General features: G+C 36.5%; 2 protein-coding genes across 4 annotated transcripts; both read left to right on the top strand.

Annotated features, from left to right (window-relative positions):
• Positions 1-30,199: 30,199 nt before the first annotated feature.
• On the top strand, positions 30,200-87,633 carry LOC121429634 (guanylate cyclase soluble subunit beta-2-like). Of its 2 annotated transcripts, XM_041626772.1 has the most exons (16): positions 30,200-30,853; positions 47,236-47,309; positions 58,581-58,675; positions 61,524-61,787; positions 65,195-65,400; positions 67,399-67,458; positions 70,239-70,250; positions 73,373-73,778; positions 74,885-75,081; positions 75,851-75,974; positions 77,234-77,382; positions 78,134-78,280; positions 78,821-78,975; positions 79,872-80,080; positions 82,408-82,536; positions 87,345-87,633. In XM_041626772.1, the coding sequence occupies exons 1-16, from the start codon at positions 30,851-30,853 to the stop codon at positions 87,551-87,553; spliced, it is 2,439 nt and encodes an 812-aa protein (XP_041482706.1). In that variant the 5' UTR covers positions 30,200-30,850; the 3' UTR covers positions 87,554-87,633. The 2 variants fall into 2 exon arrangements, with proteins under 2 accessions (XP_041482706.1, XP_041482707.1); XM_041626773.1 differs by lacking the exon at positions 67,399-67,458.
• Positions 87,634-121,106: 33,473 nt separating this feature from the next.
• Positions 121,107-135,184, top strand: LOC121429400. Of its 2 annotated transcripts, none has more exons than XM_041626380.1 (2): positions 121,107-121,207; positions 134,347-135,184. In XM_041626380.1, exon 2 carries the CDS (start codon positions 134,681-134,683, stop codon positions 135,146-135,148), a length of 468 nt encoding a protein of 155 aa, XP_041482314.1. In that variant the 5' UTR covers positions 121,107-121,207; positions 134,347-134,680; the 3' UTR covers positions 135,149-135,184. The 2 variants fall into 2 exon arrangements, with proteins under 2 accessions (XP_041482314.1, XP_041482315.1); XM_041626381.1 differs by lacking the exon at positions 121,107-121,207 and adding an exon at positions 127,761-128,070.
• Positions 135,185-144,179: the final 8,995 nt, after the last annotated feature.

Below are 144,179 nucleotides of genomic sequence, written 5' to 3'. Positions count from 1 at the left end.
ATTGTATTTTCTATGTTAATGTTTTTATGAAAAAGTGTTGCAGAAACCAATAAATGAAATGAAATAAATGAAATAACATCATAAATTCAACCTTTGCTTTGCGGTTAGCATAAAACATTTATCATTTGTCATTAACTTTTAGACATGTTCATTTTCAAACTCATCATAGTTTTTCTTAGTTCCGACGTACGTCGGAACTAACACGTGTTTGACTAAAACAAGTTTGATCGTACTTTTAGTGATTGTAGTTTGATGTTTAAAAGGTCCCAGCAATATACAAATTTAAAGATATATGAGAATTAGCCGATTTACTGTTTTCTTGCCAGATGAACATTGAACGTATACTAGAACATTTAAAATAGTGGACAACCTTAATAAATTTAGTTTTATAGTTGACAGAGAAATGATACCCTTCTTCCAGCATGACATCAAATTGAATTTGAGGTCAACTGTTCTTAAATGTCATTCTGCTGTATTTAGCCTATAAATTACGGAAAAATGATGGTTTTGGGATGTCTGTAAACTTGATACATAGTTCAAAATTGATTTAGGAAGGACTTATTTTCATTTTGATTCCACCAAAATCTATTCGTGAAATACTGAGCACATACATTTGAAATTATTTGTACATAGTTGTTTGTCGCGTATGCACCATTTAGCAATTTGCCCGTCTCTGTACATGTTGAACGTTTGCTCTATACGAAGTATCTTTTAGCAATCTTATCGATTCCAATATAAATTGATGCATTGAGATTCCCCCATTGTATTACAATGTGTTTTTTTTAGTCCAGTGAAGTAACAATTCTGCAAATCAACATGTTTTTTCCTGCATGGCATGGCATACTCCTCCGGGATTCGCTTTCTTATGAAAATAAAATCAGAAACCTTAAATTCTTCGGTTTGCAGGAAAAACAGATACAACATTTGGCTGTATATTGGGAGGATCTCTATGAACTCATATAACATATTGTGCATCGGTTTTAACGACGTCGTGGTAAATGCAAATAAGGATGGGTCTGAAATAAACAGCATTGTCATTACAATGCAACAAAAAAAATGGCTAAAAAGGTTACTGTCAACGGCCCTTTTACATGTATTCAAATTTAAACCCGTCATAAAAATAGAAGTAAAAGTGCCGACCGACCATAATTCTCATACAGTTTTTTTTACAATTAGTTGATAAAAAGAATTGGCAGATTGCGATAAACTTTCATCGATGTCGTGTTTAAAGAACATTGTCTTGACCCTAAACCATCCTCGATCTCCACATTAAAAAACCCCACAGAATTATATACATGACTGTAGGAACACAAGAATAACTGGGACCGACAGAGTACAGACCCTTTTTTTCCTTGAGTAATTTCAGGCCTGATCAAGGCCGTCTATCTTGTCAATTTTTCAGTGGAGAATGTCGTTAAAGAGAAAGTTCACTCTGACGAAAAACTTTTTTGTAAAAATAGCAGAAAAAATTAATAAAAACATATTGGTTAAGGTTTGAGGGAAATCCATTCAAGATTAAAAAAATTATCAAAATGTCAAGTTCTTGATTTGTGACGGCATAAACGAGCAGCTGCCCCACATATTATGTAAAATGCATATTTTTTTTCTTTTTAAGAGCGGGGTTTATATAGTTTGTGGGTTGATATACTAGGAACAATAAAAAACATTTCGATTTTTTCTGAGAAAATGACATTTCTTGATCATTTGCCATACGATGGAAAAGCTGCTCGCATATGACGTCACATGGTTGCACTTCGTAATTCCGAAGGTTCGTAATTCTGAAACACGTAAATTTCCTATACCTCGATGTTCGTTTATCCGAAAACGTAAAATGGTTCGTTAATCCGAACATTTGTGGCGTTATTCGGAAGGTTCGATATTCCGAAGGTTCGTTAGTCCGAAAACGAAATAAGGTTCGTTGTTCCGAAGGTTCGTTAGTCCGAAATAAGGTTCGTTAATCATTACGTTTTCGGACTAACGAACCTTTGGAATTACTAACCTCATTTCGTTTTCGGATTAACGAACCTTAGGAATTAAGAACCTCACTTTGTTTACGGACTAACGAACCTTCGGAATTACGAACCTTCGGAAATACGAACCTTCGGACTACGAACCGTCAGAATATCCGAACCTTCGGAATAACGAAGCTTCGGAATTACGAATGTATGCGATGTCACACATCAAATAATTAAAATCATGATGTTTTTTCATTCTTTGATGGATTCTCCTAAAACTTTCGTCAGTATTTTTTGGGACTATTTTTACATTAAACTTTATGTCAGGGTGAAATCTCTCTTTGATACCTGTAGATTTTTGGAAGCAGATTCTTTTACTTCCGAATCGATGTCATCAGCTATCAATGGAGGTGCCGTGGCCGAGCGGTCTAAGGCGCCTGGCTATACATGGAAAGTCCGGGGTTCGATCCCCGGCGCAAGGCATTTAATCTACAATGCTCTTTTATCTTGCTTACAAATAATTAGAAATGATATATGCATTATTGATAACTATGTACATGTATGTACTTGTTAAGAGAAAAAAATCAATTTATATGATTACTTAAAAGCATCTTTGCCTACAATCATCCCGATATGCCGATTCCCCAGTTACTGATTTATGAATATCGATAATCGTTGACAAGAAGATCGTGTTAATGAATTCCTTGATAACTATATAATGTGAATCGAATTTAAGTGAACTTGTGGTTACTGGGGTAGGAAAAGAAATCTCGCGATACCTCTGTCGGATTTAACTGTCGTACCTAGCGGCTATGGACCCTCGCACTGAAAATTTTGCAATTAAACTGAAACAATGAAGTCATTAACTCTGTTATTCCATCCGTTGGATATAAGGTAAAGCTAATGATTAAGAGATAATTATCTAGATTACAGATCAGAATCTCCATTGCCCGAGGGAATGCAGACTTAAAGCAGCCATGTTAAAGGAAACGTTTGATTGCAATATTTTTCTTATTTACCCCTAATTAATCTGCATGCAAAACCAAATACCATACAGGCAATGTCATCACTATCATGATCATGTGGTATATTTTATTTGAGTGAAGTATACACACTTATTTAAATCTCGAATATTTGTTTTGTTTTGGAGTAATCTTTATCATTCATTCACTTCAACTAAATTTCATATACATAATCTAGAAAATATCATAGAAAATGATACAACAAATTAATTGCATGCAGCTGTGAATACATATTAAGACAAATAACATTATAGACAATTGAAAAATAAACATGGGAGATAAATTATTGTATCTGAAAAGAGACATAATCAAAATCATAGAAAATAACATTTTCAATGACTATGCAGCTCAAGCAATTAAAAAATGTGATAACGATTGCTCGGAAGCAATCGTGAGTTAAATAATATGCAAAGCAATCAACCAATGGCGAACCGCACTGATTTTTTACATTGTATCCGCCGTTAAAACTGCCCTCATCAGTCGTAGCTAATTGGAATTGTCCTTTTAGCTGCGCTTGATCGTCGATTCGAGTAATAATTGTTGAGGTGCTAGGGCAATGAAACTATATGATGCAATTATTCATTGCTTAGTTCTGCAGGGTGATTTGTTTCCTTTGGGGTTATAAGCTTGTCAAAGGCTGGGATTCATCTTTTGTTCGTTTGGGAGCATTACAAAATTACAGCATAATTAATAGGCATATGTATACCACCTCACCCAAAGTTTGGTTGGGTTTGGTCGAAATGAGTGCTTCAATTTAAATTTAGAATGGAACTCAGTATATTAAAGAGCTTACAGTGTTACATAGTATTCACTGGCGTATAAAGGGGAGGGGGGGGGGGGGGTGGAGGGGTCGTATGAAACCCAAGCTCAAGGACAAAAAAGGAAAGACTTAAAAGGAAAATAAAAAGGAATGAGGGTGAAGTACACTGTCAGAAATTCTATCCTTGAAATAAAAGAAGTTCCTGAAACAGAGTCTCGAGAACACCTGTAATCTTACCAGATTGCGTAATCTTACATTATATCATGTAAAATTACAGGATACTGGTATTTGGTGTATGGAACTTTACATATTTCCTCAAATGAAACACCCTTTTCCCCTTCTAAAAAAAACGTTTTCTGTTAGATTGTAGAAAAAAAATCTGTTTTTTTGAATCTACAGAATGATTCTGTTATTGCTTTCTGCGAAATCATGTTTTGTATGTAAAGTCAGGGTTTTTTTAACAGTGTATTAAAATACTTATTTGTAGTATTACTGATTATCTCAAAATCTATCATAGAATGAAAAAGAAAATCGCTCGTTCACGACTTTTTTTTTCAATATTAATCTTTACCCCAAACGCAGTACTGTGCCCCCAATTTTGTGCTCATATTGACCCCGGTAATGTAATTGTATATAACTTTAAAATCTTGGATGTAATAAGTTAAATATGAATATTCACATAATAATTGTCATGTTTATCTAACAATCTTTTCAATGATTTTATGGGGTGAGATGTACATGTACCGTGTACGGATCGTTGTCCGGTGTCTTAAATCACTTCAAAATATGAAAAAAAAATGGTGACACTGAGCACGCATCATGACATTTCATCCAGTATCGAAGATAATATGACACGGAATCTGAATCTCAGGAAGTTCATTCGTTGGTCAAGACTCTACCTTGATGATCGATGATGAGGAAAAGGCCGAAAATTGATCATGTGCTTCTCTCTCTCAAAAAAATGAGAAATTGTCCTGCGGGCATTTTGAACACCAACAAAACATACCTGTATATGGAGTTTCGCTTTTCATAAAGGTAGGCTACTGTGTTATTTGGCCAAAAAATAAGCATTCGGTGGACATCCCAATGATGGATAATATATACGAGGCAGATGTTTTTCAACGCTGCTTTTTGGTTTAATGAGGACTATCAAATGACAAACATCGGATGGAGAGAGTGAGAGAGAGAGAGGGGGGGGGGGGAGGGGGGTAGAGCGAGCGGGATTGGTGGGGGTAAGAAAGGTGATTACAAATATACATTGGACGACGTGGAAATGTCATGGATTGCTGAAACCGACCCCCCCAAAAAAAAAAAAACAATAAATAAAAAGACATTGCCGAATAGTGGATTATGGGTCCTGTGTGGTTGGTTGGAGCAATGGGTTCGTGATCTTGAGGCTGTAAGTTCGAATCTCCGCTCTGCCATTTTCTCCACGTTAGAATATCCTCATTCATTCATTGACTTTCTATCGTCTATAAAGTCAGTACCTGTGCCACTATCTGGGTTCGAATCTTGTGGTCGAAGGTTCGAAACTTGTATATGAAAAAAAATTCTTACGAGATAGTCGATGTATAATTCTGATTAAAAAAAATCAACTCCAAAAATTGATAAGTATACAATTTTTACACCCAAGTTTGATACTTTTACAGGAGAACAATTTTTTTTACAGGGGGTGCTGATGTAAATTTGACAAGCAAAAAAAAATTTTCACTACCCAAAAATGGAGGTCATGTAGGTCCCGAGAAAAAAAGTTGTTTTCATACTAAATGCATGTCATTTTGGTTACTTTTCCTCATTTTTTGCACTTCTACCAGAATTCCAGGGGGTGCTGCAAGGAGAATAATTCACGCAGCACCCCAAGCTTCCCAGCGCCATGTACTTTTGATTTGTTTTTCTCTTTTATTCAAGTCAAGTTGTTGGGCTCGATGTGGCCTTTAAATGGGAAATTCGTCGGTGTATATTAACACGATTAAAATTATGTTCCATGTCCAATAAACATACGCTGAATTTTCACGAAATTTATATTTCCACTCGAGGCAGATTGTGTAAACATAGTCATATGTTAGCCATTGGATGTGATCATGATCATGAAACAATTACAAATTATCACAATTTTTCTGATTTGTTAAGTTTTTTTTTGCTGAGCGTCTGTGTATATTAACAAGATTAAACATGTATTTATGAGAGTAGGGAGAATTAATGAATTCATCAATTGAGAAAATAAGTTCATCCAATCAGCATGACCCAATTTAGCCCCATATATTGATACCATGGTATTCCTAAATCGAAAGCATTTATTCACGAGGCTCTTAAAGGGGAAGTTCACCCTGAAATAAAGTTTATTGTAAAAATAGCAGAAAAAATGATAAAAAAATATTGCCGAAGGTTTGAGAAAAAAGTCATCAAATAATTATAAAATTATTAGGAATTCAATTATTTGATTTGTGACGTGATATGCGAGCAGCATTCCTACATAGCGAATGGTAAAAAATCAATGAAATGTCACTTTCTCAGATAAAATTGAAAATGGTTTTCACTGTACCTTTTGTATATCAATAGACAAATCATTTCACACACAATCATGAATAGAAAACAAAATTAAGTCATCAGGAACCATACGAAATTTGAAATTCATGGATTTTATATTACATAACACATGGAGCAGCTGCTCGTTTATGACGTCGCAAATCCAAAACTTTGAACTCTAACAACTTTCTTACTCTTTAACGGATTTTCCTCAAACCTTCACCAATATTTTTTTACTATTTTTTGTGCTATTTTTACAACAAAAAAGATTTCTTCAGGGTGAACTTCCCCTTTAATCTTATTCATCGGATGGGGAGGTGTGACGCTGAATTCAAAATGGGTCTTTTTCATGTTTGTTAATTCTAAAAAAAAAGACATTCCATGAAACTCAACGAGAGAGCGTGGAAAAAATGCGGTAAACTGGCTTGGATGCCGCGAAGAGCATTTCGCTATTTTGCTAAATTTTACTTGTTTTTTTTACGATTTATCTACATTAAGGACAGCTGTTGCCCCCATGTTACCGGCATGTGTACTTTTTATGAAAACAAAAAAAATGGCAGTGCGATTCAAGTAGATTTTGTAGATTCTTCTAGGGAAACCTCTGTAAATTTCAGGTACTCTGTCTGTTTTAGCTGAGCGTAAATTTTCCTTTATGTAGTTTGATGTAATCGTTGATGTTAGAAGGGAGATGGGGGGGGGGGGGGGTGATGCGAGATAGGTAAATAGATCGATAGAGAGATGGGTATATACATGTATGCACATAGATATAAATGTACATGTATATAGGGAAAGACATAAAGAGAGAGAGAAAGAAAAATAGAGGGGCTAATAAAATTAAATGCTCGTAACATATCAGTCACACTCTAAACCACTGAATTAAATTTTACACAATATTGGGTAAAAAGTGAACATGCATGTTTGCTGGGTACTTTTTCTTTTACCCCATAATGGCTATTTCAACGCAACATTGCGTAAAATTTACAAAATATCTTTTTACCTACCCAACGTGCATGTTCCCATTTTCCCAATATTGGGTACACATTTTTTAGAGTGTAATAACCATGATATTTGTACACTGCAAAAACACCGGTGTTAATTTAACACTAGTCCGGTATCTATATCGGTCCACACCAGAGAAACATGAAACAACACCAGTTGATAAAATCAAACCGATATTGGTTTAACATTAATTGATGTTGCATTAATGCCAAAGTGGTGTTAGCCTAACGCCAAAACCGGTGTTGTTTCTACACACACATCTCCGGCGTGGACCAATGTAGATATCAGGCTGGTGTTAAAACACCGGCATTTTTTAGCGTATAGTATGAACAATAATTGCTTGTCGATTCGTTTCCCACTTCATATAGGGGAAGGCGGGGTAAGTTGTGACACTTTTTGCATTTTGCATGTTAGAATTGATATGACTAGTACTATTGTAGAAATAAGTACCTTGCCTTTAAATTTGATTCTTGGGAAATGTTTTTCACCTACATATAACTTTCTACCCCCACACTGAAAGTCATCGTGACCTTTGAAAAAAACCGATGTCAAATGGCTCAACTTGCCCCATATATGGGGTAAGTTGTGCCACCGTCTGGGGTAAGTTGAGCCACAAAAACTATGTACAAAATGTATGGGGGGAGAACCAGCATGTCAATTTTTTGTTTAAAGTCTTTTCACTTGCTTATTCTCTATAAATACTAACATCCTTTAAAAGGAAAAGAGCAGTCATGTAAATTTGCTCCTTTCAGCCTGCATTTCAATCGATTTTTATGGTTTGTTTGTTTTTTAAGATACATTACCATAAGAGTTACCATGGCTCAACTTGCCCCATGCTGTTTGGCTCAACTTACCCCAGTCCGAACTTAGTGCGATAATTTTGTATCCACACATTTATTATGCATCCATCATATAAAAGACTATGACAAGAATGAAGATCCATACCTGGACTAACAATGTTTTTATTATGTCTTTACAGTATTTAAAGACATGTTTGTGTATAAAGCACTTATCTATTTCACACTCTTTTTTACTTTTTTGGCTGAAATTCATACTTTTCCCTCTAAAAAACTACTTTTTGTTTCAAAGTGGAAAACAATGTGGTGGGGTTAGGGGTTATGCTATGGGTCATCAATACATGACACCACCACGATGTCTAATTCATTCATTATGGGCCTGGGGCTGGTGGCTCAACTTGCCCCTATGCTCAACTTACCCCGCCTTCCCCTACACATCCCTGTCTCGATCCTTCCTCTCGAGTTTTATGATTCCTCCGCTCTATAAAGGGTCATTTTAAACCAACTTCTTTTGCAGTCAAGCTCATCACAGCCAGTTACGTGCATTATGGTTTAATGTTTGTGGATTCCTCGTGGCATTGTTATTCAGCTGGTTCATTGAAGAGGAATATAAAGTGTGCGATCTGAAGTTGACTTCATTCTGATGCGTGTGATGGCCTTATTACGGTGTCCTCTGGCGGGTATGTTATACAAAGTTTTACAATGAGACAGTTACCAAGGTAACATAAGAGTCTTCTTTGAAACCTCTCTGCTAGTAAGTCTTTTATAACGTTTTCAATAAAAATGGCCAGAAAATGAGAGAGTGGACATTAAAGAAATATTACATTTAATGTTGTTCATAAACTCGATACGAGTATTTCTCTACCAGTTTTACTCGCCTATATCGTCATTCTGATTGATATTATTAAAATATTTGAATGAGGCGGTTTAAACTAACCTAGGGAATTTAGATTATTGGAATTTTCTTTGTCGTATTGCATGTTCTTTTACTGAAGAAAGCTTATCATTGCTTTGTCTTGAAATAAATAGTATCTAGTTTTGTCAAAAAGTTTTCCATGGTATTCGTCATCAAACAATTCCGAAATCAAAGATTCTGAGGATTATCATTGTATTGTCGGAAACACAAAAGGATAACAATGAGAGAAATTTAATCAAATCAAATTTTGATCAAATTATGGAAAAAGAAAAGCGTGTCTTCAATAAGCAATGAAAAATAATGAACCATAGATTTTGCAGTCATTTTTATGATGAATATGCATTGATAGAGAAAATTATTTACCCTTTCTCACAAATCGCAAAAGAAAAAATGGGGTTTGTAAAACATGTATAGAAGCAGGGACTTCCAACTCCCTGTTGAAGATAGATAACATTGGTGGTGGTGGCGGGGTGGATCGTTTACATTTTAGAAGGATTTTATCCAGTCTGTCTAGAGTTGTTGTAGATAATTGTCGATTCTCTATAGATAAAGAGAACAACGACCGTGGTATTTTAAGGGTTTTATGACTCATTTACCGCTCTCAAACTCTTGTCTAGCATCATGCAACCATTGAGTGAACGGTCTATTCTGATAGCGAAATCATTAGTTCGACATGTAGCTTAATAGAACATGATGGCCAATTTACAATCATTTAAAGGTGTTTGGATACCAGTTTGATATCCGTATAGGCATCAGGGGAATTACGTAGACAAGGTTACAGCAGATCTCGATCGGATAATAATATTATAATAATTACTCTACGAAAGGGGAAATTCATTCGTTCTTTCCCCATTGTTAAAAGTTCGAACATCACTCCCCCATTATCGCTTTTAGGCAGATAGTAATAATGATGATATAAGAACCACTGGCGTACAGATGGCGGGGGGGGGGGGTTGTTGGGGCTGGGAATTCGGCCCCTGAAATGTTTCACGACCAAGAAAAATAAAGGAGAAAAAGAAAGAAAAGTAAGATAGTGAGATACTTATTATTTTATTTTCTGATTAATACGTAAAACCAATTTAGGTTTTCATTTTAAAAAGGTCAAAATTGTTACTCGCTCGCTCGGAATCTGTAACAAATTTAGCTACAGACGTCATGTTCCCTATTTAAAAAAAAATCTAAAACCGCCACTAATATAAATTCATGATAAAAAACAGTTTTCCATTTTGCAGATAACGTATACACTGGGGGCCTTTTGTCACCATTAGCCCTGGCCTTTACCCGGTCGGTGTATCCCCATGATCCCGGCGCACAAGCATATCAAGGAATTCGATTCGATTATCAATAATGTTTTCTCTTTTCATTTATAGATCAGTCGAATAATGCACAAACGTATTTTAGTTCCTCATTTTACATGCGCTACATATACACCTGCATGTCATTGCGTACTTGTGTTCTTGTTCTGATGGCTCTTGATAAAAAGAAAATGAAAATAAATGTACAACATAAGCGACCAGCAATTCTATATATACACATGTTTCAATATCTCAAGCATTAGCGAAAAGCAAACCACTTGAGTAAGTTACATAAAGAGGAGAAACCGAGGGTCTTGATACAGAATACGATCTGCAGGTATTTTCGAGACAGCATGGCGAGCGTTCGAAAAAAAAACCAATTAGTATGAATAAATATGTTGAGGGTTGTACAGTACACCAGTATTTTCATATTGCTACGTCATTCAGATTTTGATATCATCTTCATGATCAATATTTTCAAAAAAGTATTTTACATACTGCAGTATTGAGTTGACCGATATATAACATTCAAAATAAACTAGTCATACATATTTAATACGCCTTCTTCCGTTGAACCGACCCCATCAATTACTTAAAAAATTGAAGTTCCGAGTTTGAAAAAGTGGCTTCGTATACACTCTTAAAATAGTTGGACAAAAATGTCAAAATTTTAACCAAGCCTGGGCAACATTCTGTCCACACAACAATTGGTTAAAATCTGTCCAAATAGGGTGATAAAAACTAACAATTGGGTAATAAATTTGCTTAATTGGATAATAATTGCCCAGAAAATATATATTATTTACCAACATTCATTACCTTACATAGTGGACAGTACGTTGCCCAAAATTCCAAGCGTGTTACAAAATAAGAAATAGTCACGATGGCTTTCTCTCACTACCCGTGTCGCATGTAGCATCGCTGTATATCATCCATGTGCCCAATTTTCTGTATCATTTTGCAAATATTTGCGGATGATCCAAAAATATCCTCTTGAATCAACTGTCTGAGAGGATCTGAGTGTATTTAATCTGCATAAAAGAAGTGTGTGTGTGTATTCTCCAAACTCGCATCCTTACCCCATATCTCAGTTGCGAAGCTAATTTCAGATGATCACAGCATGGATCCATGAGAAGTGTAACAAAATAAGTAATTATTATTTTTCTCATGTAATTTTATTATTAATTAACCAATTAATTAATTTATTTGTTTATTTATTTATTTATCTATTTTTTTATAATTAATTAATTTATTTATTTATGTGTGTATGTATGTCTGTATATTTTTATTGATTTATTTATTCATTTATTATCGTTATAATTACTATATATTTTTTTTTTGGGGGGGTGGGGATGGTGTGCATCGAATAAGCCAGTTCGTAGTTCCTTTCTGCGCATGATCAAAAGATTCTACGCATGATCAGAAGAAGGTCATTTGTACTAAAGTGACATGGTGGTTTAAAATCTAATGAGATAAGCACCAAATTTGATGTCTTGATTATTCATATATTCTTTTGAATTGTCGTTTCCATTTACAACCACAAAAAACATCAATGCTTCCACGAACGACTGGTATTTCACAGTTTGACAAGTACATTGTGCAACATGCTAAGATATGCATTCAAAGTAGGAATGCAACAAATACCTTCATTAAGTGTTCATTAGTGTGCTATTCTAGTCACCTGGTCTATTCAATTTCTTCATCCTGCTATGTAAGGCAAGCTTACGTAATATCGTGCTTTGAAATCTGCTATCGTGATGAAAGAAATGAAAGGTCATTTGACCAATATTGCCCATGAAGTAACTACGAACTAGTCTATTACACTCCCTCAGCCAAAAGCAAACTGGTTAAAATGAGTGAGCACTCAGATTGGTGCAACCTGTTATGTCTCCTCAATTCTTTTTTTTTTAATGTATTCTCGTAAAAAGAAGGTTTTAAGTAATTGTGAATATCAAATAGTCTTAATATGACCGAAATAACAATTGGTGAGAGCTAGAAATTTGTAATCATCTTTTTAAAGTAGTTTGTTTTAGACAAGCGAAAATATTTCTATGAAGCTGCATTTCCTGCTCGGTAGCAACAATTAGCTTCCCTCATCGATTTGGAAATTCTGAAAAGAGCATCCGTTTGTATTCCGGTCATTAATGTTGAATGTTCCTTCAATCATTCAATATCATTTTGTTGTCATAAAGATATTTTTTGCTGAAATCTGATAACACGAGAAATGAAATATAAACGTTCCTTGGTATTACGGGGTTCGTTTGCAGAAAGGGTGATCATATTGACACAACAAATACGCCTCCAAATGAATACATACAGACTTGAAGATGATGGAAGCTCTCGACAAAGTTTAGACGGAAATACTTCAGTCTCTTGGGGTTTTTGTAAATAAAAGGGATTGGTACTCAATATAGAGGCATTGGATGCTAATTGTATGAGTCAATAAGATGTTAATTTTTATCCAGTCCATTGGTTTATCAAGTGGCTGATGAGAAATGTCATGAAAGTTCAAAATGAAATAGGAATTTGTAATACACTCAACCATAATTAAAGGGGCACTGAACTCGGAACGAAGTGGAATTTCAATTTAATTCAAAATCTCAATTTCAAGTTCAATTCAATTCAATTTCTGCCAAAGGATTACGTAAATGGATCTGTTTATGCTCAATATACTGACTGTAGGAACTAGGCAGGATTGTTCTTTCATGTTAGTGATCAATCGCTAACCCTTTTTTGTCACGGGGTCCTGGTAGAGTCTTGACACCCATTATGGTCATTTGATCTCCATTGAAAAACTGAAATTCCTAGAAGCATATACAAACAACTCTTTTTGGTGCAAATATTGTGTCAACTTTGTTTATGATGTAAAGATTAGAAAGATATCCATCTTTACGAGTACATTTTTATTTCTAAAGAGTACATGTCCGATGTTGCATCTTGGGTAAAGATGTAGTTAAGGTGTTGAGATGGCGCTGTTCAGAATGGTTTTGGAGTAGTGGCTTCATTTAAGTTATTGAATTTGCTATAATTAGCGATAGTGTACCATTATAAAATATATAAGTGAATAAAGAAGTGGTTTGATAAATTTCAGTTAAAATGAAAATGAAATTATATATTTCCACTGTACGCTATACATGTAATTGTTCTAGAATCCTCACATTCACAGCGATATGGGATAAATCATATTAAGCGATAAATCAAAATCGACTTTTAATTCAGGCATACTAGCGACTAAGAACTGATGAGATATCTGGAGTCCGCTTCATCATGTTCATAGAACTTGTTATAGTAACACATTAATGATAGCAGTTGAAAGCTACCGAAATCCTTCAATGTGATTGGCTGATATTAAATTTGTTATAGAAATCGTACATTTGTTATTATAACAAGTCTTGTTGAAACGAGACCCTGTTCTGCGAAAACTTTAAACCCCCTTCTGACAAATAGTACCTCCCGTGCTATTCATCAAACTTGAAATACGGAGTATCATCGTCACTTTCTGACTATAATAAGGCCTACATCTGTCCGTAGTAACTATGATCAGGGATGTGTTAGGAAGGATAGGAAAGTCAAGCACGATACATTCGAAATCTATAGGAATACAAGAGCATCCCAATCACTGACAAAGCATTCCACGGGGGTTTGATATTCCATGTGGCGTGCCGATGTTAACCCTTCGGATCCGAATGGATTCTGCCAAAGCGAAATATCAGTATTTACGCCTTTTGTCTCTAAAAGCATTGTTTTTCAGCAATCTCTTTTGGAAATTTCAAATCAGTTATGGACAGTAAAAGAGAAGCTCTTGTGATGTTTTCATGCCAACATGATATAAAAGAATCGTGAAAAAAAGACATATTTAATTTTATAACTACTTCCAAAATTGACAAATTTCAGCATTTTCCGACAATTTGTGCTATTTAAGAGCTCAGTCATTTTGAAAAATATATGATTATGAACGTATTTTGTATAACAATTCATTCGTGGTCATGCGTGATTCTGAGATAATTAGCTCTTAATATTACTCGAATTATGGTGATTTCTGTTCGCTGATACCAATTATACATGTACGTACTAATGCATTATCAAAAACTGCACCAGCCAAATTAAAATCCGAATTTCTTTTGTTGCTAAGGGAATCTGTCGACAAATGAAAATGTCTTCATTGTTGAAATACCAGAAAAGACATGGTTAAAACCCATGTTTAAAGATAATATCCTGTCGTCGGCTCGTCAGATGGGGTTAAAGCAGGCTGGTACTATAGCGAAGAGATTCCTATCCTTCGTAACACATCCCTGCTATGATCAGGCTACGAGTGAAATGACTCAGTCACACGAAATAAATCGATTCAAGGCCGATCTAAACGATTGCATTATTTCCAATGCCAAAGTGTCGATCGCTTTGGGTTGGTTCGGGTGTGTCTGTGTTTCTGATGAGCGGACGATGCGCGGTCAATGTCCGGTCGGTGCATATTTTTTTTATTTCATAACTCTATGCTTGTCTAGCGAGCCAGGTGTTCAGAGAGGAAGTGTAACGAATGAAATGACATGTTCTTCCTGAAACCATTGACCTACTCTAGTCCATGCTGAAACGGACATCGTCCTCTTTTTCACTTGAGACTGTCGCATCTGTGTGTACATTTGATACTCGACAGCTGAAATCAGTCTGTTTAGAGGAGTTTTAAACATTTTTTGTGGCTTTTAAAAATATTTTTCCTCCTACACAGACGTCCTGCCATTATGCACGCAATATGAGGGACCTCATCATCATCATCATCATCATCATCACCATCATCATCACCATCATCACCACCACCATCATTATCATCATCATTATCATCATCATCATCATCACCACCATCATCATCACCATCATCATCACCATCATCACCACCACCATCAATATCATCATTATCATCATCATCATCATCATCATCATCATCATCATCATCATCGTCGTCGTCATCATCATTATCACAATCATCATCATTAGCATCATCATCATTATCATCATCATCATCATCACCATCATCATCATCATCACCTTCATCACCACCACCATCAATATCATCATCATTCTCATCATCATCATCATCGTCATCATCATTACAACAATCATCATCAACATCATGCATCACCATTGTTACCATTGATATTGTATAAATTTCGCTTTTCAAGTTTCTTGTTGGACTCATTATTCATATTGTCTGCCACACAGTTCAAATGTTCATTCCGATTGTCTAAAATTAAATCACTTGACAAATTGTCACGATGGGCAATATGATTTTTTTTTAATTAAATAAATGCTCCATTTTCCTTCAATAAAGAAATCCATCTCCGATGTGGAATACATATAAAGCAAATAATCACCGTTTAATCTCAGTCGATGAGATAAAAAAGAATAAAGAAAGCTATCACATCCTCTTTGATGAACGTTTAACACTGTTTAAGCTATCTGTCCTCAACTTCGCTTCGAAACATATAGCTACTGGACATTCAAAATGTCTTGGAAATGATTATATATATCTCACAACTTTTTTCAAAGCTTATTATTTGCTCATTATTGAAAAAACAAATGTCTTCTTGCTATAGTTCTAGCTTCAGACTTGGAAGCTCAGTTTAGTATAGATGTACCATATGAAATTCAGCCTCCTGAGCTTTTTTACTCTTCAATATATATTTTTTTCGTAATTTTGCGATTTCGGCGAGCCGCTGTTTCAATAAAAATATTTACACGACCAACAACGTTGCTATTTTTAAAGGAGTACCGACTTCTATAACACCATTTCAATTCGAAACCCAATCATCGTTCTTGTAGATATACCAAAGAAAATGTATGAATATTTTTAGAAAGACGTTGTTTTTCAGCTGGAATTTACGATAATCTTAGCACCTTATAGCAGCAGCAGTCCCAAGTGTGTTGTATGAATTGGTTTAGGTCGGAGGTGGCAAGCATACAAAGTCTAGTATATCCATCTTTTACACGCAACCACATATTGCAACTTGAAACTTCTTCAACCAAACTTGACCGAGATCGGCGATGGCACTGAAATTTGTGTTTTCTTGGCGGTAAAAGAAAAAAAATCAATACAATTGAATTTCATTCAATGCAGCTTTGACTTGGCTCTCGAATCTGTAAAGTGGCGTCTGACTGCGATTATGTTTTATGGGATTGTAATTAACCGTTTTATTGACTGCTTTGTGTACCTTTGTCTGTAATAAAAAAAGTAAATAGTAGATTCTGAGTATGATATTTCTATTACTGTAATTCCATACTTATTCCACGTTTTCATTTTTACATTCTTCAAGGCTACGTGACTTCATAACTTTCAAGTTAATGGAGAACGTAAATCAGAGAATTTAGTTTACCCGCATTTTTGTTAATTGAAGTGCTTTCTGATTTCAATAAAATGAAATCATGAAATGAGTGTATCGATATCAAATCGTTTTATGCATATTCCAGGAGAAACTTTCCATGATTTCGTCTCTAGAACTAACACAGACACAAACCTCTTATACGCATCAGTCCTCGGGGTCCCTTCTACATTATGCATCTCGATGGGGGGGGGGGGGCCCTGAGTGGGAGATGAAGAGGAGACAAGGCTTAGTCTTGGGTGTGTTGTGCGGGGAGCGGGGTTGTGTCATGTATATATTTTTTCTTACTCGGTGAAGAAGTCGTGACCTATCCTGCCTATAGGCCTTCTTCTTAAATGCATCAGTCCTCCGGGTACCTTCTACATTTAACATTTCGTGGGGGGGGGGGGGTGGTCCAAGGCTAGATCTTTGGTATGTTGTGTGGGTAGTGGGGTTGTGTTATATAAGTACTTATACATGTATATCCAGGCCTCCAACTTTTGTAACACAATACCAAAAAAAAAAATAAAGTCTCTATGTTTATTCTTAGAAAGTATACAATAATCTGAATAAAGATTTGATATATAAAATACACACAAAAACAAAACAAAACACAACATAAACAAAACAAACAAAACCTTTTCCACACCCCCAAATAAAATATTCTCTTTTTGTTTTGGATCTACTCAAACATATCTTTTGCTAACCCTGGAGATAGGAACCCCCCACACACACACACACACACACAAAACAGTAACCCCTTCCTCGATCGGTCTATGTCAAGGGCACAAACAATCGGATACTCTGCCCACTGAAAGCACCTGTCTTTGCACTGACAAGCGTGTTATGTTTGCGGGAGGGAGGCAAACCAATACAGGTGTCTTGATCTAGGGGTAATATGATCCCACCGCGGGAGCCCTTTTCAATGATTGCTTCTTATATAGTGAGGATCAACGGAACACAAACTCCCAAATCAAACCCATTCCCGGCCCAAGGACTGGCAGCTATCGTTTCTGTTATCAATTTAAATCCGTACACAGAAGTTCACATATTTTTGCACGGTATTTAGAGCTTACATCATCTGTATTTAAAGCAAACCGACGAGTATATATATATATGTAATAATGTCTACATTTATACCCATATATTAGAATTACATATGCTTCAACATTTGGAAAGACTATTATACTGCAGAATTATTAACCGAAAAAAATCTGTATTGTTTGATGACTAGGATACGATCCATGGGCAGTCTAACCTGCTTCAACGCAGTTAATTTGATGTTCATATACTTACTCAAGTTTATCCTTAATACGAAAAGCAAAATGAATGATAATTCATTCAATATTTTAACAGTTATGAACTTGAATGGAAACCGGGTTGTATGTAGGATGTAGGATTTGTATAGCGCACGTATCCACCTTGCTAGGTGCCCAAGGCGCTCCTACATTACCCCGGCTATCCTAGTCTACAGATTCTGGTGCGCAAGCTTTTTGAAGAATTATTTCCTGCCGGCACCCATTTACCTACCTGGGTCGAATGCAGCACAGTGTGGATAAATTTCTTGCAGACGGAAAACACGCCATGGCTAGAATTCTTTTTCTTCTACTTGATGATACTCCTCAACGTCCCTATCAGAGGAACCACCCGAGGAGGAATTGTAAGTGCGCACTTTGTTTCTTATTAGCCCTTGTTGCTTAAGTCTTTGTTGCGAAAGTATAAAGTTGTCTGTGTTCTAAAATTAATGGAGACTGAAATTGATTGGATGTCGGGGGGTAGAAAATTCCAGTCCTTGATGGTACGTGAAATACACGAGTTCTTAAAGCAATTGGTGCGAGTTGCGTACTTGAAAAATTTTCCAATGTGCGTCTGGTAGCTCGAGTCGCCGGACGTAGATAGTCCGACACCGGCAGGGCCAAGTGCACCCAAGGCCTTGTGCAGTATACCAACCCTCGAAACTTTCCTTTTGTCGAAAGGAAATCCCATCCTAACCCCTGCATTAGTTTTGTAGCACTGGTGGTTTGCCTATAGTCACTACATACCATTCTGGCTGCCCTTCTTTGCACCTTACCAATTTCATGAAATATGTTCCTTTGTATACGGGTCCTAAACGCTAAAACTATACTCTAAGATTCGGGTAGGACTAAAGTTGTGTAAGCTGTAGCTTTTGTGTGTTTGTGCATGATAACAAGTTACGTTGACTTTATTTGCAGAAGTTGTGATTTTGGAAATATGCTTGTCCTATTTAAGATCTTGAGAGATATTGACACCAAGGTATGAATGGTGGGTGGTTTCCTGTAGATCTACGCCACCCAAGTTTAATTTGGTTGTGAAAGGTGATCTAGAAGAAGTTATCCGAAGAACAAAACATTTCTCTGGGTTAAGTTTCAATTGCCACTTATTTTCCCATGCAGAAAGTTTGTCCAGGTCATTCTGTAGTCTAGTAGCGTCATTTTGGGATTTGATGTTAAAGTATATGATGTAGTCGTCCGCGTAAAGTCGTACAGTAGAGGTCAAGTCGTCTGGTAGGTCATTTACATAGATGATAAACAATAAGGGTCCGAGCACTGTGCCCTGCGGACGCCTGACTGTACTTTAGCCCACTGTGAATATGACCCCCCCTAATACCACTTTTTGGTATCTATTCTGTTTTGTTCTGTTTACGGATAACCTTGGTAGGAATGAATTTATCCATTATTTTCTTAAGACGCGCTTTGAAAACATTCCACATTTGTTCCACAGATTCGTCATCTGGACCAGGGGAACAGAGCTCTTCACTGAATTCATTCAGTTCGGCTTTAATGCCAGTTGAGCCTGCTTTTGCATACATATATACACTTCGTGGTTTGGATTTGGATATTTGGGTGTAGTATTTATTATAAGCATGGGATTGCCATCGTGAACACTAATTCCAGGTATGAGTATTGACCTTTCATTCGAACACACGACCCTCTGTTTTTTAAAGGCGAAAGTCAGAACCACTAGACCACGACGCGCCCACGCGTCAGGGCGGTTGTCAATTTGATTATACCGTAATGAAACAAAAATAATGATATTCGTCGAGCAAAACAACAACAAAACACACTTTCAAACAAATAAAAAGAATGAAATAAAAACGAATCTAATTTTAAACGCAATAGGAATATGAACTGACAAACGAAAGCTAAACTATTCCCATGTGAACTTCTGCCTAGAATTCTAATCAATTTGATTAAGTCCTCGACACAATTGCGATCTCGACGGTTAGATATTGCTTGAAGATAAAAGTAGAGTATCATTTGAGCACTTCTTGGATTTGCCCCCAAAAGTCGTCTCCACGGTGCTTCTGTCCAATGATCATCTGATTTTCGTGGAAAACCGCGCTTTTTATAAATAAATAAGATAACATTTTTATTCAACAAGGCACATGATAATTTTGTATTCAATTTCGTGATATGGTGCGCGCATGAAATGCACACCTTTACTTCGCCTTGGGAATTATAAAGACACAATACAGTTTTGAGCACGTCGAGATTTAATTGATCTCTTGCGAGGAAGAATTGTTCTGTATTTATGAAATAACGCAATTCTTTTGTTCCTTGGAACTTCGAAATGGAACTTTAATCAGCATTGTTTTCTCGACTGGAAGAAAAGGGCGAACGGCTCAGTTTCTTTTGTTTGACTTTTTCTTTAAGTGTTTGGCTTTTTGGTGGAAAAGTTATACACAAAAAGAAAATAAAATCTATCACAAAGGCGGCAGGAATAATTTTGTAATAACATCAATTTGTTCGTTTGTTTCGTTATTATATTCATATGAAAACGGTGAAAAGCATGAAGTTATTTACACATTCATCCAAATAGAATACATAATGTACAATGCCTTTCAATTGGAAAAGGGGATATGCAATGCGCAAAAAATTATCAAGTTGAAAAAAAATGACAAAGGAAACTCTACCAATAAGTAAGTTAAATCCATCCATAATGTAAATATGTAATCAGATTATACGGATACCAATTTTTAGCATTAAAAAAGCACGGCCGATGACAGCGTTCGAATCCCGCTGAGTCGCTAAATTTCATTTTGGAAAACAACGAATTACCAATAAGTGATCTGATCAGATATTGCTAAAATTCATACATAAATGTAGAAAATTAAAATGTTAGTTTTTTCTTTATTTATTATTGCTTTAAAATTGACAAGTCGTTCTTTTGAATTTATTGTTATTACTATTATTGTTAAACAAAATAATGAAATCGAGCAAAGATTAATCTTCCTGTTTCACATTCTCTAGATCTCTGCTGAGAAATAATTATTTTCCAATGGAATCGGGTGCACCTATAAGTATATTTTGAAGATGTGTTCTTTTTTGTCCATCAGTTTCCATCACTTCGCTCGCTCGCATCTTCCTAGAATTTCGCTCTATCCGCCATATCTAGCCCCCTCAAAATATTTGGCTCATACATGTATACGCTACTGGTTTTAACCTTTTCCTTCTCTTTTCCTGATTGCTGGTAAGCGCTCCTTGTCATTAGCATCTGACTGTCTGTGTACGGTTAATCACGTGACCTGTAATTTGTGACATCTCGGAAGAAGTCATGTGATCTCTTTGGTGAAATGAAGACGGTATTTGAAGAGCACTTGACGAATACTCTAAGTGAAAAGTGAGGACTGACCAGTAAATGCCCTCAGTTAACCTGATTTTAATCATTCTAACACGCCATGTATAGTAGGTTTATAATAAATTTGAAAAACCTCTGTAACCGCGGTAATGGCTGGGAAATTCGATTTGTCATCTTGGAAGGAAATAACTAAATACACTAAGATATCTAGTACTAGAATGAAATCGTTATTTTTAAGCCCACTAGATCGGGGAATATGCAATGTTTTTGAAAAAACACACCCCTTATTTGATACATAGGAACGACGTCTCTAATTAATTAACAATTATTCTATTAACCTGGTAATATTTGGTCATCGGATCCTGGCTTGTCATCACAATATACACACTTTCTCCACTCCCTGGGGAAGCATTCGAACATTCAATGATTAATTGCATCGAAGTTTAGGCACGATTACATGTTTGTCATTGAGAGGTGATTAATTTGTCGTCTTCTATATTTAGTCCCTTTCTTTATAGCATCCCTTATACACTGTCTATTTCCCGCATATTCTCGACTTATTTGAAACCAGATTAACTTTCTCTTCTTATATTTGAATATTATTCAACCATGATAAAGTTGCGTCTGATTCAATTTATAAGTATAAATAAAGATAGTATGTATATCTCTTTGGGATAAGGATCATTCTCTGGAATCCTAGGCCGGCGGGTAAGGGGTGGTCTCCGACCAGTTTCTACGTCAGGGGGAAATCCCCGATGATGTTATCTCGGGGATCCATGCGACTACCATAATCATGTCATAATCAATGGTGTCGTTTTGAGTTACCCCCACGGGTCGACATCATAACACCTCCTCGTCATTCTTTTTTGTATTATAGTCTACGTCTACAGACTCGAGTTCGACGCTTCTAACCCGGTCCCCAAATAGCCTGAGCGGAGCCATGAGGAGGAAAATGTGAAAGAGATGATTTGAAAACCAAAAGGAACTCCACCCTGAAGTCAAGTTTACACAAAACTATTAAATTTATCTACGGTCAAAAGTCTCGCATTCGACTATTTAAACAACGAAACGTATCAATGCAAAAATTGCCCAAGAAAAGAATCTGTGGCGCCACTTACCATCTCATGCAGTATTTTTGAATCCCAAATCCGAAGGTCGACGATTTTTAGAGCATTTTTTTTCTTCATAAAGATGTGTAAGAATAAGTAATTATGTACATGTATTATCGCCCTTTCACACGGTTAAAAAAATCGTAATTTGAATGATGATTCCAATGCACAATCCTGGGTGATTCCACTTTGCTGGTAAGCTATGGAGTCAACGCCACTAATAAACGTTATCAATCCCACGTGTCTTGTCCAGGTCGGCGCAGGCGAGGCGTGTGCCCAAAGAGAAGTGTAATACCTCGGGGTAGATTGAATTCTATCCAAAGGATCTTGTGAAGATAGTGGATACAATCTCGTCGAAAGCTACCATGCAAAAGTGGATAGGAAAGGTCTTGAATACAGTGGATTTTTTTTTTGGGGGGGGGGTGGACAGAAATAGATTGATGATCGATGAAAATATTCAAGTGAGCGAGCAATATGAACAAGCGCGTCGATGATGGTGTGTGTAAACAATAATAGCATAATCTAATGCATCCTTTGTTTGGATCCATTTGAAGTGTGAAAAAAAACTAGGATAAACTTAACAGGGGGAGGGGGCAACTGCACCCTTTCACCCTTCTCTGTATGGCCATTGGTGTATACAAGTGACTTGTAGATATATGTAGTTTCGTGGGTTTTTTTTTGGGGGGGGGGGGGTGTAAGCTACACTGCAACTTGGATATGGAAGGGAAAGAGCGATAAGCTTGAGAAGGAGGGATGAAATTTAGGACTGGAGATTCTCGAGACATCGATGGATTCTTCTTTCTTGTACCTTATTCGAAAAGTACATGAAGATGGACGTTAACGATGATCAAGAGCAACAAGTTGTCTCCTGGAAGAAGCTCTTTTTGACCTCATTTCCCCTTTCTTAGATAATTTACTCAATGTTTCACTTTATTGTCATTTTATGGTGAATCATAAACTCTTCAACAAAGAAAGTTTCGTTAATTTATATTTCTTTTTGTGTAGCACTGAGGAAAACTTGTGTAGTCCTGAAATAAACTTGGGATTGATAAATTGTGCATCACCTGCTTATATTGTTCAAGTATAATGGTAGAACTCGCATTAATTTGATTTTATTTTAATTCATTTCCGTTAAGAACAACTATCGATACAAATGAAAACAATATACATGTATGTGAAATAAAATAGATAATAAAACGGCGATGGCCTTCTCGATTAATCATGGTACGGCTGGTCTACCGAGGGTCTCTCATCTCTGGTAATGTACAATAATAGAAGAGAGTACCAACTTCTAAAACTTCACTTCACGACGGAAGACATATTCAAGATGAGGAACATGTTTATTATCATCATTTAAGACAAGCTGAAGATCTATCTCTTTTTAGAAACTGTAAATGTTTAGTTGAATGTCAATGATCCGAGGAACGCCGTGTTTACGTTATGTGCAGTCTTAACTGCCACATCTCAGTGAGATGGCCCAGTAAGATTGTGTTCATCTGTTTGTCGAAGAGAGGATAACAGTCTTTTGGTGCTGATTAAGGGGTTCATCGACTTGCCGAAGACACTGGTGAAATGTCATAAAAACTTTACTTTTGTTCACGTTCTTGAACATAATGATTAAATTTCCAGAAGATGTCTAACAGTTTCTTTATCTCAGCGTGATAAACCAACACTAATTTGTGTTAGAAGAATTTAGAACATGATTTCGATATTCATGTTTGTGACATTTATAGTCTTTGTTGTTTTATATACATTCCAAAATTTTTTTCTTGTACCATTCATACTTCTTTTTTTTTACTTTCATGTTTTTTTCTTTTCTGACTTGCGCTTTAACATGCCTTACACGTGTTATGAATTTTCTTTATTATCATTATCATAAAGAATAAAGACATTTGTGATCCAAGTTGTATTTGGTAAGTGAAATAAATGGAGGATATGTGTAGAAAGATAGAAGCAGAAAAAGAGAAATAAACAGAGCAAGAGAGACAGAGAGGGGTGGCACGGGGATGAAGAATGACTTTGATTCAAACTGATTATCAGAAAAAAAAGAACTTGAAACAAACTACAATAGACAGTTAGAGATGTAAATAAAATGTTCGAGGGGGTATTATGAATAGAATGGCGTTTTATCAAAGCAACATCGCTTCTCTACAAATAAATCGGAAAACAATTGGGTGATTGATGTTTCAAACATCGTATTTATTCGTTGTGTTTCTTCGCACTTTGATTTGCAGGAATAAGAGGGGATTTGAAAAGTAATGAATAACACCGCAAATACATTTATGAACCAAGATCCTTGGATTGAATTTCCTTCGAGGCTTGCGTGCAATAGCTCTGCATGGGCAGTTAGTCGTCTTTAAAAGTTGGATTGAAGATATCACCCCTAATGTGTGAAATATTATAAGAAAATTGATGGGACCTTGTTGTATCAGATGACACATTCAAGCACGGATTTCATGATATGATATTCGACATGACACGGCAACCCATGATATCAGTGTCTCAGCAGGTATACCCGGTTACACTATATCAAACCGACTTTAAACTAAACGCAATCATCGGTCATCATTTTGATTTGAGGTGTTTATTTATGACTTGACTGGTAAGTGTTTTTAATTGGTATCGTTTCAGTGCAACCTTGAGAGTTAGGATTTGTCTGAAATCGAATTTAAACTTATCAAATATCACTTTGAGCCGTTTCTTTGGAGAAAGAGCAATTTGGCGAAGACAATCAATTCATAACTGCAGTTTGGAGGGGCGGAGAACTGGGAAGGTGCAATGGGGAGGGTGTATAATTAAGGTTTGGGGTAGGGGGAAGGAAGGGCGTCAAATGATTTGGAAAATACAAATAATCAGTTACATCGGATGCGTTTCATATAGATCGTTATTTTTTCCTGTTTTAGATGACAGGTCTACCTTATTCGAAGTAATTTCAAGCATTGAGACAAACAATATTTTCGACCGGTTCCATGACATTTGGTCCGGTGAAGCGGCGGATCCGGTGCTCGGCAGATACGGTTCTAGGAACACTATCTCGCGGCGGAGCGTGTTCCAACTCCTCTCGAATCAGAACCAATTTCTCTTCAGCAGATATCGTTCGTGCTATCGTTTCTCGATCTGCATGCACACGGTACCCTTTCCCTTCAAAATTATATAGGAAATACCATTTTTATTCATTTAATCTAACAAGAAAATAAATAATAAGAAAATCAAACAGCGTCAACCCCGCAGACTATGGTTCCGAGTAAAGAACGATATCTGCCGTTACGAATGATCCGGATCCCGTATCCGCCGGTGGAACCAGATCTGCCGCTACACCGGCGACAATTGCTCCGATGGATATCTGTTCGTTAAAGATAAATTCCAGTATTGGTAACGATCTCAAAATGACTTTTTACAGAATCTAATATAATGACCACCCAAGTGTCTGTTTGTATGAATAAAAAATATGTGCCAAAGGATTCTGGGAGAAACTGTGTAATTGCTGAGAAATAAGCAAAATAAGCGCGGATTCGGTCACTTCCGTCGGGTCTTTATTCCAGCAATAATAATACTCTGTCCCACGTGCGCCTATCTGTGTTGGTGATCTTCAGTGTGAACGTTTTTCAGCGTAGATTTCAAGATTTTACAAAGTTCAGTTAATGTAACTGTACCAGGTCTAGATCCTCGATTATATTCTGACAATTAAGCCTGATTTTACAGACTTTCTCATGAAATCAGTGTTTACTGCAACTACTGGCATTTCTCTCAAACATAAAACCTAACCTTCAACACGAAATAAACCCTAGTCTTTATCTTGCATTATTCTGGACCAAAAACTACATTACAATCCTAACTCTTAACCTATGCCCTCTGAGATAATAAAGCCGGAGTAATTGTCGCCGAAGAAAATGTCGTGTCACCTTTGAGGTACTCAGAAACGTGACAAAGCGGCCGGTCTAATGCACAATTCATCATAAAATCATATATTATTTGCTAAACAAGCCAGGGCTTTCTGAAAGAAAAACCCAACTGAGAACTCCTGCTAACCTCCGGAAATGGTCAAATCAACGACTTTCCACTATCGTCTTGATTATAATAGGCCTGTCTATGTTTACTTCATAGTCACACTTTTTAAAAATACACCATAAATTCTAGGGAACAAGTTTAATGATTTTTTTGGTAGCTTTTTAAAAGAGATGTATAAATATAAGTAAATAGAGGTTGAATCAAAGAATGAATGTGTCATGGACATCCGATCCTCTTTTGAAATCTCACAGCTGCACCCTGTAAGTATAATAGGCCTAAATCATAATTTAGTTACACCATGCTATTTCCTCTTCGAAAATTTGAAGGACAAGTTCATCCCCCCAAAAATGGTTTGAATAAAACGAGAAAAATCCAACAAGCATAACAATGTCAATTTCCTTAAAATCGGATGTAAAATAATAAAGTTATGCTATAAGTTTCACTTGATTTTACAAAACAATTATATGCACATCCTGGTCGGTATGCAAATGAGGAGACTGATGACGTCATCCACTTGCTATTTCTTTTCCATTTTATTAGATGAATTATGAAATATTCTCATTTTCTAGTGAAATATGAATTAATTTCTCCCTGAACATGTGAAATAAGCATTGCTTAATATTATATGGTTCAGTCAAGTTGGTCCTTATTGTTAAATCTGTAAACAATGAAATATTGTATACTTCAGACATTAAAAAACAAACGAAATGGAGAGTGAGGGACCTCATCGACTGTCTCATTGGCGTGTCGCTGAGTTGTGCATAATATACTGTTTTGTGAAAAATAAGGGAAACTTATGTCATAACTTTCCTATTTTACATTCGATTTTGATGAAATTTTCAGCGTTATACAAGACTTTGATATTTCTCTATTCATACAAATCAACATTTTTCTGGAGTAGACTTGACCTTTAAATCAGGGAGTGTGTATTACTGATCACCGATGCATTTGTGGTTAATTGCTTGAATGCTTTAAAATGAGAAGTTTTAAATGTGGATGAAGGGGGAGGGAGCACAAGATGAATAGAAATTACAATCCCTTAAATATTGTCGTTGGGAGATAGATCGATTCCTATTTGCTCATTAATTGTTATGACTATTAAGAAAAAGATGGACATGAAAAGCCAAAGAGGGGAGGTGATGAAATATAAAGAAAAAGAATGAAAGCAGTTTTGAGAAAGATGGGCTGTTGGGAGAATGTTAGAGAGAGCGAGAGAGGGCATGATGATCGCTGACGTTATGTGTGCCTGCGCTCAAAAGAGGGAGAGAGAGGGGGGGGGGGGTAGTGATCGAGAGAATTTATACAATAGTCTTCAAGAGACAGTGAGAAAGAGAGAGAGAGAGGGGAAACAAGAGAGAAACTAGATAAATAGATAGAGAGAACGAGATAGAAAAGGAAGGGGTGAGATGAAAGGGGGAGCAAAAAGAAAATAAGAAAAAGGATGGTTTAATGAAGCGGTGAAATATTTGCTTGATATTAGAGAATGATGGCGATGAGTGACCGCGATATGATTTTTAATCGATACGATGAGGCGCCCATTGAACTGTGTTCCTATTTATCATCCAGGCAGACCAGGGGGCCCCGTTTCAGAAAGAGATGCGTTTAAACGCAACTACAAAATATCAAGCACAGGTATAACGAATGCACGCGTCTATTTGGTTGAAAATCAAGTTGTGAATGATATTGAGAATTTGTGCGTTTGATTGCACTTCTTTGGGCAACCGCCCCCACCAGACTTGCATCGTGACCGATATTCCCAGTCGACTATCAGTATATAATGTAGGTCCATCGATTAACACAGAAATGAACTTCCACAAACAACAACAAAAACATAAATAAACAAAGGCGAGCAAGTGGAATATGATAGCAATTCCGAAAATGACTATTGTTTTAATGTTCGTTTATTATGATCACAATTATTTTTTTTTTTTTCAATTCAATTTTATTTGTTTGTTATGATTATTATCATTTTTTTCCTTTTTATTGTTATGATTGTTGGTGTAAAGTCATTATTATTATAAAATGATGATATTGATACTATTTGTATACTTATTGTTACTATTATTATTATTATTATTATCATTATAATCATTATCATCATTATCATTATTACTATAATCATTATCATTATCATTATTATTATTATTATTATTATTATCATCATCATCATTATCATCATGACCATCATCATTATCATCATCGTCTTTCTTTTCATCCCTACTCTTACTATCGCTTTTGCCATTACTACTATCAATGTCATTGTTGCTACCTATACTATCCTTTTAATTATTATCACAAAACACTGATTAAAATATGGAAACATATAGTGGATAAATTGATGGATTAAAAATACATAAAGAAAAGCAACAAAGAAAAGGAACAATTTCCTAATTTCTACCCTCAAGCAGAAATGACAATCGAATTGTAACTAGCCTAATTCTGAAATGCGTCTTTTAGACATATATATGTTTTTTCTTTAAATTAAGTTTTTGGTAGGTTTATTTTCGTCCCATAGCTGTCATGGGAATCTCAACCGGGTGTTTATTTCCTTCGCAAATTTACTTTTAATAAAATATTCCAAGAAATGCATCCTTTCAGTCAACATATATGCAATGTATATTTCACTTTCAATCATGTCTAATAGTGGGTTTGAAACCGAAGAGTATATGCCATCTTCTTTGTGAGGAACAACTAAATTACTGCAATTGACTAATAGTGCATTGCTGTACATGTACACCAACAAATTCACTGATCAGTGCGTCCGTAGTTTCATATCCATTGCGAAAAACATGCGTCCATACCAGATTATGTCACTTTTTTTTGCATTTGATAGGTATGACTATCTCTTTTTTCCACAATAACGACAGTAAATTGAGGAGTCTTTATTGGTATTTCTTCATAGTTCTGTTGTTCTGTCAATAAGTTTGCAGTGGTATGAAATTTGATCAACATTGTTGTGATTATAAGCAAATTACATTGACTTAACATTCAAAATACCAATCCTTTGAGAGAATGGGGGAGGGGGTACATCCACCCCTCTCCTTAATACGCTAGTGGTAACCTCACTTTTCTTATTCCCCTTACTGGTAATTAACGTTAAGGTCTACTAGATCAAAAACGATTTAATTTTTGATTGAATTTATATTATGGGCTTCATATTAGTTGCAATTATCTCGAATTTAAAACAAACACACAAGTGCACACCTTGTTGCCAAGAATTCGCACAGCATTTCCATGTATTTGAATGCATGATAAAAGAGCATTGTCGACTAAATGCATTGCTCACGGGTATAGGTGCCGCGGTCGGGATCGAACCCCGGACTTTCTATGTAAAGTCAGGCGCCTTAGACTACTCGGCCGAGACACCTCCACCTGATGACGATGATATCGGATTATAATTGATCATAGCTATGAACTACTTGAAAATGATATTTTAAATGTCTAAAACTGCTAGCTCTAAACCGAAATATGGAAAATCGAATGTTTTGCATGAAAGGGGGGGGGGGGGGGGCAGAGTGGTATTAAATACAATGGCACAAATTGCATTCAAAATCAATAACGCCATTTGATTCTGTCAATTAAAATGTTGAAACAAAGTCAGTTTGAATATGGAAGAATAGGACGGAAGACCCATCGTCATTTTCTCAGATGTTACGAGTTCTTAATTAGTATAGGAACTAAAGTCTGATACATTATTCGTAAATTTTTCTTGAAAGAAATAGCGTTTAATTTTGTTAAACAGGCATCGTAGCTTAGTAACGAAAGACCAACACATATGGTTTTGGGAGTAAATGCCATTGTCACTCAAAAATAGAAATTGGTTAATTTGTCATTATGTATATAACCAGGTTGTCATGGGCTGTGTTTTTGTTGATCCGCAGGAAAACTTTGCTGTGACGTTGGACTCACGGAAAAGTTAATCACGCTCATCTCCATCAAATATTCGACCAACCACATCATCGTGCCTGCTTTTTAACTAGCACACCTTCCCAGGTCATCGGCATAGCAACATCGACAACCAACCAGCAACACTTTATCGAGAGCAGCCGGACTCTATGACTTCCACCAACTTATAAGCGACATCTCTATTCAGCCCGTGGGATTCATTGGACGGTGTCTTATGAGTATAGAATATGCGGAGCAGTTGAATAAGTTCTGATTTCAACCGCGTCAAGCGACGAATCACTTCGAAAACCCGCAAAAATAATAAAACCTGAAAAACCAATAAACCCGGGGAGAATGGACTTTTAAAGCCATCGTTGTTTGTTCGACAATTACTTTTCCCCAAGATAGGGCGACATTGGATGACAAACAACATCACCATAAAACGTAGATGAATCCAGAATTTAATTTTCCAGAGGAGATTTCTTTTGAATTTGTGTTGCTGCGGAAGACTACCCAACGGTACCTCATGCAATTTTTAACCGTCTCTCTCCCGCCGCATTGTCGCCGACTGAACTGAACATATTATACGGATTCATGAATTGATATACAGGAAGCAGAGCTAAGCCGACATGGTAAGTTAAACAGAAATTGATCCTGAATTTCTATTATCTTATTCATGTTATTATTGAAAAGATATTCCCGTTTGGAATAGACGAAACAGCCATTGTTTTGTCGCAAAGATTGGAAGACTTGCACTTAATAAAAAAAGATAAAGTGTTTCTTTCTACGCTTTATTATAAGCATATTCTGTCTCAAATTTTAAATGATTTAAAAAACCTGGGCTATAAATACATTTTCCTAAGGTTCAATATTAGACATGTTAGAAACAAACAACTCGAACTAAGTTTTGTAAAGCAACGTTCTCTTGCCTATTGATTTTCGATAACAAACAAATAAGTAAAGCATCAATAAAATACACATTTTTGTCAACGCCGTTCTTTGCTGTTGAGGAATTTATCATGTTTATTTTTAGTTCTTGTTTAAGCTACATACGGTCGCAAAGATAGGTACGAGCGATGCGTTCGAAATTTGGGGTTCGTAAAGATTCGTAGATGGGACGTATATTCTTGCGAGCAGCTTAAGACCTTCATGGGAGATCGAGTAATTTTTGGTTAGCAATCTGGCCTTAGTTAAAATGCGACTGTTTTTTTTTTCAGAAGAATGCCTTGAGTTATTCTTTCGTGAGACTTATGGCCATCTTACGATTTCTCTTGTCACGAGTTGGCCGTACGTCCAGCGCACGGCACTCTCAGTAATCCATACAAAGATTTTATTCGACAGTTGCACAAATTGTGTAACTACGTCTTACGAGTTCCTTGCGAACATCTTACAAACATCAAGAGTCGTTCGTAAGTGCGCCGTACGAATTTCCTTACGGTGATTATCTTTGGCTCTCGATCATACCAAATCTTGCATGGTACTTATGGACACCTCAGGAAAAGATGGTTTTGTTCGATGTAAACAATTTTTTTGGACAAGACCATCGACCAATTTGCAAACTTACGAACGGTCTACGATTGGTCTGCAAACATTGTTTTGGATTCTTGAGAAGATCCTACGATGTGCTCTACAAATCATTCGTACTGTGTTCGTAGTAGTTCCTAAAGATATTCGTGATCGTATTCTTGATGGTAAACCATTTTAAGAAGCTGAATATTTAATTCACCCCACTTTTTTTGCTTTAGTGAGCTCATTGCAATTCAAATAATACTAAGTTTTGTCTTCTCCAGGTTCACAGTAATTAGCAGAAAATCATGAAACATGATTTTTTAATATTTAAGTGATTTGGTGGAAGCCGGATTGGTTCTGACCCTCGCCTTATGATCATACGGAATGGTTGATCGAATCCAGCGGCTTGCGCCACTTTGCAAGACCTCAATCATGTCAATATACACTTTAACACCATAGCATGAAAATTACCATACATGTAATCTCGACGGAATCCTCTGACAAATTGGGTCCAATGACCGAAGCAGTGAATGTAATGTGTAAAACGCTCACAGAAATCATCCCGATGAAACAAGATTATCATACCAATTGCAATTACGATAGAATGATTATCTTTATCATGTTTATCACAGCTGCCATATGGGGATACAAGTATTCAAAAGAAACATTATGACAAACTAAGAAAGGTGCCTCATTTCCCTCTCAAAATTGTAATATTTTTTATATTATGCTGAATTCTTTGGTGTTAAAGGCCAAGTTCACCTCAGAAAAATGTTGATTTGAATCCATAGAGAAAAATCAGACAAGCACAATGCTGAAAATTTCATCAAAATCGGATGTAAAATAAGAAAGTTATGACATTTCAAAATTTCGCTTATTTTTAACAAAATAGTTATATGAACGAGCCAGTTACATCCAAATGAGAGAGTCGATGATGTCACTCGCTCACTATTTCTTTTGTTTTTTATTGTTTGAATTATACAATATTTCAATTTTTACGAATTTGATGATTAGGACCTCCTTGCCTGAAGCACAAAATGTAAAAATAATGGAATTCCACATGTTCAGGGAGGAATGAAACTTCATTTCACATAAAAATGACGAGAAAATCAAAATATTTCATATTTCATACAATAAAATACAATAGAAATAGTGAGTGAGTGATGTCATCAGTTCCCTCATTTGCATACCGAGATGTGCATATAACTGTTTTGTGAAATGAAGCGAAACTTTAAAATGTCATAACTTTCTAATTTTACATCCGATTTTGATGAAATTTTCAGTTTTATGCTTGTTGAATTTTTCTCTTTTTATTCAAATCAAGTTTTTGTTGGGGTGGATTTGTCCTTTAAAAGTGTTCTTGAAGAAGTCGTTTGAGATGTTTATTTTCCGAAAGCACTGGGCCTATCAGCCCCCACCTCTCATAACCAAAAATAATTTGTAAAGCAATAATATTATAAATGGAGTGGTATTTATTTTTCATCGGGCTTTATATCCTGTATAGGAAAGATGTTTTCATCGCTATTAAATTCAAACTGAAGCCAGTCGATGATGTAAATTGTTTGTTTCTCCGTTGTATGTTATCCTCGACTTCATTCAAAAATACAAAATCGAAATAAATCTATGTCTTGTCATATCTTGTAACCATGACAACACCATTAAATGTGGGTATGAAGGTCGAAAACCACGTGTGCGTGGTAATATATGCTGTTCTTACATGTTTTTATAAGATCAATAGTTTAGCTCATATACATTCGTAATTCCGAAGCTTCGTTATTCCGAAGGTTCGTAAGTCCGAAAACGAAATGAGGTTCGTAATTCCGACGGTTCGTTAGTCCGAAAACGAAGTGAGGTTCGTAATTCCGAAGGTCCGTTAGTCCGAAAACTAAATGATTAACTATCCTTATTTCGTTTTCGGACTAACGAACCGTCGGAACAACGAACCTTATTTCATTTTCGGATAAACGAACATTCGGAACAACGAACCTTATTTCGTTTTCGGATTAACGAACCTTCGGAACATCGAGCCTTATTTCGTTTTCAGATTATCGCACCTTCGGAATAACGAACCTTCGGAATAACGCCACAAATGTTCGGATTAACGAACCCTTTTACATTTTCGGATTAACGAACATCGAGGTATGGGCAATTTACATGTTTCGGAAATACGAACCTTCGGAATAAAGAACCTTCGGAATAACGAGCCTTCGAAATTACGAAGTGTAACTGTAACCGTTTAGCTTATGATCAGTCACCCTGCTGCTTCGTGTTGAGATGACCGTAAAATCTGGCTGTTTGATTGCATTAGTAAAATCATATTTGTGTGTTTTATACATAATACGACGTTGTCTATGCTTTATGCCTAAAATATGATAATATTAGCGCATTTTAGCATCCACTTTCCCCAGACGCTTTCTGAAACGTTAAGAATCTATTGAAAATGCCGTCAAATGACAATGGACGTTTTAGAGGACATTGTCGAAAGTTGGTGGACCGGGACAGCACATCGTTTTAGACTAAAAAGGGCAAATATGTCGTTTGTCCAGCGTCTAAAAGGACACTGCCGATTTCAGTGACCGATTTTCGACAAAAGTTGCTTTAATTTGTTTAACAAATTTTCGGCATTACTCCTATTTGTTTAAGATCAGTATGCTCGATCTGTAATGAAAATCATAAGATCAGTATGCTCGATCTGTATGAAAATCATAAATCATAAGTCAGAAAAAATTGGAACCAGTGGGATTCGAACCTGCCATCTACTGCTTTCCGGGCAGCGACTCAACCACCAGGCTATTCTGGTTCACGGTTAAGCCACGATGAACTGGAATTCAAATACCCTCGATCCTCCAATTTTTTCTGACTTATGATTTATGATTTTCATACAGATCGAGCATACTGATCTTATGATTTTCATTACAGATCGAGCATACTGATCTTAAACAAATAGGAGTAATGCCGAAAATTTGTTAAACAAATTATAATCTCCTCCTATAAAAGCCTCTTAATTTACTAAAAGTTGCTTTGTTATAGGAATTTGATGAGCTTTCGACAAAAGATTCCCTGCGTTATAGAAAGCGTCTGCGGATTAATAGCTAAAATACCCTAATATTTTACATTCAGACTGCACCACATCTATGCTGGCTACCATAGTCATTAGGCGAAGAGACATTGGAATTAGGATCGATGTGAATTCGAATTGGTAGCCGGATTCGAACCCCGAATTAGGCTTTGGGTAATCTGAAAAATAAACCTCAATAAACCATCATGACCATGGTAGCATTTTTAAAGATTGTCATATTGTTCATTAAGACATCATGAATAAATCGAACGCCAATTGTATTTTAAACATGATTTTATGATTGCACAATCAAAATTTGAATATGGAATGGTAAAGAATATCATTCTGTTTAAAAGTATCTTTCAAAGTTATTAAATGACGAAATAAGAAGTGGCTATAAATGCAGTTTTGATAACCTCGTGGAGTTTGCATAATCAAATAATAACTATTTAATAAATTCATGCATGATTTTGAAAGAAAATGGACCCTTTAATGACATACGTAGTTTATGCAATACATGACGCCATAAAAGGGAGAGAAACGATCAAAAAATGTAGTAGAATCAATTCACTTTCACCACATAGCCTCCCGTGGTTCCGGCTTTTTTCCAACCACTCCAACCCCATTTACTAAAATATTATCATAATGGGCATCGGACATGTTGAAACGTCACATTGAGTAAAGTTTCAAATCCGTCCTGTACCGCATTCAGATTATTTTGTGGGTTTTTATTTCGAATGAATCATAAAGAATGACGAATGATTCCCTGAAGGGGCAAGGACCTGAAGAGGAGATGAAAAGGTAAAACGATGGTATACATTGGTGATATCTGTATATAGCGAGTCAGCGGAAGTTCTCAAATTCATGTTTTTTAGAATGTCTATAGTCCAGTCAATCTAGCCAGAATAGGGGGATAACCCACCACTAATTGCAACACGAGATATTCCACTGAAATGCTTTCCAGGAAGGCCCCTAATCAACATACTAAAAGTACCAAGAAATCCAAGCAGTTAAAATTTATGAAATTTGCATATTATGCAAATTAGCCATGAAAAATTAGATAAAGAATGGAAATAATCCAAAGTTTACAAATTAAGTGTCCAAAACAATTTAATTTTAATGGAAATTCATGATAAATAACTATATTTAATGTTTTTAATCAAAAGTGCAAAAATTTCTACCTCATTTTTGCATATTATGCAAATAAGCATCCTTACGTGTCAAGATATTGTGTTTCTTGAATATTCATAACATGTTAGATACTTTTATTTGCATAATACATGTATGCAAATTACACTACAGACACTAAGCTAAATACAAATTTATTCAACGTCCGTAGTAATTGCAGCATGTAGATTTCAACATTAATGAAATTTTCAAGCAGTTAATGAGAGAAAAATCACAATACCTTGACATTTTTGCATATAAGGATGCTTATTTGCATATTATGCAAATGAGGTAGATTTTTTGCACTTTTGACAAAAACATTGAATATAGTTATTTATCATGAATTTTCGCTCAAATTAAACTGTTTTGGACACTAAATTTAAACTCTTTGGACCATTTTCCTTATTTTTCTAACTTTTTATGGCTAATTTGAATAATATGCAAATTTCAGAAATTTCCACTGCTTGGATTTCTTTGGACTTTTAGTATGTTGTTTGGTGGACCTAACTTGAAAGCATTGCAGTGGAATATCTTGTGTTGCAATTAGTGGTGGGTCAAACTATGGACCTATTACGAGATGGTCAAACCCTATATTGACTAGACTATTTACATAGTCGGAATCTAAAAAAAAAGGAAAATCTTGAAGGAGAGTGTGTGTGTGTCTGGGAGAGAAAATAGAGGGGGGGGGGGGGAGATAAGGGGCGGAGAGAGAGAGAGGGGATTTAAAAAAAAAGAACATTCAGAGATAGTGAGACAGGGTGTGTGCGCACGGGTGTGTGTGTGGGGGGTGATAGTAGAGAGGGTGAGCAAGAGAGATAGAGAAAGAGAGAAGAGAAAATATAAATGAGAGGGAGAGAGAGAGAGAGAGATAGAAAGATAAAAGGGTGGGTAAAGTGGAAATGAAAAAAAAGAGCAAGGGGGAGGGGAAAATGTATAAAACTGAGAAAGAGAAAGTATGTGTAGTTTGAATGTGTTTGGATATGATTCGGGGGAGAGAGAGAGGGGGGGGGATAGGAAGTAGATTATAAGGAAACTTGTTATCTTAGTGTGAATAATCAAATAATAATGCCTGCATTTGCTTATTTTGCGTGAAGCCATGTATTTTATGCTTGCCATGGGTTAGCCCTGTCATCTCTCTGTTGGTCGTTCCTTTAAAAGAGCCATCATGCTCCTGTGTATTCATCGGCACGGTTATTTCCGATGTATTCCTGATGAAATCAAGATAGATCTCGGCCTTCTAGAAGAGATTTCTAATCCTGAATATCTGGGACAATACAAATACATAAGGAATAGAAAGAAATATAAAAACATAAGGAATAGAAAGAAATATAAAAAAATGGGTGGGGCGACAGAAGGGGGCAAACTGAGCCAAATTGATTTTTTTTTTTTTAGAAATTATATGGTTAGATCATAGTATCCCCCCTTCTTAGCACACGGGCTACATAGAATATATTCTATACCAACATTGATCCTTTTGAATCGATGAAATTCCTCGATAGTATGACAAAATATAATTTGAGTAAGAAAAAAACACGTTCCACAGCCAAGTGATCGATTGTGACTGGATTGCCAAGTCTAAACTATCCATCTTTTCTGTCATGGGGGTTGTCACATAATCGATCATGTACATATGAGTCGAATTTTCTTCATTCATTTAATGACTAGTCTGAAACGCTTCACGAATCCTATACATATTCTTTCGACTGCTCCATTTGATAATAAATTGACTTTCCGGTTACTCTAAGACCGCTCAGTGATGATAATATCGTTCTATTATTTTTATCGATGATCCGTCATATCACTCCGTCAAGTATGTCAGTTTCGAGAGGTTTGTGATGTTAAAGGCGCACTTTCCAATATAGGAATTAGTCAGTTGTGACCTCACAATGGAACGGTTTTAGTCGGTCACGTGATGTTGTTATGGTGGATAAAAAACAATTAGTGAAACTTATTTCACACGGCACTATTGACTCATAAACAAAAATAACCCAGGTGCATGAATAACAAAATCAGGTACTATAACTGAAAAAAAAAAAAAAAAAAAAAATTACCCCCAAATTGATCATGTACCATTGATCATACCCAAAGGGTATTCCTTTTACCCGGAAAGCATTTATTTTTTTTTATTTTTTTTTTTAAAACAAGTGCACACCTAGTTACCAATAATGCATATAGCATTTCCATTTATTTGAAAGCAGGATAAAAGAGCATTGTATATTAAACGCCTTGCTCACGGGCATAGGTGCCGCGGCCGGGGATCGAACTCCGGACTTTCCATGTATAGCCTCCTGATAAGTCCTTATGAAAGGACTTATCAGGTGCGTTACGCGATAGTTACCATGGTAACGCTGCTTCTTAGCCAATCATAATAAAAGCGAGACAACGCGTCAGAAGAAAAATGTTGAGGACACCTCCTCCCCTCCCCCACCTCTGGTAAAGAGTGTACACTTGTACATGTTGTATATTAACAGTTTAATGTGTTCCGCTTCTTACAGAGCGTGGTGATTATGGGGATCTTACATCCCTCACCTGTAAAAGTATTGTTACGTCATTCGATCGGTTGAAAACATTTTCTCATAGTAGTGTGGCGGTTAAGATTGCTATGATTTTTATGATAATGGGCCTTGGTCAACAGGGTCGCTTGCATTGACCATGTGATGAATTGTGCTATAAAAATAATGGTGAAATGTTAAGAAGTCTACGGTAATATATCGTTTACGAGTTTTGATTATTTTAGGAATACTATTTTGAGGATTCAGATAGAAAATTCGGAAGTGATACTAATAAATCGATTTAATGGTTTGGTGGAGATTGGTATTGGTATTTATTTTCGATATCACAATGTTAAACAACAATGCAAAGTAAATGTATGTACATAATAAAATGAAAAGTATAGTGAGATGGCTAGATTAACCCACTCAGCTTTGTTAGTGTGCTGGTGGCTCGTCGATGTTGTGCGATCGAATATGGGTGCTTACCAGCGTAACCGTCTAATTACATGTAGCTCCATAAATGGATCATTACTCTTACTTGATTACACCTATTGAACCCGTCCTTTACATGTCTTACTCAATATTATTATTTTTAACCGCGTTTCAACAGTGATAGCCCTATATATGTCATTGTATGCAGATCAAACAAGTGGCTGATGAACATTTTATACACTGACCGGAAACAATTTAATAGTGGCGGTGTGCACACACATCGAGCAAACGGGGAATGAGCATTAATAGTTTCAGACAAATCCTGACTTAAATAAATGTGCCCTTTGGAAGTTGCCAGGATCAGAGGTACCAGAGACACAAAATAGAACTGGATATCTAGATCCTGGGCCAACATTTACAAGGCGTAATGACATGAAAATAAAAATGGGATCATAATTTGTGCATCAATAGCGACTTTTTAATCAATATTCTAGTGTGGCACGCAGGTGATGCACTTCAGTAAAAAGTTTTTTTTTAAGTATCAAAGAGAAAGAGTAAGGGAGTACATGTATATTATAATCAGTCATTGTTTGTAAACGAAATCACGCACTCGTGTCTTAAAAGAAAACTGGTAAAATTAAACGTATAATTTAATACGTTTTTCTTTTGTTTAGTATAATGTGACGATGTTCAAGATAATGATAAAAAAAGTTTATGTGTGATGAGTCAATGATTTGGAGGTGTTGGATATACAGTGCATTGTGTTTAAAATTCGTGTGGTAACAAAGTGAGTACTAAAACCCCGCTAAAATACAATAATAATACAATAATAAATATAATAACGTAAAGATGGCTTGAATACATTGTAGATATAGTGCATTTTGTATTTCGTGTTGCAATAATAGATGATGATTATGAAGTTCACGAAAAAGCGATGGAGATTATGAGGTTGAAAGTTATTCGAATGATTCATTCCCCCCCTTATGATGCCTATTGTGTTTAAAAACAATATTTGGAACTCCCTCCCAGACATTATCTGTTCTTATAAACCATTGGTACCAATCATACATATTCCGTTCTGCTGAAAAACAGAAGATATAAAATTGGTATGATGAACAATATTTTTCATATTGATGAAAAACGCTTCCCTGTGAATGATTTAATATCTTCAGCAGATAGCACCATGGATAAGATAACGAAAAACAAACATTGTAGCTAGCTGCCTCGACCGTGGTCTCTATAGGATCAAGAGTAATAACGATAAGAGATATAGTGCATTGGTAAGGCTAATACAAATACATGTAAGCAAACATACTGGTCAAGACGGATTACTCAGCGAAATCTCGTATTATATTTATTTTAATAAACGGCGAGAATTTCGGATAGCAATAAGCCCGGTCAGCTTACTCGTATAACTGGGCAATATGATCAGAAGGATTTGTTGACCCTTTGTGCCGGCTTCAAAGACCATGCTGGCAAGAAAGTCTTTAAAAGCAAGTGATGACTTCTAAGAATAAAGTGAATTGATTAGAAATAGGTTAAGTGTGAAGGTCAGGTTTTAGAAACTTTTTGGTCAACGAATCAATTCAGCTAAACGACTTTACGAACAGTAGCATTTTATAGATACATTATTGTGTACGACCACTTTTAAGGAAAGGAACTGTTTACATTTCAAATTGACCTATTGCCTTTAAAATCTGAACCATTTAATTTGTCCGACACCAACCCCTTTTATAGGGCAGATATGATAATGAGTATCAGGTTCATCGGCGATTGCGTGCATTAGATTTACAACATTCAACTTTGTCGAATTACTATTACCAAATATTCATAACAACTTGAAACTTAATTGTTATATCTTGGCAGTCTATCTCGTTTATATTCTTCTCTTTCTTTCCTCTCTTCCTTATTCCAACATTTTTATTTTGTTTTCTTGGATGCGAAACCAGTTTAAAGGTGCTTCAACCAATCAAGCCTTTAGCTTATGTTGCAACACCTTTGTGTGTTCATTATTTACTTGTGTTTTATATATATTTGAATATTAAATTGTGTATTCTTTTTCATTGTATATTGTGAACATGCATGAATAAATAAATAGATAAATAAAAACTATGATTAATTATTTATCATCGTGTGTGCTATCAGTCCTGCTAGTCCTGCCAACAACTCAATTTCTTTTTCAAGTTTTCATCTGTTACGATCCGCACCGCGATCGGTTTTTTTTTCTTCAAGTTTTTATCTGTTACGATCCGCACCACCATCAACAGAAATGGCAAAAAAAAAAATCATTTTTCTGTTATTCATCATTTTATTGTAAAACAAAGCATCTTTAGTAAAATCGAAAATAAATATTTTGGAATTTATCCTTTATTTATTCCATTCTCATCAAAAGGGAGAACGTTCGGAAAAAACCTGATATTCCTTTGCACAATAAAAGTTCTCACAAGAATATGTATAATTTACATTAATATTTTAAATATATAGACCATACATCAGAAAGTTAAAGAAAAAAAAGACAACGAACAAAAAAAAGAATAATAATGAAAAAAGAACAACAGAATAAACATTCCCCGAATAAAAAAAATAGATCGAAATGGAATGGCAACTGCCCCAAATCGGCTAATGACACTTGTGTGATGAGTGATTTTGGTTTGAATATATTTCATGATTGTATTAAATCCTCTCTCAGAATATGAAGTTTAGATTAAAGAATGTCTACTACTAGGTGTTAATATCAATTATAATCAGTGGTTTCGAATTACGTTACGAAAGCGCTGTTGACCCGACTTTTCAGGTCAACATTGTTGACCTGAAACGTGGTGTCATAGACCTATATATGTATTGATCTTTTTTCTCTTCCTTCTTCGGGGAATGTTTTTTTCTGTATTTAATAATTATAGAAAGAATTTACATATAAACCACCTCCATACCCACGCACAATCACACATTTCCCAATTTGCCCCTTCATTATAGACCAGTTCGTAGTTACTTCATGGGCAATTTTGGTCAAATGACCTTTCATTTCTTTTATCATGATAGGCAGATTTCAAAGCAAGATATTACGTAAGCTTGCCTTGCATAGCAGGATGAAGAAATTGAATAGACCAGGTGACTAGAATAGCACACCAATGAACACTTAATGAAGGTATTTGTTGCATTCCTACTTTGAATGCAAATCTTAGCATGTTGCACAATGTACTTGACAAACTGTGAAATACCAGTCGTTCGTGGAAGCATTGTTGTTTTTTGTGGATGTAAATGAAAACGACAATTCAAAAGAATATATGAATAATCAAGACATCAAAGTTGGTGCTTATCTCATTAGATTTTAAAGCACCATGTCACTTTAGTACAAATGACCTTCTTCTGATCATGCGTAGAATCTTTTGATCATGCACAGAAAGGAACTACGAACTGGCTTATTAAGACATTGCTATTCAATGACAAAAAACACTGTACACTTACCGCTCCCATGTTCATATTTTATTTGTCAGAACCTCGACATTTCAACCTTGTGGTGTATAAGTGTCAACTCGCGATAATCTCTGTCGCATTATACTTCACTTTAAATTACGTAGATTGACATTATTGCGTGGATCGATTATCTTCACGAATGGAACTATGGAAACCAATTATGGCGGGGATTAAAATTTAATTGTGCGACTGAAAGGTTTCATTCAAAGGGTAATCATTATTTTGGTTTCCTTTACAGATTTGAGCGCAAATCTTACCACGTGACCTTTGCCAAATTAATATCCATATATTTAATAAATGTCCTCCAGATATTATTTGTATTTCCCGCTCTAAAGCTATTTGGATTGTTATATCTGTATATAACATGGTTGAGGACAGCTTACTGGCAACGGAATAATTGATATTTAGTAAACTAAGCATATACCCTAGCGCAAGAAGATTTACATTTATGTCATTCACACCACCAATTAAACAAGTTATAATACCAATGAATAAAAGTATGTCGCCGTTAATAAATTAGTGATTGTTCAACCACATAAATGTTAAGTTCAACATCCGATAGTAAAACGGACAGTGAGTTCTGATGTAAAAATTACGTTGCCAAGCAGCGTTCGAAAGCGAAGAGCTTGTACAAAGTGTTTGATACACCTCTCTCTCACGAACCCGAACCAGATTAGAAAACCAGATTGTATACATCTCATACTACTCTGAAAAGTTTTTTTTTTTTCAAATTAAATCGTGATAGATGAAAAAAACGAACACAGATTAATCGATTTTGGATATCACGGAGATATACATGTAAACGGCGCGGAATAATAGTTGTGGAACACCGGAATTGTCCTATTCGAGAGGAAAAACAATAAGAACCCATGTTAACTGTAACCATTATTATTGTTATAACCAATGACGAATATGCTTTTGCAATTGTCCCTCTGTTCGCAAAGGGCTACCTTGGACCCTGGTAATAAACCCTGATATTAAAGTGAGTTCCAATTCCATTGTGTTACATCCCAGAATTCAGCTTGATCTAAATGACGTTACCGTTACTAAAAACATACACACGCACCTACACACGCGTGCACGCACGCACGCACCTTTATTGATTGACACACACTTTCCACACACGCATATTATTTTTTCTTCTTCTCATGGGAGGTAATCAAATCAATGATACCGCGTACTAATTCTTTTTATGAATTGATTAAATCAAAGCCTTCGTCACTAGGATCTCTTGGGAATAGTTAACGTGTGGAGATAATCGAAATTTAATGATATGTTTGGTCAGATCCCAATCGGGTTGGGAACACATTCTAGATTTCGAATTAATTTCATTACATGTTTATGATAGCTGGAGCAAGTTATAATAAAAAGAAAGAATTGGAAACAAATTAAATTATGAAAGATGGAACAAATGGTGATGAAAAAAAAAATTGGAAACAAATAAAATTAAACCATCCTCCACAAAATGAAATATATACTGTACATCTCATTACCCCTGCTTACTACCTAATAACATGAAACGATCTTTACTAGACAGACATTGAGCTATATAATTATCGGCTGAGGTAACGTGTTTTTTTGTGAAGCGCTGTGGCCCAGGGGATTAGTATCTGGACTAACAGTGGGCTGTGGATTCGATTCCCGGTCATGACCTTACTTTCAGTCAGCATTAAATTGATCCACATTATACTTCACTAAACCAAGGTGAGGTTAATGGGAATCTGTCAGGACACCTGCATTTATTGCAGAGCGCATAAAAAATAATAAATACAAAACTATTATACGCTCTAAAAGCAGGTGTAATTATCAGACATAAATATTCATTCATTGCTCTCAGACACATACCAGAACAATTTTATATTGCAATAAATTTCATTAAGTATATTTATTTATTCTTTTTTTGAAGCAGCCACGTCGTACCGATTAATCATGACTGCATAATGTATTTATGTACATGCTCATTCTCCGTTATATTGCTTGAATGTAGAAGATTGCGTTATTTCCCCCATCATTCATGTATCCCTATGTATCATAAAGATATTCAATTCATTCGACCTATATAGGTACTTAACCATTGATGACAATCCCTAAGTACTTCATTTCCCGGGCATGATCAAAAATCACATCGATCACTCTAAACAAAGTCCATTATACATGTTATAGCCTTTTTAAAAAATGAAAATTTATTTGAATGTTAATAAAGAAACAGAGTATAGGATAGTAGCCAAAAAGCAGGGTAAAATACTCTTCATTTTCGCAAATGAAGATTTGAGTTTAAATTTGCTGTGAACGTTCACGGTTATTTTGATAATCTCTATGTATTGAAATTCATGTCGCTGTTTTATTACCTTTTCTATTCTTTTTTTTATTATTAAATCTTTGTTTATATTGCAATGCTGTGTGTGATACACTGTTGGAAAAAATAAAAGAAGTTCCTGCAGCAGAGTCTCGAGAACACCTGTAATCTTACCGAATTGCGTAATAATCATTCTGTAAATTCATAAAACAAGAATTTTTCTGCAATTTAACAGAACAGGTCTGTTTAAAAAGGGGAAAAGGGTGTTTTATTCAAGGAAATTTGTAAGATTCCATACATCAAATACCAATTTCCTGTAAGATTACGCAATTCGGTAAGATTACAGGTGTTCTCGAGACTCTGCTGCAGGAACTTCTTTTATTTTTTCTAACAGTGTATTCTATGTAATTTTTTGTTGTATAATTAGTTTATAAATATAACTGAATAAAAGAGAGAATGAAAATTGACAAATCACGTGTCTGTTCATAAATGTACATTGATATTTGTTCTTACATTCTAAATTATTTAGTGAAAATGGTACATGTGAGACGTTTGGAATCGTGTAGTGTGAACTTTTGCAAAATACTTTAAAACGATATCCTAAAAATGCTCGTTTAACCACCACAAAAGAAAGAGCGTACAACATAAAGGACACATCATTAGTACATGTAGTATGAATGAATAAACTTTATTGATCCTCCTTGAAAAAGTAACATATAACATGTATAACAAGATATTATGTACAATTATATGCTAACGCATATGTCGAAAACGTTTAAAAATAACAAATATCGATAATTAAAGGAATGTAATATAAAAACAAGGAAGACGAGAAGACCGTTGGAAGCCAGGCTTGTAATACGGTTCCTCAGTATTGAAACAATACGTTATTTGTTTGTTTAAAGCAAAACTTGATTCTAGCTAAACTGGTTGATAATACTAAAAAAAAATAGGTTGTACGTTACCGAATAAACCATTTATCCCATCAATTTCCCGGTAGCACTTCGTGATCAATGTGCGTGCACTGTATTCTCATATTTGATATTGTGTATATTGCCCTAATTGATTGTCAATTGGTTTTCGATTGGAAATGAGTGCCAGATTTATAAAGTCTAAAGCTTATCAAGGTTTGAAAGGTCACATCCATGATGTATTTATGGCGTTGTCACGGTATATCCTTTAGCCAAAAAATATCAGCGTTTAAGTCTTTATTTAACGAAGAGGACGTGTTATATGGAATGTAATTGAAAGTGATCACTTTGGGTAGGCAAATATACCTTTTTGAAATTTTTGCTGTGGACCATGTTGATCAACCTTCTCTAATTCTACTCCTTTTGCACGTCAACAGTGCCGTCGAGAGGAAAATATTACCCATCATTTAAAAGATTTGCTGGCACACTAAATTAAAAAGACATATACATGTATATATCTCATTTGAAACTTATTCTTTTGAAATTACAAGCAAGTCTAGAAGTTTATATCAAAACACGAGGTATAAACCCTGTTATTATTTCTTTTTCTTTAAAAGATATAACAATTTTGAAGCTGAGCGGCGTTCATTCCGATAGAAAATAATGAAAAGAAGATTGCCTGCTATAGCGACTGCAGTCGACAAAATTTTGCATGCAAGGGCATCAGCCAACGGTGTTTCACAAAATGCACATTAAAAAGAAATCATTTAATCAAGTATTCGATGAATCCAAAAAGAAATAGAAATTCACATTTCTATATATCATCAATTTCATGGTTATGAGTGGCGTTCGTGATTTGTAAGCGGCGTTATTAATATAACACTATTATGATGATTACAACTATTTGCATTGGCTCCCCTTAAGTGTTAGGTTACTTGCATTGCACTTACCTTGAAAAGATTGCATGAGTTCAGGACGAGCGCAATAAAAGTTCATCTCAATGTAACGTAACCGATATACGAAGAAAGAACATTCAATTAAGAAATTAACAAAAAAGGGGTCATCTCTTTAGGCTTGCAACTAGCTCGCGACGAGTTTTCGTCTCAAATTTGGCTAGTTGCAAGGACGTCTCTGCGACCTCTTCGCTGCGTCTCAGATATACTGTATCTCCTGAAAAAAAATAGTTTTCGAGCAGTGGCGTGATGAGCCAATAATCTTGAGGGGGCTAGATATGGCGGTGGGCAAGCGCCCCCAAGCTCCCCATCTGTACGTCAGTGTCTCCGAGGAGTCGTAAGAAAATAAAGTTGTATAACTATTTTGACTTTTATATTAACAACGCCGTGATTTTTAACTACACTGTTAAAAAAACCCTGATTTTACAGAAAAATAAAAGAAGATTTTGCAGAAAGCAATACCAGAATCATTCTTTAAATTCATGAAACAGGAATTTTTCTGCAATTTAACAGAACAGGTCTGTTAGAAAAAGGGGGAAAGAGTGTTTTATTTAAGGAAATTTGTAAGATTACACACACCAAATACAAATTTCCTGTAAGATTACGCAATCTGGTAAGATTACAGGTGTTCTCGAGACTCTGCTGCAGGAACTTCTTTTAGTTTAAGGATAAATTTTCTAACAGTGTACGACTTTCTGTTTTTCCTCATTCTCTTTCGGCAGTACGGGTTCATTAACATTTGTGTCAAGGCATTGGTTACAGAGAAATTCGGAGAGGAAGCATGGATCAAAATCAAGTAAGTTGTTCCCTTCTTCTTTCAAGGGATGTATGGCTGGCCACTCATGTCGTAATCACCCACGACTACACATCAAATATGAATGTATTTTTGTCATGAAACTAAATAAAAACTACAGTGTTTTCACTGACAATGCAAAAAGCATATAAACGCACAATTTAATTAAACTTATTATGGTGATGCTAGTCATGGAATTAAGGTACGATGTGCCCTTAATGTTTTGGACTTAGTTATATTCAAATAACCCTTATAACGGGCTTGTTATACAAGGTCTTCATTTGTTCAGGAGGTACAATTTACAGAGAGAGAGGTAGGGCGAGCATTAAATGGGGAAAAGGTATAAAAAGCAAAACTTGTGTCATATTTTTCTTTCCCCGAAATTTTGTTAGGTGACATAGCGACGTCGGTATAGGTCCCCGTTAACTTTTTGGCCTTCTCTCGGCGCTAATTCATTAACCCACCGACTGTATGGTCGAATATTTTGAAAGAGTTTGTTTACTTATCATACACTATGGAAAAAAAACACCATTATCATAAAGCAATGCTCTAAAAACTGATTGGAAATTTCTGCGACAATCCTTTAAATATAAAAGATGGTCGAACCACGAGGTGCTAGTGGCGTTCTAGAAGCTCCTTTTGTAAGGCACTTTCGACTCCATCATGTAACAGAGAGATAAGTCAACAGAATATGAGACGCTTGGGCTTTGGGGGGTATGAAGTCAATGGCGGGTTGCCGCAAATTATTAGCACATGCGGGACTAGGGCGAATTAAAATTTGGCGAGTGACGTAGGATCGTTCTATTCTCATTTTCCTCTCGCTTTTTTTCTTCTTCCTAGCGACGTCTAAATTTCTTTCCATCTTTACATGTGCCCATATCTTTTTATTATTTTCTTCTCTTAGTATTCACTTTTGCATTATGTTACTCATCCTCCACACTTCAAAAATCTTCTGACATATCTACTCATCAACATCATTACCCCCCGCCCCCTTCTCAGCTCCCATTATCTATCACCCTCTCGATCAGTCCCTCTCGTTTTCGTTCGGATTGATTCCAATACTCATTCCATCTCCATCTGAAATCGATTGTAACCCTATTTCAATGTCTTGGCCATCAGAAGAACCTTGTACATAGAAACCTAATACATAATTTGGGCAAGCTTTTATTTACTTTTCCTATTTTTATTCAATTTTTGGTTCATACCATTGCCAATTATTTCCATTCTATACCTGAATGTGTGTGTGAGGTTTTGTGTGTAGGTCTGTGTTACTATATGCTTACCGTTACTTTTCGTTCTTTCCTATCCGTTTGTATTTTGTTTATTCTCTCTCTATCTCTTTGATGAAATGATTTCTCTCTCTCTCTCTCTCACACACACACCCACACACACACCCCACACGACTGCACATATTATTTCACACACGCACACACGTCTTCTCTTTATTTTTACCCCTCTCTATGCTGCTCTTTCTCTTTCTTCTCCATCACCGCTTTACTTTTTTAAGTATTTTTGTTTTCTTTGTACCTATCCATCGTTTTAAGCCCCATACTCACACGAAGCTGGTCTCCCCCTCCCCACATACAATTTGTTCCCTTTCTTTTACTCTACTTCTTCTCCTTCTTTTCCTCCTCCTCTTCCTCCTCCCTTTTCTTCGTTTTCTATTTTCGCTTTCCTTCTTTATATTTCTTTTCATTGTCCATCTTATCTCTCCCCTTCTCACCTTTTCATCTTTCTCCCTCTTTTTCTCGCTCTTTCTTTTCTTCTCCTTTTCTCTCTTTAAACTCTGGCTATATATGCCTACTGTTATTTATTTCGAAAGACTTCTACTTTTACGTGAGAAGCGGAAATTACTCGCCACCTTTACACTGGAACAACTGCGATCTGGCCTGGATCAAATAACATGCTATTAGCAATTGAGCCTCTAAGGGTTCCATTTAAAAAAATATGTAAAACAGCAAAAAGAATAGACTCAGATTTCTTGGAAACAACTACGAATCCTACGGACAAGATACCTCTATTGTTAACGAAGATAAATGCTTTCCTCTTCATGGCTTTTCCCAAGTCTCTCGATTTTCTCATTTCCGTGCATCAATCTTTGATTTCATAACCTTTATCTTGTTAAGGGTGGATATAAGAAACGTGAGACGTAGTTCAAGGCTATTTTTATACTTGTTCTCAGCCTAGCCAACTCGTCCTCCCTTCTTCCAAAATATGTATTTACAGCAAGAACGGGAAAGTTGCAAAGGGTGAACTCGAATGGCGCCTCGAAAGACGCTTTTGAAATGACCTTTATAAACGAAATTATGTCATCCAATATGATAATACTTTAAATGTTTTTGGCAATTTAAGAAGCAATTCCTCTTGCATTTTAAACATTTCACTTTCAGGATTTTTTTTTCAATCGTAAATGATCATAACTCCCACACAATAGTGTTTCCACATGAAGTGGCTGAGACTTTTAAATTACGATAACTTCACACTTTTGATTCCTAAAATACAATTTCTTTTTTTTTCGTTGAAAAGTGGGAATATTTTTTGATGAATTGAAGGGATGGGGGAAGCACTGCCGACCTCAATTACTCTTTGTGCGGAAACGAATTATATAGAAGTAAGCAAGTGCACACGGGTATGATTATACCAGTAGATCATTGAGCTCGCGCGCTTGAATCAATTGAGCTGGTTATCCTTGGGGAACATCGTTGGACATAGGAGCAGAGATTCAATTAATGTTGACCAGTTAATTTTTCGACCAGTGACCAACGCTCCTTCAATATCCTGTCCCACTTTCTCGCCGTGCTTGGCAAGTTAGGTCATAGAAGGACATGCTGTTTGATGATATTGTTTTGTTTGACTATCTTTGTGATCATTGACAAGTATCCACACTTGGAAAACATGGCGCAGTTTGCATCTCACATATGCCACAATGGGAGTTCCTTTTGGGGTGCAAGTTCGAAGCCTAAAAAGCATTTTACACCGTTAATGATGCAGTTAGCACCATTTTACACCCATTCAGGATGCAGAGTTGCACCTTTAGGCTATAGGAAAAGTTAAAATCTACACCTATTGGATGTAAAAACTAATTAACCCCCAAATGGTGCACAGTTGCACCTTTCGGGGTGCAAACACACACAAAATGATTTTTGCACCCTTTTCACTTCGGGTGCATATTTGCACCCAACGTTGTTGCCACATTTAGAGGGTGCAAACTTGAACCATTATTTTGTGTATAACTAGGCCTACCGCTTTTCCAACATACATGTACCGATCTGGCATTTTTTTCCTCCAGGGCTCCGTTACCCCTATATCACCCCCATCTTACCCGCTTTACATGTACAGTAAAAATACTGTTTACGACGCTGTTTCTTAGTTAATTTTAAACTAGTTGTTTAACAGGTTTAACAAGTGTTTACAATTTTGAATAAACTTGCTCAATGTATTGGAGACTAAATGTTAAAATTAATCTTTATCATTTTCTTAAATCTTAAAACGCTAGTTAAACTAACCTGTACTGTAATATTCATTGAGTACACAACGATGTGTATTTTTAAACCATCGGGTTTTTTTTAAACTGTGTGGGTCTCAATTTACTTGTTTGTCTGTCAGTCCTTTCCTTTATGCATGGAAGATCAGACAGGAAACCAGCCCCTGTGTTTACTTCTTTCACCCGTCATGACGATGCTTAATAAATCACTACACGTGGCCCTTTTAACACCCAACGTTTCCCATGCGACACTTGAAGCTTCGGCCGGGTGGTGAACGCGAGTCATGGTTCGTCAATGTCCATTGTTTGGTATTCGACTAACTGTTGTCTCGCACCATTGAGATGGCCGTGTTAGTAATTGCATACATCACTTAAGATTTATAAAGAAAGAAAAACAAAACACATAGAATCGAGGAACGAGCCCAATGTTACCCTTTTTGTTAAATCAGTGTTTGAATTTACCAAAATACTAATGAGTCAATTAGGAAATGGTGAGTAGCCATATACATTATTTACCCCAAGTCTTCAGTATCCGAATTAAGTTGCGTAAGTGTTGTTTGAAAATTCGGTTTCAAATACTCGCCTTTCTTCCGTCTGCAGGAAACTGCCATGCGATCATTTGGTTACAAGTCATGACGCCGGGCGTCTTAAATAACTAATATTTCATTTAGCGTCGTCAGTAAATTTGCAATCCTCGATGAACCCATATTTGTGTCAATATACAGAGTATTCAATTTTCTTCTATAGTATTCCGAATGTGAATTCGAAGAGCAGGGGGTGTTTCACAAAGATTGGTTAACATTGGCTTGACTTTTAAAAAATCTGAGCTAGAAGGTCACACTTGTCACCTGTGTCATTGATATGTTACAAAAATGAAGCCCAGAAAAAATTGCGTTCGAAAATAATTATTTAGTGCTTCAAAAATTGAAATATAAAGTGACCGGAAACACGATCTTAATTTCATCCCATACACTTATGTGTACTATTTAGGTGTCTATAAGACGCCTATTTACAAAATCGGGGTTTGCCTTGTAGTCTTAGCTTTTCATTCTCAATAATGGTTGTTTTCAGGGTTTATTAGTTCTAATACATGCACTTGTACACATGTTTCATCTTGGTTTGAGAATTTTTTAAATCGGCTGCTCACAAAGTTAAACAATACCTTTAAATGCCTTGCTACGTGCGGTATAAAAAGGCATAACCACATTGGTCGAATCATGCCAAGAGGACGCGCACTACTGCATATGGATCGATAAGACTGCGTGTTGCATATCGCGTACGCGTCGGCATTTAAGTGTGACTCTAAGTCACGCTTAAATTTTTATGAAACACCCCCTGCTCTCTGGTATTGCTAGAAAAATCCGATGTTCATAAGACCAAGCATACACTCCTAGACAGCGTTATTACAATGAAGCCCCACCAACCTACTTCTTACTTCTGAATTATTTATATTGAATAATTTTATGGAGGGTAGCAGTGTTGGTTAGAACTGAAAGATCCGTAAAGGAGAGGCGAGCAGGATGGGGTGGGGTCCATATGATGTCTGTTATAGAGACTTGGAGAGAGCCGCCCCTCTGAACCGCCTTTGTTATACACATACTACTGTGTATAATTATAGATACGGATCATGTTTTTCTACTTGTTGGTCGAATTTTTCTTACCATAGCAAGATCCAGTTTCAACCAACGTTTGTAAAGAATTGCTAAGCACTTGGTTTGGATAATCATTTTACTCAACATTGGATGCTATGGTTACTGACATTTTTTACACTGCAGAAATTAAATTCAGAATACGTTATGGTACCAAGCATGTGTACCTAAGCTGGACTTCTTTATCATACCACGCAGACGTGTACTTGTACAACATTAATATGTCTCCTCAGCAGTGAAGAAGGTATTGACTGTCTAGTAGGCGAATAAAATTTATCATTACATAGAACATTATCAGTTTATTAAATCATCAAAAAAGCTAAGAACTGTTAACGGCACCGCCAGGAAAAAATAAATACCTACTTGAGTAAAGCTTTAACTGGCATGATAATGGTGTCTCGAAGGACTCCATAAGAAATATGATAACCTTAATGTAGCAATGTGTGGAAGTACTGATCTATTTCATCATAATTGCGAGATATGTTTCCTTTGTTGAAGTGCCTCATTCTTGTTACCACATACGTAATCGATATCTTTATTCCTGCGAGTGAAACGCGAGAAAACAAAAAGGAAACGGTTTCGTCTAATTTAGATATGAATGTATTATATAGTATGGGTGCATTCGAATCCCGGTCATTCAGGCACCAAAGTCTCTATGTAGTGTTACATTCAGGGCCCCTTTATAGCACGGGTTCTGGGGCCTGTTGCATAAAACTTTTTACCTGAGAAAACTCTGGTAAAAACTGGAAACTAAGGTTAGTCTGATTTCTGCCATTGACTTTAACATAGGGCAAAAACTCCGGTAAAAATAACCTGAGTTTTCTCAGGTAAAAGGTTTTATGCAACGGGCCCCTGGTTAAAATCACTATGAAATTAAGGTCATTTTGGTCACGAGAAATGTCACAAAAAACCCACTAAATCATTATGTTCATGTAGATCGGCTGTTCATCCAAGTCATATTGTCGAGGCTCTTTGACTTTGTTTGTATTTTCCACACCAGAAACCAATCAATAGCTCCATGATCTTTCTTTTTTTTCTCTTTTCCTACAACAGTGCAAGTTCGCCGATTCTTTTATCATTCTCAAGAGGGGTTTTTTGGGGCTCAGAATCCGTAGCAATCACAAATATCTCTGCCACAGTTTCGGAGAACTTTCATTTGGAAGTACAGAGTAAGGGGAAAGATCCACACCCAAGTTTAATTTAACCTGTCATGATAAAGGGAAAATGACTTATCTCTAATGGTTCTCCTCTAATTGAGAAATATTGACGGATTGATATCCTGCATGAATATGTTCCTTTGAGCAATTATAGACATCTTTAATATGACTCTGTATATTAACATGATGAATACAATATACAAGTCATGCACTGTTTAAAAAACCCCAGATTTTACAGAAAAACAAGATTTCGCAGATCATTCGGTAAATTCTTAATAAAGGAATCTGTCTACAATTTAACAAAAAAGGTCTGTTAAAAGAGGGAAAAGGGTGTAATTTGCAAGGTTCCACACACCAAATATCAATTCCTGTAATTTTACACTATATAATGTAAGATTACGCAATCTGGTAAGATTACAGGTGTTCTTGAGACTCTGCTGCAGGAACTTTTTAAGGATGAATTTTCTAACAGTGTGGTTGGGTTTAAAGGAATCCAAAGCCAGCCCTACTGGCAATACTTTGTCGAAATATAAACTACGCTCTCCCGAAGGATAATTTGCTACTTTATCTCGATCCCAGAGACAATATTCAAAACGGAGACAGATAATGCCTTTTGAGTTACTTTTTGTAATAAACTAAGTATCAAATACAAAACTAACAATATAATAGTATTTCAAGCTATCTGATCTGCTGTCGGGGACATGGTTTAGGGTGAATTTGTCTCTGTCTTTCTTTTCCCGAAGCCTATTGGGAACTATTTTCTTTTGGTTTTTAGTAATGAGTGCGATGACAACTCTGGCAATATCATGGCCATTATCATTATAAACCAAAACTAGCTAATTGGTTGGCCCTGTAAGACTTATAATACCCCAATTAGGGTTAACGCAAGTGTTCTTTACTGGCAAATGTGGCGTTAGAAAGTTTGGTATCATACTTTGAGGTGATCCAACGTGTATACGGACGTGACTTGCAGGCTGTCAAACAGCCGAGCATTTCCTTATTAACCCATACACAACCTAAATCGCACCTGCGCCAGGCGATATCACAGGGCCACACGCATCCACTAGGCGATGGGTTAAGGTAGAACAAGTAAGTTTTAATCATCGAGACGGTTTTACTTCTCATTTGAAGAAGTAACGTGTTCTTGAAAACCAACACCGTATTCCTGAGCGCTTCGGGTCATCAAGAGGCGCTCCTAATGAAAACAGATACTGCCTTAATACATGACCGAAATTCAGAGCAGATTGACAGAGCGAGCTATGGACATTATGGTGTGGAAATCAGGCTACTGAGATTACCTCTGTCATGGCTGTCACTGGCTGTAGTCTTTAATCCCCAGCCACTTTTAACAGTCATGAATGAAAATCAGTATATGTCGATAAATCAAAGAAAAACTTATGACTTATCATGCTTATACTGCGTATACCATATTTTCGAGAAGGTATCACCGTGTCTTCGAGATTAACGTGCTGATTCACGGATGAATCTAGTTTTGACACAAAATAATCAAATTATTCTCGGAAGCGTGTTTAATGATTTAAAAAGTCAGTTTACAGCTGTATGTAAGATTAAAATAAAAACCTGGCTGGATGATAGAACGGACGAAATAAGATGTTAGTTGTGCATGAATCAATAATCCCTCAAACATACAATTTCATCACTACAACATCATCAGGTCTCGTGAAATTTCGCACAATGTGCACCTTTTAAACCCTTTGATGTTTCTTCCATGTCATTTTACGCCATTTCGAAGCATGGTTTAAGGCGTGATTAATACGCTGACGGGACCTATTTACTCAGAATTATGACACTCTGAATATGACGTATGAGCAAACACGGTCTGGGGATCTTTTTTTTCCTTCCTCTGATTCCGCCTGGAACTAGATGCGAGACATTTTTGTTCATTTCCTCCCGAAAAGTCTGCTTAAAAGCAGCGCTTCCGTCACCGTAACGCAAAAGATTTTGGCAACGGACGTGCAGTCGGAAGGATGATAAGCTAGAACACCATAATTTCTCTCTAAATTATCGATTTGGGTAAATGGGGGAAATGAATTAGAGCCAAGTCTTTAGTGTCTAGAACTGCCGAATGAAGAAAATTTTAAGTATTCGGTTTTGGGAGTTGTATAACACGGTTTAAAGTGAGAATATCTATTTTCCGTTTAAATTGTTAATACTTATTGCGTATGAAATTTAAGTTTGATGATTTTGCTCACCAGTAAACACTATTTAGTGTTCGAAAATGTCTGATTTCCTATTTGATATTTTGTCAATTTAATGCGAAATGAAATAGTGACGTCGGATATATGTTCTATTTACATACACTGTAAAAACTGCGGTGATAAAAACTGACACCAATTGGTGTTAATAGAGGACCACACCCTGAGGTGATAAAATTACACCATAGAGATTAAACATAACACCAAAGAGTGTAAATGTAACAACAAAAGGTGTTGTAATAATACCTATAGGTGTAAAACTAGCACCACCAATTTAACACCGGTGTAAAATCTCTGGTGTGGTCCTCTATGTACACCGATTAACAACACAGTTCTTGCTGTGCATCGTACATGATCTCTTTCGAATAACCAAGGGGTTGCTGATATTTATTTCTAAGTTCGAAAGTTTTCATTGTACCTCGAATGAGATATTAGAATATAGACCTCGTGGCGAAAAAAATAACGGTTTTTGTTTTCGTAATGACCACTCATATTTCTGTCAAGTGGGTGCAGTTCTGTCAAATTTCTATTTTGTGACAAATGGAAAAAAAGATTTGATCAACTAATCTACTCAATACTTAATCTTTATTATCATTTTTTTAACGTCGGAATGTACAAAAAATCCTTGATTGCTCTTCGAGCTCCAATTGTTGAAAAATATAATGAGAGAAAAAAAAAATGCAATTCTAGCTTCAAGACGTCAGGGCAACAGGATCCTTCAGACTTCTTTCTTTTTGGCTGGGATTTACTTTGTAAAATTGTCTGGTCGGTTTCTTCTACATCACTTCCGCTATTTTTTCTTGTCCTTGTAATCCTATTTCGGGCTGGTTTATTTCAAGATGCAAATTTTATTTTTCCTTTTGTGAAGCTGTTATTTTAAAACTTGTGACCTTAACACAATGGAATTTATACAACTCCAGTGTGATCATGTATTAGAAGACACGGACGACAGAGTCATTTATGAATATGCCACTATGATAGATAGTATTGTGATACTATTTTCATATTTGTAGTGCTTTTAATATCAATGTTTCTAAGCGACCCACCAAGTTATTCATGCCAATGCGCCTTCTTAATTGATCTGACGTACAATTCGATTAGTATTCCATGTTCAATGTGACACCCAAGTATTCATAAAATTGATTCATGAGGCTTTTGCCACCAACGCCGGTGCGCACTGGTTCTTTTGCGCGGCATATATATCTTCGGTGCATATTTTATGAGTTTTTTTTTAAATTAAATTTGAAGCATAAAAAGAGAAGATGCTTCGAAGGTCCTTCTTACGAAATCTCTATCCGTTTATCAAGAAATAGCACCGTTCGGGTTTAGTTTGAACTCGGGTCCCGAGCAGCCTCTCAATTTCAGATATCATGGGAGTATTGCAAATCCCTCTGGACTTATTCTCTCAATTTTCACTCCTCCTTCCGCGGATATATGTTTCTGGGCTGTCTACAGCTATTTCTATCGGTGATTGAAAGAGAGCCGGATTGTTGTGTAACCCAAGAATGACATGCTCTTTTCTGTTATTGGGCGAAAGGGTTCCTCTCTTTTTCAGCTCGTATCTTTCGCGAATGTGCCCATATTATCAAGCCCCAAAAATGTCTTAATCTCAGGCAATGGCGGCATGCTCTTGACGCCAATGGCTGAATTAACGTGAAACAAAAGCAACATGACATTCTAAACGGTGTTACGTGTATGCTGGCTCTGCCATGACATTCCAACTCCTTGAATAATGTTTCCCATGTAATATTTGGAGTCAGCATCCAGGACTGTACTTTAGAATAAAAATATCAATCTCTTATGACATAATGGAATATGATTTGGTCGCAGTAAATACTCTTCCCCATTAGCCCTGATGGAGTCTTAAAGTTAATGTTAACGGGGCATCCAATTTCGTTGTTTTGTTTTGTGAGAGAGGAGAAAAATAAGTAAAAAGGAATGGCGAAAGTTTCAAAGAAATCTGATAAGCGATAAGAAAGTTATGGGTATTTCAAAATTGAGATCCTTAGGACTTTGTAAATTTCAAATTGGCAACTGGGGTAGTAAATTATGACAAGTGGTAGGAACAACGTTCCTATAGGCTATGTAATTAATTATCATGGATTTGTGTTCTCCCCGAAGTACCTATTCCTTTGGGGCAGTAATAAAAATATTACAAAGGTAAACATTGTTTTATGTCCTAGTGAAAGAGAAATATAATTTGAAGTACTTGTAAAACTTTTGACAAAAATATATTGGCCATTTCATGCAATGGAGTGGAAGTATAAAGCAGGTGGGATGATAAAACCTCGTATCTTAAAATGTAATTTTTTTATGACAGCTAATAATAAACTAGATGTTCGAATTAAAACATGGGTAACAACCTTCTTTTGCCTCGAAATAGTTCTTCACAGTTATCACGAGACTGTCTTCGAACAATAATACGAGACTGACACCATTGCTATTATTCAATAGAACCTAGTCTATTTTGAGCTGATCGCATTTTTTTTTATTTTGAGATTTTATCAGCCCACTAGCGATAATCCTTGTTTTACATCACCGATACGGCCAAATTGGAGCATTCATGGGTAGAGTGATTACCATTAAAAAAAATAACAACTATTCATAACTTTCATGTTGTTTATCCGAATATATTTACTCATATATACTTGTCTGAATTGTCTTTTTCCTGTAACAATGACATTTTAGTTAGGTTTGATTATTCTTTAAAATTGGAACTACGGTATTCAAGTCAGAAATTTCTTTAAAACAATTTGTTCTCATTACAGGACACTGGCTGGAGTAGATGACAGCTTCATTTCTCACACAACCTATACAGATGGGATTACGTTAAAACTAGTCAAAGCAGCTAGTGATGTTGCAGGTGAGATATAATACACACCGAGGAAGAGTGGATTGTCACTCTTTTTCCACTCCGAATAATTTATGCCTGGTTCCCGTCTTACAAAGAGTTACGATGGATCCAATCAACCACAACCATGGAAAGCCAGCAACGTCAACATCAAAAATGCATGAATGTTCAAAATATTTTCTAGATATGATGTATATTCATCGGTATTCATCGTTTTCTTGAATATTCAAAGTGCTTTTATGTTTAATAAATGACATTGTGCAAATTTCCTGTAGGAAAAAAATTATGACATTGTTGGATCTTTCATAATAGTTGTGGTTAATTGGATCAATCGTAATCTTTGTAAGATGGGGTTCATAGAACTCGCATCCGGTCGATTCTATCCCATTTAAGATAGCGCAGTCCGTCTGGGCCACGTAGCCCAACGCTTAGCAATCATCGTCCATGTAGGACATTGTTTTAATGATTAATTGCATTAACTATACAAGTACAATCAATTGTAAAAATCAATCGTACGATCAATCGCTTACCTTTGTGATACGGGATCATGGAGCTGGCTTCGTTAGTGTCACTGTGGAATTTAAGGGGAGTGAATTTGACTCTCCAATGTGAAAGGAAAAAAGGAACACAAATCATGTGAATGGCCACGTTGTTTCTTATTGTATAGTTTGTAAGCGGATCTTTAGTTTGACACTGAATTTCAAACTTTAAAGATATACCCTAAGTTATTGAATAATTATAGGAGTTTGTCTGATGCAAGTAGAAGTATTGTAGGCCCTACATTTTTATCATGTTAAAATCTAGTGGATTTCTGTGTAAGAAAGTGTCACCCACGTGTTCCATGTGTATTGTTGACCATGTGTTACATTTATGATGACAATTGGATGTCGTTATGTTATAACTCTTGTTTTCAGTTGTTTTCAGAATTGAGCTGAATAAAGTAAACAATCATTCTTTTTTTAATACTCATATGAAAACTTGCGTTCGAGATCTCTCACTCCAAAACAATAGCTAACTCCATGTTTAACAACCGGTTTTTCGCAACACGTCTTTATCAAATTGTTTACAATGAGTAAATTTAAAATAACTTATATTGCTTCTATCACATTGATCGAACAAAAACAAATCGAAAACGTAACCTTCATCTAAAAGCCTCGCCAAAAGCCCTGGAGAATTCATGTCAATCTAATTATGCTAATCGAATCTAAACAAAGGATAAAATCACCTGCATGGCTTTTGACCTCATCATTTTAACAATACCAAGACCACGCAATTAATACAATCATTTGTTTCCAGCTGTTTTGTGACATTGTTTTTCTTCTTTTGTCACAATGCAAGGGCGTTGTGCAATCTCTAAAATCAATAGTTAATCACATTAAACAGATTCGTGTCTATTCCAAAAACACCTGCCTTTTAACACTGCCATGCCTTTCGTTAATGAATATGAATCAATATATACAAATTACAATTTCATTTAAAAAATGATGTATTTTTAACCAGGAAAGGAACAATTATAATCATCGATTGATCTGATAGCCGTGAAATATTTAAATCCTCTAGTTTTTATACCATCTGCGCAATTGATTACTTTGTGCAATATCTACATTTTTCTTTATTTATTTTCTTATCAATTGAGCATAGAAACGTTTGAATTGTTTATTAAAACCTAATTTTGTCACCCATTATCGACCGAACCAATTTTCCTATCCCTATTTTCCCTTTTCAAGTTGTGAGATTCTTTTTGCCATGTTTATAGAATCACGTAACCCGGTTTTCCCTTGTCAGTGTAACCACTAATAATTTCTTTTAAAAGTTTTATTTCCACGTAACCATGTACCTATTTATAATGTATATTTAAAGTCACCTTTAACAGCGCAATTAGTTAGATAATATGAACTTTTCTTAATATCCGGTTACTACTACTACTACTACTACTACTACTACTACTACTACTACTACTACTACTACTACTACTACTATTACTACTACTACTACTACTACTACTACTGCTGCTGCTGCTGCTGCTACTATTTCTAATACTACTACTGCTGCCGCTGACCCTACATGTAATACTGCTGCTGCTACTACTACTACTACTACTACTACTACTACTACTACTACTACTATTGCTGCTGCTGCTACTACTACTACTACTACTACTACTACTACTACTACTACTACTACTACTACTACTACTACTATTGCTGCTGCTACTACTACTATTACTACTACTGCTACTACTACCACTATTACTACTACTACTACTACTACTACTGCTACTATTGCTGCTGCTACTACTACTACTACTACTACTACTACTACTGCTACTATTGCTGCTGCTACTACTACTATTACTACTACTACTACTACTACTACTACTACTACTACTACTACTACTACTACTACTACTACTATTAAGGTAGGCATTGTGTAATTCACAAAATCTCTTTTCGAGCATCTCGCTCAAAGTTACACGGTGATTTCATGAAATATTCATATTAAAATATCTATGAAACGGATGATATACTGTACTTAAAGATTCTTAATTTTTTTTGTTCTGGTTGCAGTGTGGTTTCTGAAGATGACATATTGTGTTTTTCTTCATCAGTATGAATTGTGTTTATTCAGCTATCTGCCAGTAAAGATGAATGTGCGAATATGTATATTACCTGTTAATTAAATGTTCTGAAAGTAGTAAATACATGAAGTTCACATCTTGACTTACATGTACATTCAACTTGAATATCCTCAGGGTGTCGACAGTGTGCCAAAACAAATAATTAGCATTTCTGAACATTCGAAATATACAGCGTATACTAATTAGGTGAATAAATATAATTTCTTTTTTAACTTTGACCAGGTCAACCAATCCCAGTGATCCTAGAGTTGTTCGGGGAGTTCTTTTTCACATTCTGCCAGCGATCCGGATACGATGAGATGTTGAGGGTTCTTGGATCAAACCTCAAGAGCTTCTTGGAGAACCTGGATGCCCTCCACTCGTACCTCAGCTTCTCCTACAAGAAGATGGAGGCCCCCTCCTTCCGGTGCGAGAGGAGGCAATCGGACGGCGCCCTCATCCTCCATTACTACTCACATCGGAAAGGATTGCACCCAATAGTTGTTGGTAAGGATGCCGAATATTAGTTTAGCGACGGTGGTAGTAGTGGAGATGATGATGATGGTGGTCGTGTTGATGATGGTGGTGGTAGTGGTTGATATTGGGGATGGTGATGATGATGATTATGGTGATGGTGGTGGTGATGTTGGTTGTTTTTATTTCATGTTGTTCATGCGTTCACAATAATACATTATCAAAATCATTTACATTGTTAACAATATACAAAATAATCCATCATGTATGCAACGTAATCATGACACATAATAAGAATAAAAAATGGTGTGAGCAAATACTTCACTATTTAATAACAATAAAAAGAAATATAAACTAATGAACGCAGGATACCGTCATCGAGAGCGGTTAAGCTTGAATTTGATGGCGGCCTCATACTGTTGATGACGAAGACGATGATGATGGTGGTAGTGGTGAATAAAGGGGATGGTGGTGATGAGGATGGTGATGATGGTGGTGGTGGTGGTAGTGGTCTTGTTGATGATGACGATGATGATGATGGTGGTAGTAGTGGATGGAGGGATGGTGGTGGTGATGATGATGACGATGATGGTGGAGGTTGTTGATGAAGGAGATGGTGCACAGCAAAGACTGTGGTGTTAGCCGGTGTACATAGAGGACCACACCAGTTACTTTACACCGATGTTCAATCGGTGGTGTTAGTTTTACACATATACATGTACATGATATAGATGTTATTACAACACCTTTTGTTGTTACATTTACACTCTTTGGTGTTATGTTTAGTCTCTAGGGTGTAATTTTAACACCTCAGGGTGTGGTCCTCTATTAACACAATTAGTGTCAGTTTTAACACCGCAGTTTTTACAGTGTAGTGATGATGATGATGGTGGTGGTGGTGGTGTTGGTAGTTGTAGTGGTAAATGCGCTGGTGGCGACGATGTAGATGTTGAGACAGCGGCGTTATGGAAATAGGAAGGAAAGAACGAGTAGGCAGTAATACGCATGACATAAATATCTGAATATAGCGAAGGGGATGGGTGCTTGTACAGCCACAAGTGTAGGTATGTGTGTTACAGTACTAGTTTCATATCTTATCCTGATAACAATAGTACATTGTTATACATCAACGAAGAGGGAGAGAGGGAGAGAGAGGTGGAGAAGAAGTGGGAAGAGAGAGAGAGGGACAGAGTATGAACAAAGAAAAAATGTATATGCGTGTGTGGCAGTGTGGGTGGATATGTGTGCGTGCCAGTAAATGTATGAGTAAGTGCGGAGAGAGGGGAAAAAACTGATTAATATGAAGGGGTGTCTGACTGGATGCATGAAAGTCCGGGGTTCGATCCCAAGCCATGGCACCTGTGCCCTTGAGCAGGGCATTTGATCAACAGTGCTCTTTCATCAAGATAAATGAAAATGCTACAAGAATCATTGTTACCAATGTATAAAAATAAAACAAAAATAAGCGGGAATATAAAAAGAAATCAGCGAAATGGTGAAAAAATGAGAGAGAAATCAAGAGAGATTGTGATATAAAGGGGAGTATATTTCGGACGTGTATCAGGAAACTAAGAGTAAACAAATATGTTACATCACAGTTCTTCGTTTTAGCATATACACTGCGATCAGATCAAATGGTGTTCAGGAAATTTGCCCTTCGTCCACTCCGTGTAATATTACACATTTCAATTGCTGCATCCTGCCAAGTCATTGGATCAACTGTTGCCCAACAAGGAATGATAAACCGTGGTCCATTCTTTAATAAAACATGTTACACAATACTTCTCGCTGAAGCAACCGGTCACTGACCATCAAACACGTTAAGAAAAAAGAAGATTGCTGGAGTTGGATCAAAATATTGGGTTGCAGTAGTTTCATATCTTGCTCTGATTATAAGTGTATTATACCATGGCATTGATGAAGGTCAGTCAAAACTTCAATATGGAATTTGGGGAGGAGTAGAGGGGGGGAGAGGAAAAAAATATAGAGAAAGAAAAAAAAAAGAGATAGATTTTGAAAAGGGATATGAGTGCTTGTGAAGAAGGAGTGTGTGTGTGTGTGCATGCGCGCGCGTCTGTGTATATGTAAAGATAGATGACAAATAGGATAGAATACTAGTAGGATAGAAAGGGATAGAGGTAGATAGAGACGGGTAGAGGGAGGGAGAGGAAGAGAAAATGAGAGTAAGAAAACGTGTTTGCTGTTTCGCAACGTTCGACGTGTTGCACAATATTACATACGGTTCGACTTGCTAAAAGCAGGTCATTACCCACTCCGTTGGAAACACGCGTCTCTACGTGCACGCATCGATACGCCTATTGTTTTTCGTAATTTAAATCCTTCGGGAAAGATTTCAAGAATGTAGTCTGAATTTCAAGGATAAAGGTTACGGAATGAAGTAGAACGAGACGGATTCTAAGAAATTAATAGTCATGTTTTTTGAGCGAAATAAGACGTCCGGGAAATCAGTCTCAATCATTATCCGGATTACCGTCTTGATAAAACTAGAACTAATGAGATTTCTTCGAATAACAACCCCCCCTGAAACTGCTCAATTTTGATTATTCCAGTATAATTTTCACGTGACAAGTTAATATTTATATGAACTAATTCTGAAATATTCATGTTTGTCTTTTTTTTTACAAATTAATATTCTATACAATTATTTGTATACCACCCCCAATTTTTTTTTTTTTTTTTTTTTTTTGGGGGGGTTGACATTGGAAATCATACAGTCACTTACTAAATACAATGCTTTATTTTGCTCAGATTATGTATTACACTGGTATTAGTGGATAGTGGGCACGTGTCTCTTCAATAACCAGAGGGCTTATTTTTCTTATGTTAATTACTGCTCTGCTGCCTCTTAGTCTTGTTAGTATTAAATGCGTTAGCTTCCATTTCATTTGTTCTTTGTTACTTAGGGGAAGAATATAAATATTCAGTTTACATATGAACTTTGTAAATGTTTGGGGTGCATAGCGCGAATAGCAACCCCAAAGCACCATATATGGTTCGTCGTGAAATGGACCATGAGGTCTGATATGATCATTTTAAATATGAAATGGTAATTTATATATGAAATGGTAATTTATAGCGAGAGAGTGTGCCTTTACTAGCATGTAGAGCAGGGTCCCGTAACACAAAGGCTAGCGATTAATCGTACGCTTGATTATTACGATTGATTGTACACTGTAGTCAATGGAATCAATCGTAGATACAATTTCTACGATCATTGCTAAGCTTTTTGTTACGGGCCCCAGGTCTTTTTTGTGTAATATGTCAGGTATACACTAATACACGTTTGCACGATTACACGTTTACACTCAGATACGTTTACGCGATGAAACGTTTGCGCCATGGCACGTTGACACAATGAAACGGTTATTCAAGAATACGTTCTTGTTTTTGAGTAATTGAACAATGTTTTATCTATCCAGGCATTGTTCGAGCGGTAGCAAGGGAATTCTTCCAGAGTGAAGTGAGAATGGATGTCCTAGATGAAACGCACGAGGAAGAGAGGAACGGGAAGAAAGAACACGTGACTTTTGCCATCTTTCAAAAGAAACTACGAATCAAGGATCCTACTTCGCCAAAATCGGTATCCGATAAAACGCAGCAGAGCGAGTCGGAACACAATAAAGAGGTAGAGTTTGTGTACTCTCTAACTGAAGGAGGGTTTTTCCGTACATATATAACAAAACTCTGCAGCAGATAAACAAAGGATTTTAAGTTAAATTTGCATATACTGGTCGTATAAATGCAAATTCACATAGTTTTTTTTTTCTTTAGAAAATACTAATAATTTTCAATTGAAGAGACTACAATTAGTTTATGGATATAGCTAGATTTTTTCAAAGGTATAAATCATATTTTGCTAATGCGTACTAAAATGGTTAACTACGCTGCTTTATTTTGTTAACAGTACTGAAATTGGTAAAATTTGAAATTTTAGATAAAATAGTCTTAATAGTTGTCGATTTTGACAAATTGCTTTAATACGGACAAAAGGGGGAGATTAATATTCAACTTTTGATCATATTGATTTTATAAATTTTTGTAAGTAATATACTAAAATGAAACTCTAAATTTCGTTTTTCTCGATATCATAAATAATTGCATCATGATGTCAAATGGTTCGTTTATCATAAATGACTCATTTACGATAAAATTGATATTTGTTTTTTAGTAATTCAGTTGAGTTGACTTAATAAAATGATAAAAATAATGATAAATACTAATATAATAATAATGATAATTTAAATTATAATAATAATAGTAATAATAACAGGGGCCGCGGAAGCGGGGGGGGGGGCTTCAGCCCCCACACTTTTTTCCAAAACCATGTACAAAAACGTAAGAATTACCATATGATTGTGATATTTTGCATGGTCAGCCCCCCTTTGAAAACCGTTCCGCGGCCCCTGAATAACAATAATAACACTTTCAAGAATAACAATAATTCTAATGATAAAATAATAATAGATTTCATAAACCTAATCATTATTATTCAAGGTTTTAGTACGCTGGAAAGTAAATGCCTGCTTTAAGTTTTGTAGTTTTATTTTTTACCACAATAGTATACGAATGATAATGCACGTGGTACTTTTCTTTACATAATGCCATTATTAATATTATGACCACTTTGTTCTTAAGAATCCATATTTTCTTTCTTGTATTCTTTCTTTTCATTTTCGCTCGGGGAATCAGTCCATCTTGTACATCCTATCATTTTTCTACCATCTTTTTTTTCGATCCTTCTCATCCAGCACTTGTCCTCGAGAGAGATTCCAAATTCGAAGTTAAAATGGCCAGGAGAAAACCAGAGAAACCTTAAACCAAAAGTCCCTTGAATTTCATTCATTCCACCAGCCTTGCCTCCAAACATACTAAATCCCTGCAATTAATTAAACATGAACAGTCTCTGTTAGTGTCATGATGAGCATGTCTTCTGTGAAAAAGAAAAGAAATGAAGAATCACAGAAACGTGCTCTTCACACATATTCACCCGTTATGACATTTATGAATATTTTACTCCAGCCTGTACTAAAAGCGCATTTTAATAGAGACTTATGTGTTCTCCTCGTGCCTTATTTTCATTCTAGTTTCGTATACGATTTCAACAAAGCTTGCAAAACGACTCATTTTGCGATGTTAGATACCTCCATTAGTATCTATCAAACTGAATGATCTTTAATATTTGGAAAATAACCGCCAAATAGCATCAATATCCCCGTCATCATTTGCTCTAGGGAATGGTATCCAATTCGATTAAAGAAAACTGCATTACAAAGAGTGATACACATGATGCAAGCACTTTCGTTGAACATGATTCAATTTATATGCTTTTGAATAATACTTTCGATCGTAAAATAATCCTAAAGCAAACTTTTCAGATATATATATATTCTTTTATTTGCATATTTACTCAAGACATGGTTTGGAAAATGTGACCATTACCAGGCAAACTTATTGTTTAGAACAGAGTGAATATTCCGCACTTAAACCGGCTAATCTGGTCATTTCCTCGAGAATTTGGAATCTCTGCTCTTTTCCATGCATGCTATTGCACGTCACGTGACTATAATCCATAGCTGTGATTGGTCAACGTGATCATGACTTCCATCTTTTACCCTCTCATTAGAACATCACTACTGATGATAATATATCGGTGACGTCATCAGAATGGGTGCCTTATAAATGGGTGAGTTACGTAATCCATTTTGATGGCTATGAAACGAAACTATCCAACATCACCCTATAGGCAATGAAACACACACATTAAATTCCCATTCAACATGTTATACCTCTTCGAAATAATCACATAACGTCGTATTTACCCTTAAAGTTGTTATACAAAAACATGTATCAGTGTCTCTCTCGATTATAAAGTTCGAGTCGACCTAAGAGAATTTATGACCAAGCACTAATAAACAGTACATAAAACATGATTATTACTGTTACCATGACAACATTGAGCTGCGATTGATTTTATATCGATATCTATTTGAGAAAAAATACAACATACATCACTAACATTATGACTTAACCATAATGCATAAACTTAAAGGATAGTGGAAGCCCTAGAATTATCGTAATCGGAACTAGAAAGCAAGGAAAATTCAACATAGCGTGAAATATATTTAAAAGATAAACGATAAACAAGCCAACGTACGTTCATGAATTATAGATAATAAATCTAAGAATAAACTCTCGTTGCAAGTATACTTGGTTTTGCGTTGAGCGAGGTCCGTCGGTAGCAGCTCTTTTGAGCGGTAAACACGGTAACTCGAAACTCTTGATGGACGCGTTAAAGGGGGTAACTATCGGTGATTAGTAACATTGGTTCTCATCAGTCATTCTACGGACCCTTAACATGTAATCCCGTCGTAATCATACACGAGATTCGAAGATTAGCTATCAAGCGTAGCACTCACCTAATGTTCAATGGTCCTTCAAGTTAATCGTCGAATGGAAGTGAAAATGAGAAAGAGAAGAAAATGCAACATCTGAAACTGAACTTTCAGTGCACCCGCGCCTCTATCATTAGCATCTAACATGTGTAACATGCGTAGAATTACGATTTTTGTGTTAAATATATCACGACGACAAACAGGACAAATCCTAGTGTTCGCAGAATCTGTAAGAAGTTGCAGGGCTGACCGTCTACAAAGATATTTGCTGATTTATTTAAATAAGTATCAAGCACAAGCGATATGCGCACAGATCTCATATGGTTTAATGCTTTAACATAGTAACCAAATAAGACTTGTATCTTCTTTTTAGCATTACTTTAATTACAACAATTACCTTTTCCTAAATCTTTGACACGATTATACTTACAGTGCGTCTTAATAATTAAATAGTTTCTACGCATCATAAAAGAAAGTCAATCGACCGCTTCTTAGGCAAATAGTGTGTCGTAAAGATCTCACAAAACACAAAGAATCTTAACATTCGAATCGGCTGTGTGCTGAGTCTCTTCAAGCATAAATAAAATGGTGTTGTACTAGTATTCAGGGTTGAAATTTCTGCTCATTCTTCTTAATCTGGACCAAATTGATGGAAGAGAGGCTGATCAAAGCTCTGGAATGATTCCGATTAGGCCTGTCGCCACTTTGATATAAAGCAATCACTTTCAGATCTCGGTATAAGGGGTGCAAACCGGCGCTAGCCGAGCTACCATCTTCTTGGCCTACATTGCATGAGCTCAGAATTGTGAAATTACGAGTACGATTTAGTAAGTGAAAACCATTGTTACAAAGATCTTGGGGAATGGCGAGTCGTTTTGACACTTCCTCTGGGAAATGCTGCGTATTCGTGAGTATATGTAGTCGCTTACGATCAAATTTTTTATGGTTTAACTTTGAATTTCCGTTTTACCCTATTTTATACACCCCCCCCCCCATTTGCTCGCGTCATGAATATTATGACTGTCAATTTAAAATGTTTGCCCCTTTTGGATGACTGGGACTCGTTTAAAATGGTGGCAACCACCTTGTTCCTTTACATCGAGATTCTCCCCATAAGGATAGGCATGGACTTAGTTTGCACGTTTCTTATAATTCAAACAAAGCGTGATTGATAATACTCTTGTTTAGAATGTTAATCATATATAATAGTGTTATGAACCTCTTTACTGATATGTAGGCATACTAGTCTATGAATAATTATGCATGAATAGATTAAAAGCATGAACGAAGGGTTATTTGCATCTTCCCTATTAAACACAGCATGATATGAATTTATCCGGGTTTTTTTTTATTGTACTTACTAGCAGGACATAACAATGCATTATTACATTAAGTACATTGCATGAATTACAGTGCATTTTATCTGTATCATTCCGTCATAACGGTCTCACAAATATATAATCATATCTTCATATCTTTACCCCTATATAATTTGACACCTTTTACTACCCTGTGATCATGACCATAATATAATCATTTTGCATATCAATACACATGGCGTTTCACTCGCTTACCTGAGATATTCCCTACATATCACCAATTTTCGCCTTCATTATTTCTACCAGTAATGAATCATGATAATACCTTTTTTGGAAATTTCTTACAGTTGTTTTGATAAAAGTATAAAATTCTTTATCATTTTTCTATTACTAATATAATAAGTACTGTGTAGTAATTATAGTCAAATGATATCATTAATGAATAATAAATAATTCTTCATTCATCTTAAATTTTCGATTGTAATTATATATATTTTTTAAAATTTGGTAATTGATATCGTCATTAACTATTTCTCATTTTAATTAATCGCTAAAATCTTAATTCTAAAAATAACAGTATATATCCTAATAACTCGCTACTTTTTTGTGTATCATATTCTCTAGTTTAGAACAAGAAATAAAGAACAGCGCTGTTTATTTTGCTTTTGATTCTAAGCCTCGCTTTATCTCTGATTAATGTCGGTAATTTTCTTTATTTGCTTCCTCAACTTTCGGCGCCAATATTTCTCCAGGACGAAGACCACGTAAGTAAACAATTGCAATTTGCTCATGTTCATGGTGATGTATTATGATATTTTGCCGCTTTCTTGGGATCTTTTAGAAAATTTAAAAGGGATACTCCAGGCCGAAATTAATACGAGTTGAATAAGTAGAGTGAATTTACACAAGTAACGCATTACAGATATCATTGAATTGGATACAAACGGCGGAGTTTGATTTCATAGGTTTCGAATGTTTTGATGAAACATATGTTTGCATTTTATCATGAATATGCAGAGATATAGTGTTAATGCCAATTCTCCATCAGCCGAGTCTTTTAATTTGCGATGTTGAATCATAATGAAATAAAAAAAAAACATTTTTTTTTCAATTCATTTAATTTAATTTCGATAAAAAGATATGTACAGAACAGAGAAATGCATGTGGGCAAAATAACAGATTGTCAAACAAAAAAAGACATTATGAAGATATACATGTAAACATGTTTATGTTACATAAAGTGATACAGAGATATCAAGAAAAGGATGGAATTGAGGAATGCTGCAAAAAAATAAGTTTTTGCAAACAAAAAAAAGACATAAAGATATACATGTAAACATGTTTATGTTACATAAAGTGATACAGAGATATCAAGAAAAGGATTGAATTGAGGAATGCTGCAAAAAATAAGTTTTTGTCGAGGCAGAAATCCTTTGAGAGAAAGTCATAGAATTGAAGAATTAAAAACATTTTTAGAAAGGAATATGGGAAGACAATTTATCAGATACATCGAAAGAAAATTGAATTTATTTGTATAAATCCCATGTACAGACATGATCTTCAAAATTGAAATGACTTTCAATATCCACTCTTTAATAATCACATCATGTGATACGCCAGAATAAAAGGGAGGGTGGATGACATCACCAGGCCACACATTGTACAATTTATTACCATTTCAACAAAGTGATGCAAAATTTCAGAAATTCATAATTTTTCATTTCATCCTATTTCAATGAACCTTCCAGTGTTTTGACTGTTATGTCAGATATGTATCCCTCAATTCAAGTCAAATTAGTTTCGGGCTTGAGTTCCCTTTATAAAATGTGCCTTTAAACCCGAGTTCTTGGTACTCCAGTCTTGATGTATATCTTAGAGGGTATAGGGTCAGAGTTAGGAATGTAATCGAGGTTTTGGTTCGGAATAATGTAAATTGAAGGATTAGGGTATATCATTTTATCATTACTTTGGAAGTTAGGTTTTATGTTTGACCTCACGTGCAGATTTTGCATCAGAGCAATTGTCGCCGGAGAAAATGTCATAGAACTGGCAGGGCCTTTGGAACGATTTTCCTTTTTTTTACTGAGCGTGCTGACGTAAATTTTACAGGCAAAAAAAAAAGGGTTTTACTACAATATGAAAGTCATTTTGGTTACATTCTTCAATTTTTACACATTTTCAGGAATATCTGGGGTGCTGCCTATGGAGAATAATACACGCAGGACCCCATGTAATTTTTTTGGGGGAAGCACCCCTGCTTCTTAGGGCCATGGGAACTGTCACACTAACCGGCCAATGCTACGTTATTTGTAAAGGTTTTTTTAGGGGGGTCTGAGTGGGTTTTGTCGGTTTTATTACACTCTAAAAACAAAAACATAGAGTATAAATTTACCCAATATTTGGTAGAAAGGGGAAATGCATGTTTGCTGGGTATCCCCCCCCCCCAATATTGGGCAAAATGCATGATTGAAAGGAGGTCTTTGTCGAGACTGGGTGAACCGGGAGAGCTTATCGTCGTAACATACTGAGCTGACGACAAATTGACCAACTGTCGTTTGTCGAGAGTTCATGGCGAAACTGTTGTTTTTATTCATCGATTCTCGACAAAGACCGCTTTGTTCCGAGGGCTTTTGACAATAGATTTTCCACGTTGTAGAATCCGTCTCCGTCGTGATTGCGAATTGATTACAATAAATACTCCAGGTTAGTGAAAATATCCCGAGGACATTATTAGAAGTAAGAGAATACAAAAAAATGATATTGGGGGGAAAGAAGAACAATAACAAAAGATAACGACCAGAAAGTAAGTAAAAAAAGAAAATAAGAGAAGATAGAGAAAATTATTATGAAAAAACAAGCACTTTTGAAATTGTATGTTTTATTTAGAAACCCGACACTCCTTACTGATCATTTCTATGCGCATAACTATTTGAGAAAATACCGCACTGTTCTTGAATAAAAAGGAATTCCTTTAAATTCAATTCTAGTTTCTCAAACGTGAGCGTCTTGTGGTTTTCAACATTAGTGGTTAGTGTCCCAGGGTTTATTACTCGGAAAGAGGTGCGTTTAGCCGCAATGGCTTTCCCTCACTTAAAAGATGAACTGAAGTGGTTAAGAGAATAATTTTATTGGCTTTTCATCTTGGCATATCTCCCCCCTAAAGTTAGTCTCTCTAATTTTAGAAGAAACATACCTTATTTCATACGATTCACTGACAAACATGTATTTTGACATTAACAGAATTGTTGTTAAACTTTGCCCTTCATGTCCGAGGACCAATTCAAACTGCTTTCCATACGGAAGATTTGGAGAACGTGAATCTCTAAGAACAATGTTATGTATTTTTTTGTGAGGCCGACTGAACCTTTCATGAATTTGATCAATAATTATTCTACTTGGTCAGCCGTGATCAGCCATGGAATATTGATCAGAGTCTGTGCTAGTTGTTGCATGTTGATCGATGAAAATAATTCCATGCGGTTTTATTCCATATCCATATGTGGAGCGTTGTGGCCCAGTGGATTAGTCTTCGGACTTTGAAACAGAGGGTCGTGGGTTCGAATCCCAGCCATGGCGTAATTTCCTTCAGCAAGAAACTGATCCACGATGTGCTGCACTCGACCCAGGTGAGGTAAATGGGTACCGGTAGGAAGTAATTCCTTAAGAAGCTGTGTGCGCTATGAACGCCTAGCTTAGCCGGGTAATATAGGAGCGCCTTGAGCACCTAACAAGGTGGAAATGTGCGCAATATAAATATCCTATATTATATTATCAAATGTTTTGTCACATTATGACATGCTAAAGTCTTGGCCCTTAAATGGTAAATTTTACTACTCATATATATATATATATTCATGCAATGACTTATTAAATCCATTTTCAACAGAATGTTCGACAAAGGCAGGATCTTAAACCGAACAACGAACGGCCGGCGACCCTCAATGTCCAATCTCTGGTCTCCCTCGCAAACGACTATGGAAGCTTCTCCCCTTCGTATCCCGAAAAGCTCTGGCTGGACCAGCGGATGTTCTGTGAATACTTCCCCTATCACCTAGTCTTTGACTCGAACCTCAGACTTCTGCAATCTGGCGTTCACATACAGAGGGCGCTGCCCAAGCTGCGGACCATGGAAGACACCACAGTGGACATTCTTTTCAACATGTTGCATCCGCAGATTGACTGGAGCGTGCCCAGTATACGCAAGTTTATCAATATGCAATTTGTCCTGGAGACGAAACGAGAGATGATAATACCTGGATGGGGGGAAGAACAGCCTATGCTCCAACTAAGAGGTAACAAATGCACCCCTCTTCCATCGCCCATATCAACTAAGATAACGATTTATCCAATAGCCAAATATAATGAATATGAGACAAGAGATTTATTGACATTAATGACATACATCAATACGGAAAACAGTTACTGAGTAGCACCATTTGCTTGGAAAATATATAATCGTAAATTGTACAGCTCATAAACAGATACTTGGAAAGATGCCCACTCTTTTGATTCCATGTGCTTAATCATAATTTGCTTCCTTTAAGAAAAATCCTTAAAAAATCACTCAACAACCACACTGGAAAATTGGGTGTGAATAAGTTTGGACGTCTTTGAAGGGTAAGTTAATAGCGTTGTTTTGTCTAATACCTGGCTAATTTAAAAGGTTGGAATTCCGCAGGCCTCTTTTTCTGGATTGGCATTAATGAGAGTAAATTATCCAGACTGAGGTGACGATGACAAAGGTTCCACGTCCATAACCAATCGGAATTGCCACTGCAGATATTCACGAATAAACGTAGATGGCGCCAATGTTCATTCCTGTAAATGTACACCGCAAAATCAACAATTTTCTATCACTCTCTGTCTTAATTTAACTCTCTAACATGTCTAAAAATCGAGTGAATTATTCACTCCTAGGGGGGGAATTAAGAGAGACGAAATTTGTTTGAAAAATAAATTCCCAAAGTTTACTCTTATTTCACACCAAATTATCTGATCCTTGACGTCACTACTAAGTGGAGTGAACAAGGTGAAAACGATTCACTCATTTTTTTTAAAGAGAGTCCATCTTTTGTAAAGTAAATTAGAACACCACAATGCTTACGAATGGCTTTTTATGTAATAAGCCATATTTTGTAGTTCATATCAACTTTATGCAAGAGTTTGGGTGGTCCTTTTCAGGAACAACACTCTGCCCAAGAAAGATACATGGTGTACCGAGAAACCTACTAAACTATTTCTTCGCCACGGAAACCTTCAGAAGTTACAACCTTATGCAGGTTATGGTGTTAGATCTTTCTTTCTTTGTAAAGTATGGAATCGAATGCCGTTGAAGAATATACCTATTGACTAATGTGTGCCGCTTCAAAATCAATTATCTTCTTTACCTGCTCTTCAGGTCAGATGATATGGATGGACTCCTTAGATGCCATGTTGTTTGCCTGTTCACCACGTGTTGCCAGTCTGAAGGAGCTAGAGGAAAGAAATCTTCATTTATCAGATATCCCTCTCCATGATATCACCAGGGATCTCATCCTCTTCAATCATCAACGACTCGCAGAGATTGAACTTGGGAAGCAGCTCGAACAGAAGAAGGTATGGGATATAATCTGGTTGTGCGTTGAAGTTCATGCCTCTCGGACGTATCTGCGGTCCGATTTTGGAACATTGGCCATTTTCTATATTTTCAAAATTTTTACGTAAATGAAGTATTCTCTTTAGAGTGTATAGAGTATACGGATAGTAACAATATTTTGGTCTCATGTTTTGGTGAGTTGCAAGCATCATAAGATCAGAGTAAATGCTACTTTTGCTTGAGCCTTAGGCAGGTAATTGTCATGGTATGATATCTTTACCTCATAATATTGGTACGGAGTATATTGTTATACATTTAGCTGTAGATTTAAATTCATGGCATTCATAAGACTATTTAGATCTTTAAAAAGTAGGATTTTAAATGTTTAGTGATCACATCGAACGGTCAATTAGATATTTTATCTAATAATAAATCTATAAATCAGTAAAGCGTTTAGAGACGTCGTTCCGATGTATTAAGCGTTATATAAAAGAGGATTCTTACAAAATCGGGTCGCAATGTCAACATTCATTGCACATTGAAGGGGGGCACGGGTGGGTAATAATTGCAAATAAGCCATCTAGCATTTCTTGTTGATGACCTGGACATGATTAACGACTCAGCCATTGGCAGCCAAGTCTAAAAATGAATGGACACCAACCAGAAACACAGATCAACACGAAAGCCGTAGAAACAGCGTGAACAAGAATCGTGATGCAAAAGTAGCCTTGAAGTTGTCTTAATCAGTATAACGACCTCCTATCTCCTTAAATCCCTGATTACGTATAGGAAGAGCTCCGGTCAGCGTTAGGAGAACTTGAAGCGGAAAAGAAAAAGACAGACATGCTGCTCCATTCTATGCTTCCAAGACAGGTTGCAGATCAGCTCCGAGATGGCAAGAAAGTTGAAGCTGGTAAATATAATTATGCTTACTCTTGTGCTAGGTTAAAGAACAGGAAGTTTTCGCATTTACTACGGAGATATTCTCTACAACGCATTGATTACTTTTTTAAAATGGAATTAAAATCACATTGGGTCGTGTGGTCCAGTGGTTAGAGCATTGGACTCATAATTGCAAGGTTGTGAGTTCGAATCCCAACTCTGCCATTGTCTCCACTTTGATAAAAAGGCCCAAGAGTGATATCTGTCGTCTATAACGTCACCCACTATGACTGATTAACCTAGACGTAAAATGTTTCATAGGTAATTGGTTATATACCAGCTTGGCGTTTACCAGCAAAAAAATGCTGTCCTGCCGAGTTCCTACGGGAGTTACCACAAACAGAAACAGAAACAGAAACATTAGAGAGCAAGAGAGGTTTTTGTCGAAAGTTGGTGGACTGGGACAGCGGATCATCCAAAGATTTGCACCGGACGAACGATTGCAAATGTGCCGTTGTCCAGAGTCAAGAGATTCCGATGCTGTTCCGGTCCACAAACTTTCCACCAAAGCCTCTCGGCTCTCCATTGTGATTTGACTTGCACTTTCAAAGGGATTGGTGCGTTGTAGAGGGTGTCTCCGTAGTAAAAATGCGAAAAGTCCGGAGTAATGTCAAGAGTCACACCAATGCAACCGACTCCTAACCAACCGATTATGCTTTTGGAAATAACGTAGCAGGATTTTTGGTCGGACTGGATTCAGTTTCGTTCTGATCAAGTTGGCCCTTGGGAGAGGGAAGTTACCGGGATTCCCTCACACACCAATCCACCTCGAGCCGCAGCCAGCTAAAACCTAGCTGGATGCTGAGGTGATTGACTTGACCCAGTGGGGAGAGGGTATGGAATCTTGTAAATTTTGTAAGTTCATCAATATTTGGTTTGGGGAAATTAATCATTTCTTCTCATTTTCACCAGGTCGATGGCTCCCTGCAAATTATCCAAAGTAAATGATGGACGATTAACGTCTTTTACCACACGCCATCCCACTGGATATGCAGTATGAGAAACCCAGCTAGTACAATCTTTTGGGCAAATTTTAACAGCTGTAGTTTGGAGTAGAGATACTGAAAGCTGTGTTTGTTTGACATTTCTTCTTCAAAATGTCACTTAGACAATGATATATATTTTTGCATCAAACAAACTATTTTCTTTTAACTGGTAAACTGCTATACTACAACGTTTTCATGGTGTAATTCTATTCAATCCCGAATTTTATAAATTTCTGTCCTACAGGCGAGTTCGAGCTGGTAACAATTCTTTTCAGTGATATCGTGTCTTTCACCAATATTTGTTCTAAATGCCGTCCCATTGATATTGTCAACATGCTCAATGCTCTCTACACAAGATTCGACAAGCTTACATCGGTCCATGATGTCTATAAGGTAATGTTCTTATACTCTTTATATTTTTGGCGTGTTATTTGAGCTGGGGGAAGGTTATGTACCTTACGAAAACAGCCGCTTAAGCATTACATTCTATTTCTACATGTATGTATCTTCATATATGTGATTCTTTTTCAAATACATCTAGTTCTTCGAATACGATTGCCAAATTAATACAAAATCATTTTGAGCAGCTTACATTACGACTCATATTCGTCGGACAGACTTGCCTATTCATTGGAACCAAAGGCTTTGGATATGTCCTTTCAAGATACATTAAAAAATAGTTGGTTAATAAAAAAATGAAGAAAAACTTAGAAACTTAGATATTTATGGGAATAAAGCCAGTGGCGGTGCTAAAGCACGTCCACACAGTCTGTTTAGATGAACGACTACACGGTATATTTGTTTTAATTTCTGTAATCATATCTATTAAAACATTGTAAAGAAGATGCAACACGGACACTTAATCATAAACAACGATCTGAAGAAAGCCCAACTCAACGATCATAGAATACTACTCCTCGATTACGATAATTCTTCACCGATCGGATAAGTCAGCACAGCACGTTCATTTTTCTTTCAAAAAGAATGGTGTGCACACCATCTCTGGATGAAAAGTGATGGCTTTGGTATAGCTTTCAATATGTATAACATCATAAGACTGCCGCTAGATTAGCGTTGGTCCATCTGTAGATAATTTGTAGGTTACGCGTATGATCATGTTCTATGACTTTTTTTCTTGTGACAGGTCGAGACAATAGGCGATGCGTACATGGTAGTAGGTGGTCTTCCCATTCCGGTAGCCTCACACGCTGCTAGGATAGCAAATCAGGCACTTGGTATGATGGTCATATGCAAAGAGGTCATGTCTCCGGTCACCCGGGAACCTATCGGGGTAAGTTACTTTGGGGACATTCTTTGGAGTCTAGGACTTAGAGGAGTCCAGATCGTCCATGTTTTCTTAATCAAATGCATTGATGAGGGCTACTCCAGAGCTTTGGAACAACGTCCTGGATATCGACCATTCATCTTTCCATTTGTTTTGTTAGGGTGAAGTCATTCCGACCGTGAGTTGTAGGAACCGCGGAACCAGTTTTTTTCCCAAAACCATGAAAACTGTACAAAAACGTATAAAATAATCATTATGATTGCGATTATTTTTTTTTGCATGGTCAGCCCCGCGGCCCCAGATTTGGAAGGCCATTAACACACAAAATCAAATTAATTGTTGAATGAGACATAATCATATTTTTTTGTTTACCTGCTCGCTAATGAATCAGTAATGCTTGGTAGTAAAAAAAAACAGGACCGACGCGTCTTAAGGGCTTCTACCATGTCTACGATTGATCTTGTCAGAGCACTTGCCTACCGACTTGGTGTCGAACCATATCGAGACAACGGATGATATGACATCTTCTTTCCGTTTTCCTTGTAGATTCGAGTTGGTATTCATTCTGGTCCCGTGGTAGCAGGAGTTGTAGGGGAGAAGATGCCTCGATACTGTCTCTTTGGTGATACTGTCAACACTGCTTCAAGAATGGAGAGCCACGGTCTCCCAAGTAAAATTCATCTCAGTGATAATACTTACAGGTAAAATACCAAATCATCATATTTCTTAATCATTTCTTGTTCATACACTGAATATAAAATCACGGAATTAACTAAGTCACTAAGTCACTGGACAAAGGACTTTGGGAAATATCAAGGACTTGCTACCTACCTCCTTCATGTCCTTTAAGTATGAGACGGTCATCCAATCTGTTTTTATGGGGAATAAATTATCTCTTGGGAAGGGATGTAAACCAGGGAGTGTTTGAACATATGATCATGAATATAATAATCATTTTCGTATAGCTCATAGTAAAAGCGTCCAAGTGTACTTTTATAAACCATGAACGGTTAATACCAACTGATTAATGATCTACAGATATTTTCTCTTTTAACCGACGAAGAAGATATTATTTTAAGCTGCTGGTAATGAATGAGCTGCAATAATTTGAGGATTTTTTTATCCATTCGCTATTGCTATATCTGGATATTCTCGGGGAAACATCCGGCAAACTGACGGAAAAGGAAACAACTGTTTAATAAATTATGCAAACAAAAATATTTGATAGTAAACACGAGATACCCAGAATTCAGAAAAAGGGATCAAGTCAACCAGACTGGTTATTGTAAAGTATACTGGCGCGGGAGAGAGGGATTACGCTTACATAAGTTTCCATGCTTATTATTAAATCTGTCAAGGGTCTGACAAGTTTTCATGATTTTAAAAATGCAGTTTTGTTTTGAAAAGTATTCAATTAACACCATCTTTAATCAAAATTTAAAAAAAAATCAAAAGGAGGCACCTAGCCCAACTCCTCCAATACATTTTGCTATCGCTTCACGGCGTGCAGCATCCTCATAGAATCTTAGTCACTTCATAATTTTCATTATATATTTATATCATATTTCATTCTTTTTACTCTTGATTATAACCACAGATGTCTCGAGGGTCATTCGTTCCGTTTCAGCGAGAGGGGTGAAATAATGGTGAAGGGAAAAGGCATGATGAAAACGTACTTCCTCGAGGAGAACGGTGGGGCTAGCTTGGATCAGATTATGGGTAAGGGCAGTTCCAAGGCTAGTACCCCGGAGAAGACGGATAGGTGTAAGTCACCGCCAGAGACACCAACAAACAACATGGCCAATGGTAAGATCCACACCTATTCATCATTTTCGCTCCATAGCGCACAACGGATCCAGGAAGAAATGCCCCTCATGACAATGAACAGTCAAGAAGTCTTTGTCGAAAATTGTTGAATCAAAACGCAGTTTCGCACTGGTGGGCGTTTCATAAAGCTGTTCGTAAAGTTACGCACAACTTTACGCACGACTGGAACATGTTCTTAGGTCATTAATCAACGATATAGAATATCACAAAGCAAAAAAGGATCACCAGTCGTGCGTAAAGTCATTTGTATCTTCATTCATAGCTGAAACACCAACCAGGGGACCGTTGCATAAAACTTTTTTACCTGAGAAAACTGAGGTTGTATTTGCCGGAGTTTTTGCCCTGTGCTAAAGTCAATGGCGGAAATCAGACTAACCTTAGTTTTCAGTTTTTACCAGAGTTTTCTCAGGTAAAAAGTTTTATGCAACAGGCTTCAGGACTTTTTTTTTTCTTTCATAGAAAGATTTTATTCAGAAATCAAACACGAAAGCAATTCAATTTACAAAAGAATCATGAAGCGAACATGTTTACAACAACTGTACATGCGTGCTATTATCTAATGATATGACAAAATTATGTTTTTGACTGAGAACCCTTTCAATTTCACAATAGCGTTTCAATAGGACTTTGGACAAACCACACATTTGCAAATTTTCGTTAGCTCCGCGTACTAGGACGAAGATGCTCTTCCGGTTCTCCAGTTTTCGACAAAGATCTCCCAGCTGTGCATTGCCATTCGACAGGCTTTTTCGATACATCTACTGTGTTCTCGAATCCGTCGTGCGTCGCGGAGCGGAAATTCCATGTTCTGTTATATATGTAACTTTCCTTCTGTCTTCGGCTGTTTTGAAGCGGTCAGCCACCTTGTTATATTTCATCAACCTAGGGTCCCGTTTCACAAAAGAGTTGCAACTATAATATCTTTGCCATTATGCCAACTACCATGGTAACAGGGCTCAGCAGCCAATCAGAATAAAAACTGCATGGTAATTACAATAAGTGCAAAGGAACCTTAATGATGAGTTTTTATTTGGAGCCAATCCGAAACGTGGAAGTCAAAGATTTGACTTCATATGACAAAGTCATACAGTTCCTATTCATTTGGTTCGAGTTTTATGTCTCAATTCATGAAATTTTTGTGAGCGTGTTATGCTAATATCTTTGCCTTTAAACGGTTTAAAACTGAAAATAGGCACCTTTCGCAAAAGCAAACATGTTTTAAATTCACTTCCTTTTATATTCGAAGATATTCTTGTTATATGTTTATGCTTTTCTTTCGAAGATATGATGCTAGATAACATAAAAATTCTGTTCGCAATATTTCTTGGTGTGTATTTCAGACCTTTTTTGCGTTATTACATGCATAGTATGTTTTGCATTCATTATTGCAATGTTGTATATGGCTTCATTCATTAACCTTTTTAATGATTATAAGTGATCTACGCCTATCCAGAGTGTGCATATTCTTTAAATTTCACTCGAATTCTTATTGCCGTGGCCCGGTCTTATGAAGATGTATTCATGACAACTTAGAAAAAAACAATGCTGATAAATCATTTTGATCAATTTTACGTCTTTATCTGACTGGTACTGGTTTCAATTTATTAATTAATTTTGTTTCTATTTCGATTTTTTTTTCTTGTACACTCACCGCCTCTTTTCATCTGTTCGCGTATGAATGTGACTCCATGTTTATGTTTCTCACTTTTTAGAACGACTAAGCTTTACATCGGTTATTACAAAATGTATTTGTTCTACTTCAATGCATGCCCTCACTTTATTTCCCGTTCAAAAGCAAGTTTAGAAAACTAAATTACAAACTTAGCCATGATAGTAGGGCAGATATCTCACACCATAATTTGCCCAGTTACCACCACCGTAACACGCTCCCAGGAAAAAAAATCAGAATGGGCGAATAGAACCACTCGCACATACACTTGCAGAATAACAATGAGGCTTGCTAGAAAGGATTTTAGCGCCAAATAAGATTCCATTTTAAATCATGCAACAATTTATTGCTTTATCATGGTCTATAGACAGACAAGTTCATCCATTTTTGCGAGTCAGTAGCGCTATCTTATGAAAGAGCAGAAGAATGGCACAACAAAGTTCAGTTTCTCTTTCAATATATTTTGGCAATAAAAAAATGCTCACAAAAATACAGCCACGCTACTTTATCATTTAGAAATGTACATGTAGCTACACTGCATAATGAATAAACAGACTAGCACAACATAGGCCCCGTCCCCTAGAGATTCCCGTATTATAGTCCACCTTTTCTTTGTCCCATCTTTTTGTTTTATTAGGGGTGTCCTCCTTTCACCACAATAGCACAGTGGTGGTGCCCATGTGGTACCCGGATAATGACATGAACGGCGGGAGTACAATCCACGTTGCTCCATCGATATTCCCCAATGCAAGCACCAATGACACAGGTAGTACACAGACCTCAGATGGAACCGCTTCTTGATCCTATATCACCCTCCAGCACGTGATACCCTGCCCTGGTGCGCCTGCGCAAGATAATGAATGCGTCAGCATAAAGCGCGCGCGCACTGTTTAATTCATTTCAAGAATGCTATCGGTGCCTTAGAGTACTCTCTTTATTTCAAACTTCAATAGTTTGTTTTCGTCATATGAATTTGGGAATAGTTGCATGAATTCGTATAATGTGAAAAAACTAATTAACTGGAAGGTCACGAATGATCAATGGTCACACTGCAATACAAATTGTTGTGTAGATATTCATATTGGTTAAACTTTTGATTTATGTGAACAAAAACGCATTTGTTTAAACATAATACTTCGAATTGCATTTTTTTTTAAATATTATACAATACTAACCATAATATGAGTAGACATCGGCCATGCGTCAATTTTATCGGATATGAGAGCAAAATTAATATATTTACAATCAGTATATGTTGCATATTATCACGTGCGCGCGCATCAGTCGGGGAACACGTGACTCTTGCCCATGCTGTGACGTCTCCGTGCGGTATCTTGACCTTTGACCCTGCATGTATAGAGTGCTTACATATATCAATATCATTTTCGCTATGCATGCCATCTGGAGTGTGTCCATACAAGTGTCGGTTGTGTAAGAGTATAATATTCAAGGTTGATGATGTGGATAATTCACAGATGTTTTAAGGATATGCGAAAACCCAATCATTACAGAGAGGTAACGTTGCATTACAGCTGTAAAACAAAAAAAAAGAAAGAGATAAACAAGGAGATATATATCGTTTAATTTATTCTATTTTATCAACTATTCATACAGCTTAATTGAAAACCAGTATCGGCAATGATTACGATCCCGATATCATTCATTCAATCAATCCAGCTCTTTCACACCATGATTAACAGAATAAACTTATGTATGGACACATTCCTGAAAAAGAAATCCTCAGTTGCATGTAATTTTCCCTTTGAAATGCTACTCTGTAGTGATATTTGTCATGTCATTATTTTTGTATGAATATTCAAGAAATGTTATGATTTTGGTTCGGTTTATGTAGCATACTTTTACTTTGTAGTCAATACCATAGTGGCGTAACCAGGACGATTTTAACAAGGAGCCGGGCTCCCCCCCCCCCCCGATCTCCCTAAATAATTTGGGAAGCTCCAAACGGTTAGCCCTGGAAATTATTTAAAAATTGTAATTTTTACGCAATGTCCCGATAATCTGAGGCTTCGTAAACACGTCTCGGATACGCCACTACTTTCGAAATCTTTCAGTGCAGTTGCAGAAGTGATTTCACCTTTGGCCTGTCTTGCAGACTTTCACACTACCCGCTATACAAACAACAGACTAGATTACCCAGAATTCCTTGGGCAATATTATCTTTCGGGTCAGCTTTTATGCAATAGGCATTTCACACCAAATGACAGTATGAAAATGCCACCCTAGGGGCAATATTTCATGAATTCGTATTATAGATCGAAACGAATACCGGACACTCATATTAGTGGTAATACTGAAGAAAAAAAATGTCAGAAAAGTTGTGAAACAAGCTAGAACAACTCCCATTTCGATCCGACCTACCCAGTTAACGATTAGGCTCATGTGCGCGCATACAGCGCGCGCAGAGGACGTGATTTTGCCACAGTTTGTGACATTTGACCGACGATGAAGTATTGATTAGTTTTAATATAACTGGTAGTTCGAATTGCATTTACCCTAAAGCACTCTTCTTAAGTTAAAAAAAAAAATCGTAACGTAATTCCTTACATTGTCCATAGTTGCCAACATTCGGACAAGGATGTAGGCCCTACTATTTCTTGAGTACAAATTACGTTTTCTTTTATCTCCTATTTGAAAACTAAATTATGTCGAATGAATATCATTTTCTTTGCAATGCATATCATTTGATACGTTCTATATCATGTACCAAACCGAATGGTAATATGAATGATAGGCACGTTTATTTTATCTATTGAGCAAGATCGTCTGAGCATGATTATATATTTTGTTGCCCGTTTACTATTTGCCAAAGTCAGAAATTTATACTCTCTGCCAAGTTAATATTGTCATAGAGATATGTATATTGTATAAATATATATATATATTTGGTCTCTTCTATTTCTTTTTTTCTCATGCTTTACGAATCTTTTTTTTTAGCTCAGGCTCTAATGTATGTGATGATTATGCTGATGATTATGATCGTGATGATGTCAATAATAATGACGGTGATGATGATGATAACAATATTGATAATTATGATGATAATAGTAATGATACCAATAATAGTAATAATAATAATGATAATCATACTAATGGTGATGATAAAATATTAAAACAAGTAATAGTGAATAACGTTAATATCAATATTAGAATCTATGATTATGATTATTCTTAGTGAGAGATCATACAGAATACAATGATTGGAGCGTCAATACCCCCAGAAAAAGTGAATATACAAATCAAAGAAAAAATATCATTGTAATACCATTGTCCATTAAAGAACGGCAACATATTTTTTTCGTCAAAATCGTGCTATTGTCCATACATAAATGACCATATTGTTATTTAAAGAGAAAAAAAAATCATGATGAAACAATGATAATTACAAAGAAAGTACAAATGATTCTTATGATTTTCCATTTTAAAGATGCAGTATCTTTTACATTGAGAGTTGTAAGTCGTCTAGAGTTATAAAGACTCATTTTTATATGTGGGTTCTTTCTTTTTTGTTTTGGTCTATGAATAGTCTTGATAAGGAGTTGGACTAGCTTTTCTTTCAAATTACGTATATAGGAAACCTTTCAGTTGGCCAATGCTTATTGCCCTGGGAAGTGGGGTGTCAACCAGCACCCCTCATTAACAAAAAATCGTTCCCAGGGTCCTATTTCTATCTCGCATACGAACAGGGTACATAAGAAAGGGGCTCGTTGGAATAATTCGTTGTACATGAATGATCGTTTTTGTTTTCTTTACCTCTCAGTGCTGGCCTTTATTGTACATCTGTCATATTTTGAACAATATTCGTAATTGATTCTTGAAAAGAGCTTATCGCGATCACCGTTAGCTTTGCAATCGTTATTGAATGAATTTAATATTGATAATGGTATCAAATATCTTTTTTCCTTGTGTGTAAAGAACTGTTGATTTTTTTTATTGTAAATACTCTTAAACACTCTGTGCATGTTAACTTATTGTATTCAGTCGGTAGTGTATTCTTTTACATAGCCATTGTACAAGTCGCCTCTTGTTATTAAAGATATATATGTATGTATTTATTATTTCTATTCCGAATAAGGGCATGTGATTTTGCTTGCAATAAACGTCTCGTAAGTACCTTTGCACTTTCTTTAATTTGCATTTATTTTGAATTGCTTTATCGTTTTCATTATTATTTTGTGTTTCTCTTTTGCCGTGGTTTTGTATTGCCGTGGTTTTGTATTGCTGCTTGAAATATATTGCATCTCCATGTGTTCGTCCCCCTTCCTAAATGAGTATATTATTTCTTGAATGATATCCAAGTATTGGTTCACACGCGGTCACCTAAATTATTTTGTCGTTTCCTCGCCATTGGTCGAGCGTCGTCAGAAGAGGGCGCGCACAAACTAAACGTAAATAAGAGGGCCCGGATGATAATGGACCTTACTTGTCTACGAGTAGTAGGATCCAAAGAATGAGTAAGGTAGTGTGAGTTTGCAAAGAGAGAGAGGGAGAGGGGGAGAGAAATCAAAGGCAAGATGAGAGGAGGAGTAGACCTTTTTGTAGAAGTATGGTCAAAGTGAGGAGAAGACGTATTAGCAGTAGTAGACGTAGTAGTAATAGGAATAGTATTAGAAGTAGTAGTAGTGGTAGTGGTATTAGAAGAAGTAGTAGTCGTCGTAGTAAAGGTAGTAGAGGAATTATTCGTGGAAGTAAACTCCGGCAAAAAAGGTCAAAATCAAACAACATGTTGGTGTATAGAATCTACCAGGAGTATTGGTCTGACCCATATTCACCCACAGATTGGTTACTTTGACCCATCCCGTTTACATGGTTTAATAAGTGTAAATGTAGTAGATGAAAAGGAATATAGAGACTGTTAAAACTCTAATACACAGTGATCTTATTTAGTGGTGTCAATTCAATAAAACAACCAAATGAACCAACAGAAAGTTCAACGTCGGACTCCAGCTCAAGTTGTGCAACGCCCTCTGTTGACGATGCGCACGCAATAACCACCTTTCAAAACTCTATTCATGCCGATATTTTTAAAGGCCACGGAAATGCCTTGCATTCGATTTCTTCTCACTTTCCTTTGATAGAACAAATTACAAACATAATACTCATAATGGCATGTATGAACATGGAAATGGCGATATGGAAGCGACAATATAATAGCGGTGCTGGTAAAATAGTATAGTATTGAAGAAAATATCGATGTTGATGGTGATGCAGAATGAAAAATCATAAAAGTTAAAAAGAAATATAACGTTTTGTTATGATTTCTTTCTAGAACTGGGCATCTTTTGATTTGAATGACATTGTTTGATGTTCAAAATATTAATAAAAAAAATCTATTGGATAAGTTGTACAAAGAATTATCATAATGATTAATTGCGTGATTGATATGGCGATACTATAACACTGAATTGATCCGTCGTTCTGTAATCACAACTCACTAGGTACTGTTCATGACATACTTTCGGTGTCTTGATATTTGCTAATTAAAGATGTTAGGTGTGCAATGGGGATGGGTAAAAGCTTAATAGTATATAACTAACCGGTTTATTAACCTTGCAGAGTCATCAAAGGAAGCAGCGAATATGGCTAACGCAGCGTGTGCTGCCACGTCCAGACCCGGTGCAGACGGCCAGGATGCGAGGACTAACGATGACGACAACGTATCCAGCAGAAGTAAATATCTCGGTCAAGGATCAGCGAAAACGCGACCGTTGCGAAGCGGTCGACCTCCCGACATCCGGGGTTCTAAGACGTGCGTACTCTTATGACGCACGCGGATTTTATCGAAGAACACTGAACATTGCATTTTGCATGTAAATTTCAACGAGCTCTATCTACGCGCCATGTTCTAGCCAATGAAAGACAATTAGAAATCAGTTGAATTTTGTCCTACATTTATTGTCTTCGTAAAAAATCGATTTGTATTTTTGTTCATTATTCAGAGTGAAGATTTCGTAGTAAGGTTTAAACAAAAAAAAAATTAAAAAATAAATATTCAACTCAGGTTCTGAATCAATAATAAAGTCTTGGTAGATAATTGTTTTCTACATTTTTCCTTACAGCGGGTTCCTATTTCCTAATCAAATAGATCCCTGTTTTATACCCAAGAAAAGCTATTTTGATGGTGATGATGACATCGCATAAGCCTAATGATTCATGTTAACAGCAACGCCCAAAATCAAAACTTCAGTGGAAAATAGGCCTAACATTGGATTGTGAATTTAACATAACAGTCGTTGGTGTTATTAGAACCAGAGATTGAAAAAGTATACTAAGGCCACATAAGCAGAAAGAGAGTAAGGAAATAGGGATCTCGAAAAAAAAACTAGGCGATTCATATCGACATTGTAGGTTTGTTAACGTTTCAAAACTTTTGTTGAACACACTTAATTGACTACTTTGGTGAAAATCAAGAGCTGGTATTCTAAACAGCCTATTTTTATGTTTTTCTGTAGAAATGGGGAGAGACAACCCTCATTCCGTTATCGTCCATTCCAACGATAATTTATTTATTCTACACAATGATGAAATAGCCTTTGAAGTAACTTTTAATAGGCATATTTGGAAAACCCCGTAAAGTTGTGTTTTAGGATCGTAGTCATGCAGTTCATTTTTTTTTTTGGGGGGGGGGTCGTAGGGTGGGCGGGGCAGCGGTGACGTTCGTTTATTCTGAAAGTCCAATATTCCATACGTTCGAATGTTCCAGTTGATCGCTATTCCGAATCACGCCAAATAACGCCAAATAACCAGATGTGTGCGTTAATCCAATAATAAAATTAGCTTTGTTTTACCGAAGGTATCGTTATACGGAACGTCCGATAATTTGAAAATGCAATAAAAAGTTGTCATACATTTCGTAAATGAAATAAGGTTCGACAGTACGAAACTCACTGATGAAACTATACCAACCTTGCTTTATTTTTTGAATATCTAACTTTCGTAATATCGAACCCTATTTCGTTCTCGGGTAAAAAAAATCCTTGGACTACTGAACTTTCGTAATATCGAACCTTCGGAGTATTCGGACATTCGGAATTACTAGCTGTATTTTTTTCTCAATACAAACTCAGAATTAAGCATTTCGGAAAGGTGAAGGCCGAAAGGTTTCGTCTTTGTTTTTTTAAATTTCGATATCAAAAAATCTCAGACGACATGTTGACGATCCTGGTACAATTCACCCATATGACTATCATAATGGTGATGATGATGTCTGAGTATGGTCGACGTGCCAACCGTCATTATAGCCAATGAAGCACAAACATCCATTGTATATTTATTACTATTACCCAATCAATATTACACCTTCGGGTGATAAAGGTTAATAATCGACTGTTGATTGCAAACGTTGACCTTTTGACTAGCCAGTTGGTTACGTATACCTTTATTGCTTAACCTACATATTATTTCGGCTAAGGAATTAAAAAAGAACGGCAAGCACGATGTTTAGTTGACAAGACATAAACATGACAAACGTACCTCAAAGTCGTGAATGTCGCATAGGCAATCGATAATTGGAATGAGAATAAACACGCTTTGTATGTTGATAGGTAAACTTTTGAACTCGACAGTCATATAAATATGATTTATACTTTATCCCCTACCAGTACGATCAACGGTATATATCGGCACTGATGAATGAACGTAAATAAATTTATTTATTCCTTTGAATTGACATAAAGAACCAGGGGATTTACTGCCTAATGTTTATGCCACTTGTATGTGGGCTTGTTAGTTACGATTTTGATGACTCGACGAATAATTAGATAGTTTTAGCTCAACGACGCACGTTGGATTTAAGAACATAAAAGATGTATTGTCAAACGCCCTTCATGACAATGTACAACCAAGAAGGCTTTGTCGAAAATTTGTGAATCAAAACAGCAGTTTTGTCCTGGATTCCGGGCAAACGATATATTTGCAAGTTTTCGTCAGCTCCGAAACCTAGGACGAAAATGCTCTTCCGTTCCACCAATTTTCGACAAAGACCTCTCAGCTGTACATTGTCATTTGATTGACTTTGTCAATACATTTCCTGTTTGCTTTGAATCCGCCCGGCGTATCGGAGCACTCACACAAACAACAACAACGCCCAACCCTCATTTTATCAGCACAAAAGCAGTTTAACAAAATACGGTATCTGCAAATGACCTTTATAACTACAAAGAGAAAATGATGTAGAAATCGAAAAATAAAAGCGAATCAATTAATATTGCGAGTGACGATACAAGTTTATAATACATGTACGAATGGCTAATGTAAAGCGGAATCCCGCGACTACTACTTGGCTGTTGTTGTTTTTAAGGACGATACATGTAAATAAGAAATAAGTACTTTATTTGAACAATATGATATCCATTAGGCGATCGTACACACTTAACCCTGTTAACGCTTATCGAATTCTTTCATTAGTAGTATAAACAGATCAAATGTAATTGGCGAAAACATTCACATTTGACTTTTACATGTATGTCCTTGTATTCAGATAGACAACCGACGGCAGTACTAATTTATATAGTTTGTACCACCAATTTCTTTAAATCAGCAATATCATTGCGTACATAATTGCAATACGATTAGGAGACCCTTTTTTATACTCTCTAAAAAAGGTTTATCCAATATTGGGCATGTTGGGTAAAATGGGATCATGAATGTTTGTTGGGTAAAAAATACCAAACATTTAGTAAATTTTTACGCAATGTTGCGTTGAAATTTACCCATCAATCATACATTTTACCCAATAATGAGGGGAAAAATAACCCAACAAACATGCATGTTCCCTTTCAACCCAATATTGGGTAATTTTTTACTCTCTGTTTTTAGAATGTAAATAATATATATTCCTACTAAAAATTTTGGAAAAAAATAATGATTGCAATATATTTGTGTACCTTCAGAGAAAGTGATTTTCCGATGTAGTTTAACATTCAAAGGTCATGATTTACACTCAGCTCATTTTTATTTTATAACTTTCAAGCGGCACGTGCCAATTATCGAAAATGTTCCATTACTTTCCTCTAGACAATAGGCATCTTGACGTGTACAGGTCTGACAGCTCAAAATAGTTCAATTGAATCCCGTTTTATTAAACCCAGAAAGGACTGGCTAAAAAATATGTAGATTGGGAGCCCATTGAATCAGTATCGAAAACCTTGGCAAAAGCGAGCAATTGCACACCTTACTGTATACAATTTGCATTTAAAAGCACTTGGTTTGGAATGCATCATTCCATTGTCTATGTAGAGAATCGGGACAAAACCGAGGCTGATGATAGTCCAACCGGTTCTATTGCCCTGAATGTTGATGATATATTAAGTCAAAGAAGTGGTTAGATGAATAATAAGTAAAATCAGTTAAAAAAAATTTTAGGCCATAAAATAATAAAATTTCAATCGCGTTTTGAGGAAATAATACGACCATCATTACATGCAGGGGAGGTACTTCGGGGAGGGGGGGGGTGAGCTCAGAATGGGCGACCGCCCCAATGCAGTGAGAAAACAAATCATAGAAAAAAAATAGGAAGAAGATGGATTTGAAATGCCAAGAGGGCATCCAATGAGGCGTTTGTATCGTGCTCTTCTATATTACCCCTATATATAATTGAAAAGACAAAAGGAAGGTCGTCTTACCCCTTTGAAATACCGACGCCGCATTATAGAGTACACAGCAAAAACTGTGGTGTTAATCGGTGTACATAAGGACCACACCGGTTATTTTTCACCGGTGTTAAATTGGTGGTATTAGTTTTACACCTATAGGTGTTATTACAGCACCTATGGTTGTTACATTTACACTCTTTGGTGTTATTTTCAATCTCTAGGGTGTTATTTTAACACCTCAGGGTGTGGTCCTCTATTATTAGCACCAATTGGTGTCAGTTTAAACACCACAGTTTTTACAGTGTAAGTGTAACATTCAATTTCAACTCCTCGATAAATAAAACCTAGCAGTGCCCTCACCATGGTCACGATTAACCAATTAATGGCAGTCTCCGCTCGCAGGTTTTACCGTATTTTGTAGCAGTGACCTTCTTCTTTTAAAAATGTTGACCGCCGATCAACAAGCCGTGTTTCTACGTATTGTCGCTTAACCAAAATAAAACAAGCAGACACTTCTTTGGGGGGATCTTCCGTCAATATAGGCACGGAAATGAAGGTGTTCCTTTGGTAAATATGATCCTTCTAATGCAGGGACACATCGGGGCGTCTCGCTTAACTAAACAGACCACCCGATCAACTAAAATTCTGACCCGTTTCTATTTACCCAAGTAAGAGGTTAGGATTGAGTTTGCAACGATCTTAACAATCCCCGAGGCCCGGACGACACGTTCATACTCAGGCTCCCGTTTCTAGTTCATGGCAGCATGTGTCGACTTTTAAATTACCCTTTCAATGACGAAAATTTATCCCTTTGTTTTGAAAAGAAATTGAAAGTCACTTCAGAAGTATGTGTGGAAATGCAATCGTGTCGTCACCAGTCGAGATCATTAGAATCGAGCATTTCCGAATGATTGCCGACACCCTCGGAATCTCTTACGGTAAATTTGTGTAAGCAATTCAATTCTTATATTGTTTTCCAATTTTAATGCGATTCAATCATAAACTATAAAAAAATGCACATTCCATATTAAATAAACTCATCTTATTGAATCCACGCGTCCAATTTCATGTTTCACTTTATTATACGCAATCAATGGACAATACGTGAATGCTTCAATCAAAATCATCATCATCAGCGTTCAATCCAAAATGAAAAGTAGGTAATTTGATTTCAATTTCTATTCTTCTATGTTTATAAAAACATGAGGGATTGAAAGGCAAAATGAGAGTTCGATTTAGACTATAATCTGTATCGGGACATACAAAATTACTCAAGATTTATGGTATCCCTAGTTATCAGAAGATTGACGATTGGCGTTGGCGCGCTAAAGCGACAACAAATCAGTAAACTTACCTCAAATCTATAAATTGATATAACATAATTCATGCACGTCCTACGTACAGTATGAACCTCATGAAAATTTCAAAGGTGAATGATACTCGGAGTGACATTATCCGACCGAGAGTAAATTATTCACCCAAAGATGGCACCTTATGCATTTGCGTAAAAAAACCCGGTAGAAATTGACCCTCGAAATACGCCTCTCTTTCGCCAAACTCTTGCCCGCCGATTTATCAAATAGATCAGGAAAAGCATCAAGCCTGGGGCGATTAGTATCATCCCTCTCAATAAGTTAAAAGGTCGTTAGGGGTAATTTGTCTTGTGAAAAAGGCAACTTTTACGAGACAGGGGTCAGTTTCTTTTTTGAATAGAGGAAAGTAACGATGATAATGCAAAGTGGTAAAGGATCACTCTGTCATTGCTGGCTTCATTGCCCTTTCTGAACTGAACTTACTTAAGGCCTGGTCACACCGCCCGAGCGTTGTTGGAGCGGTCGTGGAGCGGAGAGAAAAAATCACCACCGCTCCCTACCGTTCACCATTTTCGGTTTCGATTTTTTTTTCGATTGTTGTTTTCGATTTTTTCCCCAATTTTGTGAGCGAAATTCGACCCTCTCTCCCTACCGGTCCACGACCGCTCCAACAACGCTCGGGCGGTGTGACCAGGCCTTTAAGGCTTGGTCCCACTGCACTTACGGAGGCAGAGAGGGTGTTAAACGGAAAAGAATCTTGCCATCCGTTGGAAAACGTTATTTACCGCTGCGTACTTTTTGCATACGTGTTTCATACGCTCGATCCATCGAGCATCCGTCCAATGGGATTTCATTTTGTCCATTGTCTGGAGCGGATGAAAACGGATGGCGCCACCCCGATATTTTACTTGACCGCTGATTCCGTTATGAATACGATTTGTGTCCGTCGGCCAGTAGGACCTGGGGGTGTTTCACAAAGATTTAAGTATGACTTAAGTCGCACTTAAATGCCGACGCGTACATGATATGCAACGCGCGATCTTATTGACAGATACGCAGTAGTGCGCGTCCTCTTGAGACGATCTGACCAATGCGGTCAAGCCTTTCATACCGTACGCAACTCGATATTTAAGTGCGACTCTAAGTCATACTTAAATCTTTGTGAAACACCCCAAGGCCTTTAAAACTTGAAGGAAGGTGAAATGGGGGAAGGATATGAAGCGAAATGGAGGGAATTACATCATTGAAAAAAAAAATTGCCGCTAAAGTAATCATGAATTGATAAAAAAAAAAACCTTTTTCGATAGCCAAATTATATTTGAAAGTTTACATGGCGATATCGATTTCTCGTGGATATGGCGATTCGAGAAACGGAGCGCAGCCTTGATAGCAACATCCCTAAATCATGTAAATTGACCCACTCCAAAGAAAAATGATGAAACTTCCTGTTTCGGAATACATGTATTTCTTGAAACCTCGTATAAGTTACATGGGTCGAATTACTTTGTACAAATCGTAACTATATACATTTATGCGTGTGGTATATTTTCATCGGACATTGTACCTTTCTAGTAGTAGTACTGCAATAGTATGAGACCATTCAACATAACCATGTTAATCGAATACTTGATTCATAAAGTTATGTTGCTGAGTCTGTTCACACACACAGAAAAGGAGACTCAAGTTTGACTACTGCATGGGAGATAATTCATTTTTATGTCGAAAACCTCTTCTTATTTGTCCAGGTTTCTTGCAATAACAGCATCAAAGGCATATAGGTATAGAGTTACTGCTCAACATTTCAGGACTCTTTTATCGTCGTTTTTAAACAGTCTCCCTTGAGCCACTCGGAAGGCATGAAGGGGGGGGGGGTACCAAGCTAAATATTGTTCATATAGTTTTGATAGGCTACTTTGATGCGAAATGATAATAGCTTATTGTTCAAACAAACTGAGATGGCTTACAAAGTTGTTTCTTCGAGCAAGTGTACTATACTGAGCTTATTCCAAAGATGAAGCAAGGATGATCCTTAAAACATCTGCATAGACTTTAAAGGCCATTCACCTTGAATTTCTAGTACTTTTATACATTTTAAAAAGAAAGATACAAAGTGTGTATATATGAATACCGTAGTATTAGCAAATATCATTCATGATATTTGACATCAAAGTGGTCCCACAGCAATAGTTTGAACAGAAGAGATTCGAGCAAACAACGGGGAGATTCAAACCATATCCAAATCACAAAGAAACATGATAAGAAAGATAGACAACTCCTTCAAAAATAAGAGGCAACTGTTTTTCGGTTGGAAAGCAATCCCAAACCACTGGAATTGTGAATGTTTGGATTCCCTCAGGCATTGCTATTGACTTTGTGTTTTACTCTTTAAAAAGATGTGCGAAACGTACAGTTTTCCCTCCTCTTGTTTTTGTCCTCAGCGCCAGTTTGTGGCAAGAACTGCAGGCAAGGAACACTTCTCGATGATGCTACGAGACTTGAAACCGCGTAACAATTATATATATAAAAAAAAAAACTTAAAATGAAGAATGTGTTTTTGCGTATGCATTTGTATAATTTCTGATCGTCTAAGAGGCGCCTCAATAACTATCTCATTTAATAATGATTTACATCGTGGCAAAGACATTAGTGAGCAACTTTAACATGTTTAAGTTTCATATTTATGTACCGTCGTGTTCGTTAATATGATTACCATTAAGCTAAAAGTCGTTAAAATGAAGCCAAATCCTATAAAGCGAATAATATAGTTAGAATAATAGAGAAGAAGCGTAGTATGACGTAAACAAAACTCATGCTCCTGTTTCGCAGTCAGCAGGAAGTATAAAACACTACAAAAACAATCTGAACAATATTTGGAGAATTGGAAAGGGATGAGCACGCCAAATGGGTATTCCATACACCGTCAGGAACATCAATACAAACCAGGCCCTAAGACAGTATGCCCTGATTTTGGATGTAGGTTTGTTTGACTTTAAATGGAATCCGACGGGTGTTTTCGAAGCAGACCCACTTAGGTCAACATCGAGTTGACTTGATGATACAGATAGGCCTACACCAAGAACAACACGACCTGCTAAGGGTTCATCCGTCATCTCAACCTTCCCGAACTTGGATAAATTTAAAGGACACGTCCACTTCAACAAACAGTTGACTTCACTAAAAAGAGAAAAAAAATCCATCGAGCATAATAACACTGAAAATATCATCAAAATCGGATGTGAAATAAAAAAGTTATGACATTTTGAAGTTTTGCTTTTTTCGCAAAACAGTTTCATGCATATCCTGGTCGGTATATATGCAAATGAGGAGACTGCTGACGTCATGCACTCACTATTTCTTTTGTATGCCACTATGTAATATGATTTTTTTTTCAAATTTTATCCTCTTTGTCAAGTGAAATAACTATTAATTCCTCCCTGAATATGTGGAATTATCATTGTTCAATGATGATTCAGTAAAGTTTGTCCTTTTTGTCAAATTGTAAAAATGAAATATTGTACATGTATAATTCAAACAACAAAAAACAAAAAAAATGGTGAGTGAGGGACGTCATCGTCTGTCTCAATTGCATGTCACTGAGTTGTGCATATCACTGTTTTGTGAAAGATAAGCGAGACTTTAAAATGTCACAACTGTCTTATTTTACATGCGATTTCGATGAAATTTTCATTGCTATTCTAGTTCGATTTTTCTCTTTTTATTCAAATAAACATTTTCTGGGGTGGACTTGACCTTTAAAAAGTTAGAAGGATGAGAATGAATTCGTGTACTAAAGGAGGGGTCAACTGCGTAGTATCAGTTACAATGTAGCACATTAAAACTAAACAGCCGATGTAGTGAAAATATCCATTAAAAAGGGAAACGATAGAAAGTTTAGAACTTTAACAACTGCATTGAATACGGCGAAGCTTTACACTTTTCTGGTAAAAACACAATTAGCATTCATATTTTTTTTTTTCATTATCCGTTTAATGCATTACATATTAACAATGATTTAAGAAAAAAAATACGTCAACAAATATCATCTGACATACGATATGAAACCACAAGCCACTGCCTGACAGGGAACTCGCATTAATATTCATTCGCAAGTTCAAATTGCTTGTACTTTGATATTCCGTTCATCCAACTGGTTGAAAGTACGGGCAAATGATAATGATCAAAAGTGGAACGGGGTGTTAATATTGTGATGAACAGCCACAACGGAAAACAATCACGATTTTATTCCCCGTGTTCATGGGATGTATCATCGTACAACATCACTGCGCCCCCGCGTAATTTGAATTGTTGATGGTAATAAAAAGCCAACACTTCTAAACTTTTCATCCATTTTATTGTTATAGAATTGTGTGAAATATTCATTTTCTTTTGTTATTTCATACTTTAAGGATATTGAAAATAGTGTCGAAAAAGACTATATTTTTTCCTTAATTCGGCACCAATTTTTTTCTCAAAAAGTTACTGACAAAATGTAAAAGGCGACACGTACGATGATAATGAAACAAGAACTGGTTTGATAAAAGAAAACGATTAGTGCTGCTAAACTTTGATATGACGCGCTATACAATTTCGTATTTTTTTTTATAGATTTCGTTTTGTTAAGACATATTTATCTACATGATCTCCCCAATTATCATTTTCATTTTACACTGCTATCAACATGATCAATACCTTGGATATTAAATGAAAAACACAATAGATATATTTTCAACTATGACATTCCTGTCATCATGAGTGAAATATGTCTTGAACAACATTTCCACTGGATGATAAAAAATGTGGTATTGTTTATTTCTTTTATTTCTACCTGTTCACATCGAGTATCTAAAAAAAAACTTTGGATAATATAACAATTTCATATATAATTTTTCAAAGGCAATTTATTAGGATTCGATAGAGGAAAATAAATATTAATAATTGATATAAAAAAATGAAACCGAGTTAAGACAACAGAATTTTGATTACAAGAGATAAGCTTGATTTTTATGCATTCTTTGATGAAAGGCACACCCGAGTTATCAAGAAAATAATAAGAATTTTATGTATGATTCAAAATTATTATATATGGATGTATTTATCAATGTACATATCAATTTGTATATTGGATTTCCTATACTGCCTGTAATATCATAATACCCTAATGCATTTGAATTGTCAGCTTGTGTTACATTCCACACGTATATAAATAAAGATGATATATTTTGCATTGTCGAGTCATGAAATGTTTTGTTTTTCTCATGTTTTTTTTTTATTCTCATGTTTACCACTATCATAACGAAAATATGCTTTGCGCTGTTTGTATGAGGGAGCATTAGAAAAGAAAGATGGAGAGGGAGAGGAAGAGAGAGAGAGAGAGAAGTAGAGAGAGAAGAAGAAAAGGAAGAACAAGAGAGAAATATCGGGTAAATGGTAATAGCTATCGAGAGAGGGGGGGATAGGGGGAGGATCGAGAAAGAAAAAGAGGATAGAATGTTCATATCCACATTAATAAAGCGTCCTAATAAAGAGGTCGTGAGTGAAACAGAAAATATGAATATTATAAGAAAAAAATGAATATCAATAATATGGACGAAGCTGAACCAAGATAATTAAAAGAAAATATTGTCGGCGTGGGGGACTGCATTTATTAAGGGAGAGGGGGGCGACTGCCCCTTTGTATTTTTTAAGGAATAAAAACAGGGAACAGCCCCTCTGATTTTTAAAAAGGAGTAAAACAAAATGGAGGAGAAAGAGAAAGTAAATCGGGGAAGGAAAGGGAGACAGAACACAACATCAAAAGAGAAGTAAATATCATAGCTCTATCGTACAACTGTAAACCAATTGATAAACAAAGTGGGTCATCTTAGGTCATCTTTACCCCCCTCCCCTACCGTCACAATTCCCTGACACAGCCTTGGATTTAACAAATCTGAACACCGCAAATTGTTAGATGGTATCACTTTGTGTCATCCCCTCCTTTTCAGCCCCCCCCCCCCCAAGTCACAATTTGTGTTGACGAAAAATCGATTAAACGCTACGCTCTAAAAACACTGAGTAACATTTCACCCAATACAGGGTAGAAAGGGAACATGCATGTTTGCTGGGTGATTTTGTTTTACCCCATATTGGGCTAAATGCATGTTTTAAAGGTGAATTTCAACGCAACCGTGCGAAGAATTTACAAAATATTTGGTAACTTTTTACCCATACAACATGCATGTTCCCATTTTACCACATATCGGGTAAACCTTTTTTAGAGTGTATCTTTCACTTTGCGCGTTTTTGTGTTCCGGGGGTTCCAGTCGTCGCCTGTGAATCATTTTTTAAAGATACCCAACAATTATTGGTCGTTTGGGTCAGTGCCAATAGTTATGTAATTGCAGGAGGTTTATATATATATATATAAGCAGAAAATGTCCACAATACTTTTTTTTCAAGATTCAAGAAGTTTCTTTCATTTCCAAAACAAATATAAATCGAATACAAATACAAATCAAAGTACGAACACAAAATCATTTTAACTTAGCATAATTGTATAACAAACGCTTGTATAAAAAAGCGTATATGGAAATGAGGGGATCCACTAAAAATGCATTGCTTGTAGAGCGTGGATCCCCTATAGCTAGTTGAATAAATAATTTATATTAAGCAATTAAGACAAGACAAAGCAATACAAATTAAGTAAATATGGAAATTCATTCGGCTGAACGAATAAACAATATCATAAAATGGGAAAGTAAAATGTGAAAGTAAAATGAAATACTACCAATATTGGAGAGATATTAAAAAGGATTGATGCCCCAAATAACGCGTAACATTGCATTGATCCACGCATTGGGTGGGGGGGGGGGCAGGGCATGACATGATTGCATCCACGTATATTCATGAATGCACGCACCATGTTGTTAAATTTTCAAAATTAATTGGCGCGCGCACACGACTGAAGTTTCATTTTCCATTCAATTCGCTAGATCCCCATTTTACATTTCAAAGCATTCACGGCAATTGCTTTTTTATTTCCCCAGCATTACCGAAATACGTGAACATTGATCGAGGATGAGGCAACAAGCCAATTTAGAGATGAAATTGAGGGGTATATGAATGGTCTACAGTACCGTATGTAGAATAAGCCTCTATGTTAGGATTAGTCAGAACTCGGCTTTCCATCTGGGAATGGCAATTCAATAATAATACCGCCGAACATTTTTTTTCCGACCTACGAGATACGACATTATTATTCTTCCATGAATTTTTACTATTTTGGGAGATAAACATATAAAAATGAATGACAGTCGTTTCCTCTTGAAGGATACGATGATCAAAACCCCTGTCATTTGGAAAACATTCAACTCCCAACACTAACATTTCTGAGACACCCAAGCTCAGTTACAAACCGGTAAACATGTTTTCAACTCTGATTGTGAGCAAATCGCTATATTTTTATCCCAGTGGCGTCAATCCGTCCCGAGCAGTGGAAAAGGGGGGGGGGTGGATGATAGCAACATAAATTTTGGGGCACATCCATGGCTATGTATACGAGGTACACAAAATGTACATAATAATTCAATTTATCACTTGTGGTGATGATGATAATTAATGCTTATTTTTTTTTAAACAAGTGATTACCGAGTTACAAATAATGCGTGTAGCATTGCCATTTATTTGTATGCAGGACAAAAGAGCACAGGTGCCGTGGCCGGGGATCGAACCCCGGACATTCCATGTATAGTCAGGCGCCTTTGACCACTCGGCCTCGGTACCTCGGCATATCAAGATTCTAGTCCATAGCTGTTCTAATTGTTTTTTGTGACATAAACTATTGAATTGCAGTTTGCATGCCAATATGTGAGCGAGCGGTGCGAGCGAGCCAATTTTCAGTAGTTGGCAGACTGAATGGTATCCACACACGCCTTTCAAGGGGTGTACGAGACTGGCAGCCTATAGGTATAAATCCTACGTTCCGAACGATCATCGTTTCAAGTGATGTGCACATATTGAGGAGGAAAGGGGCCACTTATAAAAAAGAATGAAACTGCTGCAAAAGAAGAAATTAAGAAAATAGAAAGTTGCTGTATGATACGAGCAATGACGATTGCTTTTGTTCTGAGAAAACCAATTTACTCACTGGTTAGAATTGAGATTAGAATGGAAGAAGCTGGGGTCACAATTAATAGGAATAAGGGTGCCTTATGATTGAACCACCTGTATAGGAAATCACATACCACAATACAGACTTCCTAAAACTTGAAAATATCACTTAGATGAAGATGAAAAGAAAAGCATTACAAGAAGGAAAGGTTTATTCAGATTTGAAAGACTTAGATTATTAGATTACATGTATGAATGAATGTTATTTTGAATTTCTTATGCAATGAAATACTGCTGTTTTGGGTGTTCTGTTAATGGCATTGAGATGATCGTCGCTACCCGTAACTCTGGGTTCCATGACATTTGCTCCGGCGACTATTGCTCCGATGGAAAATCTGCACGTTAAATCAAACATAAAACCTAACCTCCAACACTAAATAAACCCTAATCCTTATTATCTTTACATTATTCTGAAATAAAATTCTAACTCTAACCCTACGCCTTTTGAGATAACGAGGTCGGAGAAAATGTCGCAGGAGCAATTGTCGTGTCACCTAATCAGTGCATTAGTTGTACAAAAATGTTACAATTTTATCTTGCTTGAAACCAAAGGCGTCAGAATAGGATCCCTCATACCGTATAGTTAAAAAAATGCGGCTTTTACAAAATTTGGTAAAACAATATCTTTTTATTTAATGGAAAAACTGGTTTAATTTAATGAAAAAATGCAGATTTTATATGCAGGTTTTATCTGTATTAAAAATTCTCTCTTCATCTATGTCCATGCAAAATAATTTTCACTCTCCTGACATGTTAGTTTGCCAGGAAATATAAAAAAGTAAAAAAATAAAATGAAACAACTATCGCTACCTATGAGAAGCACAGTAGATCTTCGTTCAAAATATCCACTGCATGCACAAACCTTAAGGCAGTCTCGAGTTTTAGGTAGCGTCTCGTGCTTAAAACTTATCGATTGCAGGAATGCCATCGTACTTTATGATCGCTTGGAAATGATTATAAAATATACCTTCAGGTATGGAGTATAATGATTAACGTTTTCTGACGAGGTATTTCTGATCGATGGTCTTAGTATGAAAAGAGAAAACGGAGCGAGCGATGTCAGTAATTACGACGAGTAGAATAACAAGCGTAATCATCGTCAAACCCAAATCAGTGGTCGATATTCTGTATGATACTCTCCTTCTCGATGTCAATAATATTAGGACCATTACCTGTCTATCTGTTCTATTATATACTTGCCAATCTATCTGTCTGGATCCATCTAGTATTCATCCTATATATCTAATATTCCATCTATTCATCTATCTATCTATCTATCTATCTATCTATCTATCCATCCATCCATCCATCCATCCATCCATCTATCTATCCATCTATTTATTGTATCATATATTTTCCCTTATCATTTTCATGCACAGATTGAGTGATTTGTGTCATTTTAAATTATAACTCAAGAAATACAACGATAAGTTATCTAACGCAAGCGATCTAACGTAGGATATGATGATGGAGCAAACGCAATTTTCTAATAATGATACACATGCAAGTTGGTTACAATAACTCACGAACATTAAGGGCCTTTTCACACGTGGATCTTGAATCATCATTGTATTGATAATAATGATAATACATATGATTTATACAGCTTCTTTTCTATTTTGATTAAATGCTCACGGCGCTTAGAAGAGAGCAAAACACAAAAGTAAACAGAACTTACCACCCTTTCACACAGTAAAAAAAAATCGTAATTTTAATGATGATTCCAATGGAAATAACGAATATTTAGCACGTGTAAAACCAAGCTACGCCAATCAAAGTCACGATTACAATATCAATCAAGATTCACGTGTGAGAAGAACAAGAAAGGGTTAATTAAAAATGAGGAAAAATGAGAAAATGAGTTGGTTGTTGATGATTGAAATTCGTCTTTAGAATCGTCGGACCTTTCACACGCTCACTCGAAAACTGTGATTTGAATTCGAATTACCGAGCGAAAGCGGCATGTGTCCTTGGTCATGTTGGTGACTTGTCAATCAAAGCACTGCATCGATACGATGATTGCATGACAATTGTATAATCTACGTAAGTGCTTGAAAGGACATTAAGCTCCGCCCCCAAAAGAAGTTTTGGAGGTCAAACCTTTCACACGTAAAATCCGTACCGTAGTTAGAGTGAAACTTAACTGGAAGTCGCCTCCGGAGTAGAATTTGAATTCGTGATTGTGATTACCGTTCGTGATTCTAGCATGGTTTTACACGTGCTAAAAATCCGTCATTAGCCTAAGATTTCACCGGAATCATCATTCAAATTACGATTTTTTTACCGTGTGAAAGGTGGGTAGTTAAACGCATAAACCAGACTACAATGACTGACGATTTTTCTATCTGGGAAAAACTTACTTATTATTTGAACCAAATTACAATTGTTATTACAATTTACATTTGTTTTTCCAATTACATTTTCGCGGCAATTGTATTTTTCCCATAATCTTGATGATGCGGAAGAGCACTTCTCTGGGGGGGGGGGACCATCTTTCACTTAGGATATAGTTGCCATTAAAATGAATCACAAGTGTGAATTATTCCAGGACTATTTTTAAACTAAAGTTTTATGCATGTTATACCTACTTGGTGAGAAAATGTGATAATGTAATTGTATCACAGGCACAGATTGGTAGCTTGTAATGTTGGGGTAAACCTGGGCATGCTGCCTGGATACACAAATTGAAATTATCAAAGAAAATAGAATCGAAAAGTGAGGTACGAAAAGCAAATCGCACTTGCTTGTGTGATTCTCTAAACTTCTGACAGTTGGATTGCCTCCACATTGAATCCACCTTTAAAAGGTGGATGACGACGGAGGATGGAATGTCAAGAAAAAACGCAATGATACCTTTTGCATTCCCCTTGGCAGAACACTGTTTCTGAGACGGTCAAAAGGATCACAAACAGATTTGTTTCTATTTCTTCAAAAATATTCTTCTTTATTTTCGTTTCTATTATTCTCTCTTTGTTTATTTATCTGGATATCTTCCCATTATAAACACGCACAAATACACAGAAAACACACACCCATTTACCCATATATACATACATATATATATACATTTTCGACGGTCCTCCGTCTTCTTCAGGAGTTTACAATGGATAGATGGAAAACTTTATTGGCAATGAGAGCATTATTTTCTGTATTATTTTGTCATATATAAATATATATTCATACCTGTTGAATTTCTGCAACCGGATGTTTCACGCCCTTACATATAAGGCGATTTTCTGGCAGACTGATGTTATTGGCCGAGTGGTGTTGCAAGTCAATTTGACGTTTTGTTGGTTTCCGGTTCGGTCTCGTTCGGTACCTGCAGTTAGATATTAGCTCACACCTATTGTTTCTCGAGTTTTGGGGGTTTTAATGATGGTTACTTTCTCCTCCAGGCAAAGATTGCACAAAACGCTTTTTCTTTAGTTTAAGGGACAAGTACACCCCCCCAAAAAAAAAACTTGATTTGAAAAAAGAGAAAAATTCAACAAGCATAACACTAAAAATTTCATCAAAATCGGATGTAAAATAAGAAAGTTATGACATTTTAAAGTTTCGCAACATTTCACAAAACAATTATATGCACATCTCGGTCGGTATGCAAATGAGGAAACTGATGACATCACTGACTCACTATAATTTCTTTTGTATTTTATTATATGAAATATAGAATATTTTGATTTTCTCGTCAATGTCATGTGAAATGAAGTTTCATTCCTCCCTGAACACCTAGAATTCCATTATTTAAATATTTTGTGCTTCAGGCAAGGAGGTCCTGATCATCAAATTCGTAGAAATTGAAATATTGTATAATTCAAACAATACAAAACAAAAGAAATAGCGAGTGATTTACATCATCGACTCTCTCTTTTGGATGTATCTGGCTCGTTCATAACTGTTTTGTTAAAGATAAGCGAAACTTTGAAATGTCATAACTTTCTTATTTTACACCCGATTTTGATGAAAGTTTTGGCATTGTGCTTGGCTGATTTTTCTCTATTGATTCGAATCAACATTTTTCTGAGGTGGACTTGACCTTTGAATTTGATTTTTTTTTCGATGTTCCCAGTTAGTGTGAATTTGGTGTTTTCTACTTTCTGGTCCCGCATGTACTTTGAGAGTTGAGCTTCGCTTCGGCATCTTTCATGCTTAAAGGATTTGGCGTGGTTTCTATACACGTCTTTGAAGGTATCTCATGTCCGAAATAGGGATTCTCTTTGTTTTGCTATGTCGGATCGTCGCCTTGTATACCAGAGCCTTCTGCATTACACTTTCATTTGGTTTTTGCCGGAAGTTGCATTTTGGCTTTACTTCCGCATATGGATTTGATTGCTTAATGACTTAGAAAAAACCTGCAGACCAATTTATTCAACCCCACAAAACCGGAGAAGGATCGAGCTCACAAAATAATGCTTGATGCATTAAACAGCAAATAAAAGCAATAACCAATCCATCCGGTCAGCACAGCCGATGTACTACAATGGTTAACAACTCTCCCAGATAAGGAATCATTGTTGTTTATTGTATTTGACATCATTGATTTCTATACCCGTCCATCACCATTCAGCTATTGTCCACCTGTCTAAGCTGGGACAAACAAAAATCACGGTCATAGAAGATGATGAGATGGAAACGCTCATGCCTGCAAGGATAACATTGCTCTTCGACAACAACAAAGCGTTGGGAACAAAAGAAGGCCGAATGAAATTCGACGTTACCATGGGTGTCAACGACGGAGCCGAGATTAGTGAGCTCGTAGGATTATATGCTGTTTCACAATTAAACAAAAGACTGAACACATATAGTGCAGGCTATGCCTGGAGAGCGACGATAGTCTCGCAGTACTTAGCCTGGAAGGTTGTTTTTGAAGTCATTCAAGGCTTGGTCCCATCGCACTTACGGATACAGAGAGGATGTAACACGGAAAAGAATCCATTTTTTGCCATCCATTGGAAAACGTTATGCATCCGTTGTTTACTCTTTGCATTCGTGTTTCATACACTCTATATCCATCGAGCATCCGTCCACTGTGATTTCATTGTTCTCCCATTACATTGTCTGGAGCGGATGAAAGCGGATGGACCGACCCCGATATTTGCTTGTCCGCTGTATCCGTTATGAATACGTTTTGTGTCCGTCTGCCAGTGGGACCAGGCCTTAAGCAATGAAATGCATGTGCGTAAGATCTAGAAAGACCAAAATGCAATTGTCGGCAAAAACCCGATGCCCACTACAAGGAAAGTGTATGCGGAGGGCTCTGGTAACAAGGCGACGATCCGACATGGCAACAAAGAGAAACAATTCAAAGAAAGATATATAAACCACATCAATCTCCTTGAGCATGGAAAATACCAGAACGAAACCCAACTCTCAAAGTCATTTGGCACCTGAAAGAAGAAAGCGTCGAATCCACACTAACTATGGAATTCGACAAACAATTAAATTTAAACCAAAGAAAAAAAACTGTTTGTCCAATATCAATATCTGGAGAAGAATGTAACTATCATAACAAACAGGAACTTGCTAAGCAAAAGGTCTGAGCTGATTTCAAAGTACAGGCACCGAACGAGACCGGACCGGTAACCACCGAAACGTCAAACTGACCCACCACTCCAAACATACAGCCAATAACGTCAGTCTACCTGAAGTTCGCCTTAAGGAAGGGCGTGAAACCTCCAGTTGCAGACGTCCAACAGGTATGAATGTTATGTTCTGCCGTATATGGCAATGAGCCCTTTGTACAATCATCGACATATCTACACATCTAAGGATATATATGGGTATGTGAGTGGGTGTGGCGGTCAGGATGTGTGTATGCGTGTGTGTGAGGGTGTGCGCGTGTGGATGGGTATGTGTGTCTTGGTATCTATCTATCTTTGCCATGGCGTAATTTCCTTCGGCAAGAAATTAATTCACATTGTGCTGGACTCGACCCATGATGTACTTCATGATGTATGTCATACTAACCTGCTAAACGCATTGTTCTTCTATTCCATCCTTTTCACTTGCTTATAGTATACCTATATTGGCCACATGATGCTCTGTAGTTGTTTTTGGCAGCATTTTATGTTTACTTAGCAATACAGTAAATTATGAATTGGATAACGTCAAATATTTCATTTTGATAATCTCAGATCATTGTCAGCCCAACTTTAAAGAAAAACCGTACAACGTATAATTTTGGCCGGTACAAACAGTGACGGCCTCGAGAAGCATTTCACGGGCCCAAACAGGTCTGTCGGAAGAAATTTTGAGCGGCACAGTATGATTGGAAATGATGATCATGATACATATCTCATACTTAATGCCAGCACGGACTGCGACTGAAATTTTGGATCCCATGATTTAAAAACGGGACATTTTTCAATCGTGAAAAAAAAGTAAACATGTATCTTCTGAACATATTTGATAATGCAAATGCAAAGTGAGAACTCAATTTAATGACAGCAGGACATTTTTATTCACATTCTATAATCAGGAACATGAAACCTATAGCGTGGAAATTTGTTAGAGAAATAATGTAGGCGCGCGAAGCGCAACCTGAAATATTTGGATACATTGACCTGAAAAGGACATTTTTTTGTATTATTTGCAAAGATTTATGAACATTATACCTATCTCACTAGATGAATAATTAATGCGAGAGATATTCGTGAGTTGCAATTTTTTATAAAGTGGGATGAAAAGGGTTTTTTTCTGGGACTAGGACTTCTGTCGTAGCAAACGAGCAAGAAAACTTTCCATTCTATAATACAGGATACAATTTGCTAAAGCAGTGGAAGATAGAGTAGGTGTCTGAAATATTGATCTCTCCAAAATGGATGTAACGTAGTTGTTTTCAGGCGTAGTGCCAAGGCAAAAAATTCCCATCTGTAAATCAAGAAAATCGATCAAGAACATATAATTCCTTTATTTTCATTTCGAAAGATGGAGCTGTTGTCAAAGTGTCCCGTATGACACCATGCAATCGTCAATTTACGTCATCATATTTTTTAAAGATGCGTTACCAGAAGAATGGAGGAGTATCATCAAGTGTTGATTTTCATTTTTCCTGTTTTCCAATCAAAAAGGTGTGTATTTGACGCATTCAATTGTTCTCTTCTTTTAATTATTTCATTTGTTGTGGTTCAAAGCTCAAGCTCCTGCCATACCCGTTGGCATGAAAGTTCATGAAGATATTGCGTTATGCGATGTTATCCTTTATTTTAAAGCAATTTCGTTCTTTTTTCTTCTGTGAGATTAACATAAAAACAATTGATGAAATGAAGTAATGATTATGAAGATCCGTACTTCGCAAGATACCACATGTCTATACGAGGTGGTGATTACATCGACATAATCTACGTGCATGACGTGACTTAGGATTTCTGGAAAGAAGGTGTGATTAATGGATGCTTTTAGCGGTAAGGGATCCATTTGTTTCGACCACAAATTATCACATGTTTAGTAGATGGCAAGCAGGGGTTAAAGCGATGCAATTCTTGTTGCGGTCATTGACCCCACTCGTCGTTGCCGTGATCATCCGTCGCGTCACAAGAAGAAGAAGAGTTAAGAAAAGGAGAAGACTCGGCATTACGAGGAATTTGATTTGTGTGGGTTAATTCAGAATTTTAAACAGTGTACTGGAAAATAACAGTAAGTTGATTGAACAGGGACCCGTTGCAGAAAGAGTTGCGTTTAAACGCAAGTCAAAAATCAATTGCCAGTCTAAAATGCGCGCTGTTGATTGGTTGAAAATCAAGTTGCGCATGACTTTTAGAGTTGCGTTTGATCGCAATTCTTTCTGCAACGTGCCCCTGAATAGAGGAAAATATCCATGTTTGATTGTATAGCGAAAAAATATCCATTAATAATCGGCTCAATCCTAATTGATCGATATCAAAATACATACTTACAAGATGAGCATGAGGGGAAAGGGACGTTGTCTTTAACTTCTATGCCTGTACTGCTACAAAACCATCCATTGACTATATAATTAAGAAGTAAGAGAAAAAAATGACATAAACTTTAATGAACATCAACTACAAAATCAACGTCAACAAACAAGTAAACAAAATCACATAAAGCAACAAACAAACATCGTATTTGTCTTCATCGAACACAACAAGATTGAGTGACAACTAAGTCTATCCAACTCTTGCACATCGAATATTTTCATATGTATGTCGATTTTTTCTTCAGAGTGCTGTTTGAAAAGAAAGTGTTTTTTTTCTTTTAAAAGTAACTCAGTCTTTAGAAAGACATTTCTCGGGGGGGGGGGGGGTGGTGCATTAGCTTGGAGGAGGGGAGGAAGAAGGTAGAAGTCGGAGATGTTGATTTTTTTCGGCGGGGATGGGTGCTCACTGTGCAAAGGTGTACTGTCGGTACATGTGAAAAACGAACAGGAAATTAAATTGTCATCCCTGATGTACCCTCATCATGCTGCTTAAGAGTTTCAACAACATTATTAATGCTCATGTCTTTAAATTTTCACAAAATTCATTTGCGTCGCCGTACTGCATGTTTCACCTTGTATGTATATTCTTCAGAAGGGGGCCGAAAATGTCACATTAAACATGCACGTACGTCACTGGGACAACTAACACACTGCTGCCGAGTTTGAACAGGTTTGCCTCATTGCTTGTATTCTTTCCAAACACACGACTGTCATGTCTCGCTTCACGCCCTGTTTCCGTAGTATTTGGTAGAGATTCCATGGGGTAACTACGGTCTTGAGGGAGGGGGGCGAGGTTCAGGAGACCGTTTCATTAAAATTATAACTGTGGTAACTTTGCAACTATCATGGCAGTATCCATGGTAACAATTCACATTCAAGGTTTTCAAGATAGTAACAACACTGGCACAGTTACAATCGTGTTTAATCTTTAAGAAACGGGTCGCTGTACCTTGCTTTGACTCAAATAATGTGGCGGATGGTCCTAAAAAGTTAAACTTAAAGCCTTACCGTAGAAGGAATATATGGAAATGAAAACGAACGCATAGTTTCTCGTCAAAGCCGTGATCTCTTGTATCCCTGATATGCATCTCACTCTCAAAACAGACAAATAGATGTCTAGTCTTCCTGAAGATTCATGATTTAAATTTTGTCATCCTTTAATAAACATGGACGTGCATTATGCCACATGTATGACCTGCAATGAATTCGCCCCTTCGTATACCCAAGACTGTTCCCCAGAAATGAAGCTGTAAAGTGTTGTCGAATGATAAGAGGTTTTTCGAACAGGCCAAAGTCATTTTTTCATTAAAAATGTTGCCAAAGCGCATTTCCATTGACATAATCCGAAACGTAGCCGGTTAACATATACTTTTAGGATTTCTACCTAGGTTTATCGTATTTATAGCCAGAAGTCAATCGTTTCCATCCTATAAGGTCATTCTGGTAGCTGGACATCGATGGAGTAGAGGTTCGACAATATCAACGGCAGTGTTCCTTGGCCTCAACCGGTTGGACCTGGCCTAGTGGAAGTGAAGAGGGCAGGTGGTTCATTTAGCGTATTTGGTGCGCTCAGATCTGTCCATCACGGCTACATGGATCTCAGATGGTGGATCTTGCAAGTAAATGCATGGAATTTGTTCACATCTATGGGCTAGATACACCCAAAGCTACATCTGCAGCTGCCATTGAGCGGTTCATCAAGTCTTGCTGCGTTTAGCTGATCGATCAAATACTGGCAAGCATATCCTGTTGCAGAAGGAGAGAGCGTAAGGGCAGTACTTCTCTAGTGGGACTGTTTTTTGTCCCCTTGGTGGACTTACCATTCTTCGAAGTGAGTTGTTCTTTCTTTTCCCTTCACCTCTGTAGGAAAGACGATAATTGAGGATCACTCCGACGTAGACTGGATTATGGCATTGATATAGATCTTTAGGAAAATTGGCCTAAGAGCATTGGTTTCGGAGATAGAACAGAGTGGTCTGAGTGTACACTTAAAATGTTGGGCAACGTATTGTCCACACAACAGTTGGTTAAAAAGAATTTCCAACTCTGGGTAGTTTTCAACCGATACTATGTAGTTTTCACCCAAAGCACACATTATTGGTTTAAAACTACCCAGAATTAATTATACAATTGTTGTGTGGACTGTATAATGCCCAACATCTTTAAGAATGTAAGAGCATGGGGCTACTGTGTTAGCTCCATGGTAAGAGTGTTTTGGCTTCTGATAATATGAAATGGTATTGTCAACTGGTAGCTTCAAGCTTCTCTATTTGGAAAGTTATGATAATGGTAATTCCAGGGTAAGCAGCATAGATGAAGTTTCAAGGATCCTAGATGCATTGGCTGGTCATTGATGTACAAGTAGACATTGAAAAGGGCAGGTGCAATAACAGGACCTTGGGGTACATCATAGCTTTTGCTTCCTCCATCTGTTGCGTTTGTTGAACATCAAAACATATGTTCTCCCGGAGCAGCTGAATCAGTTTGGTTAGATTTTAAGAGTTCACTGGTTATAGACTTGATTTGAGAGTAAATAATCGACATATCCTTTGAAAATGAAAACAAAAATAAAAGCTGCTGTTTTTTTTCTACTGGTTGGAATTCGAATGCTAGACAATGGAAATAATTACCAATTAAGAATTTTCTTTTACGCTTATAGAATTGATCTTGTTACCAAGATTGAATTTAACAATGATAACTTTATCCTCGTTCACAGTTTAATTACAGGTTCAAGGAGTACAAAGTGAATAACTTTTTAGCCTAAATTCTCGAACTGAACTATGAAATAGATGACGAATGGCGACTCCGTACATCAGATAACTCGTAAGAGGCCGGGAGTAGCTCTCGAGGAGCTCTCGTATACCACGCTACTAAGAAGAGCGGGGAATCTAGACAACCGGGATAAAGTTAGATTGGTGTAAATCATTCTTTTAGATGATACACGCCTGCAATTTATGTCAGGAACAGGATCAGTTACCACTCAATTTCCATGACAGCGGTGTGTAAAGATGGTGGAAAGGCACCAGTTGCGCCTCCAGCTATCTCCGATTGGAGTCAAGTGGGCGCAGGTATACCTAACTGCTCTACAAATCCCCGCAGGACTGACCCGCGTGCATACGGACAGTTATCATCTATGCTGCTTCCATGCTCCTAATAAAGAAATTGACATTATCCAATGGCATTTTTTTACAATATGCCCTTATACTTTAGTTAAAATATGACAGTTTCAAAGTGAAAATCATAATCATGCTCACATGCACGCACACAACAGCGCGCAACACATTATCACACGCTTGCAGATTCACACCCGTAAATAACCCATACCCCACTCAAAATGCATTACGTACCCACACTCAAAACCAGTACAAAACTGATCGGTCGAAATCTTACTCTGATGTTGATTCATTAAGATGGAATTCGTAGGTAATCAAGGTTTTCATAAAAAAATACATCGTTTGTTTCAACAAAAATAGATATATACAATACGTGTGTGTATTTTTGTAAGAACTCATTAATTGTTAGAAATGCCCAAATGGCAGTGGGCAGCTGGAAGGTCTTTGTCGAAAATTGATGGACCTGAACAGCAATTCTTCCCAAGTTTCGAAGCTCACGAAAAAGTGCAATTATGTCCAGATTCCAGGACAAAATTGCTTTTTTAATTCACCAATTTTCGACAAAGACTTAATGGAATCGTGGTTGTCCATCGGCAGTAAAGGCAATCGACAATACATTGTCTATGTTCTTGAATATGTTTTGCCTCGCATTGCGAAAGCTCTCTAGTACCTCTATGCCATTAAAATTCTCCTCTTTGTTTTTATTTTACACTGAATATAGGTGAAATCGCATGGATCTAATTAACTTATTTGCTGTTATAAATCGGATACAAGCTATTTGACCTTCACGCAATCTTCCGTACAATAGCATCCAAGTTACAACATCCATTAGTAAATGCCATCATCTGTTTGTATAAGGAATATGTGACCTTTAATTTCACCATTTTAATGTTATGATTTCACTGTAGCAACAGAGATGGCGTGGACAAGAAAGGAATATTCGACGATACACCGCCAAATATCCCTCGAGTATCGATAACAAGGAAAAGGGAGTCAATAGACACTTTTATACAAAGCTGTCTAATGGCAACCCATGTAACTGAATTTGAATTACTCTAGAAATGAAAGCAGAACTCTCTCAGCTGAGACTCGAATGTAGGTGTAATTACTCTTTGTCTGTTGCTCTTCACATGTTTCTCCCTCACGTGTCTTAACCGCTGCTTGTACTATACATGTACTTCGACCCTCTTTTCCACGCTTTCTACTTTGTAACATTCCTTTTTTAATTATTTTCCTGGATGTGTATTTCGAGGCTACTTCACATAATTCCTTACTCTCGTATTCAGTATATGACGAGTACCTTACGAATCTATAGTAAAAAAAAATAATGTTAACTCCCCTCTTAAAAGTCATTTCATCTTAATGTTTTGTTGTGTCTTATATATACATGTGCTCACGTCATTATTCACGCGCTCTTTTCCCAATACTTAAGGGTACGAGTGTGGTTTTCTCCTGTAGCACCATCCAAGATATCTTTAGCTACGTTCACAAAGGTTCATACGAACGATGTGTTCGTATGAACCGAACTGTTCGCACGACTCATGGATGGCTTGAATTCGTACGGTCTTCCTAAAAACAACTGATGACCTCAATTAGAAACGAAATGATTTTTTATTATAAAATGGCCAAATAATTCATACGTAATTCATTTCTTATAATGCTTGAATTATTTTTGTCGTGACATTACATCTTTCTTAAAATATATGCTATCGCAAGATGATCGTAAGTGCAACTCATGCTTTCTTAAGTTATTCGTTAGAAGGTTTTACTCAACAGTTTTACAAATTGGCTACTTACGCCTTTCGAGTCTATTATGAACGTCTTACATTCCCAAAGAGTCGTTCGCAGGGCGCCGTGCGAATCTCCGTGAACAACTCAAGGCGATGATACGATCATCGTAAGATTGTAAGGCATCTAGAATTGTCTCCCAATATGTGTATAATATTCTAACGACGTTCGAACGGTCTTCTTACGAGGAGAAGGTTTCGCACGACGTTAGAAATAATAGACAGGACAATCGACGTAGCTCCGAACTTACGAACAATCCACGAACGCTGGTTTGGAGCGGCCATCACACGAAGTGATTTAAAAGTCGTTCGTACGGCGTTCGTAGCATTTCTTAAAGGTAATTATAAACGATCCATTACAGAGTGACGAACATCTGACTTCATAGTTCGTAAAAGAATTCACTCTCTTCCTAGATTTATACATTAACATAAAACCTGAAATAGTTCAGTTCAACTTCTTACTACTTCAGTCTTATTTTGTTTTTATATACCTTTCCTTGATGAAGAGACTTACCGGCCATGCTGGCTATATAATATAATCATAATCAGAATGACTCTGAGGTCTCCCTTCTTTATGAATAGCAGAGGCACAGTTATATGACCGAATTTTGCAAGAGTATATTAGATTTAAGCCACCTTATATAGATACGAAGTCAAGTTTGATTGTGTAGTGTATGTCGTGCGAAGGTGTCAAAAAGTAACATATATACAATGGAGGGGATGACAGCGCAACAATGAGCCTTGTGGCCCGGTGGATTAGTCTTCTGACTTTGAAACAGAGGATCGTAGGTTCAAATCCCAGCCATGGCGTATTTTGCTTCAGCAAGACATTCATCCACGTTGCGCTGCACTCAACCCAGGTGAGGTGAAGCGATACCCGGCAGGCCTAATTCGCTGAATGCATGAGCGCTGAAAGGCAGCTCGAGCTAGAGCCGGGGTGACAATGATAATAATACCGCGCCTCGGAATAGAATATTTCTAGATAGATGGCGCTATATAAATGCTTTATATTATTATTATTATCATCATTATTATTATCATTATCATCATCATACATATCGTTGACATCCGTTCCGAGAAATTATCCTCACCCTTAACCCCTAGGAGGTACCACTTCCATTCTTCATGTAAAAGGCTTGTACATTCTTCATGTACAAGCCTCTTGTGTGTATACACTCCTTTAACCCAATAGAACCTGTGTAGTGTAAACATCTGGGAAGTTATTGTTTTCTTAATCTACATGCACGTTTGAAATAAAGATGAAAGGACTTTCTTTGATAAAAAGGGTATCTAGATTTAAACGGAAATGATTGAAACAATTGAAATCAAATTTTTCTCAAATTTAAACTGATGAAATTCTTAACGGTAATTTTGAAAACAAATCACCGTACATTAAACCTGGAAACCTCCATAGACAACAGAACAAAGTTGTAGAAGAGCGTTTGAGCGGCTTAGGTTTGTGGAATGAATGAGCTTTTCGAATTGTGAGAACAACATCACCTGAACCTATGTGATAAACAAACCAAATGATATTAAAATTGGAAATTGATTTCAATTTTTTGGGCACCTTAACATGTTTAAGTTTATGGAAATAATAAATGAGCTCTTCGAATTGTGAGAACATCATCACCTGAGCGTAGGTGATAAAATACAGATCAATATGGACATGGAGTCCTTTGCAGCACTTCAGACATGTACTCTTGTCCTTCTCATGGGTAACGGAAGGCGGCATGTGATATATTCATCACATTAGCCTATTGAAAATGGCCACATTTCGTTTTTTAAAACTTTCTTCTTAAATAAAGTGCAAAAAATCGGGTCAATTCTTCTTAACTAAAATGAGGACGATAAAAAATGAACAGTTTACCTTGGAAAAAATGTCTCACAATCATATACATGTAGAGGTTTTAAATCAATCATAATATAATAATAATAATAGGCATTTATATAGCGCCATATATCTAGAATTATTCTATTCCGAGGCGCATTGTTATTATTATTATTACCCCGGCTTTAGCTCGAGCTGCCTCTCAGCGCTCATGCATTCAAGGAATTAATCCTGCCGGGTAACCATTCACCTCACCTGGGTCTAGTGTAGCACAATGTGGATAAATTTCTTGCTGAAGGAAATTACGCCATGGCTGGGATTCGAACCCACGACCCTCTGTTTCAAAGTCAGAAGACTTATCCACTGGGCCACAACGCTCCACATATATGTGACTATATGGCAATATTTCATTTTTACCAGTCCTAAAAAGGTATACATGTGTATTTTTTATCACCTTGGTCATTGGCATAAAATATTCAATTACCGGTATTACCCTTACGATATAATCGCCTCTTTTTCATGTAATGATTTCTAAGCAGACTACATGTCTGAATACGAGAAACATATTAGATCTTCTTGCTACAGTCACTCCAATGAAACCGACTGTAGAACAATCAACGATATTACGTTCGAATGACATATCGGTTAGTTCGGAGTTGGTCCAGTTGGTGGCTGTAACTGTATCATTTAGGTGACAGCAGAACAATTTTTTCCATGGGAAGGAGGCAATATTCCTGGGGGTGTTTCATGAAAGTTGTCAGCACTGACTAAATTGTCAGTGCTGACTATTACATTGAAATCCTTGCTCCTGATTGGCTGAGAAGCTCTGGCCTCTGACTGTTACGATGGTAACTGTCGTAGAAAGACATCCTGTCAGTGCTGACAACTTTCATGAAACGGTCCCCTGACCTACCCCATCGTGTTCATTGGATTCATATCAGTTAATCATGCGTTAAAGGCCAAGTCCACCTCAGAAAAATGTTGAAATCAATAGAGGAAAATTAGACAAGCACAATGCTGAAAATTTCATCAAAATCGGATGTAAAATAAGAAAGTGATGACATTTCAAAGTTTCGCTTATTTTCAGCAAAATAGTTATATGAACGAGCCAGTTACATCCAAATGAGAGAGTCTATGACGTCACTCACTCACCATTTCTTTTGTTTTTTATTGTTTGAATTATACAATATTTCAATTTTTACGAATTTGATGATTAGGACCTCATTGCCTGAAGCACAAAATGTTAAAATAATGGAATTCCACGTGTCCAGGGAGGAGTGAAACTTCATTTCACATGACAGTGACAAGAAAATAAATATATTTCATATTTTATATAATAAAATACAAAAGAAATAGTGAGTGAGTGATGTCATCAACTCTCTCATTTGGATGTAACTGGCTCGTTCATATAACTATTTTGTTGAAAATAAGCGAAACTTTAAAATGCCATAACTTTCTTATTTTACATCCGATTTTGATGAAATTTTCAGTGTTATGCTTGTTGAATTTTTCTCTTTTTTATTCAAATCAAGTTATGTTGGGTTGGACTTGTCCTTTCAGTATGCGACAGGAATATCCCCTGAATATCTTTAGTTTTAAAAATCGAAAATTTGCGTATAATCTTTGTACAACACTGTTGTCGTGTGGATATACATCAGGAGGTGTGGAACGGGGGGGGGGGGGGGGAGTGGATGGGTACTTTTTCCAAAACCTTGTATAAAAGAAACATAGAGAAAATTATCATTAGACTTTATCATTGTCATTGTTCTTATCATTATCATTTTTATAATCATATAACTTTATATATACAATGTACATAAAGATCGTGGCAATTGATTTAAAAAGAAAAAAAAATCCAGCAAGGAAGAGAGTAAGTGAGGGAGTAAGAAGATGAGGAGGAGGAGGACGGAGAAAAAAAGAAGCAGATGAAGAAGAAGAACAAGAAAAAGAACAAGGAGGAAATAAGAAGAAAAAGGAGGTGGAGAGAAGCAGAAGAAGAAGAAGGACTAGCATAAGAAGATGGAGAAAGAGAAGGAGAAGGAGCATACGTGACAAAAAGAGAAAGCTGCTCTGATCTAACTTAAATTCCTTACCTAACATTGTAAAAACATGTTCTAAGACAGCAGCTTCAGCTAGAAATGCTAAAAGCAATTTTAAGGAGCAATGATAATGGGTACGCATATAAATAAAATGGAATAGACCCTGCACTTTGTGGGATGGTTAAAATCAAATAAATGATTAGCACGCTTCCAGTCGTTGTCTTTTTGGAGTAATAGTCGACGGAACAGAAGATGACCGTCAATTTGCGAGCATGGAGCCGTTGTCTGGATGGCCAATAGCGAGCTGATCGAGAAAGAAATCGACCAAGTACGGTAACAAGCCGGGGGAAACCTAATAAACCAAGGCGGCAAGAGAACATTTGATAGCTACCCATAAAGACACCCGATCCCCGGGCTAAACGTATTTGCATCCATGCTTCCACCCCCAAACGACAATTGTTGACGAAACTACACTTCTCTTCTTGGGAAGAGTTACAAGCAGATGACCTTTTTATAGAGTCCTGTGTTTGTATCTTCTTTGTTTTCTTTTCTGGTTCTTTATTAAATCTGGAGTGCTTACGAAATACTTTAAAGGGGAGTTCAATCCTGGTAATAATATTCGATGCCGATGAAAAGAGAAAACCGACCGTCTCTTTATAAAAAAAAATGAAATTCAAATAATCTGTATACATCGGACACAAATTGTCAAAATTAACCATGGTGGTTTCCGTTGTATTATCACATGTGGATGCGAATTCCCCCTCTGAATATCTTCACTTTCTTTCGGATCTTTTTTGTTCCCTTGCTAAATCCCAATGGCATATCTACCATTAGGACCCTTCTTGTATGGCCGCAGAACCGGGGGTGGTTACTGGACTTCTTACCCCACAGTTTTTGGCATCCATGTGAACCAATGTTGAAACGACAATCAAATTGTCATATTTATGTTCAGCCGACCCCCCCCCCCCCCCCCCCCCCACTTGGCTCAGCTCCCCCACATTCAAACAGCTCCACTGACCCTCGTCTTGTTTTAGAATCGCAGCTGAATTGTGATAATTAAATGTATACGTATCACAAATCAAATTAAATCACAATTAATATTAATCTAATAAAGATAAAAACATATAAATGAGAGCACATGGATAGAATATGATTCAAATGCACAAATGTTGACTAAAGAGAGAACATGCAATTTGTTTGACAAAATAACTGCAAGTACTGTTTCAATTTTACATACTCATCTGTAAATTTCATTTATTTACCTTTACGAAATCAGACACGTTCCTGTTTATCAGTATTGCTACCACTTTACTAAATATTTCTAGAGTTTGATAATATACAACTTAAGATTGTATTTTTGTTACTTTTATTGTCATAACTTCATTTTCTAATATCATTTTTCATTATTTTGATTTTCATTCTTGTTCTTAATTCAAATTACACTGTTAAAAATAACCTGATTTTACAGAAAAAGGAGAGAGGATTTTGCAGAAAGCAATAACAGAATCATTCTGTTAATTCATGAAACAGAAAATTTTCTGCAATTCAACAGAACAGGTCTGTTTAAAAAGGGGAAAAGGATGTTTTACTTAAGGAAATTTGTAAGGTTCCATACACCAAATACCAATTTCCTGTGATTTTACATGATATAATGTAAGTTTACGCAATCTTGTAAGATTACAGTTGTTCTCGAGACTCTGCTGCAGGAACTTCTTTTATTTTAAGGACAAATTTTCTAACAATGTAGTTCAAAATCGTTTCTATTCAATTCAACAGAGAATTATATAAAACAATATCATAGCATACAAAACATGATTTATTAAAATATTTATCCTGAAATTGCGGTAAAGATATGAAAATACAATATGGAAATTTCTTTGATCGCCATTATCATTATCAAATATGATATTGTCATTATCACTGTAATATATCTTTTCAAGCATATGTTTTAATTCATTAGGCCTATTGCTTAAATGAAAAATTGGCATTATGATGACATCATATCATCGCTATCATATGGTTTAATAACATTTAATTATTTTCTTTTTACCAAATTTGATTTCCAGGTAATTCTTCTTAACGTAATTATGCTCTGTTGTTTACACTTACGTCTTAGTTTACTTTTATAAATGGTTTGGTAAAACGGATGCCCTTTTATATTCATTTCCATTACATTTATTTTTTTTTCAGCGACTTATTTCATGTAGGCCTACTCTGTTTTCCTTGTTTCAATCGAACCCCTGAATGTCATGGGTATATTTCCTTGAAAGCAATTTGTGAAATCCAAAGAAGACATCATTTGTTTATTCAAATTTAATTATATTTAAAGTCCATTGAAGTACAAGGTTCCATTCTCAGAAATAAATAAAATAAAGCCCCTCCAAAACAAGTTTGAATACTTGTACACAGAGAGGAATTATTCATGAATGAACCAATTCAAATGCAACAATCTAATACCACTACCAGTTTTAAAAGGGCTTTAGCTAATTTAAGGAAATGAATCACAAAGGGATAGGTTGGTGGGGTGGGGGTAAGTCTTTTTTTACGTTTTACATGATTTTTTTTACCCATTATGCCTGCATGTATGCGTAATACAGTATATAGGGATAAGACTTAATGATGATGGGTGTTTGGAAGGGTGTCTGGGGTGTATCTGTTTGTGTGTAAGGGTGAGTGTGCAGTGGTGTTAGACATTCAAATTAATCCATTTTTAATTATGTATCTGAGTAATATTTCACCCTATAATAATATTATATTGAAGATATTCTGTATATTTCGAACTTATCATTTGATTACAATTCGTAATTATTTGTATAAACTTACCTTTTTTGTATTATCACCTGGTAATAATTACGATTATGTTTTATGTATTATTCATGTATACTAAGATTGGGTGCCTTTTACTTTGTGCATTTTATTCATGACACGACCCCAGTGCAAATCAGATTCTGTATCTGTTTGGTTTTTTACCGTGTGAAAATAAAATTTATTAATCTATCTATTTATCTATCTATCTATCTAATGAATAATATCCATTTTAACCACTTTACATAAGATTTGCATGCTAGCCCAAATTCTGCGAAAAAATCTTGAGAAACAACATTTATCGCGTTTCATATCACCCAGTCCTGTCTTGGTAAATGACGTCATGTTGTCTTATTTAACACTGTCACCACATCCATTTCCCTGACTCTCGCTCGCTCAGTTATATCTGCCCTGGAAACTAGAGAAAGGATAGACATTTACTTTCTCGCTATTTGCTTGGCTATCGTTGTCCTGACGTCACAAGTTACGCGCCTGCGCAGTATACATTTTGCTTACAGGTGTGTAGGAAGTTTTTCGTCTGCCACAGAAAACGGAGTGTGTGTGTGCGCGCGCGTGTGTGTGTGGAGGATGCGGGTGCGAGTGCGGAGACATCACGTGCGTGGGTGACGTTCCCACTGTGGCACGGTGGCTAGCGTGGAAGCTGAAATGCGGGAAGCGTCTCATTGTGACATGGTTGCTTACGGAGAGGAGTCATTTACGTGGAGCCTAATGGAATGAAAGGAACACACATACGACGAACACGCCAAATCAGAATTAGCGGGAGAAAAGTGAACATAAAACCTGGCGATGCACCTGTGACGACAATACCATCCCTCGGCAGGAATTAGGTTAGAACAGAGGTAAGAATTACACTATTTTTGTATTTTCCTTAACTTCCGTTTCACTGCCTTCATCTAAATTAATACGTCAAGTGCAAACAAAATGGGTCAAATTAAAACAAACCCAATAGATTTTTTTCGTGGTTTTCATATTCATTTTCATAGGTAGCACACGTGTTCAAGGCACCAATTTTTTTTTTCACCCAATTGTTTGAATAAAATAAAACAGCTTAAATGTCAATGCCTTTGGAGAATCGAGAGAGACCGGGGAGAGAAACGCAAGTGAACAAATTGGTTCTAAGATCATAAGGTGAATTCGTACTACCGACTAATTCGAGTTGGTTTCATAGATGGCAGATGAATTATAGATTCAAATTTATTCATTAAATTTGAATGAAAGCACTTTAAAGAGAGAGCAATGTCGAAATAGACACTCTTCAACCTTTTTCCAAGCATCAAGAATGTTGCGTTGTAATGTTTTGTATTTTTTTCCAGGGAAATGAACAAGGCCATAAATTATCGAAATTAGCATCTCTGCTAGATTATTATCATTGATTAATAAATGAATATGAAGTTATTGGATTTATCTGAAATTAGGAATACAGTTTTCCACCATCCCTTCTAAAACACGTATAGTGTATTCTGAATAGTTAAATTCATCCATTGTCCAATGGTAAGTTTATCCATTTATTAGTTTTAGCAGTTACCAGGTGTAAGCTCACCCTTCAACAAATTTAAGTACATGCAAGGCATGGCACAACTAGGCGTTGAGGCGTGCGCCTCTTATCCAAATTATGCGGGGAAGTTAAATTTATGCAGAGGTTCGAGGTTCGAGCCCTGGTCACGCCTTTCTGATCTGACGGTGACGTTAAAGGTCGGTCCAGACGTAGAAAATCATTATCTGATTGATATACGTCTCTAAAAACTCATTCACACTCAAGGCCGTAATATAATAGGATACTGACTAAAAATCGGAAAACCCTAGGGAAAATAAACCTTAAGGATTTTTTTTTCTATTTCATCTGGGGCCCGTTTCAGAAACAGTTGCAATCAATCGTAACTCTAAAAATCATGCGCAACTTGATTTTCAACCAATCAACAGCGCGCATTTGAGACTTGCGATTGATTTTTTGACTTGCGTTTAAACGCAACTCTTTCTGCAACGGACCCCCTGAATATACTGTCATATTTGGAAAAAAAATACTTAACACTGTTCTGCTTATGATGCGTTTTTAAATGTTAACTTAAAAGAACTCATGACACGACCATTAAGAAAGAATACAGAATTTGATAAATTTTAGGTAAAAATAAAAAAAGCTCTGGGAGTCTGGAGATATACATTCATTGTTGTATAAGTAACATTACGTTCAAATTAATTTACGTCAGATGAATTTTAGCACGAGATTTCTGCATTATTGTGGCCATCAGTGTCAAACTCAGAGCATGACGGGTCAAGGGCACATTAATAACATGTTTAAAATTGAATTAGGCAAGGCCGAGTGCCCGATTTTGGCGCTATTCTGCTCCGATAATGTAACCTTCAAAAAGACAGAAACTGTGTTCATCATTGTTCACATGCATCGCCTTTCGGAGTAGGGCAACGAACGTAACGTAATATAACTTTCTTCTCTCTACCTTTTTTCTTCATTATCTCTCCCTTTTCTATTTTTACATTTATCATTACACACTTGCACACACACCTCACAAGTATCCCTATACGCACATACATTAAAAGAAATCACGGTAACATGATAAAGTGTTACAATATAAAAATAATTTTGATGAAGATTTGATTTGATTTGATTCATTTTCCGTTCACAAAGCACAACAAAATCAAGGGTAACAATACATAGTCAAATGTAAAGTACAATATCAATCGGAATAATGTATACGAATTAGAAGGTATAAACAAGGAGAACTAATGCGAACTAAAGTAACGAAGGGAGATGAGGATGAGAGTAATAAGATAGCAATGAAACAATAAAAATAGTGATTAAATGATAACATTACACCTAAATCTAAGGTTAAAAAGATGAGGCAATTTTATGGCCAAGTTTATGTGGAGCTGGATTAAAGGTTCGCAAATATTCAAGATTTCTTCACAATTGATCGGTCGAATGTTCACATTAACTGGAACCCGATCTGATATTTGAATTTAAAAAAAATGACAAATCGACCCTTCTCAGTTTTTGAAAGAAAGAATTACCTCACAATCCTTTGATCTTTGTTAGATGTGGACGTGTTTAAAAATGGGTGTAATGGTTCAATGTCACTGCCAGGTATTATTTCATAAAACTATTTGCGAACTTAAATGTGGAATTCAACGAATTCAATTCAATTCATGCCATTTCAGTTTCATTCGTCAGGCAAATTATCACATGGGTGAATTTCTACATTGTAAAATGTGAGGGTCAAACACCTTAGAAAACTGTGACTTGGAAATAATGGGATCCATAAGAGGTAAACAATTGCTAACAAATGAACAAACAGTTGAGATCCCAATCATTAGGATTAATAGTATTTCATTAAAGAAAGTGGGACACCCGGAATAACGGTTGGAAAATAATTTTCGTTCTGTGAAACTCCTTTGCGACAATGATGATGTGATGTGCCAATATGAATCTTTCATTTCCCGTATTATTACAGAAATGACATTTTACTGTAACTACATATAAGGTGTGCTTGTAAATATTCTATACTAACGAGATATTTTTCAAATATCAATTCACAGGACTTCCGGAGAAAATCCAGTTTCCCTTTAACACAAATGTTAGTTATTAATCGTAAGCTTCATTTTCACTATTAATATTGTACACATTAGTCAACAGAATCGATCGATAAAACATGTTCTACGATGCCTGCTCAGTTTTGTGTTTCTGGCCACGGGTATCATAATGATCTTATCAATGTTGTCAGGCAATGCTCCCCCCATCCCCCTCTCCTATTCTATCTATCTATCTATCTATATGATGTATTACTTCTCTAGATTTTGATCATCCTGGGTAAGTCAGCTACCTTTTTATAGGAGAACCTATCTCCCGCTCACTTGAGAGTGCGCTAACCACTGAGAAAATAATCTTGACAAGTTTCATAATGGTATGATGAGCCCAGAGGCGCCGGGATTAGATATAATGAAGTGATGCGAAGTCCCTCTTATGAGGTTTAGAATCTACTGCAGCCGGGAAGGAAAAATGGTATTTCAAAATAATGGATAGGGAAAAAAAATAATGTGGCAAAAATAATTATCTCTCTCTCTTGGCATGATGGATTTTGTTTGCAGTGATAAAATCTTGTTTCGTGTGATTGCAGTTAGCGATGAATAGAAATAATGATTAAAGATCTTAACCCAAGATTTTAACTTAAAATGTCTAATATATTTTAAATTTGCCATTCACGATAATATCTAATATATAGAATTTAATCCTTAAATAAATAAATATATATATATATTCGATTAAAAACAATATAGAAGAATGAATCAGGAAAAAGCAAGACCGGGAAGAAGATGGGAAGAAGTACAATGAAAGAGCAAAAGGAACAAGAAAATTGGAAGGAAAAAAAGAAGAAAAAGATAAAGGAAAGGGGGAGGAGGAGGGGAATGTGAAGGATAATAAGAGGTAGATGAAGGAGGAGAAGACGACGAAGATGATGATAATGAAGAATACAAAATGAAGAAAGAAGGAAAAAAGAAAAAAAATAAGATGAAGGGAAGAAAGAAGGAAAGAAAACAGGAGGAAATACAAATAAGAAGGAAAAAGAAGATGATGAGAACGAACAAGAAGGAAGAGGATAAACTTTTGACCAGCAGGTCGTTTGCTTTGTAGGACATTTTCAGTAACCCTATCGACGGAATCGTTTCATTTTTGTTTCAATCAATGCTGTTGACGCCTATAGACTGATTGTGTAATGCATGAATATTAATTTTCAACAATATTGGATGCTGGTGTTATAATACATTCCATTCAATTTGATGGCATTCATAATCGTTAGATTAATATACTTCTGTATTTTCATTTACATTAGAAGATTATTCAAATTGAACATGTTCTGCCCGTTAAAGTGATAACCATAGTGTAGGCCTACGTCATTATGTGCATGTACATACAGAAGCTGTCACAGACATCCACCATTTTTTTCTCACACTGGTCGTGACACGTTACTTTATATAATTCCAACCATTAAAGGGATGGTCCGGGCTGAAAATATTTATATCTTAATACATAGAGTAGAATTCACTGAGCAAAATGCCGAAAATTTCATCAAAATCGGATTACAAATAATAAAGTCATTGAAGTTTAAAGTTTAGCGATATTTTGTCAAAACAGTCGTCATGAATATTCATTAGGTGGGCTGATGATGTCACATCTCTACTTTTCGAATTCTTTAAATTCAATAACTTTGTTATTTGTTATCCGATTTTGATAAAATTTTCGGCATTTTGATCAGCGAATTCTACTCTATTAAGATATAAATACTTTCAGTCTGGACCATCCAGTTAATGACTGAGTTGTTGAAATGATTTATTTTAAGATGATTTCTTTAAAGCATATCCAAATGATATGATTTTCTTATGGTCAATTTTTGGTAAATATCAGGTCTTGGATATTAATGCATCACGCGTTAACGGTACTTTGACGGTAAATGGATGCTGTATGCATTAAAGGCAATATCGGTTTTTGCGTATCCCTTCATTTATAAATCTTGCACAATACACTAACACATAGGTACGTTATGATCAACAATGCCTTGTCACTTTGTGGCATTTTCTCCCACATTTCAGTCTTATCATGATTATTGCCGACATTTATGGCTATCTAGAAAGAGGTGCTCTGATGTCGAATTCGAACAATAAAATATAGATTTTCACTTTTTCATTATTGAAAAAAAAAGAATCTTGATTTGAGTTGAAATTGAAATTGAAATGGTTTATTCAGAAAACTTCATCGCAGCCAAAGGCTGAATTGCGAAATTCTGTACAAGGTAAAATACAAAATATATACAATAACAATTGCTATAACAAAATGACATATAAAAGTAATAAAATAAAGTTATATGTTGGAAATTATTATATGTTGCAATTATTCATTCGCGTCTCACTAATGGTGAACTAGCATAGCAGTGCCACGCATTCGTATATAATCATGACGATGTGTTATTACGATATTGTAAGGCTTTAGGCACAGGCATGAACAGTACACAAACGATTGTCACATCTTCTCCTGTTTTTCGACAGCGAGAGGTTCATTCGAGCAATGGAATCAATACACCATATTGTCTAGGTTATTGGAGAGTATTTATTTAGAGTGACAATGTAATTAAACAGCTATCTTTAAAGACATGTCTGATAGTGGGTGTTCTATGATCTTGAATTCAACGTGCGTCGTTAAGCGGAAACTTCCGATTGTTGCTTGTTATTCGACTATTTTAGAATAGGAACCGCAGTACAGAAAACATCCTCTAAAGCTTGTCCAGGGTCTTGTAATATGTCATTTAGATTACTGTTTTATAGTATACTCTATAGGATACCCGATTTCCAAAGAAAAAAGATTACAAGTCATTCAAAACTCTGCAGCACGACTAGTCTCCCGTACTAAAAAAAACACTCCCATATCACACCTGTAAAAAAAATTACTACTTTGGCTCCCAGTCTACTCGCGTGTAATGTTTTAAGTACTGTATTTAACTTCTTAGTGCATCCATGCAATGGCTCCAAAATATCGTAATGATTGTTTAGTTCAGTATGTACTCAGACCAAGTTTTATGGAGAAAGATCCTTTGCCCATGCTGCCCCTTCACTTTGGAATACCACCCAATCATATGTTAAGAACCCTTCTACACCCAAGTTTAAAATCCACTTTGAAATCATACTTATTTCAAAAAGACGTTTAAATGAGTTTGTGCCAGGATTGCCAGCAAATTTCTCTCTTTTTTATTTGACTGTCTTCTTCAGAAAGCGCATAGGGACGCATTTAGCAGTGATATGCGCTACTATATAAGCGTGTTGTTATTATATTATTATAAGAAATTCTTTTTTTTTTAAATAAAAATAAGGGATTTCAGTGGCGGTATTTCTGAACGTGTGTTTCGGGACACTCATTCGATCTACCTTTGACGGATTAATCTTGCTTGTCGATAACAGTTTGAGACGGTATTTACAAACACTCCTCTTTAATGCCACGCGATTTACAACCTCTCTATTAATACTAAGATATCACGTGTACTCGTGATTGCTTTTTATTTCATGGTTTGGTTTCGTCTTTCTATTTTCAAAAACACTGTTTGTCTGGGATGAGCAAGAGTAATCCAAAGGCTATCACACTAAAGACTTACAGAGAAACATGTGACATCCGCGTGGTGCTGATTATTCGACTATTTTACAGTAAAGAAAATATCATCTTATATGGAACATCGTAACAAAGCAAGGATTTCGAAGCTTGTGGTAGCTTTAGTTTTCCCTTTGTTCGTCCCATGCAACCCGGTTTCTAAAAATAGAAAACACGACCAAAATAGAAATCAAACCAGAGTTGTGTTCACGTGATGTCTTATTGTTTGGGAGGGGAACACCGCGTGGACTGGAGAGACTTGTTTGTAAACACCGTCAAAGTTCTAACCAAAAATAATTATGAAACATCGGGAATTCCTACTCTTGTTATCTTTTCAACAAGTGCGAATGAAAAGAAACCAGGCATTTGGGACGTGCTACGGTAATTTCCATGGGTTTTGAATCGTGTGCGAATTGCAAAGTGCATATTCGATAATAAATTTGGTAATTATCTATGCAAGTGCCAGTGATGCATGCAGTAACGAGCCGTGTTCTTGGGAGGGATGCGTTTGTATACGGTACATACTTTTTTTTAGCATTTAGGATCGAAGGATCGAAGTTGGTGAGTAAAAAAAAATTAGAACGCTTCATATTTAGATAAAAAACAATAATTAAGCACTGTTTCCAATCACATGAGAGAATTAGAATTATACCAATATTGTTATGTAATAGATCATTTCCGATCTCGAAGAATGAAGTTCTTCATTGTTGATGATGAATTATTTTAGTCTGATAACCTTAAAAGAATATAAACATGTAACTAAGTACGGAGATTCCTGGTTCATTATCTTCTTTTTTTCAAACAAGTGCACACCTAGTTACCAATAGCATTTCCATTTATTTGAATGCAGTATAAAAGAACATTGTCGATCAAGTGCCTTGCTCACGGGCATATGTTCCCTCGGCCGGGGATCGAACCCCGGACTCTGCATGTATAGCCAGGCGCCCCAGACCACTCGGCCACGGCACCTCCTCAGTGTGGATTTAAACGATCGAACTTTTCTCAGGCGTTTTATTCATCCAACTGTATGGTTCTTGACAGATTAAAGGCGAGGCTCATTAAAAATATAATTTTGAATAGTCAGAGTAAAGAATGATCTAACGTATAGAACATTGAAAATCCTATCAAAATTTGAATCAGAAATAGAAGGTATACACTAAGAATTTCATCGCTCAATCAAAAACGCTAAATGTTGAACACGGGCTGTACGCAACAGTGATAGCAATGCAATAAAGTCACACTCTAAATATTTATATTGTTATTCATTGCTTTAGTAAAGGGGGATTCCATGGTTTAAAATCCTTCATCACAATTATTTGGAATATGTTGAATCGCCAGTAGAGTCACGATCGTTACTTATTCAAAAAAATTCCTCATATGGATCCCCCCAAATAAAATATATATAAAACATATAGTAGTCCATTGAAATACACGTAGATACCAAGCGAAAAGGCGGATGCGTGTTGTCACCGACTCTCCAATTTTCTTTTTATCTATGAGTTTTATTAGTTTTACAATCAGAAGCATAATCAAGCTCTCCGATTTTCATTTATCATCCGTGGTACTGAGGGGATATTCTAATCGTCATAACCATGATAATGTTCTTATTTAAACTCCGATCTCAGAACAAGCATGCGTTGAAAAGCTTGTTTGGTTTATCTATGTTTTCTAAAATCAACTGGTTGCTGAGATTGACATACCCTTTAAAAACGAAGATGAGTGAAATCGCCTTGCATATTTATCGTCGCCTCGGCACTAATAATGTTTCCAGATCATAACTTAGATTATGGAAGAGCTTGGTTTACGATCAGCTAAATTTAGATAGCTCCGAGGCTCGGTTAGTGTCCATCGAATCCCAAAGCGTTCTGCTGGGTATTTAAACATTCATACCCTTTACATGGTCTGCTGGTGCTCTTTACATTTGTGCCACATCTCACTCAATTTCCTAGTCTAATGTAAGCCCTCGTGCATTCCCTACTGACGAGTTATTATTTACATCCCATTTTCATGAGCAAAAGTAGTCTCATTTTACTTGCATGAATGATACTGGGCTACGGTTGAAGACTAGAAAGAGCTATGTATGAATACAGTATCTTTTAGAATAGAGCTAAACGTTAAAATACTAGCATGACCGCTGTAAAAGTATTAACGATCAACTGGAGGCACCAAAGGGGGGCATGGGCATTCATCCAGTCGGAACCATTACCCCCTCACCCATTTGCCCCCAAGAATTTTTGAGGAAAAAAAATCAAATAAAGAGTAATTTGTAAATAGACTGAAATAGTAGGTACATGCTGTCACAAGCATTACGCTCAAGCTGTAAGTACTTATAATACTCCAAACTTTTAAGAAATCTTACATGTTTATTTGCCCCTCTTCCATGTCCATTTTTTGTTCTCTACCACCCCACTCCGGGAAAGTTTAAAGATACTATGATAACACTGATAATAATGGTTGCATTTATATAGCGCTTTTTGTCTGAGGATACAAAGAAACTATATTTTGCTCCGCGGCTTTAACTATGTAAATGGTGTTCAGGAATTAATCCTGCCATGTACCCATTCACCACACCTGGGTCGAGAGCAGCACAGTTTTTTGGAAAATTCCTTGGTGAAGGAAAAAAAATATGTAGAGACCCATATACACTTTATATAATTCTTTCCCAAGGTTTTTTTTTTTTTACATCGTTAAAAAAAATAGAATTTGGTCTTACTCAAATATCGAGATTATTAAAATGGAACCGCAAAAGTGAACCTTCTGTCCAGGGAACATTTGTTGTATGTACTGATCTGTCGGGTCTGACGATTGCATTCAAACGTGCTTCAGTAAGTTTGCCATTGTGTTGGATCGTTAATTTAAGCTGCTCCCGTTATAAATCGTAAGCTCCCTATTGTCAGATGTCGCTGCTTGCCTGAGGATTGTGTAAAATTTTGTTTAAAAATAACTTTTTTGCCATCCGAATCGTAAGCCCCTATTGTCAAGATCTCTCCGCTTGTCCGAGGATTCTGCGAAAAAATATAAAAAATTAGATAACGGCGGCTAAAAGAACACTTAAATCCATCCGAATACTCCTTTCTGTGCATACAGGAACAGTTCCACTCTCCACCCTCAAGGTTTTCAATGACATTATCCAGAAAAATAGCGTCTGGTTTGTGGACGAACAGACTGAAGGGACTGAATCTCTTCAGTAATTCAAAGTGTAACTGATTGTTTGTGTACATTATGTTATATAGCGCTTTTGTCTGAGGATACAAGGCGACTAATTTTGCTTTAGCTCTAGCTAACACTTTGTCCACGGCGCTCAAAAATTAATCCTGTCATGTACCCATTCACCTCATCTTGGTCAGTGGGTCGAGAGCAGCAGCTTTGGAAAAATTCCAGCTGAAGGAAAAATATGTAGAGATCCATATACACCTTATATGATTCTTCTCCAAGGTTTTTTTTTTACATTATTCAGGAAAAATTCAGCATTTGGTCTTACGCAAATATCGAGATTATTAAAATGGATCCTTAAAAGTGTACCTTCTGTCCAGGGGAACATATTTTGTTGTATGTACTGATCTGTCTGGTCTGGCGATTGCATTCCAACGTGGTTGAGTGTGTTTGCCATTGTGTTGGATCGTTAATTTAAGCTGCTCCCGTTATAAATCGTAAGCTCCCTATTGTCAAGATGTCGCTGCTTGCCTGAGGATTGGGTAAAATTTTGTATAAAAATAACTTTTTTGTATAGATGGTGCTATTGAATAGGACATCATTAGCCCTCTGGCACTGTCTGAAAGACAGTTCTGCCATCCGAATCCTAAGCCCCCTATTGTCAAGATCTCTCCGCTTGTCCGAGGATTCGGCGAGAAAACATAAGAAATAAGATAACGGTGGCTCAAAGAACACTTTAAAACTTCAAATACTTCTTTCTTTCCTTTCTGTTCATGCAGGAACACTACCACTCTCCACCCTCAAGGTTTTCCATGATATTATCCAGAAAAATAGCGTCTGGTTTGTGGAAGAACTGACGGAAGGGACTGAATTTCTTCGGTAATTCAAAGTGTAACTAATTGTTTGTGCACATTGTTATTACTGTCTGAGATTCGTTTACGCGCCCTTGGGAGAGGTTTTAAATTTATTCGACGTATAATCGTAATCTCACTACCATTCCTATGCTTGCCTAAGGATTCTCTGATATATTGAATTGAATAGGTCATCATTAGTCCTACGTTCCCCCCCCCCCCAAAAAAAAAGAGGATATATATATATATATTCTCATTACTGTTAACGAAAATTCGAAATGTCCACACAATAACAAAAATACCGTAATTTTGTACAGGTAAACCGTTTTTTTTCGGGCGGGGGGGGGAGCTAATGTTACCTCGAAAATAGCGTAAACTTTACAAAAGACCCAAATGAATGGAAAAGTAAATGTAAAAGCTTCCAAATTTTACTTTTAACTGTACCATGTTGATTTCAAGCGTTCAATTTATGATGAAAAGTCGCGCAGCAAGTTGCCAGGAATTTCCGGTTAAAATAACAATATAGTACATTCCTGGCAACTATCCTGTCGAAACTTTACCCTTCAAAAAAGATAACTCCTACAGCATGATAGCCCAGGACGCGTAGCTATAATGTATGAGATGACGTATGTATTTTATTAGGAAAGTAAATGTAAAAACTTCCAAATTTTACTGTACCATGCTGATTCCAAGCGTCAAATTTATGACGGAAAGTCGCGCAGCAAGTTGCCGGGAATTTGCGGTTAAAATACAAATATTACATTCCTTGCAATTATCCTGTCGAAACTTTAACCCGGGGAGACAAAAATATCTCCTACAGCATGATAGCCCAGGACGCGTAGGTAGGAGATGAAATATGTTTTTTTTTTGTTAATCGGAAAGTAAATGTAAAAGCTTCCAAATTTTACTGTTAACTGTACCATATTGATTCCAAGCGTAAAATTTATGATGGAAAGTCGCGCAGCAAGTTGCCAGGAATTTACCGTTAAAAATTAAAATATAGTAAATTCCTGGCAACTATCCGGTCGAAACTCTCCTTCAAACACAACTACCTCCTAAAGCATGATATCCCAGGAAGCGTAGCTAGGAGATGAAGTATGTATTTTAACACGGAACATTAACCATTTCCCATCTCGTATCCCATCATGCACCTGATGCCGAATGTTTACCAGTCGAAATGATACAAGTTGGTACTACTCAATTCTTCAATGACTCGCTGTTTACAAAGTTGATGGACATGGCTGTTAGCGTAATCTGCTTAATTGGTCAACCCTTATTGATGACTGAATGATTGATGTAATTCGACAACATTTAGTTTCTTAATCAAAGCATCTAGAGCTTTTTGTGAGCATATCCTTCGAACAGAAGGACTAACAAGGTACCTTCACCTTTGGAAACGGACGATTAAAGCGAACAATTAACGATATAAGTCAGTCAAACATTGCGAAAGGACTACTTGAGGAATATGAAGTGCAAAGAGCTTCGATGTTGATTTCCCGTAGAGGAGATATCGAAATATAATCCCTCTTGATGCGTGGTTTTATTGGAAGTGCAAATGCCAAGACCATGCTTTTTATTGCATTACTCAAATCTGAATTATTGAGCTGATATTATGCGTTCGGTGTGACCATAGAGCTATTAGCACGATGGTCTGACGATAAAAACTGCAAATATGTAATGAAAGAAAGTGAAATAATTAAAAGGGAGTAGGAAATGGGGGAAATGCACTTGCGGAGATTCGATATAGTTTGTGTGTGATATATCATGACGGATCAATGATGTTAATACTACTGATTATATTAGCAATACTAGCCGTAGGATACTTTAAGTCAGTAATGACGAGAATTCTAATATCGTGTCTGTGTAAAGACAAAAATGTATTTTTGTTATTAAAATTAATTAAAGTCTAATTGTTAGACCACAATTTTCTGAATGCATATGTAATTTATGTATGCCAAGAATCAGTAAACTATAGGAAAAACAGTGTTTGCATTTCTTTCACGACTTGAATTTTTCATTGTCGATCTTATGTATTCTGAGCATTACTAATGTAGTACGAATAAATTTACATCAAACGTTGGGGAAATCCTTGTTTTCTGTCCCAGTATTCGAGTTTTAACTGAACATAGACTAGTTTTACCTCAACGTTACCAGTTGAATCGAACCTTGATTCACGGAGTAAACCTATGCACTGTTTCCCCCTAACGTCCATTCTGTCTGCAGTAGCTTTGTAGCTTTTGGGGCAGATTATCATCATAGCTATTGTATATATATGTATATAATACTATTATTGTTATCGATAATGTCATCATAATTATTAAAGTATAAATCAGTCAAGTTTTTGCTTCAAAACGTAAGAAAGCTTTTTTCTAATTATAGTTGTAGATTTGGTGTAGACTGCAGACACGGATCCGGGACTTTTAAGGGGTGCATTTTGTGCCAAAATATATTTGACAAACCGAAAAAATGGGTCATCAATCAAGAAAAAATCTGCGCCTGGTGAGGATAATATAATTGTCCAATGAGCTTCATTGATTCGTTCTTTCTTTCTGTTGTTGAACAATAATTGCCTTAATGAAAAAAATAGATTAAGTTACTTTTGTAGGTGATTTTGATTGCCATCAAGAACTAGCGATAAACCCCATTCTGATCTGAAAAGAATATCTCAATCGAGAGGGGCGTAGTTAAGTGAGTAACGATAGAGCATAAATTCGCTTGAGTTCTACTGGTAAACGTTTCTGAAGAAATCGATCGTCCAGCCCTATGTGGCTGGTTCGCGTGTCGTGGCTTTAGACGTGAATCGATACTCATTTTGTCTTCTGTTTCATTGCAGAGCCCCATTGGGTTTCAACGGCAGAGTGCATGCGACACTTGAAGAGGAAAATCGAAAAGGATATCGACGATTAACTCAAGATCAGAGTTGGCCAAAGTGGCTAGCTGAGGATTGCAGCCACACGCAAGGTCGTGCCAACCGTCCAACCCACATACTCTCTACTTGTCCCTATTCATCTTCCGGCGAAATACAAAACCTGATACAGCTGGACACCCGAGAGGCCAAGGGCAAACCCCAGTTCCTATCCCAGATCGTGTAAACAGGATTTTATTGTTACAGGAAATCACTGACTACATCAACTCCAACCATAGGTGCAGATCCGGTGCAACACAAAATGCCACTGGCTGACTTCCTGTTTTACATGGCAGTACTACTGGGGTTATCCGCAGTAGCCACAAGCTCGCCGGTACAGACTCCCCTCGAAAAGGCTGCCGCGGCGGCGGCAGCCGGCGTAACAGGTAGTGATGTCTCATTCGAAACACCCGCGAATCAACTGTTTCGCGACGCGGTCAGGGTGGTGGACACGATGAAAGATTTCTTGGCAGCGCTGAGTGACTTCGAGCAAATACAAGTGGGTGAAGCGGCCCGGGAAGACCAGATCAGGCTGAATAATGTCAAGAGAGGACCTAGTAATAGCGCATTCCGAGTCAATGGATGGAAGAGAAAGAGACGGAGCACGAGGGAACGTGATATACTCGCTGTTGCCTTCACGAATAAACTGGATCACAAGGCTGCCGATATGGTTCACAAGATCTACACATTCCTTGGAGATCTCCAAACGGTAAGCCGCAAGTTTGGTTAATATTTCATTATCCCCTTTATTCACTCTAAATTCCAAGGATTTAAAATAAATTCAGATCGGCTGTGAATAGTGACCAGTCGAATATTACATTTAGATTTAAACCTTGTTGATTTGAATATAAATCTAAAATATTTGAATTCAAATCTTTTGAGATTAAAACAAATTAATCCTTAAGATTTAAAATAAATACAAAATTCGGCTGGGCACTATTCACAGCCGATCTGGATCTATTATAAATGCTTGGAATTTAGAGTGTTCATTTGTCATTATAATTACTGGAGCGTTGTGGCCCAGTGGATTATTCTTCGGACTTTGAAACAGAGGGTCGTTGGTTCGAATCCCAGCCATGGTGTAATTTTCTTCAGCAAGAAACTGATCCACAATGTGCTGCACTCAACCCAGGTGAGGTAAATGGATACCGGTAGGAAGTAATTCCTTTAAAAGCTGTGTGCGCTATGAACGCCTAGCTTAGCCGGGAAATATAGGAGCGCCTTGAGCACGTAACAAGGTGGATATGTGCGCAATATAAATACCCTATATTATTATTATCAAAAGATAATGATACTGATCTAAACTAAATGATCTAATGGAGTCTGTCACGTGACCAGTCGTTCAATTAAGCTAATAGAAAAAAAGGAGATGCTACAGACTGCTACTAATGAATTTCTTGTATTGACCGGTCTTGGTTTGGAGATGAGAATGAGTTATGGAATAAAAGGATCCACATAACCATCTTATAAAACATATGATAAAGATAATTTTGCTAGGTCATTAGAAAAATTACATACACGTGCTACCTTTGAATCAGTACAATACCCTCGGTCCTGCCTCGAGCGTATTAAAACTGTTTCAAAGGTACCTCGTGCGCTAATTCTCACTAATACCCTTGGTGATGTATATTATTGTTCGCACAATTATACTTTTGTATATTCTTTGGTTAAAGATAATGTTAGATACTCAAAACGAAAGTGACTTTATTTTCAAGTATTTTTTTAATTCATTTACGTGTATAATGGTTATATACTGTACTTACAATCAATACAATATTTATTGCTCAATATAATTATGATTGCTATCATTATAATTTCCGTCATCATGGTAATGATCACTCTTTACACTCTTGTATGACATTACAGTTAGTGTAAGAGCAATGCATTTTCAACAAGTTCAGGGTATCGTACAGAATAATTTATCGAGCCAGTGCACGAAACTATCAAAGACATCTTAATCTGAAATTGGCGATGGTGAGCAAGCAACACACCCGCCTCCAAAGAACACTTGATAATCATATCTGTTGAGTCTCAACTGAGCTTATTACGCCAAATCCATGGTAAAATAATGATACCAGCTTTTTTACGTTGATCCGTAGTGAACTTCTTGTTTTGTTTCCAATATCGACAGAATAAAGACAAAATGATAGAGAAGGAGAAGATACAAAGAAGAATAATAAATTTCAGTTCGCAATCGATTGGTATTATTTTTGGATGCACATGTGAAAACTCTTCTCCCTGATGATCTTATTTTTCCGTTATTTTTTTTTCAAAAAGGAAAATCGATATCGCTTAAATGATATAAGTCTGGAATCAATTAAAGACTTGACCTTGGTGTGACGTCAGATATACGTCACGTTACCCAATCACCCCGCTTAGTTGTTGACAAATTGTGTTCTCAGTACATTTTGACAAATTAAAAACTAGGTGTCGTTTGCACAGTCGAATAGAAATCTGATATTCTCGTAAGACCTTCCAAAATACAAGAAGAAATGTTGTTATATTTGTAACTACTATAATATTATCCGTGCTCCACTTAAAATGAAGTACTTGTAAATGTACGTGTCATTATCAGTGTCATCGATTATCGAAACTCGAAAAGTACCCAATGTATTGGCATGCATCTAAGTTTTATTCTTTATTGATACAATTGAGACTTGCTGGAATGTTTTCCTTTAGATAATAGGCCTCACAAGATTCACAAGATTTAGAAATATCATTTTATAAACAATTTTACCGTCCAATTAATTGTAGATCATTGCCCTCATGCTGTCAAATCGCATTTCTTGGTCAGATAAATCAATCATTTCATTTGGTTTATCGATATCATATGTATTTGGAATAACCATCTCGTTTCACGTTGGCTTATCTTTACCTGGTTTTGTATGACAATGACAAATGCCAATGTCAACCTTTAAAAGGTCAAGTCCACCCCAGATTTGAATCAATATAGAAAAATCTTACTAACATATAATGCTGAACATTTCATCAAAATCGGATGTAAAATAAGAAAGTCGTGACATTTTAAAGTTTTGCATATTTTTCTCAAATCAGCTATATGCAAAACTCAGTAATATGCAAATGAGAAAGTCGATGATGTCCGTCACTCACTATTTCTGTTGTTTTTATTGTTTGAATTATACAATATTTCAATATTTTACAGAATTGACAATAATGTTAACTTAATTGAATCACATAATGTTAAACAATGTTAATTTCACATGTTCAGGGAGGAATTAAGCTCAATTTCGGATGACAAGGGGAGAAAGTCTGAATATTTCATATTTCATATAGTAGAATACAAAAGAAATAGTGAGTGGGTGACGTCATCAGTCCCCTCATTTGCATACCGATCAGGATGTGCATATAACTGTTATGTGAAATTTAGCGAAACCTTTAAAATGTCATAACTTTCTTATTTTTAATCCGATTTTGATGAAATTTTCAGTGTTATGCTTGTTGGATTTTTCTCCCTTTTCAATTCAACTTTTTCATGGGGTGGACCTGTCCTTTAAGAAAACGAAACGACTTAAACAGAAGTAACCTTAGCAAAGAAAGAAGAGTGACGTTGAATGTTCCGAGGCATGACCCTCATATAAAGTTGTTACCGCCAATAAAACTGTAATTCGATCCTTTACGTCCCTAAAACATGTAAAAGGAACCGCAATTTCAGACAAATTTCTTCAGTCAATAGACAATGCTATTTGGCCTATGCAGGAATGCAGACACTTTCGGACTTTGTATCAAAACAAAGCTAAGGAGAAACCTTCAGAGGAGGAACCTTCTGAGTAATAACCAAAAAAAACAACAACAATGCGTTGTGAAATTCACTAAAAACCGTTCGAGAATGCAATTGATATTGTTAATGAATGAAAAAAAAATGAGAGTAAATGGCATTCACTTCGTTCCCTAGGTTACGATTTTCCCTTTTTTATGTAATGTAATATTGACATTTTTTCTGTATTCAGAAGGATGATAGTTTGTTTTTAATCAAATCAATTATTGGTGGCCTCGAGATGGAAACGCCTTGCCCTATGTAACCCGAACACTGACAAATTGAATTCCGGTTCCTCATCCGCAAGAGATGGGTGGGAGATCGAGAGAAGGTGGGAGGAAAAAAAGATTGAGTCAGGTGGATGGAGAGGAAGACAAAATACCAAAGTGCATGAGGGGAGGGGGGTAAAGGTGGGGGACGCAGAGGAGAATTACATGGAAAACGTGTGTGTGTGTGTGTGTGTGTATTTATATGTAGGGTGTGTGGGTGCATGGGTGTGTTGTGTGTAGATGTGGAAGGGTGTGTGAGGGTGGGTGGGTAAGTGTGTGAGTGTGTGCGGGCTGTGATTGGGTGTTGGTGCGCATGTAGAAGCATGCAATGGGCGAGAGAGAGAATAACGGGTGTTTGTGTGTGGGTGTGCGCGTGCGTTAAGGGTATTTAATAGATAATTTTGACGATTGTGATACATTTCACATACATTACATGAGATTGTGAAATAGAGGGAGAGAGAGTGGTCATGGGTGGTTTGTACTTGAAGAAACACTAAGCACATAAAACATGCATCTATAAGATAGATTGTAAGTACTACAAAGAATATTTATCAAGGAGAAAGTAGATAAAGGGGAAAATTGAGAGAAAGAGTGTGGGAGTATAGGAAGTAGAAGGTAAACTCAGTCTCGAGCTGCTGTATTGTGCATGTATATTTTCCTTTTATCCATGAAAACCATGAAGTATTCGAAGAATCGCTCTAAAAGCAAGGCTAGATTTTTATCTCAGTGCTCACCTTCCCGCCTATTGTAAGCCCACTGGAGAATGATCTTTTCAAATACACGCATAAACGAAAACGAAAAACAAATACTCTCGATGAATTGTCAGCTTCGCGTTATTTATCAATGGCGACAGTTCGTTGAATGACTCGACGTACAATTTAACCCCTTTTGTAATTGATTTATCATAACTGTATATTTTCTTAATCAAGGCTAAGTCACGGAGATAAAGTCATCGTTAATTCGCGTAAAAGGCGGAAGCTGCCTGGTTATCAATGTAACTGCCAAACGTCAGAGAGGGATACATGTACCTTTGGTAAACGTTAGATGAATTAATATAATTTCTCCCATTTCAAGCAATATTTCACCTGAATTGAAACTTGTGGGCAAGTATTCATTAGATAATCTATACTGGAATGGCCCCTTCTGAATTACGACTTTTTTTTGGGGGGGGGGGGGGGGTCGTTAAATGAAATCAGTGACCGATCTCTTATTCAATATGTAATACCAATAAGCATAACGAATCTAATGATTGATATGTAACATTATATCTAGCATTATCATCATGTTACGAAGGTCGTAAATGTTCTTTTGAAATTCTGCATTGCGGCGCTGGTTCGTTCATTCGTTTGTTCAGTTCATGCATGTTTATTTAGAAAACCTTGACAAGAACTGACAGAACGAACACTCGACAATGTTTGGCGATCATGACCTCTAGGCAGTGTCTGTGAAAGCGACACTCTCATGAGGCCGACCGTGGCAGTTTTTATCAGCTACTCTATAGAAGCTCCAAATCTCAGAGACTCTGGGAGCATCCATAATTCAGAATCCACAGTAATGGTATAATGGAAATAATACATGACGCGGCCGTATCACACCCATATACCTTGAAGCTCACCAAGATAACCTTTCCTGACACCAGTGCGGAAGGTCTTCCCGTCTTTCCTAGGATTCGATCCTTTGGGTATGAAGCTATTGAATTTAAATTAAGTAAGAGCTTTAACAATCATTTAGAAGTCAAGGTGCCATTGACTTAGGGTATTTAAGGTGGGATAATGTCGGGACTTTGTAGAGCATGAAGCCTAAGGGTTCTGGCACGTGTAGGTTACAGTCAATATCTCGAACTTTCGCAAAACACTGTGACACCGCGAACATGTGCAGAAGACGCTGTATTTTCAGGTAGTCATTGATTCACATTTATGTGATTAAAACTTGTACATGATAATAATAATGAGGCCTTGCCACCATTGTTTTGAAAGAAGACGTAAAAAATGATTAAGACAAGAAAAAAGAAAACCCATGAAAGATGGAGACATCGGATACAAACTGATTGACCCCCAAAATAACCGACTCGCTATTTGAATAACAAACAATATTGATCGGATCGTTTCCCAGTAGCGATGTGATCCTTGCTGTCATTCGTATTCGGATGTTTTCTTTCGAGTTCATAAAGTTGCACCCTTGAATGTTCGGTAGGGGCAGTCCACCGCTCTGTCCGAAGCGCGTAGACAGTCTCAAGGCGACAGCATTATTCCCCGCGGAAGGAATTGATTGGTGAAAGGGGGACACGTGATCTTGTGACATGGCGTTGTCAATCTTTAGTCAAGCAAATGCGTCAGAATACCAGCCTGACAAGCGAATGCCTTACCCTGGAGAATTTGTCCCCATCATTGTGCTAGGATGAAAGTGACATCGTCTTCTTATTCCCCCTCACGTATGTGCGCAGAGGTGTAGAATGCTATTTTGATAGCAGACAAGTTCTAATTCAAACAAAAAACCCCTCAAAAAATCCAGATACTAATGTATTACCCTTTGAAAATGGTAGCAATATAATTCAATTTTGGGTTCTATAATTTAGTAATGACTGCCAATGCTTGATAATAATTTGTATAGTGTTTTTTTTTTTATGTACGATTTTTATTTTCATTCAAGTTGTTAAGCGAATTTCCTAAACAAGAAAAAGGGCTTTACAAATGAATAATAATACTGGGTTATGACCAAGAAGCAGCATCTCTTTGTACTTACGTTAAGTAGCACAGAGCCACAGACCTACTTTTTTTATAACACAATCGTGCAGGGGTGGACGTTTCGACGAAAATGGGGATCTGGATATTAGGATTCTATATTTTAGGAGGCACTACAATGTACTAAAATGGGTGAAAGTGTAACCGATGACGCAATAAAAAGCTCTATCCTTTGAACGCACCCGACAGAAGACCCTTTAGTATGCACTGAAAAACCACTTACTCGCAGCCTTTGTCGGTTACTGCTTGGCACGAGTGGATATCGGCTCCAGCTCACCCCTTACGAGTCGGTGCCATGGATAGCTTGTTTAATTGTATCTCGTTGGTTTTCTTTATCTGTTGACTTATAATACTGGGCATGTTAAAAAAAAGAACGCTTGTTGCATGATATAGTACTTGTCTTCGGCTTCATTTCGGCTTTAGAATATTTTGGATAGTCATGGCAACGTGCAATAAATGAGGGAGATGGACCCATGTAACTTTTTTTTAAATAAACAACGATCAGTCGAGCCCTAATTAAAATTCAGATTTCGTTTTACGTCGAATTGTGAGTGGTTGTGCGACCTTTATTATATTTTCTTTATGATAGATATATATATTTCTTTTCGATTTAAATCACGTTTGATAAAAAGAAAGATAATATGATCAAATACCTTAGTAATATATATCGCACTCAACGTTTCTCCAATTCCTTCGTTTCTCTTTCCATCCGCACCTACAATAATCACATCCCAAGATTTTTCTTTGATGATCTTTTCTACCGGATGATCTCCTTTACTTATCGTCTTAACTTTCATTTTTTTATCCTTAAGAATTTTCCTTGTATTTGTCGCTTTATCATTGAATTTTGTATTTATTTTGTATTTTGTATCTATGCATGTGATATATGAAATATGTAATTTTTGTTACAAATGTTTGTAATGTGAGCAAACGAATTTCCATGGACAATAAAATGAAATTGAATCATGATTGAATTGAATATCTTGAATGTTTTAATGATGCACTTTGCCATATTCGCGAGGTTAAATGCATTTTACTTTTAGAGTTTACCATCAAAACGCCGGATTGTTTACTTGTAATGGGACGGGCGTATGTATGGGATGGGACGGGCGTATGTACGGTACACACAAAGAAATAAAGGTTCAAAATTGAACCCCGAAAGGTTGATGCAAAATCAGCACCCTATGTTTTCAAAAATTGAACCCCTGATTTGGGGTTCAAAAATTGAACCCTGCGGTTGGGGTTCATTTTTGCACCCTGCGGATTCAAAACTGAACCCCTAAATTTTAAATTGAACCCCTAGGGTTGCAGTTTTGAACCCGCAGGGTGCAAAAATGAACCCCGACCGCAGGGTCCAATTTTTGAACCCCAAATCAGGGGTTAAATTTCAGAACCCATAGGGTGCTGATTTTGCCTCAACCTATCGGGGTTCAATTTTGTACCTTTATTTCTTAGTGTGTAGGTATATCCTCATGAATAATAAAATGGTACAAATAACATTTTCTAATATATAGTGACCATGTTAATTTGTTTTCAGACGTGATTTCTAGGAGTGCGAAATCCCATGTTTCTTCTCTACCTTTAGCAAGGCACCAAATCACCCCTTGTAACCTCATTCCAACCCCAAACCACGACATACATGGCAACATAGACAGGTTCACTACACACTATGTAGAAAATGTATGGCAAGATGTGTTCACTAGTCCTTAAAGAGATACAATTTGGATGTTACACTTTTTTATTAGAACCACGATCTTTCTACCACACCTCATTCTGGTTTTAGAGGTTTGCAATTGAGCAATGAACCTGTATCTTCTCTGAATAATGAATATCTAATCGTGATGATGAAGCAGAGAGCACTCTTGATTAAATACACCATGAGAAACATTATTTCATGTCTCCTTGGGGATACAGGCATTTCCTTGTGAAATTACCATTAATTTTGATTGGCACTTTAACGCTCATAGGGTAATAATGAGTGTTATCAATATAAATACTTTATTCTAATCGCCGATTGTCCTTGGAAAAACGATTTTGGTTATTTGTTCGATCTGGTTTTAATTTCCTTGCTTGTATGACCATGACAATCACATATGGTATAGTTAGACTTCAGTCAGCCATCTTGCAGATTGCACCGAAAGTCTTTTCTAGATGAATTACGACTAATTTGTATACACGTGATCATTTTCTATAAATCGTGGAAGATTAAAACCATGATTTTAAAAAGTGACATATTCTCTGTAAAATTGACACAGAATTTAAAGGTTTTTACGCTTGTTAAAACCTACTTTTCTTTGGAATATGAACACAATTCAGTCATTAATAGGCTTACTAATCTGTATTTTCTTGATCGAAATATCCGTAGCAAATGTTTGGTGAATGCAATTTGAATACACACACACAACACCTACATTTTCTCTCCCCTTTCTTTTAATAGAATAATCATATTCTTTATTTCCTGCCATTGAGATCTGTTTCGTTGCATATCAATTTACCCCCCCCCCCCCCCCTCCTGAATTAGTCCACTTGGCAGCTTAGTTAGGCGTGGCAAAAGCTCCCACTTTGAGCGGTAGTTTGTATCCATTTTTATGTCGTATCATTCTAGAAGTTTTCCACCCATTTAACGATATGGTTGTCAACAAAAAAACATGATAAGCGTGTGAAAGAAAAAAAGTGCAAATAATCCAGCTGAACGGCCTCCTGATTGATATTCAAAATTTCGTTGAGTGCCGTTCGCTATAGCTACATTTAATTAGACCCACACTGGCGTATTTTGCTACTTTCGGTAAACAAGAAGACATTGAATATAAGAAACATTCCACGGATAATTTATTTACAGAGGGAAAGAGGACGTAAAGAGCGTTCGAAAATTAATATAGGGCCCACATTTTGCTGCCGTCATTTACTCGGCTCCGCCGTTTTATTTATAGCTGGCGGAAAAAGTGGAGTAGGGCACTATAAAAGGATAAAGAAAAG

This window comes from Lytechinus variegatus, chromosome 16, assembly GCF_018143015.1.
Source record: "Lytechinus variegatus isolate NC3 chromosome 16, Lvar_3.0, whole genome shotgun sequence".
Lineage (NCBI taxonomy): Eukaryota > Metazoa > Echinodermata > Echinoidea > Temnopleuroida > Toxopneustidae > Lytechinus > Lytechinus variegatus.
The sequence above is the reverse complement of the archived record's forward strand: the minus strand, read 5'-3'. Positions and strand labels throughout refer to the sequence as shown.

Excerpts from the sequence above, each read along its gene's own strand:
- LOC121429634 (XM_041626772.1), top strand. Across the intron at positions 78,976-79,871 it reads CTCAGTGATAATACTTACAG|ATGTCTCGAGGGTCATTCGT; the intron begins GTAAAATACCAA and ends TTATAACCACAG. Across the intron at positions 80,081-82,407 it reads AACAAACAACATGGCCAATG|GGGTGTCCTCCTTTCACCAC; the intron begins GTAAGATCCACA and ends TTGTTTTATTAG.
- LOC121429400 (XM_041626380.1), top strand. The coding sequence starts at position 134,681 with ATGCCACTGGCTGACTTCCTGTTTTACATGGCAGTACTACTGGGGTTA.